The following is a 144,179-nucleotide window of genomic DNA, read 5'->3' as shown; positions in this document are numbered from 1 at the left end:
GTGATTTTCCACCATGGACCATATGTACGCTAACAAAACATTTACAATAGCAAATAATTATAGATGCACCAGTTAACCAAGGAATTAAATGCCATAATATAATACAACAATATAAATACAACAGTAGCTACAGCAGTGGATAAGTGGCCTAATGAGGAACCACCTGTAAATATATAGAAATGGCTGTTTTTTCTTCTGTCCATCAGTTGGGAAAAGCAGATTTTGTTTTGCACTTCCCACTCTGATTGGTATAAAACCGGTTTATTGGTGTCAACATTTTGCACTTTCAACATAACCTGCTACCACAGTTCTTCACGCCAATCAAATATTGGTTAACTGTAATCACAGTAAATTAGAGGGATACAGAAACAAAACTGGTTATACAGTGCACCAACCAGATCCCTTTACTTTGCTGACCCAATATGTGGAGTATCATTTACAATGTATCACTGGCAGGCATAGGAAGTTGGACGTACTTTAAGTGCTGAAGTAACTGCACTTTCGTTATGGTAATGTAGTTGTTCCCATTACAAGGTGTGTGTGTGTGTGTGTGTGTGTGTGTGTGTGTGTGTGTGTGTGTGTGTGTGTGTGTGTGTGTGTGTGTGTGTGTGTGTGTGTGTGTGTGTGTGTGTGTGTGTGTGCAGAGGAGGTATGACACACTGACGTGAGCCCATAGGATTTGTACACAGCAATTAAAAATCAACTTTAGGAGGGTTTCATTGAAAATTAGGTGGCTTTTCTAATCTGTAATGTAATGGCATGGGGAACCCCACTGAACCCTAGTGGTTTGATATTGATATACAGGGTGATTGAAGATGTCGTCACATGACGAAAAGCTTACTGCATGAAATGGAGGGCAAACACCAACAATGGAAGAGAATAGTACTGGAAATTGTACTCAAAGTCTCCATAATTAAATCCAATAATTTAGGCGTAAAGTAAGATTAAGCATCAGCTTAGAAGTCAAAACATGCAATTAACATGAATTCTTTTTGATAGTGCTTAACGTATGTCATACCTCCTCTGGTGTGTGTGTGCGTGTGTGTGTCTATGACTAGTCTAATATAATAAAGTTATACACACCAACCTTGATTTAGTAATTTGAGCCAAAACTCAGTGCTTTTACAAAACAAAGTACAGTGACTGATTGTAAATGGTAGTATTAACATCAAAGTCCAAACTGATATTGTAATCACCATGCAGGCAAGACTCACGTTTTCTCTGGACTCCAAGGTTTAAGAAAACCACATGTACTATCAGGTTTACCAATAGTTGATAGTACTGGGAGGACTCTAGGTTGATGGCAAGATTGATGGACCAGAAGCCCTTGGTTGTACAGAGTTACTCATGGGACTACTTAGTTCCATCATAAGCAGGTTTGCATACCTGTAAAATACACAATGAGCCAGGGTGATGTGGCTGTTTTCCTCACAAGCGAAATATTTGGTTGAATCACCCTCCTCTATAGTAGTCTTGCTTAGCCAGATCATACATTCTTTGGCATGGACTTATTGCTTTTGTGATCAGTATGTTATGCACCTATCTCCAGATTTCAGTCTGAGAAGGAGTTGTTCTGGCATGCCAAAATTAATAGCTAATTAAGTAAACATGGAAGCAAAACAATTTGCCAAATTACTTTTTTTCATCAGGCCAAACATCCACCAAAGTTTCCCTAAAGGTAGGGTTGGCAATGGAAAAATCAACCTCTATAGTTTCTCCTCCAACTCTGGGTGATCAATTCTACCCAAGTCTACATCAAAACCATAGGGTAATAATACGGTGATTTCCCTTGCTGTTTCTGTAGCGCGCATTTTAATTTTTCATGATTTTTCAGGTTTTTAGATACAAATGGGCAGCAGCATCAATAACGTTGTTTAGAGTACTTCATTGTTTCCATGAATAGTGCATTACATGGTGGTCACTATACTATCGAAAACGGAAGCGTATTCTTGGTGAAACAGATGCTGCGAGTTTCTAAGTCATAGCATGAGCGAGGACATCAGTTTGCGTTGGCACTTAAACACTGTAAATCTCCACTTAATAAGGTCCAAAAAGGTGCCTGGCCATGGGAGTTAGTAAACCAACCTTGGACTTCGTTAAGTGAGTTTCAGTTGGCTGATTTTTCATTGCAGACCCGTCAAGCGCCGTTTTATTGAAAATTGAATTACAGTGAATCACCTTTTTAGCAAGTGTATTTTGTAAAGCACTTCACCCAATAACCCAAAAAAGCAATGGACAACATTCTAGATGTTCCTACCCATTTTTTATGAAAATGAGCCGAAATCCCTCAAAAATTTGACACTGCTACATCCCAAACAGAAGGTATTTGGTCACTACTGAACCCACCATGTATAACTAGACCATTGGTAGGCTCCATCCCCTGAGTTACAAGTTAATCTAAAGAAGGTCGATTTTTTCATTGCCAACCCTACTAAAGGACTGTAGGTATTATGATCAGCAACCAAGATTAATCATCAGTCAAGGTCAACTTTGAGGTGACTATTTCGACCAGATCTGCTTGAAAATGTTGAATCATTGTCTGCATTATCCTTTTACTGCAGTGTTGTGGTCATGCATGGTATATTATGCAGGGACAAAGTGAATGACAACATACAATGCAGATTCTTACCAATACGAACGCTTCAGTGAAGTCTCCATAACGTCCGGAAAGTGATGGATTTCCAGCAAGATTACTGGCAGTGTATGAGCTGCTCCCACTTCTTCCGTATTCCGACGAATAGTTAACAACGTTCTGTGCGTACTGCTTAATTATACCACCTGACATCTCTTGACACGAGATAGATTGACAGGGCGAAGTAGCAGTAGATATATGTGGTCGGATGCGAGGACGGCCGGGCTCGAGAGGTCAAGAAGAGTCCGAGTTCCAAGCGCCACTAAATATATTTACAAAATATATTTGATGCGCATGTACACACAGGATGGTTGAACCCCAAGATGAGCCTCAAGCTGTGCGAAGACAGACTCAGTTGAAATCACCATCATTGGAATACTTCAAAAGTGAATCAGGAAGTAAGAATTTATAACGAGGTTTAGAGTCAAGGGATATGTGTGGGTGGTAACCAAATACTGATTTTCAGCCCTGTGAGCAAAAAGACATGCCTGGGTGCCGGACAGGAAACAATTTATTTGGAGTATCCTTATCATTGGGTGCTTCCAAGAAGATATGGCATTTTGACTGATTACACATGGCAGTATCCATGGTTACGAAGCTTTGGAGGGGCAAACCACCTTCCAATATTACAAAACCTCTGAAGGTTTCAAAGCTTTGTTCCAGCCCTAGTGTGTATATAGCCAAACATTGCAGAAGTACCTTTTGGTGGTTTGAAAACCAAAGGAGTAACAGATACAGAGTTATAAAATGGTGGGGTTGAGTTACTATATAGAACCAAGAGTACATAATATTTATTATGTACTCTTGATAGAACGATCACCACAGGATAAAAAGTGTGCAAAGTATGGTACCAGGGTTTTAACCAGGTAGCCACTGTTCCACTATCATAGCTATTTATTTTCTACTTTGTAAATGATGCATGCATTGTATGCACTGTACTGCGACCATTGTATGCACTGTACTGCGACATGCCAAATGGTATCTGTCAGGCTGAAGTGATGTTAAAATCAAGCCCATAGCCCAGTGGCTATCATCAAATTATCTTGTTTGAAAGCATTAGTAAGTCAGTTAGTTAGTCAGGCAGGCAGTAGAAAGAAAAATTCTCTATAAATTTCTATTAGAAGCATTTGGGTCATACTGAAGGCATTTTTGGGCTTGGTTATACCTAACCAATACTGTCAAGGCACCATGAAGGCTGGTTTCTGGCCAATATTTTTTGTGAGAAATTCCATGATCCCAATATACAGTTACTACCATGTTGTATTATATATACCTCATTGTAGGTCATCAAATGGTACGGTAGTACCGTTTAAGTAGGGATTGCAGTGAAACTTTCACGTGCCACTCAAAATTCCACCTTTAACAGTCACCCTAGAGACATTTTACGTTACCAAAATTACCTTCGTGGAATAGTACTAGTCCATATAATACATAAAACAACATCAAATGCAACAAAACACGTACAGGTGGCCGGATATAAATTTTTTTAAATCGCCAAAACTCGAATTTTAGCCTCACTGCTTCACTGACTGACCACAGTCGCAAGGCTACAGGCCAAATGAAGCAGCACACGGCCACCATTTACGCCACAATAACAAACTCATCAATGGGATGTGCCTTTTGGGGGTTCCGTAGGTCCTCTGTGCCTTGTCTTTTCTTTCATCTTCAATTAGGCTGCTTGTCTTCTTCATACAACGAAACCATATCGAGGCGTTAATTTTCCATATCAACACTTCTTTAAGCAGCGTAATAGACGCCACAAGATTATTTAAGGTTACGGTATAGTCACGGGCAATCGTTCAAAATTTTGAATGCCTATCGATTCTTTTTGAGAAGACCATAAAACCAGTCTAGCAGCATGAAAAGTTTCAAATGAAGGTGAAGCCCTTCATATTTAATGCTTTTATGTAGCTACAGTTTAGTTTGAGGCAGGTGGAACACTACAATTGTTGTAGTAACACAAGTAAGCCAGTTCCATCGCTCAGTTCCAGCTGTCACTACCATGTTTTTCCGCCGCCAAATACAGCAAAAGCTGTAGGCTGTATTGGCATTTCTAGGGCATAGTGATACTGTACATTAAATTTATTAGGTCCTGTGGAAGCGTTTTTGGCGTGTTTCTTCCCAGTGACTCAGATACAAGCCTTCAAAGAGCTTGTTTCACTCGAAAAACTACTAAAACTTCAATAAAACATCTATACAACCAGTAACTTAAAAAAATCGCTTCCACAGGACCTAGATATTTTAGTTGTTTAATCACTTGTGGTGAAATTATAAGAATTCAGTAATCTGTTAGTCTGGTTTTTGGCGGCGCGTTTTTATAAAACATCGCTCTGCTGTGGACCACACACCCAAGAACCGTCGTTGTTCTGTAGTAAAAACAAACAAGCACAATTAGTTGTATTGCTAACACAACACAGTTTTTGAAATTATTTATCCCTGCTTGGGTTAAAGCAGGTTTTGTAATTTGTTCCGCCCACGCATTTTAAAACTATTCCGCAACCTTAAGGCGCTTAGACTATGCTAACATATGGAGGAACTGTTACTAGATAGCTACCTGTATCTTCACAATAGGTCGCAAGATCAAATAATAATAATCACACCCATTCTTTATTCTACGCATTATCAATATATCAATTGAAACCATGATGACACACTCCTTTTACGCTAGGTGACGGAATAGCTAGTCAGTGACCACACACCTTCAAGTTGGAAGGCTAACTTTAATAATCGATTGAAATCATGATAACCACACCCTGTTTGAGCAAGCTCACATCTTTGCAGACTGACTCGAGATGCTCTAATACAGCAGTCACCCTAATGGAACAGTCACATACATGTTTATAGCTAGCTATATGCTTCAACAAAAATTAAACAAATTAGTATATTAAAAATTATAAATTTAAAAATGAAGTAGGGATCCAAACGGTAAAAAGTAGTGAAACAAGAGATGAACGATAGTAGCTATTATAGCATAGCTTGGTGGGAAATCCCTACTTTGGCATTGGACACAAAATAATTGTTATACTATGCCAAAGTAGGGATTTTCTACTGAAATATGCTGTAATAGTTACTATCGTTCATCTCTTGTTTCACTACTTTTTACCGCTTGGATCCCTACTTCATTTTTAAATTTATAATTTTTAATATACTACACTGTTTATGGCTTTGTAACAAGGACAGAAGCAATGTAAAGACGTAAACATCCATTGCACAAGAATTATTTTAGAAGCACATGGTATATGTTAAAAGTGGGATAGTTTGATGAGAAATGCATGTAAAATCACCAATTTTTGAAGCTAATGTTGTAGGGTAAAGTGATTTAGTTTCATAAAATAGTTATGAGAATTGCAACCAAAATTTATATCCCTGGCCACCACTGTCATTCCAATTTTGGGTGTAGGTATATATCAACCTTACATAAATATTGTACATGGCTGATTTTGTATATATAAGTTCGTTAAATTTCGATCTTTGTATATTTGGCTTCTCTGGGAGATTTTAGTCCCCTGCATCTAAGAACCAATAGCTACAACTAGAAACCCACTTAGTCCTATAAAAGATTGACATTACCCATAAAATATATGTGCACTGTATGTATGTATTAGATAACATGTCATGTATAAAGGAAGATGATATATTGAGTATTCACATAGGAAAGGAAAGACCAAAGCTCAAGGACGTTTACCACTTGGTGTCAAGAACTTGGGCTCCAAGATGGAGAGAATTGGGTATAGAACTTGGCCTTGATCATCACATGATTGAGATTATTGAGTGTAATCATCGTAATGATTGTGAAACGTGTTGTAATAAACTGTTCATCAAATGGCTTGACACTAACTGTGGTGCTACATGGGAAATGTTGATCAATGCAATGGATGGGCTGTCAGATGGTAAGTGTTGTTTGTCTCCTACATGTGTGTGTTGTGTGTGTATGTGTGTTAGTGTTTATGTGTTATAGATAGCAACACATTTAGCTTTGTGTGCACACCTAAGGTTACTATGTATGTAAGGTCCAAGTTTCTTCTGAATTTGTGATTTGAGACTTGACTTAATGTGACAAAATTTCCTGCTAAATGGTTGAAATAGTTTATTTCGAAATGATCAAACAATACTTTTAACATAATGTTTTTGTCATATATTTGTCATAGTACCCAAGAAGTAAAACTGCTTGTACCTTGCTGACTTGCATTCGCAGACATTTCTGCTGGAGGCTAATTTCTGGTTTTCACAAGTACATAAAAGTTCTATAACACAGTGTATGGCTATGTTTCTTTTTTAGATTTAGTACAGGATTTATAGGGTGTCCATGTGCTATTTATGGTTGCACAAAAAAGAAATCTGATTATTAGTGTTGTGAACCGGTATGGAAAAACCAGTATGGAAAAACCAGTATGGAAAAACCGGTTATTAACCGGTATTGTCTAGGTCAAGCCAATTATTGGCTAAGAAGCCTTTTAACCCGTTTTGCCCACCCACTTGGTAAACCATAAATTACCCCTGCTGACAAGTGCTAACATCACAACATAACCTCAAAGCATGTGTAAATACGTGCTTGTAATAGCTGTTATTGTAAGGCAGGATGTTGATGGTCGGGTAGTTGGAAAAGGCGGATACGGTCGGACGTGGACACGGACGCGGACACGGACACAGACATTTTCAAAAAGGACTTTTACATTTATATAACAGTTATTTTTCATACCTAACGCTGTTTTTACAGTAGTCTTCGCCTCCAGACCCAGGCGTCGATCTTTTCATAGCGCTTATCCATTTATAAGCGCACGTGCGAAGGATAGACTAGCACTCTAAAGACCATTATAGTGTTGTATACGTGCTCTAAAAATCTAATTCAGAGTCACAGAGATCAATCTAGCATGTCCCAACTTAATCTCGTTGGCCAGGTCCTTGAAATCCTCAACACTTGGTATAAGCGCCTGCACCTTATACTAAAAGGCGTAAGATTGTGGATTTGGCCTGCTAAGCTAAGTTGCATGGGGCATGCAAGCTAATCTCTACAACTGTATAACTCTGTATTAGACTTTAGAACATGTGTACAACACCATTATGGTCTTTGGCATGCTGTGGAGTGCTGGTCTAGTCCTTCGCACGTGCGCTTATAAATGGATAAGCGCTATGAAAAGATCGACGCCTGGGTCTGGAGGCGAAGACTACTGCGTTAGGTATGAAAAATAACTGTTATATAAATGTAAAAGTCCTTTTTGAAAATGTCTGTGTCCGTGTCCGCGTCCGTGTCCGCGTCCGACCGTATCCGCCTTTTCCAACTACCCTTGATGGTCACTTTGGTACCACCCTAAGGCTTCCAAAAGGCATGTTTAGTGCCATAATGTCTGCTAATTTACAATCAGACAATAACCGGTCAATATCCAATTATTCACCTTCCAATAACTGGTTTTAGTAAACTCTGCAGGTTCACAGCACTACTGATTATCAAAATCAATTTGAATTTCTTATGACAACAAATGTTATTGTAGTAGTACCAACATGAATTCACTCTTGTGTAACATTTTTGAGTTGGTACTGTATCTAGGCTAAACATGTGCTTGAGGAGTATATATAGTGATTTTTAGTAGCCGACCCAGACCTTAGCATTTAGGGCTGCAACAATTATTCGATTCGTTTGGATATTTGTTTGTTAAGACTTTATCTGGATACTACAGGGTGAATGCATGTATATTTACCATTCGGATATTCATTTACTAGTACATTAAAAGTGTGTACAGTGGAAATGGCTTTAGTTACCAGCTATATTTCTATAAGATAGCCTGTTCTGCTATGTAAAACTGATTATAAAGACAACTGCTATTAATTTTGCATATATTTCAGGAACAGATTTGTAATTACAACTGTATGTGGCAAAATGTTGCTGAATTCTAATATTTTTGCACTAATCTAAATGTTATCAAATTCGTTTGTTAAGACATCCAAATATCCAGATACTAAGTTTGACATCCGTTGCAACCCTAGTAGCATTAGCCAACTAAGACAGCCTATTTTTTGCCAATGAGCATGCACTCATCTTGCTGTTGTTTTTTTTACAAAGCCATAGGGGATTTGTTTGACTCCTTTGAACCACCCTGGTTATGGACCTGACCAGGCCCTGGAGTGCCTTCTTTTATCTGCAGTTCCTGTATGTAGCTCTGTACAAAGACACTTTGCTCATTATTGTCAATGATTTTTGTGCTTGTAAGCATAAACTTATGCTGAGTATAATTGGCAAACTAAGTGTAAAGAGTTGGATATTATCATATATACAGTATGATGGTACTGTTGTATAGTAGGGACCACAAAGGAGTAAAACATCCTCTGACGACGATGAGGCAGTATTGGTTAGGTAAAACTAAGCCAAATAAGCTTTCAGATAGACCCAAAACACTTTTAACAAGATCTACGGAATTTTAAAAACAATTTATTTGAAGGAATTTTCTACTGGCTGACTGAGAGTATCTGATTGACTGATGCCTTCAGACAAGCGTAACTTGATAACAGCTAAGGCTACGGACTTGATTTTTTCACTGTTCGGCGTCGCTTTGGCCCGACAGGTGCCTTTTGGCATACCGCAGTACATACAATGCATTCTTCATGGACTTACCAGTGTCCTTCTTTGTCTCCCATTCATCTTTGCTGACAGCGAAGTGTCGATTCGGTGATAGCATGTGATGGTTTCCATTCGTAATGGAAATCGTCCATATTTTTCACAGTGGCTATTTTGATAGCAGAGGTGCTTTTCAAACAGTTCTTGATTCGTACTGCTGTGTAACGGGTTGAACATTGCCGTCAATGAAGCGTAATGGATATTTCACTTTTCAGACGATAATTGATATAACTGGGGCACGCTAACTGGGGCACGCAGCACCATTTCTTTCAGTATGCGTGGATCTCAGAGGTGCTTTTCGAACAGCTCTTGATTCGAAATGCTACGTAACAGGTTGAACGTAGTTGACAACGAAGCATAATGGATACTTTTCAGATGGTAATTGGGGCATACGGCACCATTTCAGATGCAGTATGCTTGGGTTCACCAGTCATAATTGTAGGGTATCAGCGGGGTTCGTAGGGTCTGCGACGTCAGAGCAATGGACTAATAACTCGCCTCGTGGCACCACATGCTCGCCATATTGGATTATTACATCAACCTACACGCATGCGCATGACAAAAATTAAATACACACAAAGTAGCCTAAATAATATCCTAAATACAATTATGCTGTAGTGTCTAGTTCTCGACATCCTCCGGGGGGTGCCTTAATCTAGCTGTCCATTCCAACAGACGGGTTCTTGCCTTCTTTGCTGCTGCTCGCTGTGGACGATTTCTTGCCATATCTTCAATATTTCGGGTTATTGGTTCTGTTGGACTGCTGTGTTCTGACTGATCATCAGGTGGGAGTGAGACCTCCAGAGGATACAGTCTGCTGATTGGTCTGGATGTTACATGGTTGCTAGTCCGTACATTCACTGCTCTAACCAAACCATCATTTCCTTGTATCAGGCTGTCTATAACACCAAGTCTCCAGTTTAGTCTAGGCCCATCGTCATGAATCAAAACTACATCTCCAACCTTCACATTCTGTATGTTCAGGCCCGATGTCTTGTGGAACTCTCTCAAACTAGTAAGGTATTCCTTCTTCCACCTTGTCTGGAAATGTTGTAGCAATCTAGCATGGTTGGTAAGTCGTTTCCTTATTCGTGACTCTGATACAACATAGTCTGGGTCCTCTGGATCATCATCATAGGAGTGGGGCAAAGACACCGTACGTTTGCCATACAACAAACTTGCTGGGGTTAGAGGCTCAACATCGGCAACATCAGACGTTACATAGGTTAAGGGACGATTATTAAGGGTGGCCTTAACTTCCACAACAATGGTCTCAAAAATCTGCAAGGTGACAAAACTTCTGCCTAAGGTATTCTTAAGTGCCTGTTTAGTTAACCCAACTAATCGTTCCCAAAATCCACCGTGCCAGGGTGCTCTTTTAGGAATAAACTGCCATGTAACACCGTGGTCTTCTAGAGCTTGCTTGAGAGAGGTGGAAGTGAGAAGGTGTTGCAATTCGTCAGCTGCTACTAAGTATGTTGAGGCATTGTCAGACATCATTGTTCTAGGTAACGACCTTCTACCCACAAACTTTCGAAAGGCCAGCATGAAACTCTCCACTGTCATATCCAGCACCACTTCAAGATGTACCGCTCTTGTGGTAGCACAAGTAAAGAGGCAAATATACACTTTCCTCTCACCCTCTCCTTCACGAACGTACATGGCTCCAGTGAAGTCTACACCACAAACAGAGAACGGGGTTGAGTCTTCAGTTCGAGTCTTCGGAAGTGGTGGTGGATCAGGCAGCCTGTAGGGTTTCCCTGTCAATCTTACACATGTCACGCATCTCCTCAATAGTTTCCTCACATATACTCTAATGGCTGGAATCCAGTACAATTGACGGATTGCCGTTACTGTACTGCTAACTCCTGAATGATGAATTCTCTCATGAGTGGCATACACAATAAGTCTAGTGATGTGGTGCTTGGGTGACAGCAGATAGGGGAACTTTGCCAGCTCGCTAATGGGCGCATTATGAATCCTCCCCCCACAGCGTAGAAATCCTCTGCTATCCAGGAACAGTCTGAGCTGACGTACGAGAAGAGTACGCTTGGGTGACTTTGATGTTAGGTTTGTGATCTCTTCAAAGTATTCCAGTTGTTGGGAGGCTTTAATCCAGAGCATTGTGGCGTCTGACAGTTCCTTAGCAGTGATCGGACCAATTACCTTATCATTGGGGTGCTTCAAGTTGTAGCCAAAACGATGTACATAAACAGTAATTTAGTGAGTCTGCTGTAACGGGAGACATCGATGACAGCATGGATACCACAGGTCTCAGCAGGGTTGGTAGGAGGTCTGTTGTTGGTTTCTTGAGCATCTTCTATAGCAATGTTCTGTAAGTGAACTACATCAGCTGGTGACCATGTGGGCCACTGTTCTATATAAGTTAACCAGGAAGGACCATGAAGCCAGAGTTGGGAGGACTTCAATTGCTTTGCAGAAATTCCCCTTGTCAATAGATCAGCTGGGTTTTCATCAGTTGGCACATAGGTCCAAGCAGAAGCAGGGAGTGACTGTGTGATTTCTGCTACTCGGTTAGCAATGAATGGCTTTGTTGTGGTTGTCTGTTTGATGTCATAAATCCAGTGAAGCGCGATCTGGCTATCACTCCACATGTGTACAGTGGTATCATCAGATGTCAGGTGTAGAGATTGGATGACAAACTTGGCTAATCGAGTGGCAATGACTGTTGCCATTAGTTCCAATTTAGGAAGTGTAATAGACCTTACTGGTTGCAACCCTGGATCTTGACATCACCAATGTAGCTTGATCATTCTGCTTGAGGTATGCTACTGCACCATATGCACTTAGACTAGCATCTGCAAAAACGTGAACTTGTTTGGTGGCGGTGAGGTGGAACTGTTGTGTGAAGTAACGTCTTGGATAAACATAAGTTGTCACTTCTTGGATGTCAGAGGCAATCAGCTGCCAGTGGTCACGAGTCTCTTGATCAACTGGTTCATCCCAGTCCACCTTCTTTCTTCACAGAGCTTGTAGCAACAACTTAGCTTTGATAGTAATTGGAGTTAACAGACCTAATGGATCATATATCTGTGCTGACTCACGTAGTATCTCTCTTTTGGTTGTCAATGGTGAGGATGTAAGTGAAGGGAACAGTTAGGTATAAATCCTAGTGTATCATCTAGCATGTTCCAACGTAAACCCAGTAGGCTGACACATGTACTGGAGTCATTTGTTTGGTCACTTTCAGTTTTGGCTCGAAGCTTGAGGCTGTTCAATGACCATGAGCGCAAGTTGAAATTTGCTTGCTTCATTATAGATCTGGATTGAATGTAGTAGTCCATGAGTTGCTGTTCCGAGTCACAACCTGAAATAAGATAGTCAACGTAAAGGTTGGACTTCATATCCTTGGCCACTGATGAGGGGAATTTCTTGAGGTGCAAGTCAAGTGTCGCATTCAACATAAATGGTGAGCTGGACGTTCCAAAGGGTACCACCTTGAAGCGATAAGTTGTAAGAGTTCCAAATGGATTATTGATGTCCGAAACCCACAAGAATCGAGTTGAATCTCTGTCTGATTCATGGAGCTTGACATGCAAGAATGCCTTCTCGATATCAGTGGTAAAGGCAAAGGTGTGTTTACGAAATCGTAGTAAGATTGAACACAAATCATTCAGGAATGGTGGACCTACTAGTAAGCAGTCATTCAGACTGGCATGTTCCTTACTCTGACGAGAGCTACAGTCGTATACTATTCTTATTGGTCTAGTTGCTGACTCCTTTTTAACAGGGTGATGTGGTAGATAGTGAACCTTAGCTGGGTGGTCAGTAGGATTAACCTTCTCTATGAAGCCACGTGCTTCCTGGTCGGTAATGGTAGTATGATACATATGTAAAAGAGATGGTGAATCTGTCAGACAAGATATTAACTGCCTTGTTCGTTTCTCACAGGTTGTGAAATTTGGTGGAAGTGGAGGGTGGACTGGTTTCCATGGAAACTGAGCTGTGTAAGTGCCCTTGGTGGATTGGCTGATACAGTTGGTCTGATATTAATCAATAAACTTATCTGTCTGTACGGGTTTCATTGGAGAAGTGCCGGCTTCTTCTATTGACCAGAACCTTTCAAGGTTGGGTGCTTCATTGGTGGCTGTGGTCATGGTGGCAACATTCAACTGCAACATTGGAGAAGACATGGGTCCAGACAGGAGGAATCCCAGTTTGGATTGCTGAGCAGTTGGCCCTTCACCCCAAACAATCTTGTCTTCCACAAAGGTCCAGTAGTAGTCAGCTCCGATCAAAATGGATATCTGAAAATTGTGCTCGCTGGTAATAGGGTGTGCCAGCTTCAATCCATGCAAGTGAGGAAAGCTCTCGATGGAGGCTCGTACTGAATTCTTCAGTGGTGCAGCAATACGTAAATGGTACCATAAGTACAGATATAGGTACTCTGTCCCCAGTTGTAGTTTCTACCTTGACTTGTCCCACTGATGTCGGTTGGGGAGATGAGTACTCAGCTCCAAAGGGTGCTATGGCAATGTTCTCGGTGTTGACTGGTGTCAACTTCAGTTTGGCTGCTGTCTCCTCAGTAATGAATGACCGTTGCGAGCCTTCGTCAAAAAGGATATTCCCTTGTATTCGTACTCCTTCGCCAACAACAGGGGCGATAGCTGTCTTCAGTAAGGTAACAGTCAGCAGAATCTCCTTGTTACTGTGTACACCATGTAGAGCTGGAGCTGTGTGGGCACCTACTTGCCGTGTAGCTTCTTGTGTCAATTGTTGTACTTGTGTATCAGTCCCTTGTGTACTAGATTTGGGTGTGTCACTATCATTGGGCTTACACAGACTGGTATGGTGCTTGTGTCTGCAGTGTTTGCACCGAAACTTCAAGTTGCACTGTGCGACTTTGTGATTCCCCAGACAGTTAAAACATAGATTGGCCTTACGGACTATCTCTAGTCGTTTCTGGTGGTCGGTGACTTCTGAACAAGTAATGGGGGAGTGTTCACTCTTACAATAAATACACTGTGGTTTCTTCTTAACAGCAGTTGTGTGACGTCCACCTTTGATGGCAACATGAAAGGATGCGGTGGCATGTGATCTAGCTGTCGGTAAGCTAGATGTGGAGTCATTGGTATATAACCCACTCTCTAATACCCTTATTTCTTTTGCCACAGCAGCTTGTAAATCATCTAGTGTCCAGTTCAATCGGTCGTGATCTCTGGCTAAATTTCTGCGTACAGGCACAGGGAGCTTTCCAAGAATTATTGGTACAAGGATTGTGCTGTATGATTCCTTGGATACTCCAAGTGATGCAAGGCCTCTAATATGATTTTCTGTAATGTCATGAAACAGCTGTAAACTAGATAAATCATTTGTTGGTCCTGGGAGTTCAATGAGGGCATGGGTATGAGCGTTGATAAGTTTCTCTGGCTGGCCAAAGCGTTGTTTCAAAAGAGTAATTGACTGTGTGTAATTCACCTCTGTTAATGGAAGGCCGGCTATAGTTCGTGCAGCGTCCCCTTGTAGCTGAGCTTTGAGATAATTGAATTTATGGATTGGGCTCAGGGTGGGGTTGGTGTTAACTGCAGCGTCAAAGGAGTCCCAGAATGATTGCCAACTAAGAGGGTCTCCTGAAAATGTTGGCAGCTCTAGTTTGGGCAGACGACTTGTGTTGTACAGTTGGGAACTCGCTATCGGTGTGGTAGTATGAGTAGTGACCGTTGTAGATTCTGTTACACTGGAAATAGTTGTAGTGGCATGTGGTAGAGGTTCAACAGCAGTTGAGGATTCACTACTAATTGATGTAGGAGGTTGTGGGTCAACTGGTGGGGATGAGGAGACTACTCCACTAGATTGAATTGATGAAGGGGGTTGTGGGACAACTGGTGGTACAGATGAAGAAGCTGTTAATGAGCTTTGGGGGTGAGGTGTCGAGTGCATTTTTATAAATGTGTCTATAAGGTTCACCTTCTCTAGGATCCTGTCCTGTGTGTACTCAATATCCAGAATTGCTTCCTCAAGGGTATCAGCATCTTGTATCAATTCAATTATCTGAGTGTCAAGTTGGTGGATGGTTTCTTTCTTCTTCATAAGTAGTTCTTGGGAGGTTTTCAATGATGAGAGTACTAGTGCGTCGATTGTCTCACTAGCCATTAGTTCTTCCACTTTCTTGAACTGGTGTGTTACATGGCTCTTGTAGGCCTTTCTAGACAGTTGTAGACGAGTTGTCTGTTCCTTCTGGGTGTGGTCGAAGGTAGCTCTCAATAAACGCGCACTGTGTGAGAAGGAGAGAAACAACAACAGTTCTATGCGATAGAAGTCCTTGCCTTATCGGGTACCGTTTCAAAAATTATTCGAATGCCACGGTACCACGACGTTTGCGTTTCGAAGAGATGATCTCGAATCGGTAGACAGGTCGCGTGCGGAGAGCACCAAATTCAGCGTTGTCGCGGCGTAGCCCTGGTCACATCACCATAAAATGTAGGGTATCAGCGGGGTTCGTAGGGTCTGCGACGTCAGAGCAATGGACTAATAACTCGCCTCGTGGCACCACATGCTCGCCATATTGGATTATTACATCAACCTACACGCATGCGCATGACAAAAACTAAATACACACAAAATAGCCTAAATAATATCCTAAATACAATTATGTTGTAGTGTCTAGTTCTCGACAATAATAATTATTTACAAAAAAGTTAACAAACAAGTACACAGAAAAATTTGGAATTTTCAACTAGAGTAGGGACCATAACACATCGATAAAAAGTACTGAAACAAGCTGAATTAGTGCATGATATCAAGAGTATATAATATAAACCAAGAGTATCGAACAGGTGTATTACCCCGTGATTAATGATTGCGTAAAGTAACATGGATATTTCAGTAATTGTTCATTTTCAATATCATTAAGAGTTGCTATATTTAGCCCAATTCGGTCACTAAACCAAGCGAAAACATGATAGCTTTAAAAGGAATTGGGTAATGTTAAAGTTCTGGCACTGCCAAGCGGAGCCCTGAGGGCATAGCCACATGCTTGTTTGTGCAACCGTTGTTTTAGCAAGCTGGAGTTATCTCAGGTCTTTACTACACTTTCTTTGTACAATAACTGTTGAACACTTGGTTGAATAACATGGAAAACTGGTGAACAAAGACCCCTTGCCATGTACGCATTTCAAATTACCATTTCGTGTAAACAAACAATTACTGAAATATCCGTGCTACTTTACGCAATCATTAATCATGGGGCTAATACACTGTTTGACACTCTTGGTTTCTATTATATACTCTCGACGATATTAAATTACAGTAAAACAATAAGAAGTTTTATATTCCTACTGTGCTCAAGATACCATAATGGAAATGCAGTGTAGGGATATAACACTTCTTATTGTTATACTGTGGTTTAATATCGTGCACTAATCCAGCTTGTTTCAGCACTTTTTATCAATGTGTTATGGTCCCTACTCTAGTTGAAAATCCAAATTTTTCTGTGTACTTGTATAGAATGCGTATACTGCGATGTAATTTGTTGTCACATGAACTATAAAATGTTGTTATGTCACGCATCATGTTCATTGCATACAAAAGTTTGAAAATATACCATATAGAGGGAAACTTTGGCAGGAGAAAACTTTGGCGGATTTGGCAATTTGCTACAAATTCGCTATAGTTTAAACCACCAATTACTCATCACACCTGGGATTAGCATCTTTAATTATAGCTAAAAATTGAGCATGAATTTGCCAAAGTTTAACTCCGCCAATATTTCCCTCTATACGGCATCTGTATTTTTAACCTCTTTCACTGGATAGCACTATTTAATTAAACAATGTGTTAAAAGTTTCTAACTAATGTAACTGTTATAAAAGTGCTTGCTACTACACTGTTACTACATTTGCAGTCTGTGTTAGCTATGTATGTAAATGCCATTATTGTACAAGTACACAAAAAAAATTGGAATTTTCAACTAGAGTAGGGACCATAGCACATCGATAGAAAGTACTGAAACAAGTTGGAGTGGTGCATGATATTAAATAACAGTAAAACAATAAAAAGTGTTATATCCCTACTGTGCTCAAGATACCATAACGGAAATTCACAGTAGGGATATAACACTTCTTATTGTTTAACTGTGATTTTAATATCATGCATTACTCCAGCTTGTTTCAGTACATTTTATCGATGTGCTATGGTCCCTACTCTAGTTGAAAATTTCAAATTTTTTTGTGTACTTGTTTGTTAACTTTTTTGTGACTGGCCACTATGAAAAATATAGAGAATTTCCATTTCGAAGGGAAGCCATCATGTGCTACCACCAAATCGACACTTTTCGCTGTCAGCAAAGATGATTGGGACACAAAGGAGGACACTGGTAAGTGCATTGTACATACTGCGGTATGCCAAAAGGCACCTCTCAAACCGAAGCGATGTTGAACAGTGAAAAAATCAAGCCCATAGCCTTAGCTGTTATCGAGTTATGTTTGTCTGAAGGCATCAGACAGTTACTTAATCAGTCAGTCAGTAGAAAATTCCATTAAATTTTTTTTTTTAATAAATTCTGTATAAACTTGTTGAAAGCGTTTCAGGTCGATCTGAAAGCTTGTTTGGGCTTAGTTTTACCTAAACAGTACTGCCTCATCGTTGTCTGGAAAAATTGTGGCTGGTTTTTGGGTGATGTTATTTCGTTGGACACACTTACTCCTTTGTGGTTCCTACTATACAGTACAATTGTACTGTATGATACACAATCCTGCAATAAGTAATGCAATATACTGTTAGGAACTAGTTATAAAAATGCTTGCTACTACACTGTTACTACATTTGCAGTCTGTGTTAGCTACATATGTACATGCCATTATTGTATACACAACCTGCAATAAGTAATGCAATATACCATTAGTATTCATGTATATGTATTTCCTGTTTACAGTTAATGAAGATGTGTTGATGGCCTACGAGCTTTTGTGTCAGCGTTACACACAGAGCAGGTACATTCCATGTGAAGATGACTGGCCACCCTACCACCCAAAGCACTATACACCATTAACCATCATCCACCATGAAGGAAGACGGACTGAAACTGAAGTTACTGCTGTAGCAAATGAATTTAGTACAAAAGGTAGTGTTGTACACAACCAGCCGTATGGCTACTGTAATGTTAGCATTCATGATGGTGCTGTAAAGAGTATCACCGAACTCTTTGCCATGTTTGAAGACCAAGCACTTCACCCTTTTATGATTCTCATTGAAGGTGCTCCTGGAATAGGAAAAACTATTTTATCTAAAGAAATTGCATCACAGTGGGCTAGTAAGGCTGTGCTGAAAAACCAAAAATTATTGTTTCTCTTGTTTATGCATGATCCTCAGTTAAAGGGTATAACGAGTATCCAGTTGCTTGTTAGGTACTTTTGTCAAGATGACGTACTGGCTAGTAAAATTACTACTTGGCTTGTTAAAACTAATGGCAAGTACATTACTATTGTGCTTGATGGATACGATGAGGTTTCTGAACAGAACAAAAGTCACTTTATAAATAACGATATTATTGGTCGTAAGGTAATACCAAAGTGTAGTCTGGTGATCACGTCTCGTCCAGTAGCTTCAACACATCTTCATAGCAGAGTAGATTACAGGGTAGAAGTGTTAGGTTTTACTGAAGTGGATAGACATGACTTCATTAGAAATGCTATGCATGATCAAAATGACAAAATAAAAGCGCTAGAAGCATTTTTGCAGTCTAACCCAGTCATTAATGCATTGTGCTATATTCCACTAAACATGAGCATATTGCTTTGTCTTTCTGAGGAAGGAATAGAATGCCTGCCAAAGACGCAAACAAATTTATTTCGCAGTTTCATTATTATGGCAGTTACTCATTTTCTTAAGCGAGAAAATGTGGCTGTTCCCACAACTGTAACTGATTTGGGTGACCTGCCTCATCCATATCATGAACTGATCAAGGAGTTGTCGCAATTTGCCTTCCTTGCTTTACAAAAGGATCAGCTTGTTTTTACTCTGGCAGAAGTTAAAACAGTTTGTTCCAGTATGGTTCCCTCTGACTGGTATAGATTTGGCTTGTTAAAACCAGTAAAGTATTTTAAGCCACAAGAGGGCTGTGATCATGAATCTTTTCATTTCCTTCACTTATCTGTTCAAGAGTACATGGCAGCCTATCACATTGCATCAATTCCAGACAAGGCACTGACAAAGCTTCTCAATTCCACGTTTTGGGTAGTACGTTACTTAAATGCTTGGAAAATGTTTGTTGGTATCACTGGTGGAGATCGTTTTGCATTCAAGCACTTTCTGAGCAGCAATAGGTCACGGATAGCCAGTCATGTATTTGGTACGTCTAATATATCACCAAAAATATTATCAGATAAAATCAAATGTCTTCACTTACTACAGTGTTTATCAGAAGCAGATAATGAGGAGCTTCAATGTCTTCAAGACATGTTTCAGAATAGCAATATTATAGATCTCAGTAATCAATCACTGTCATACAGTGATGTCCACACACTGGCAGTGTTGCTGTTGCAATCACCAAAGAAACAATGGGAAAAGCTGGACATCTCAGGATGCGGTATTGATGATAGAAGTTGTAGTGCTTTATGTGAAGCATTTTCTCACCATAGTGTTGCAATGCAAGTGGACATTGTAAATGTTTCGGGTAATATTTTCCATTGGGAGTCTCTCAGTAAACTTTGCAGTGTGCTTAAAAAGTGGCAAACTAAAGATTTGATTGTTTCAGTGGACATGCTGTATGATAGCAACACTGCAAATCTGATTAGAGCTACTACTGATAAAATAAACAGCAGTGTTCCAAAATATCCTAATACAAGTGTATTTCCTAAGATAGCCTTGTACACTTACTCAGCAGAGCAAAGTCTCATGGTGGCCGTGTATTCATCAGCATCTACTCTTGTAAGTCGTTGTTTTCCTGACTACCAATTGAGCAATCAAATTACAGAGGATTTGATAGCTTTTGTACAATTTGCTGGGAAAGGAGCTCATGTAAAATTCAATCACAGTATTCCTACAAAATGTGCTAGCTGGTTAGCAAATTCTGCTGTTGAAAGCATAACATTTAGTGGTTATAACATGTTTTCAAAGGGTATTTGTAATGTGGTCGATGAACTAAACAGATGTTCAATCCTTGTATCGCTTGATTACCATTGCTATACATCATGGAATCAGTTAGCAGCTGATTATTTAGCAGGTGTTGTATGTCATGTTCCATCAAACAGATCATATCTAAACATGTTATCACCACCTAATGCCATTGATTTAGGGAACAAATTGTCACGTCTGGACGCCCTTCATGTTTTCAAAATTGATATTTTTGATGTGTCAAACAACATGATAAGTAGTGAAAAGGCTAATGACTTAGCATTCCTGCTGAGGAATTCTGAACCTGAACAATTGCTTCTAAATGGTAATCTGCTACAAGCATCTGGTATTGTTACAATAGTAAATGCCTTTAGAAGTGTGTCAAATTTAACTAAATTTTGCATTGGAAACAATGACATCAATAATGAAGCAATATATGAACTATGGTTTGTTTTAGCACACAGTCATAAACTAAAACATCTTGATATAAGTGGAAACAAATTTGATGCATCTGGAATGGCTAAATTAGTAGAAGCTTTGCGTAAAACTTCAAGCCTGATCACACTGGATGTTTCTAATAATGGTATCGGTAGCCAAGTAGCAGATGACATTGCTGTTGTTTTGTTTGGTAACGCAAATTTGCAATCACTGAACATTAATAATAACAGCTTACAAACCAATGGTGCCTTAATTATAACACAAAGTTTACAAGGTATTTCAAGTTTAACATCACTGAATATTTCTAACAATGATATTGGCTCAGAAGCAGCTGATAGCATTGCGGCTGTTTTACATCATAATGCTAGACTCCAACATCTAAATATAAGCAATAATAATTTGCAAACAGCAGGTGCCATTAAAATTTCCCAAGGTTTGCAGGGTACATCAACTCTGTTATCGGTTGACATTTCTTCTAACAATATTGGCAGTGAGGCAGCAGCTGATATTGCCGCTGTTCTATCTCGTAACACTAATTTGCTTAAAGTAATGGTAGGTGGCAACCACTTGCAATCACTAGGTATCATTAAAATTTTAATATCTTTACAGAATAATTCAACTCTGACAGTGCTTGATGCTTCTGATAATAATATCTCCACAGAAGCAGCCAATTATTTTGCAAACGGTTTATCTCATAACACTGCTCTACAGCTTCTTAATGTAGGTCAGAATAGTCTGCAAGCAGTAGGTATCATTAAGATTGCGAAGGCATTACTGAATACTTCAACTTTGAAAATATTTAATATTTGTGCAAACGACATCAGCGATGAGGCAGCAGATGATATTGCAAGCGTTCTGTATCACAATTCTAACTTACAGTGTTTGGATATACATAGTAATAGCTTACAGAGTTCTGGTACCATCAAGATTTTGCAAAGTTTGCACAATACATCAACTCTGACAATGCTTAATATTTGCAACAGTAACATTGGTGCTGATGCAGCTGATGACATTGCAACTGTTATATTTCATAATCCTGCACTGAAGCATCTGAATTTGTGCAAAAATAACTTACAGACAGATGGCATCATTAAGGTTGCAAAGGCATTGCAAGGCACTTCAGTGTTGAAAGAATTTATTATTTCTCAAAATAAAATTGGTAGTGAAGCTGCAAATTACATTGCAGCTGCTTTACTATGCAACACTAAACTAAAACTTTTAGACATTGGTATTAATGATTTACAAACAGCTGGTGTTGTCAAGATTGCAAAAGCTTTACTGAATACTACCACATTGGTGCAGTTCAACTTTGACAATAATGGTGTTAGCGTTGAAGCAGCTGATGAAATAGCACATGTTTTGTCCAATAACATTGAGTTGAAGCATTTAGATTTTGGTAACAACAACCTACAAACTGTTGGTGCCATCAAGATTGCAAAAGCATTGCATAAATCTTTAAATCTAGAAGTGCTCTGTTTTCCTGCAAACAACATTGGTGGAGGAGCAACAGATAGTATTGTAGCTGTGTTATCCCGCAGTATTGCATTAAAACATTTAGATATTAGTTGTAATAATTTACAACCACCAGATGTCTCCAAAATTTTGCGGAGTTTAAAGAATTCTGCAACTCTCAAAACATTAAGTGTGTGTAATAGCAACACTGACTTTGAAGTAGCAGACGACATTGCAGCTATATTGGTTAACAACGTTGCTCTGCAGAATCTTTATTTGAGTAAAAACAATTTGCAGGTGAAAAATGTTGTCAAAATTATAAAATCATTGCAGAATACTTTTACTTTGGAGATACTTGATATTGCTGAAAACACCATCAGTAATGAAGCAGCCAATGGGATAGCAGTTGTTCTGTCATGTAATACTAAATTAAAATATTTAGACGTGCATAATTGTGATTTACGGAGAGTAGATATCATTAAAATTGCAAGGGCATTACAGAGTGTCAGAACTTTAGAAACGCTTGATATCTCTGGAAATGATATTGGTAGTGAAGCAGCAGATGATATTACAACTGTGCTGAATCAGAGTACTAGGTTGACAAGTTTAAATATGCAAAGCAATAACTTACAGACAGAGGGTGTCATTAAGATTGCTAAAGCATTACAAAATACATCAAGATTAGATAAATTGATACTTTCTATAAACAATGTTGGCGTTGAAGCTGCAGATTACCTTGCAAATGTTTTGTCGCAAAACACTAAGCTGACTCATTTAGATTTGAGTATGAATAACTTACAGACAACAGGTATTATCAAGATTGCAAAAGCTTTGCAGAACAATTCTAGTCTTAAAGCATTTAATTTTACTAAAAACAACTTTAGCAATGAAGCAGCTAGTGCCATTGCAGCAGTTATATCTCACAATACTACACTACAACAGGTATGTTTGGGTGAAAACAACCTAGAAACTGCTGGTACCATAAAAATTGCAAGAGCATTGTGTAATATTTCCACTTTGACATTTTTTGCTATTTCCAACAGCAATGTTGGTTGCACTGCTGTGGATGATATAGCTGCTGTGCTGCTGCATAACACTAGATTACAGCATATAGATTTGAGCAGAAATGATTTACAAACAGCTGGTACAATGAAGATTGCAAAAGCACTACAAAATATTACAACTCTAGAAACATTTATATTTGAAAACAATAATGCAGGTAGTGAAGCAGCAGGTGACATTGCATCTGTGTTGTCACATAATCTGAATTTACACATTTTAGTTTTAAATGGCAATGGCTTGCATACAGCAGGTACTATCAAGATAGCAAAAAGTTTACAGCAAATTACAACCCTGACATGGTTTGGTATTAGAGACAATGGTGTAGGTAATGAAGCAGCAGACGATATTGCAGCTGTTTTATCTCACAATAAGGGACTGCGAAATCTGGACTTGGGTATGAATAGTTTACAAACTATCGGCATCATCAAGATTTCAAAAGCATTACAAAACAATTCAGCTTTGGAATCATTAGTTGTTGCAAAGAACAATATTGGTAGTGAAGCAGCTAGTGACATTGCAACTGTTTTATCTTGTAATAGAAAACTAAAACATGTAGATTTAAGCAATAATAATTTGCAGACAAAGGGGATCATCAAAGTTGCGAAGAGTTTACACAAACATTCTATGTTGATAACATTTGCAGTTTCTAACAACAATGGTAGTTATGATACGGCTGATAGTATTGCTGCTGTACTTTCCCACAATGTACAACTACAATCTGTAAGCCTGTGTCTAAACAATTTACAAACGACAGGTGTTAGTAAAGTTTTAAGGGCATTGCACAATATTCAGACATTGTTGTTTTTAGATATTTCCAGTAGCAATATTAGCTATAAAGCAGCAGATGACATTGCAGCTATTTTGTCATATAGCAAAGAGATGAGAAAACTTTATCTTGGTAACAATAACCTACAATCATCAGGTGCTATTAAGATTGTAAAAGCACTAATCAACACTCCCATGTTGTCAGTTCTTGACCTTTCCAGAAATGGTATCAATGTTGAGGCCGCAGATGAGATTGCAAATGTATTAAGCAACAGTAGTAAACTCCAAGTATTATATTTAAATGACAATATGCAAAAGAAAGCTGTAGGAACAACCTTTACCTCTATTAAAAACATTGTTATTGCTGATAGACTTGCCATCCCTCCAAGTAACAACCTACACTGCTTTAATCTCAGTGGAAACCTGTTACAAGCAGCTGGTGTCATTAGAATTCTACATGCTGTACGCAATAATTCTACATTGAGGGTGTTAGATATATCTACCAATGGAATTAGTAGTGATGGAGCAAGTAAAATTGCTACTGCTTTATCTCAAAAAAATGCGTTGGAAGAACTAGATCTAAGTTGTAACAGTTTTCAAACAGAGGGAATCATTGCTATCTGCAAAAGTATGCAGAGCATCTCAAATCTATCTAAGTTTAGTATTCATGGTAACAATTGTGGTGAAAAGGCAGCAAATGACCTCGAAGCTCTTTTATTTCATAATACCAAGTTGCAGTATTTATACCTAGGTGCTAATGATATACAAACATCTGGTATTGTAAAGGTTGCAAGAGGTTTAAAGAGTACTTCAACATTGGTTATGCTCCAGATTGCAGGAAACAATATTGGATGTGAAGCAGCAAGTTGCATTGCAGCTGTTTTGTCTCACAACACTAAACTGCAACAGCTAGCCCTAGGTGGAAATAATCTACAAATGATTGGTATTCGTAAGATTGCAAGAGCACTTCATAAGAATTCATGCTTGATAGCATTTAGTATTTCTAATAATAGTGCTGGAGTGGCATCAGCAAATGACATTGCTATTGCTGTGTCTTGTATTAGTCTACAGTCTCTTTATTTGGATGGAAATAATTTACAAGATGAAGGCATTATCAAGATAGTACAAGGTTTGCAAACTACATGTTTGACAGTTTTTGATATTTCTAATAACAATGTGAGTAGTGAAGCAGCAGATGATATTGCAGCTGTTTTGTCTAACAACATACAACTACTATGGTTGGCTTTAGCCATGAATAAGTTGCAAGCTAAAGGAGCTATCAAGATTGCAAGAAGCTTACAGCAGATATCAACCCTGACGAAGTTGAATATGTCTTATAACAACATTAATAGTGAGGCTGTGGATGACATCGTAGCAGTATTATCTCATAATACCAAATTGCAGGAGTTACATTTAGGTGGAAATAATTTTGGAACAGCAGGAATTACAAAAATTAAAAGTGTTATAAAAGAAATTCCAACCCTAAGGATTTTTCACATTAGTAGTGAAGCTGGATATGAAATCATCACAAATACTGCAGTACCATGGCCAGTTGTGACTGGAGATTCCAATGTTCAAAGAATCAACTTCAATTTAAACATAACGCTGACACCACCGACTAAAATATAATGTCTATGTAGCTATATATATATACTATGTGTTTGTTTTGGGTAGATTTCTTAATTATTGTACCTTTCTGTACAAATGTACCTAATTTACACTGTGTTAAAAAAATTATTTTCAGAAATCAACAAAGGCTGAACACAACTGAATTAAGGTGACTGAAATACCTACATTCCACAAAATTATTTGAACAAGTAATTCAAACAATCACTTATATAATTATTTTTGTCACAAAAATTAAATATTCTAAAAATATACTTGCATGGGTGACACAACTCAAAAGTTTATATTGACCATAGGAAAATTAATATACCAACTTGCATAAGTTAATTATAAATTTGTCCCTTTTGTTAATTTGGTTTAAAATAGAACCTTATAATACTATCTGCAAGTACAGTAGGCAAACTGCAAGCAGCTGCCACTGTAGACTGCATGGACTAGTATCTGTCTATCCGACCTGGAGGATATATAGGTGTAGGACAGATTAACTGGCCTGTCCACCTGTATATGTGACTGGACCTGCAAAATAGGGCATGTGGGCACAAAATTTGCCTACTTCTTCAAACTTTCATGGCTCATAACGTTTCATGGCAACATGCGCAGTTTTCAGCTCATTAAATCTATATATATGATACAAGTTACAGAATACAAATACTGCATTTCAATACTGAGATATGACTGATAGTGTGGTGGGGTGTAGTTTGTGCCCACATACCCTATTTCTCAGGCCCGGTCACATATACAACATATAGGAAATGTACATGGTATTTTCTACAGGTGTGATAATGTGGTAATTAATGTCACCTATCACACAGCAAGGACCATTATACAAACTGTGCACCCAGTGTGTGAAATAACTTTTCAGATATATATGTACTGACATGTTGTCAGGGTTGAGTGGGCATCAAGCGATTTGACTGGACTTTTCAACTTTTGTTGTTTTCTTTTCCTGTGTTTCTACCAAGTTAGATGTTTGCTTCTGCCAAACATTGGGGCCACCTATGTACTGTTCAGCTGATTTCTACTCAAGTACTCACTTACACTACAGGTAGTTACTGGTCACATAAAGAGCTTCAATGGAATCAATTCTGTTACAAGGGATTGTGTAGGAAAGGAGTCATAAGGCCTAATACTTGCTTTTATATTAAACTTTGCTTATGCTGCTGTGGCTTTAAATAGCTATATAGTGGCTATATCACTAATACAGAACATAAGAGAGATGCACTGATATCTTGTTCATTATAGCCTGGTTGTACAGGTGATCATGAATACCACAAGTAAAAGTACTAATGGAAAGCAGGCTATAAATACATTTTACTACTGCGGTACAGGTGACTGAGACAAGTATAGGTTGGCACTCAAGGTTAGTCTGAAATCTCCATGCATAAGTGCCTCTTAAATAATTGTATATAGTCCAATTGTATTGTTTTTGTATTGAATCTGGTATGTAGCTACTATCGATTCAAGTTTTACTGACTTGCAGTTCCATGCCTTGCACAGATAATGGCTCAGATAAGTATGCAGTTACAATTCTGGAGATGCATTGCTCTACAGCAAACTCGACAACAGCCACGTTGTTGGATCAACAGAAAATCTGGGTTAGCCTTTAAAAAGTCATGTCATGTCCAGACTGCATGTTGCTATATAGGGATCAAGTCACCACTGGGTCTGGGCTGCATTCTTCATGTTTTAGTTATGTTTCTGACTCCCTGTATTCATAGGCTTTTAAGTCTACTCACAGGTTCTGCATGGTGTCTTCAGATTTATTGTACCATCCTAACAAGTTGCCACCAGATGTAATTAGTGATGGAGAAGGGAGACAGACTTTTGTGTCTATCGAAGAAGCCACCCTGTAACAGTAAAACAAATTAGTGAAGGTCACTACTAATCTCACTATCTCCATGAGTTCACTCTTGTGTAACATTTGAGTTGGTACTGTATTTATTCTAATTATATGCTTCAACTAAGACGGATGTTTGGTGCCATATATATAGCCCCTCCCTTCTGCCAATGAGCATGCCCTTTTTTTTTTTAAATTGGAAATTGCAGAGGAGTTTGTTTGAGCTCCTTGAACCCCCCTGGGGATATGGACCTGACCAGGCCCTGAATGAATGCCTTCTTGAGGTTTTCTGCAGTTACTGTATGTAGCTGTTTACAAGAGACACATCATTTCTTGCATATAATGTTTTGCTTGGTCTTTGTGCTTGTAAGCATAAACTTATACGCTAAGTAATTGGCCAAATAAGTGTAAAGAGTTGGATCTTATATAGAACATGTATACTGCAAGTAATTTGTTGTCACATGAACTACAACCTCTTTCACTCTTTAACCTCCTGCATTGGTTGGCGACTGCCCAGTGACCAGCACTATTTAATTGAACAATGTGTTTTAACATTTTCTAAATAATGTAATTGATTTTAAAATGCTCGGTATTTGCAGTATGTGCTAGCTATGTATATTCCATTATTGTTTACACAATCCTGCAATAAGTAATGCAATATACCATTAGTATTCATGCATATGTATTTCCTTATGTTTACAGCTAATGAAGATGCACCGATGGCCTATGAGCTTTTGTGTCAGCGTTACACACAGAGCAGATATATGCCATGTCAAGATGACTGGCCACCCTATTACCCAAAGCACTATACACCATTAACTATCATCCACCATGAAGGAAGACGGACTGAAACTGAAGTTACTGCTGTAGTAAATGAATTTGGTACAAGAAGGTAGTATTGTACACAACCAGCCGTATGGCTACTGTAGCACTAGCATTTATGGCAGTGCCGTAAAGGGTATCACCAAACTCTTTGCCATGTTTGAAGACCAAGCACCTTATCCTTTCATGATTCTTGTTGAAAGTGCACCTGGAATAAGGAAAACTATTTTATCTAAAGAAATTGCATCACAGTGGGCTAGCAAGGCTGTGCTGAAAAACCAAAAATTACTGTTTCTTTTCATAATCCTCAGTTAAAGGGTGTAACAAGTATCCAGATGCTTGTTAGGTACTTTTGTCAAGATAACGTACTGGCTAGTAAAATTATTACTTGGCTTGTTACAACTAATGGCAAGTATGTTACTATTGTGCCTAATGGATATGATGAGGTTTCTGAACAGAACAAAAGCCACTTTATAATAATGATATTATTGGTCGTAAGGCAATACTAATGTGTAGTCTGGTGATCACATCTCGTCCAGCAGCTTCAACTCATCTTCACAGCAATGTAGATTACAGGGTAGAAGTGTTAGGTTTTACTGAAGTGGACAGACATGACTTCATTAGAAATGCTATGCACGATCAGAATGGCAAAATAGAAGCGATGGAAGCATTTTTGCAGTCTAATCCAGTCATTAATGCATTGTGCTATATTCCACTAAACATGCATGAGCATATTGCTTCGTCTTGCTGAGGAAGGAATAGAGAGCCTGTCAAAGACACAAACAAAGTTATTTTACAGTTTTATTATTATGACAGTTATTCATTTTCTTAAGCGAGACAATGTGGCTGTTCCCACAACTATAACTGATTTGGGTGACTTGCCTCATCCATATGACCACCTGATCAAGGAGTTGTCACAACTTTCCTTCCTTGCTTTACAAAAGGATCAGCTTGTATTCTCTCAGGCCGAATTAAAAGCAACGTGTCCCAGTATGGTTCCCACTGACTGGTATAGATTTGGCTTGCTAAAACCAGTGAAGTATTTTAAGCCACAAGAGGGCTGTGATCATGAATCTTTTCATTTCCTTCACTTATCTATTAAAGAGTACATGGCTGCTTATCACATTGCATCACTGCAAAACAAGGTACTTCTCAATAACATATTTTGGAAAGTACGTTACTTCAATGTTTGGAGAATGTTCGTAGGTATCACTGGTGGAGATCATTTTGTATTCAAGCACTTTCTTGGCCAAAATAGGTCACGATTAGCTAATTATGTGTTTAGTTCATCAGAGATATCTAATAAAATATTAAAAGATAAAATTAAATGCTTCCACTTACTTCAGTGTTTGTCAGAAACAGATAACAAAATGCTTCCATATATCGAAAACTTGTTTCAGAATAAGATAGATCTCAGTTGTCAACCTCTATCGTACAATGATGTCCACACATTGGCAGTGTTGTTGTTGTAGTCACCAAAGAAACGATGGGAGTTGCTAGATATTTCAGGATGCAGAATTGATGATAGAAGTTGTAGCATGCTGTGCAAAATGTTTTCACACCAAACTGTTGCAATGCATGTGGACGTTGTTAATGTTTCAGGTAATAATTTCCATTGGGAGTCTCTCAGTAAACTTTGCAGTGTGCTCAAAGGGTGGCAAGCTAAAGAATTGATTGTTTCAGTGGACATGCTGTATGATAATAACACTGCAAATCTGATTAATGCTACTGCTGATAAAGTGTAGAAATGTATTCCAACATATTCAAACACAAGTGTTTTTTCTGAGGAAATCTTGTGTACTTATGATTGCTGTGTATTCATCTGCATTTCGTCTTGTAAGTCACAGTTTTCATAAGTGCCAACTGAATAATCTTTCTGAAAAGGTGATAGATTTTAAGCAAGGTGCTTGGAGAGTGGCTCATGTAAAATTTAGTTACAGCATTCCAAAGGTATGTGCAAGTACATTAGTATCTGCCAATTTTGAAAGCATAACGTTTCATAGATATACATGTTTTCAAAAGATATTTGTGATGTAGTTGATGAGTTAAACAAATCATCAGTTCTTGTATCACTTGATTACCATTGCTATACATCATGGAACCAGTTAGCAGCAGACTATTTAGCAGGTGTTATATGCCACGTTCCATCTAACAAGTCTTGCTTAAAAATGTTATCAGCTCCCAACGCTATTGATTTAGAAAACAAGCTGTCGCGTTTGAATTCTCTTCATGTTTTAAAAACTTCAACTTTTGATGTATCCAGCAATAATATCGGTAGTGAAATGGCAGATAACTTGGCAGTGTTATTTAAACACACTGAACTAGAAGAATTGATTCTAACTGATAATATTTTACAAGCAACTGGTTTTAATAAAGTAGCAAAAGCATTGAAAACAACATCTGATTTAACTGCATTTAGTATTGGAAACAACAGCATTGGTGATGAAGCAGCAAATGTTCTAGCCAATATTTTATCACACAGTTATATACTGAAGCTGAAGTTTCTTGATTTAAGTGAAAATAGGTTACAATCAAATGGAGTGTTGAAGATTGTAAGAACATTGCAAAACACTTGCAGTTTAAAACATTTAAACATCTCTAACAACAATGTTGGTACTGGAGCAGTGAGTGAAATTGAAAGGGTCAGTGGCAAAAGGGGACAAGTGCCATTTGAAAATTTAGGCGACCACGTAGTGGGCATTAAACAGAATTTAGGGACATATTTGAATTATTGTGGTATTTGCTAAAAATTACTTGAGACTGCCATGAACTTTTAAATTCAGTTGTTTACTTAGTGACAAGGTCATTAACATTAGGCCTGAGCCTATTATGCTTTTATTATGCTTTTTTCCCCTATTATGCTCAAATTTAGGGACCCACCGATTATGCGGGCATAATTTTGAGCATAATAGGTACCTAAAAGCATTGAGCATAATGCCAGCATAATAGTAGGCATTCCAGACCGATTTTTAAATTTTGGAAAAATGGGCTTTTTATATGCTCAATAGATAGAGTATTGATTGTCGATCTCAGAAATATATAGTTTGTTGGGTTGGAATTAGCTACTTTGGCATGCACAATGCTTGAAAAAAGGTACATTTTTTCTCCATGGCTCCCCATACATTTTACAAGGAAAAATGGCACAATTGAATCAGGAAGCCATCTAGCAATTTTGACTATCTTGAAACTGCAGTTGCTCCTAGCTGCAAATTTGTACATGTAATGAGAGTAACTTCAGGTCTTATTGGATCTCAGCGATCTTTGTATGCTTTGTGGTGAGCAAATATGTTTCACCTACTGCACACTTCTCAATACAGTGGTATATACCCATAGGCAAGTGGCTATCTCAAGTTGGTAAAGACATCAAGTTAGCAACTTATAAAGTAAACAACTAAAGTGGAGGTGCCACAATGATGCAACAATACCTAAGGTGGAGTTGTGGTTTCAATTATGGCATTGTTAGCTATGCCGACTCTGAAGTGGTTTATACTTTTGAGCTGATGACACAGCCATCAGAAAATTGCTCTGGAGCTGAAAATCGCTAACCCGAGTGAAGTAACTACGCACTTTAAAGTAAGCACCAGTGACTACCTTCCACCCGACAGTACGTTTTTTTAAGTTTTAAAGTATTCTACATACATTACAAGGTTTGAAAAGATTACAAAACAACACAGAACTTACTTATATGTAACGCGCACGATAAAACTAAGATTTTCATGATGATCAGCGTGTGGACAAACCCCACAGCGATTTTCATCCTCATTGGAGCTCGGACGACGGAACAGTACCAAGTTAAACACGACTGAGTTGTCATTTTGTGCCAGGGTTCTATTGGGGAATATACGGAGAATTTTTTTATTAAAAAATCTCGGATACTGGAATGCCTAATAATAGGTTAAATATTTGTACGATAGTGTAAACTCTTGCTGGAAAAATGACAATTGCAAAATAAGATCGATATACTCTAATAGAGCAGTCAGTAACTCTAATAGAACAATCATCAAACTGACTGTTCTATTAGAGTATATCGATCTTGTCTCTTACATGCAGACATGCAGCAAGAATTTATTATTTGTGTTCCAGCCACTCATTTTTTTCTTTCTATATAGTGTTAAACTAGTAGCAAAGCATATGAACTAAGGCATGAACATTGAGCATAATCGAGCATAATAGGTAAATATTGAGCATTAATTTAAGCATAATATGTGAATTTTTGAGCAGTGCAGCATAGCATAATAGGTAAAATTATGAGCATAATCGGCGGGTCCCTACTCAAATTATGCCCAGTTGTGTACCATTATGCTCCAAATATGGTCATATAAAATTGTGTCTTGACTGCTCTATTAGAGTACCTAATGCATCTGTGAACGTTCTATTAGGATATTTCATTATGCGGTGACTGTTCTATTAGAGTATATCGATCTTCAACTAATCTTTTCTTCACAACATTGCTGTAAATCTGATTTTTACCATGTTTGCACACTATCCTATTCTGCATCATGCAAAATAGGCAGAATTTCAGCTTCTCACATAACCAATGCACAAAAATTTTGCCTAATATGCTGGCATTATGCTGATGCTTTTGGCTTCCTATATTATGCCCCAAATTATGCTGGCATATATAATCGGCGCAGGCCTAATTAACATGGCTATAACAGACAATTCTAATTTTTAGAAAATGGAAAATTTAAAATGGCACATGTCCCCTTTTTCCACTGACCCCTTCAATTGCTACCGTGTTGTCTCAAAATAATAAATTGCAATCGCTATATATGAATAATAACAATTTACAACCATAGGATTTTGTTATTATAGCACAAAGCTTGCTGAACACTTCTACTTTGACTTTATTTACTGTTGCTGGCAATGCTATGGGTGATAAAGCAGCTGATGACATTGCAGCTGTCTTATCTCATAATACTGACCTTCAGTATTTAATTTTAACTGGGAACAGTATAACAATATTAGGTGCCATCAAGATTGCCAGAGCCTTGCAGAGTACTTTGACTTTGTTAACTCTTGATATTTCTAACAACAATACTAGTAGCGAAGCAGCCGATGATATTGCAGTAGTTTTATCTCATAATACTATGCTGCAAAATCTCCAGAAACAAGTTTGAAACAATTGGTATCACTAAGATTGCTAGAAGTCTACAAGCTACTTCAACTTTAGAAAGGATTGCTTTTTCTTTTAATCAAATTAATCATGAGGCAGCAGATGATATTACAAATATTTTGTTTCACAATCCTAATATAAAATTTCTAGATATTGGTTGTAATGTCTTACAGACAGCAGGTATCAAAAAGATAGCACAAGGTATGAAGAGCACTTCAAAGTTGACATTTTTAACATTTACAATAACTTCATCAAAATTGAAGCAGCAGATGACATTGCAGCTGTTTTATCTCATAACTCTGAACTGCATTATTTGAATTTGAGCAGAAATGAGTTGCAGACTGTTGGTATTGTCAAGATTGTGCGGGCATTAGAGAATGCTTCATCTTTGAGTGCATTTGTTGTCTCAGAGAACAAAATTAATTGTGATGCAGCAGATGATATTGCAACTCTGCTGTCTCACAATGTTGAACTGAAGTTTGTACTCCTTGGTAATAACAACTTACAAGCAACAGGGATAATTAAAATTGCAAGAGCTCTACAGGACATGCATTCATTAACTGCATTTGATATTTCCAGTAATGGCGTTAGTGTTGAAGCAGCAGATGACATTGCAGCTCTTTTGTCCTATAATAATAAGTTGCAATATCTTCGCTTAGGTGGAAATGATTTGCAATCAGCAGGTGCTATTACAATTTTCAAAGCAGTAACTCATACTCCACTGCTATCAGTTTTAGATATTTCAAATAACAATATCAGCAGTGAAGCAGCCTGTGATATTGCCAGTGTTTTACACCATAGTGTTAAACTACAGGAACTGTATTTGGAAGACAATGTACCTGTACCTATGAAAATAATTAAAGCTCTAACACCAATTTTTCATACCACTAACAGAATGATGGGTGTCGATACCACAACACTAGCTTTGTCTAATAATAACTTACGTTATGTATCATTGAGTGGTAACAATTTACAGGCAGCAGGTGTCATTAAAGTTGTTGGTGTATTGTGCAAAACTACAACACTGAAAACGTTAAAGTTATCTAACAACTTAATTAGTGAGGCATTAGATGACATTGCTGCTGTACTGTCTTGCAATACTGAGCTACAAGAACTAGACCTTAGTGGAAACAATTTGCAATTGACAGGCATTAGGATACTTAGAAGAAGTTTACACAATATTTCAACTTTGACAAAATTCAACATTAGTAGCAACAGGTTTGGTCAAGAAGCAGCAGAAGAAATTGCAGCTATTTTATCCCATAATACTAAATTACAGGACTTGTCGCTTGGCTGGAATAACATAGAAACAACAGGTATGATAAGTATTGCAAGTGTCCTGAAGAACACTTCGACTCTAAAATTGCTTGGTCTTTCACACATGCAAGCAATGCTAAACACAGTCAGGGTTACATTGTGTAACAAAGCTCTTGTGATCTTACTAATGCCGAGTGCGTGTAGTTCAATATTTCCATCCAATTTTAGGTGGTACAAGTTAGTGTTATGACACAAAACAGTTGAAATGCAGTCTCCTACTTCACTGTGAATACCAGCACCAATGCTGGTGTAGAAGCAGCAGATGATATTGCTTCAGCTTTGTCTCAGTATGTGAATTTACAATCCCTCAATTTAAGTACAAATAATTTACAATCTGAAGGTATCATTAAGATTAGCTTTGCGCACCATGAACCTGACTTTGTTTGATATTTCTAAAAACAATATCAGTGATGCAGGTGTAAATGACATAGCAGCTATTCTATCTCGTAACATGAATTTGCAATGGTTGTATCTATATGGAAACAATTTTGAATCAGCTGGAGTCAAGAAGATTGAAAATTCTGTACAGAATATTATGACTCTCAGAGAGATTCACATGAGTGATGATAACTGCTATGAAATAACACAGCGTGTGCCATGTTTAAGTGACGATGGACAAACATTCATTTGGAAGCAAACTCTTGCTATCACAGTAGATAAATGACATATTTGTAAGGTGTGCACATTATAATAAGCTAGCTGTTTGTATCTTCATTATAGTGTGAATAGGTATTACATACAATAACCGGTTTAATGGAATCCATTACATTGTTAGTAGATAACACAAGTTTAAATTAAGTCAGTATCCATAATAGTCTACAAGGGTTGTTATAATTGTTGGAATCATCCTCCTTGCCTGTTGTGCGTAGCTCAAACAGGGAAGGCTCCAAGTGAGGGTTTCAGTGGGTGAAGTGTCCTCCAGTAAGTAGGCAGATCAAGTTCCTGATCTGAATGCAGCTTTTTCAGCCACTGTGAAGATTTGATGCTTTAATTCGATGGGGATTTCATGCATGGTTCTGGAGGTTCCATGGTTCTAGTTTTGTGGTTCCAGAGGTTATGAAGGTTCTGTGGTTTTAAATGTTCCGTGGTTTTGTGGGTGCACTATACTATATACTTTGGGCTAGCACTAGGCAACTTTAGTTAGCAGCCTTCCAAAAGGCTAAGGGTGAACACATAGCTTTTTGCAATTGTGCCTTTAAATTTGTGTGAATTAAATATCTTCCTGAAGTACATGCAGCGTCTCCCTGAATTGAATCATTTTTGATTTGTGATCTGGTAAAGGAATGCAATAATGTTTGGTATACACTATAAAATAATCTCAACTTATTCACACAATTAATATTTATATTAGTTCTCCGTATGTCACATTGAAAGCAAACGAGGTCCCATCCAGATCTAGATATGCTTTTATTAACTTAATTGGCATTTGGCCTATATATATATATTTTTTTTTTTGCTTAGCTGTGTCTGAGACTAAAAATGTATGCACCACTTTGGGCCATTAATATAATACATGGCTCTTAGTTTTACTAATTAATCAAAGCATATTGTGTTATACTCATAAGCCATATGAAGTTTACAATTATGTACAATAAAAAAAATAAGCCAATGGTTATGCAGGAGAGCTACTCCATTTTAATAAAATCCAGCAACACATACACAACCCATAATAGCTGAAGGGGTCATCGGTCCATGAGCCAGATACTATACTAATCACTGAAATTTTACCAAAAGCTCACTGTAATACATTAACCTCTGCACGTATGTCCCTCAATGGCTATTCTCCTATTTTTCCAGATGTTGCTATCTCATCTTCTGTTTGTGGTGTGGGTATCTATGTTTCTGAGAAGTTATCCTTCAGTAAAGTCCTTTTTGATAGTTTCAATTTTGTCGAGCATATCTGGATTCAAGTAACTCTTAGAGGTCACGACTCACTGCTGGTGGGCTGCATTTATCATGTTCTCATTTGTGGTGATTTCAATTACCCCAATATCAACTGGTCATCATTGTCATGTAGTACATCATACTCACAAATGTTTCTAGATGCAATTCACGATTCTTACTTATCTCAACATGTAACAGAACCAACTCATTATAGACCAAACACTACTGCTAATGTTTTAGACTTAGTTTTTACTAATGAGGAAGCTATGATAAATACCATAAATTACCTCCCTGGTATTGGTTCTAGTGACCATGTGTGTCTTCAGTTCAATTTATTATGTTACTCTACTTGTACCAAATCAACTTTACCTAGATATAATTTACGCCAAGCTAATTTTGATAAGATGAGAAATTTGATTGAAGAAGTCAACTGGGATGAAATTTTGTCACCCCTGAACATTCACTCTGCTTGGCAATTATTTGCAAAAACATTCACAGATATTCTTGATGACTGCGTTCCTCAGGATGTACCTAGAAAGAAATAGTGTATTTTTATGAACCAAAGAGCCCTCAATTTAAGAAACAGAAAACGCAAACTGTCGAATAAGTACATCCATAGTAATTCTTGGGATGATTACCTATGTTACTGTCAAGTAATTAAGAAATGAACTACGAAACTTGACGAGACGTTTACGCTCTAACTATGAAAACAAGTTAGTCTCTCAAGCCAAAGAAAATCCTAGGCAGCTTTGGAAATATACTCAATTAAAAGTACACCCATTAACTAACTCTCTTCATGGTCCTCACAATGCAGTTTTATATTCTGATAAATAGTGAGAAGTGCATGTTGTTAAATAATTATTTTGCTAGTGTATTTACTATAGAAGATCTATCCTCCATGCCTTCATTTTATATGCCCCATGTTGTGGATCCACTCAGTGACATAGAATTTACACCACAAGAAGTATATGCTAAATTGTCTATGCTCAATCCAGCCAAAGCATCGGGACCAGATGGTTGGCCAATATTATCACTGAAGGAATGTGGACAACAGCTCAGTGTACCGCTATCAATTTTGTTTAATAAATCTTTTAACTCTTCTACTTTGCCTGACGCTTGGAAAGAGGCTTTAGTCACTCCTATTTTCAAGAAAGGTGACCACACTATTACTAGTAATTATAGACTCACCTCTCCTATTGTTAAAATGATGGAAAGTGTTATCAAGGACAAAATAATGGAACACATGGTCAAATATAATTTATTCACTCCTCACCAACATGGTTTCATTGCTGGAAGATCTTATGTTACCCAACTGCTCACTGCCTTAAACTGTTGGACCAAATCTCTTGAACAGGGCCACTCAGTTGACATTATTTATTTCGATTTTGCTAAGGCCTTTGATTCAGTTCCTCACACTCGATTACTCACTAAACTGGAGTCATATGGCTTAACAGGGAACCTCCTAGGCTGGTTAAAAGGCTTTTTAGTGGGCAGAAAGCAAAGAGTGGTTATTAATGGTGAAACTTCATCTTGGTGTAATGTTCTCAGTGGTGTGCCTCAAGGCTCTGTGCTTGGTCCCCTGTTGTTTAATATTTATGTTAACAACATTCCTGTTCAAGTCAGTAGTTCTGTCTTACAATTTGCTGATGATTTAAAAATGTTTCGTGTAATACAGGATGCTCAGGATTTTCAGCAGTTACAAGATAATTTCAACAAGTTGTTAGCTTGGGCCAACAAGTGGCAACTAAGGTTTAACATCTCTAAATGCTTCTTATTGCATCTTGATCCACCACATGAGTATGGCGAGTACAATATTCAGGGTACAATAATATCTTCCAGTGATACAATCAAAGATCTTGGGGTACTCATTGATGATAACCGTAAATTTCGTTCCCATGCCACATCTGTGATCTCCAAAGCTAATCGGACACTGACTATTATTCGGAAGACCTTTCATTTCACAGATAACCACATGTTTGTTACTCTTTACAAGTCTTTGGTAAGACCAGTGATTGAGTATGGTAACATTATCTGGGGGCCACACTACAGTCTTGACCAACAAAACATCGAAAAGATCCAGCGTAGAGCTACTAGAACACTTGGTGGCTTGAAAGACACTCCTTACACAGAACGTTTACGTATACTGGGCTTACCTTCATTGCAATATTGTCGACTAAGAGGTGATATGATATTACTATACCGCCTTGTTAACAATGATATTGGCATTGATTTTTCTGACCTTTTTACCATCTCCTCAGTCACTTCAACTAGAGGCCACATGTACAAGCTATACAAGCCCCATGCTACTGCCAGGGCAAGGTGTCACTTTGTTTCAGTAAGAGCAGTAAATTCTTGGAACAGTTTACCAGATTATGTAGTTACGGCACAGTCTCTAAATGTATTAAAGAACCAGCTTGATGATTTCTTCTCAGATCAAATGACTCAAATGATTTTTAATTATATTGTACTAACTTAGTCTTAAGTTAACCTTTTTTTGTAATGATAAGGTATCACAGGCTTTTGCCTTCTTTCCTTTTTACACATAATAATAATAATAATACAGTGGTGATGAAGCCATCACCACCAGGTAATTTATAGGTGTACTTATGGCTTAATGAGGTGTTTTCAATTCTTCTTGGTTTAAAACAATTCAAAATAAAAGTATCATGTGTGTGTGTGTGTGTGTGTGTGTGTGTGTGTGTGTTATACTGGTAGGAGCCTACCAGTGCCGTCAACTGATAGCTCAGTCGGCATCTCCATCATGGGATGTGACAGTACGAGGGCTCCACCTAGGTGTCTGTCTGTTATTTACAAAATATTGGTCCTTATACTTGACTTCTTACCTGATCCTGATCTGATGTATGGTTCTAAGGGTATATGCATGGTTGATGTTTCGGCGGTATAGCACCCAAGCATCTTTGTGCAGTTGCTCTCATACCATTTGAGCTATCCTGCATAAACAGGTTAACTATCAAGCTTCATGTTGGTATGGTTAATGATCAACAGAAAAGTTGCTTATTAAGTTACTCCCAGGCAGACGGAGCCCTTGTACACATTCCAACCCTAACCACAATCATTTGATAGTGGTGGGAAATCAGGCATTCTGTAGTGCTGAAGAAAGAACACACAACACTGAAAAAGAAGAGTGGATGGTTTGTACATATGTATAAAGGTGAGTGAAGTAAATTAACCATTATAGCTTCCCTCCAGGCCACACACCCAAATTTGAGCCAACCATTCGGCCAAAGTTTCTTGCAAACTTGTTTTCTTAAAAAGCCTTAGATTTTGGGAGACTAGATTCTTCTTTCACACACTTTACAAAATGCTATAAAGGCAAACATGTTACTTGATTGTCTTGACATGTGGTACATGCACACAAACAGTTTATGAATGTGAATTAATGTGTTAAGTTTGAAGCTGATCTATTTAATATTCATATTGTTATCTGCAAAAAAGATCAATTTTCTGCCATGGCTACAGCGTAAGCCGCTTATGAAAAATTGGTGTGTACATTGCAAACCTTTTGTGATAGAAACTGGAGTAACAGCTACAGGGTAACAAGAACAGGTGCAGTTGCAGGGCTGAGTTACTCTAATAGAATAGTCACCAAGAGGTTAAGAAAGTGCATGAAAAATGTCAAACCAAAGCTGTCCAGGGTTCAAACCAGGATCCAGGGACCTACACACCAACACCCAAACCATTAACTACTGAGCCACTGCTATCATAGCTGCTCAGCTCCTATTAATAGTTCTAGCTTAAATTTATGTATTGTAATTATATTGTATTTACTTAATTTGCGCTGCATCCTTAAAATGATAGTACCACAGTGCAGTACTATTCGAAGGGTTTTATCCTTGTTTCTACGATTGTACCTTTGTCCTCCATTTCTTTTCCACTACCGTGTAGGTGTTGATTCATAGTAGCATACACATCATGGTTTCAGTGGACTACAGACTATCATGGGAACCATGCACCTGTAAAATCCGTGGTGGTTGGTTGGATTAATTGCAGGGGCACTTCTTGTACTGTTATTCAGTTGTAACAGTGTACAACAGGTGGGACATAGTTGAAAATGCAGTGGAATGACTACTTGATTCACTTTTCACTAGTTGATAATAAAGACATCATTCAGTCGTAATTTCTGTAGTTTTCAGTGGTACCTCTTATATTGTTCTTCATTAATTTTGTAATGCTGTATAACAGGTGGAACTTGGTAGAAAACAAATAAAATGACAACTTCACTTTTCAGCAATTAATAGTAGGAGTGCATGCATGTTCAGTTGTGTAATAATATAACTGGTGCCATTCTTTCCTTTGATACTGTAGGTGCTAGTTCATCATACTGTAATACCAAAAGTAAACAAACAAATGTACGGAAAAATTAGAAATTTTACATATAATAAGTCATGAAACAAGGGACACCTGTAGCTATGGTGGACATTTAATCCTACTTAAGTCATGGCTGCTATACGTACATACGTACCATTGCCAGGCTGTATATATGACTGAAGTAGGAATTAAATGTCCAATACTATTACTGTGCAGCTGTGGATGACATCCCTTGTTTCATGGCTTTTCAAATGTAAATTTTCATTACAATTTTTGTTAAACAGCTAACATACATGCTGATAGAATTTGGAGTCACTCAATTTGATCCAGCTATATCAAACTGTTCTGACTGTGGACAAAAACTAGCAATAACCTCCACCACACTGCCAGTGATAAACCTACAGTATGAATTCATAAAATATACATATGTACACACACTTTTACTCTCAAGTCTGACCCTCCAACAGTGAGAAAAATCGTTTTCAGTTTTGGCCATTTCATAAATATTTTCAACTGGATTTTCAATGCCATTAATATTTCCTGTAAGCTGACCACTAAACGTGGATAATAACAGTACAAACACTATTAATTTTGCTATATATGTGTGTTACTAAAGTCCATAAAGATGGACTCTTGGTATTACAGTATGTCCTCAATAATGATGTGAAAAATAATAATCTTTCAGGTGTTGCAACTACTGTAAATCTGTAATTATTAGGTTTTGATAAGCAGTACTGGTAATGTTCCCGAGTCAAACTTAATAGAGGCACAAGCGAGGACATCCACCAAAATATCTACATGAATATGGCGTGAACCACATGTCCATTGCAAAACCCTTCCTGACTGTATTGTAATGATTAAAGCAAGTATGGTATAGATACATTGCACATACTACTATCCAATATCCAATTCTTGAAGGTTGGGACAGTTCTCAGCCAACACTGTCATAGTATAGTTAGTGACTTCCCTCCATCTCCACAAGTCAAGGGATACAAGATTTCTAAAACACACATGCAAAAAAAAATTAGATGTGCTACTTCTAAAACCAGCTAGCTAGGTGTTGATGTAGCTAATAATACTATCAACTTAGGCAATTAATCAACATGTATATGTATATGGGATCATTAATTTAGCTAGATAATTAGACTTTGGTTTGTATTTAGTGTATTTCATAATTCATAAATTATTTTGTAATTTGTTTATTACATTGCTATGCACTACTAAGGAAGTGTAACTTGAAAAACCATACAGAAGTACAGTTAGTATCTTCTAAACTGTTTTAGTAGCATTTATCATGTTTTCTCATGCAAATTCTTTAGACAAACCTTGAGGATGCCCTTCACTTTTGTTCATGTAAGAAAGGGCACCCTTTCACCTTGCAGGAATTTGTTATTCCTGGTAGCCTATGAGGCTATAGATATACGATTTTCAGTTGTTTTGCATCCATATAGTGCATTGCAATAGGAATTCATAATGTCTTCGGAAACTCACTTCATGCACCCATATAAGGCTGGCACAGAATTTAATAAACCGCCTCAAAGGAAAGTTAACCTACCTGGCATGTACATATGCCTCAAATTTTGTTTCTAACTTTAATTTGTGAGTTTCCTCTACTTTTAAAGCTTTTCCTTAGTGGTGTCAACCAGAACTTTACTGCTCTACACCCTTGTGGGTGGACCCATGCCACACTGCTACACTCCTGAACTTCTTTGTACAACAGAGGAAAATTGTTATGAAACAAAGGATGTAAAAATTAATGCATTTAAAAAATCATACCTGTACCTAAATCCAGTCATATTTGCTTTAATATGACAGAGGTAGGATTTTACAAAGGGGAGGCAGCATATTCAAGGTGTATAGTAGGTGGGCTACAAGTGGTTACACTTTTTTTGTCCTGCTGGCAACACCTTATTACAGTTATTTGCTAAACATATTCTAGAAATACTTTTAGGAATGATTTTCAATAATTAAGAGATTTAATGGATAGGTACATCGAATGTCATAGAATTTCAACCTTGGTATGGCAATATAAATAATATCCGCACAAAAACAGCCAAGCTGTGAATAAAGGTGCAGCCTTAAAAGCCTGGGTGAAAAAAGTTGTGAAATCAAAGGTGGCGGCCAACAAATGGCTGCAATTAATGGCCATTAACAACATTAAGTTTTAACAACATTAAGTTTTAACAACGTAAGGCCATTATTAAATTTTATTAGCATTAACATCATTGCAGCCATTTGTTGGCCGCCACCTTTGATTTTACAACTTTTTTCACCCAGGCCTTTTTTCACAGCTTGGCTGTTTTACTTTGAGGGGAAAATTTTTGCTGATTTCACGGTTTTACCAGGGTGTTAACAGCGAAAATTTTACCCTTGAAATATTTAGACATCCATATAGTTTAATACATTTTGGGGAGTGTTTGCAAATCCGCTAAAATTTTATTTTTAGCAACATTGCTCAACCTCGAAAAATTTTCCCCTTGAAATATTTAGGCCATATGGTAGTTAAGGCTTGATATTACAAATATAAATGCCAAGTTGAGGTAACTATTCATGAAGATTTAAAGGCTTGTGTTTGGGCAATTTCTATTGTCCCTGGACCCGGTGACAAAAACACCTGGTTCACTTTAATCACGCCATGTCATGTTGCAGGCAGTAAGTAGCAAATTCCTTTCTCTGTTAATGGCAGTAAGCCACTATGACCTGTGATGATGGAAGTCAACCAGGTGTTTCATTATCCCTGAAAACAACTTTGATATTCACACTATACCGTAGAATATGACAACCAGCATGATTGAAGATAAAGGGAAAGGCAAAGTGTAAAGGATGGACAGGAAATTTTTCAAAACTTACCTTTCTAAGATTGAATTTTGTTACTTTCTTAACTACTTTTATTGCAAATGCATCTAAATGCTTCATTTGAGTACAGGACTGCTTTACAGGAGTATCTGACTGCTCTATTAGAGTATATCGATCTTTAATTTGAAGTGGAGGGGCCAAGCCCTGTAGCTTGTTGCTATGCCTATGCTAGTGGGGATTTACTACCATAATTATAAAGTCCTTAAAGAAGATCACCAACTTAATTGCCAAATTTAACCTCTACTTCAGTTACCAGTCACCTTATAGAAAGCTCAACTACATTAAAAGTCACCCTGTAGAGAGTTCAGCTACACAAAGCCTAAAATGAGTTCAGCTATGTTACAAATAATGGGAGAGTTTAGCTGCATAGCAAGTAAACCTGTAAAGAGTTCAGCTACAAAGATGTCACTATGTAGAGAGTTTTGCTGAAAGACTTTTCTCTTCTACCTGTAGTAAAAAAGCAAGGCAAATAAAAAGAAAACACATGAAAACATGAAGAATGCAGAAAAAATTCAGTAGTGACTTGATCCCCAGCAACACACAATCTAGGCATGTGCCAAAGGAGTCACAACAGCTGGAATCTGAGATCAACTCTGCATGCAACCTGCATAATTATACTTAAATGTCAACTTCTCGCCAGCAAATGGTTTGAATACTATCAATGCAAATTACTAGGTGAGAAATTTTTAAAATCGCTTCTATAAAACTACCACAAAAATGTACAAAATATTGTCACTAAAACACTACCAAATTGTGGGAATCATGTCCGGCTACTATTATCTGTCCATTACTCATCATCAGTACTCCAACAGGTTTAGAAAATATTTCCTTTCCTTGAATAGTGCCATCAATGGCAGATACAAAAGAGCCATCTTCTTTAAATATCAGCACGCAGTTGGTTCTACCAGAACTGACCAAAAGATGATCATCAGGTGTGTAGAATACACCATAAGGGTTTTGTAATGTATATGAAGTGGAAGAAAAGTCACCAAACACCCTAATGAATTGGCCTGCAGGGTAGAAAACTTGGACCCGGTGATTCTTAAGCTCAGTGATGAATAGAAGATCTTCTGCATTGTTCATTGACAATGCAACTGGGCAATCAAATTTACCTGGGTCTTTTCCATGTCGACCGAATGAGTAGGAGTATTTATCATTTTGTAGCACCTGAATTCTGTCATTACCACTATCACAGACGAACAGCTGGTCAGACTGGGAGGATAACAAGCCACGAGGATTTTGAAACTGGCCATTACCTGCACCAAGAGAGCCAAATTTTAACAATAATTCTCCCCCTGACAGTTTAAACTTTTTAATGCAGCCGTGGATAAATTCTGCAATGTACAAATAACCCAACTTGCTCACGGCTAATCCAGTGGGACACTTGTAGGATCCTACTCCAATATCACAGAAATACTGTAACCGATCATCTAATACCAGCATGCGTTTACAATCGGTAGAATAGTCACGAGTAATAAGCCTATTATTTGGCGCTATAGCCAAAAGGTAAGGCCACCATAATTTCTTTTGCTTAGCACTATATTTGTCGATGACTTGTACTGGCTGCTGGATGGATGCATAATCTCGGATAGTCGATGAAGCCTTAACATTTGCCAGATTATCACTGCTAACTGCACCGTCCTTGGGGACCTGTATTAAACGAGTGCTAAGAGACTTAAGTTTATTAACGCTGGTATCACAATTAACACTGGACAACATCAACTGGTTTGCTTCACAAACTGGATCAAGCTTAGCTTGCTGTACCTTACTTGTTAATTCATCTACTCTACTAGTAATATACCTGCTGTATGTCAGCAGCTGTGGAGACTTTTGTGCCATGGAAACATCAGAAACAAAATCATCGCAGCTGACCAGCAACTGTTCTAAAAATTTTAACTCCTCTTTCTGGCAATTAAGAGAATCACATAAGCTATTCCTTGTGGCATCTGCTTCTTGTAGGTCATTGCACTCTTGTTGCTCAAGATACTGGTGCAGCTGGTGGTAGACTTGTTTTATTTGCTGTGCAACTTCCTCCTCATATTTCTTTTCAATTTCATGACCAGAAGCCTCCACTTTCTTAATGGCAGCTCTTACTTGTTTCAGTGTCACCTTCAGTGAAGCAGCTAACAATTTGACCTTCTCACGTTCCATATCAGCTAGTTTATCGACAAAGTTGTACTGGTGGTCTTTGTGATCAACATAGGTGCAGTCTCGACAGATCAAAGTGTTACAAGTTGTACAAAAGAGATCCAATAGTTGGGCACTATGATTACTGCAATACTGCAGTTTAGAATGAGTGCTTAGCATTTCCTTGGGTGTTCGCATAAAATCGTCGACTGTCACAGTTTTGTGTGACTTGAAGAATTTCATTGTGCCATGAGGTTTATAGCAATCTTCACACAACAAACATTCACAATCTGCACACCACATAATGGCGAGATTATTTTCTTCGCATCCACCGCATTTCATTTCGTTTCCGGCTTTCTGTTTCATTGATGATTGCCGCTTCTTGAATATTTCGATCAATCGTTTGGTGGAAAAGTTTGTCGGCACCGCTTTCAGGTCTTCTGGTAGCCCTGCTCGACACACTGGACAACAAACATCCCTTCCCATCTGTTTCCCTACCTCTATGGCGGACTTGATGCAGTTCTCACAGAACGTGTGCAGACACGGAATTGTCTTTGGTTCGGTAAACACTTCATCACATATTGAACAAGTAATCTCCTCTTCTATTTCTTCCCATTCATCTTTCTTGCTTAACGTAGATTCTTCGCTTTGGTATGCCATTTGGAAACGACTCTGGAAATGAAAAGGACTTGTAAAAGGACAAATTTGACTCGCTATAATAAGCTCCAGGTGCGCGGTCTAATAACCGGTCGTGCGTGAAATGGATCGTGAAGAGGACGGGTTGTTTCAAGCTTATTCTATTTTATGTCTCCCAGTTAATGCAAGTAATTCAGATGTAAAACAAAAGTATAAAGAATTGGCTCTAAAGGTTAGTCTGAAATTTCCATGCATAAGCGCTTCTTAAATAATTGTAGTCCTTTTGTAATGGATGAATTTCATAATAACTAAAGTTGCCCCTAGCAACCTAAATTCAATATTTGTAGGGATAAATGTCTATAGTAACATCTCCAAATTTTAAAAAGATGGCATAAAAAGGTCATGAGATATACATGTAACATTTTAAAGTTTGTCATTTTTCCATACATTGTCTATGAGAGGGGGCAACAGTTGCCCCTTCTGGGCGATCACATAAATAATGTGTGGGAAAACAACAAATTCAATTAATGTCATTTCTCAATTTAACATTATTTGTAGGTGTGAATCTCACATTTAACCTCTCCAAATTTTTATAAGGACAGAGTATATAGATCATGAGATATCACATTCTGAAATTTGTGGTTTTCCCATACATTATCCATGTGATTTCCCAGAAGGGGCAACTGTTACCCCCTCCCATAGATAATGTATGGGAAAACTGCAAACTTTAGAATGTCATATCTCATGACCTATATATGTTATCTTTTTAAAAATTGGAGATGTTACTTTTGACATTCACACCTACAAAATAATGCAAAATTCAGGTTGCTAGGGGCAACGGTTTAAAATTTCTTATGAAATTTATCTATTATGATTATGATTAAATACGGGTAAAGGCAAAGCCTGTATACCCGATCAATGCATTAACATTATGCAAAAGTAAATCTAAAATGTAAATAATTATCTAACTGCGATTTAAAGGGTGTTAATTGAAGTATTTTCTAAAACAGAACAACTTTCCCCTAGTTAGCTGGCCTCCCTGGTTTGACCACACCGAGTGTGGCGCTTGGCCGGTATCCGGGTGGCCTGCAGATCAAAGGCAGGCTAGGGATGGATTTTTTCCGTTTCACTTTAGTCAACGATTTTAGCTAAGGTTCCTTGGCTGGTGGTAAACACCTCGTACAGGCTTTGCCTCCAGTGTTCGCCCTCCAGTGCCTAACTGGTAAAGCAGATAAAAACAAAAATTAAAAACAAAACAGAGGTAGGTAAACTGTAATCACTCTGTTCATAAAGTAATTAGATCTGCATAATAATCTTGAATGTGTTGCCTAAACAACTGTTCCCTGGTAACAGTAGTAGTGGAGTAGGTGTATAGATTAGTAAAGTTAGAGCTGAAGTAGTCGTTAAGAATTAGAAAAATTAGACCACCCCTCTGGCGTCTATACAACAGTGATGGTAAGGATAGTAGTGACAGCCTCTCAGTGTAGGAGGAGATGGGTAGTTCTACGTTGTACCTTTTCAACCTTTCTCTGATCAAGGGTAAATAGTGGTTCCCAAATGGCATTGCTGTATTCCAAGATGGGTCGAACTATAGTATGTTCATGTTGAGCTGAACCCTCAAAAACATTTAATAACTCATGGATGCAATTACACATGATCTTGAAATTTGGCTCATTTGTAGTACTGCTTGACCCGCTAAAAATATTTCAAAATCTTGTTGTTCAAATGTTAGATATAGTATTTACGGTCAATCAAAATTTTCACAATACATTTCCTATGGGGAAGCCATATAAATACAGTGTCCAATACAGCCCTTTCCCGAACTTGTAATGGAGCCAAACCGTACGTTGACACCTTTGCTGTTACCAATAATCATCTGGTTGACTGAAATGTTGACTCTGTTGAGAAAAATCCACTTTTAATTTTTAGCCGTTTTTCAGGATTCGGTTCAACGTGAATATACTATAGTGTGGTAAACAACTTAGATAACATATCTGAGTCAAAGGGATTTCATGATCATACCAAGTATTCGATTAGCTTTGGTTGTGTGTGACTTTAGTGGTATGATCATGGAACTTAAGCTTGTCATCAAAGATAATTCTGAGGTCGTTGTGGGATGTAACTGTGTCAATTGGAATTCCATTAAGATAATAGAAGCCATGATGGTGAGCTGGGCCATAATGGAGATGCTTACATTTGGAGATGTTAAATTTCAATTGCCAGACTTGTGACCATCTGTAAAGGTGATTTAAGTCATTCTGTAATGTAATGTAGTCTTCATCGTTTCCTATTGCACGTAAAATCTTTGTATCATCTGCAAACATGAACACAGGGCTAGACACAATTGATGGAATGCCATTGACAAACATAGTGAAAAGTAAAGGGCCTAACAGATCCTTGAGGGACACCGCTGGAGACTGGAGAGGAACGAGACTTATATAACTTGTTGTTTTCTGTTAGATAAGAAGTTTTTAATCCATTCTAAGAGATTGTAATTAATTATTTGTAATGTACAGAACTCAGCAAGCCAGTGTAACACGAGTGTAAAGCGAATGTTAACGTACATAAAAGGTGTGGTGTGTGTGTAAATATTATTAACTGTTAATTAGATCTTTAAAGTTGTACAATTAATTATAGTATCTGGTAATTTGTTCCACAATTTAATTGCATCAGGATAAATGAATATTTAACTCTGGTAAATGGTTGCTTGAATCTATTTGAATGCCCTCAGGTGGGTAAATTATTCCTGATAAGTGAATTCCCTGTTTCAATTTCAACAAGATTGTTAACAATTGTATAGATCATTATCAGTCTCAGGTTTTCCCTTCTAACTTGAAGTGTTGTCCATTTAACATGTTAGTGACACTAGAGTAGATTGAAAAATCATTACATACAAATCTTGCTGTTTTCCTTTCTTTTGTACTTTTCTAGTTTATCAGAGTATAGGGTGAACAAACTACACAAGCGTACTCTAATGTGGCATCTTTCCCTTGCACTTGTTGGAGATTGTCTTAAATTACACTGCAAAAATGCTCGGACATTATTTACTTTGTTGCATCTATACAAAATTAACGTGGAAGTTCCCCAAGAAAGTGTTTCATCAATATGAACTCCTAAGTGCTTGGCTTATGGAACTTGCTGAATCTTAGTATTGTTTATAAAATATTGTGTAGTAAAAAGGTGCAGTAATGGCTACTATGGATACAAATTTTAATGACTTGCAGTTCCATGCGTTGCACAGATAATGGCTCAGATAGGTATGCAGTTACAGTTCTGGAGATGCATTACTCGACAACAGCAAATCTGGGTTAACCTTTAAAATTTCCCCCTATATTTCGAGGGGGGACTTTTTTGCTGATTTCACGGTTTTGGACATTATCAGCGAAAATTTTACCCTTGAAATATTTAGACATCCATGTAGTCTAATACATTTTGGGGAGTGTTTGCAAATCCGCGAAAATTTTGTTTTTAGCAACATTGCTCAACCTCGAAAAATTTGCCCCTTGAAATATTTAGGCTATGCGGTAGTTAAGGCTATACGATATTACAAATATAAATGCCAAGTTGGTAGAGGTCCATAGGCCAACTATTCATGAAGATTTAAAAGCTTGTGTTTGAGCGATCCTCCGGTATCTTTAATCACAGATTTATCTTTATTGTGTAGTACCATCCTGACAAGTTGCCACCAGATGTTAGTGATGAGGAACGGAAACAGGCTTTGAGCACTTTTGTGTCTATTGAAGAAGCCTATCATTTGTTGAGTGATCCTGCTGCACGTGATCAGTATAATACTGTCAACAAAGGTGAGGGTAAATACATATATACACCTTGTGAAAATGTTATTTTCTGCCAAAAGCAATACAATTTTATCCAACTGTTTAAGATTTATTACCTGTGGTTTTATTTGCAATCATCAACATTGCAGACCTTGAAAAATATTCTGTTTAGACAATTTAGGCTGTACTACTTTTGAACAATGTTCATTTAATCTTAGATGCTCTGGATCGTCATTTTGCTAACTCAACAATAAATGTAAATCATGTGATCTCTGGAAAAAGGTGCTTAAAATGGCTGTAGATCTTGTGCAAGCAGTAATAGATTTTATGGATAGGAAAGGGTAAGGAAATGGAATTCCCTTGCTTTATTTCATAGGGACTTCAGCACTTGTGAAGATTAAGATACTCTAATAGAGCAGTCGTATATGCTCTAATGAGACAGATGAAATGATTTACATTGTTTTTCGACCTGTTGGGTCACTTCTACCTAGAGGGCAAACATTCCACAAAACATTATGAATGGTCTAAATCATCCGGTTGTCTGAAATGCTGAGAAAACATCCACTTTACATTTTTTGCTGTTTTCTCAGGGCTCAGCTCAATATGAAACGGGGTATAAGTCACTATGAAGCAACTCCAAATGCTAATTTTGGGATGATCATGTTTTTGGTATTCGAGTACTCTCTAGAGTTAACAATTGAGTACTCACGAACACTAGCTACTTGTAGTCATACCCATTTGACATGTTTTATACTGACTTTAAGCAGTTTACAGCTTTTCCAGTAACAACAATGATCCACACACTTTATTGAAGTACTGACGTTAGTGTTCCTGACAAGAAATAACGCCAATCAAACCCTACATGGCCTTCATTGTGTCACTACCTGATTGCAAATGCATCATGTGAGCTGGGTCATGTAGTCATAACGAGTACTCAAGTACCAATTTTACTATCCGAGTACTGAAATCCTTCAGTCCTAGCTAATTGTGCATTTTTTCATGGGGTCGTGTCATAGGGCATTTTAATAGTAGACATGTGTAATGGCAAGTGTTCATAACTACATGAGATGTGGTTACTGCTAGCAACCACTATACGTAGTTACTTATGACATCTAGCAACCACACAGTATGAAAGATGATTTGTAATTTGCACATACAGTGTATCCTCAGTTATCTGAACACCTCAAGTGTCTGTTCAATTTGAGTGTGTCATCACTAGTGTGTGTTCTATTCTAGAAGTGTATGTTTTGTTAGAGTAACTGAACGGAGCTCTGTATATAAACCAATGGACTTCAAATTATCTGAAGACTTTCTAGGAACAAATGTGTTCAGATACAGAAAATCGATATAATAGTTGTCACAACGTAGAAGTTCATGAGGTCCCATAGGTAAAACACATAAGCAGCCTTAGCAGGTACTCTTATGCAATAATGAAGGTTTAAGAGTGATTGCTATTGTTATTGAAATTTCTTTAGTAGAATTGGTAAAGTGGGTGGTAGTTTTGTTTGTGTTTCATCCACTAAGCATGTAAATTGGCACATTGTTGAAGTTAGTGAACCTCAACTCCCAATACAACATGATTATGTGTGTTCAGTTATGAGTTTGGTCTGCACTTCTTCAGGAATTGATTTATAGACTATCTCCAACACGTCCAGTGACTATAAATTTTGGTGTCACTTTCAGAATGCAAATAGTATGGTGCAAATCAGTCTACAGAACAATAAATAATAATACAAAATAATGTGTTTAGAGACCCCTCCAAAATCTGTCCTATAGAATGACCAAGGATGAATGTACTGTGAGATACACAGTACAACAAATATGATCTGAAAGTGTGAAGGAAAGAAAGGTAAACAATAAACAAAAAAATTTTAGTAGCCAGATATCAACTACAGTCAACAGTGATCTTTTATTGTCTACTGTAGCAAGGTGATTACTAAGGATACATAAGGTCTCAATGTAACGTGCAAGTCCCACCTCACTTTAGTATTGTTACCTAAACATTATCAATTACGGAATGTGTGTGTATATCTTGGCATCTATTTATTTACATGGGCATATTGCCTTACTGTAGCCAAACTATTAACACAAGATTATCCTATCAGTGAGGAGATTGATCTTTCTGACATGTTGTATGATGAAAGTAAGTACTTTGTACAGTGAGTGGAACCTCAGAATTATATTTGTAGCAAGAGTTCATAATACTGTATGGTAATTGCTCTATTAGAGTAATTAATTGTTCTCATAAATGATCTGGTTGTGCTTTTCTGTGTCACTTAATACCACAGTTACAAAGGTTTTAAAGTACAGAGTTGTAAATTTGATGACTAAAATGTAATATACAAGAAAAAGGGACGTATAAGTTAGTGTTTGAAAATGAAAGGTCCACTGTGCCCCTGTTTTTATGAAGTTATGATATCAAGGCTGCTGCATTAAGGCTCCAGTATAGTCGTTTAAGTCAGTAATTCTCTATTTGGTTTGTACCAGATGTTACTCTTTATACAGTAGTAAAGCTTCGTGAATCTGTTAAAATGGCAATGATACAAGTATTTTAAATTGTTAATTTAAAAATGAAGTAGGGATCCACGCAATAAAAAGTAGTGAAACAAGAGATGATTGATGGTAGGAGTCCCTACTTTGGCATTGAACAAAATAATTGTTATATCTAATTGCCAAAGTTCTCACAGAGCTATGCTGTAATACCATCATTCATCTGTTGTTTCACTACTTTTTATTGCAAAGATCCCTACTTCATTTTTTAAATTAACAATTCTAGTTTGTTTAGTGTTTTGTTGTAACACAGCTAGCTACAGTGTCACTTGTTCTATTAGAATATCACATATGACTGTTGTATTAGAGTATTTTGAGTCCAACGGCTAGCTAGACCAATAAGGGGTGAGGCCATCTTGTTTACTGTTAAGTAAATAGCTAGATTGTTAAGAAGTGTGGTCTCTGTACTCTATCACTATTAGATCTTTATTTGATGGGTGTGGTCACAAACCTATCGTGAATGGGATCCTAATCACGAAGTTGCAGATATCTAGCTATGTAGCATACCTCTTATGGTAGCACCGAGACTGAAGCGCTTCTGAAATCCAGCTTTGAAATAATTCTGTGGTGCTGCTGAAAGAAAGTGTTGATACGAAAATTAATGCCTTGATATGGTTTCGTTGGATGAAGAAGGCAAGCAACCTGATTGAAGATGAAAGAAAAGGCAAGGCACAGAAGGCCTACACTCACCGGAACCCCAAAGGCACATCCCACTGGTGAGTTTGTTATTGTAGCATAAAATGGTGGCTGTGCGCTGCTTCATTTGGCTTGCGACTGTGGTTAATGAGGCAGTGGGACTAAAATTTGAGTTTTGATAAATTCTAGATCCGGCCACCTGTTAGTATAGCGGCACAACCATAAAATCGTTCACTTTTTCATAAAGCCATGAAACTTTCCACATAAATAGTAGTCCTTAATACATGTAATTTTAGATATAGTGCCATCGCTGATTTGACCTTTGGTGACCTTTACAGCCATTTTTGTACAGAAAATTGATCATTTTTGTCTTTAACTCCCTGAGGCAGTAATTAACTTGTTAGAATACGGTACCAAACAAAAGATCTTGTTGATAGAAACAACTTGGTTTTTATTTGAAGTCAATAGGTGACTTCATTACAAAGTTATGATCATATTTATTAGCTGCAAAATTTGATAAATTTACACATAATTATCTGCCCACAGGTAATTCACACCTCGAAGGCAGGTAAATTTATCAAATTTTGCAGCTAATAAAAATGATCATAACTTTGCAATGAAATCACCTATTGACTTCAAATAAAAACCAAGCTGTTACTATCAGCAAGATCTTTTGTTTGGTACCATGTTTTAACAAGGTAATTACTGCCTCAGGGAATTAAAGACAAAAATGATCAATTTTCTGTACAAAAATGGTTGTAAAGGTCACCAAAGGTCAAATCAGCGATGGCACTATATCTAAAATTACATGTATTGAGGACTACTATTTATGTGGAAAGTTTCATGGCTTTATGAAAAAGTGCACAATATTGCCAATTTTGGGAGCTACAGCACTATACTATGTGTTTTGTTATATATTATATGAACTAGTATTATTCTGTAAAGTGATTTTTGTTACATAAGGTGTCTCTAGGATGATTTTCAAAGGTAGAATTTTGGGCGGCGTGTGAAATTTTTGGGGCAATCCCTACCTAAACAGTACTACTGTATTGTTTGATCAGTAATGTTTGAGATTACAGGTAGGTTTTAAAATGCAATCAATTTTATATTAATGGAATAAACACTTTCGTGAAAAATATCCCATGGAATATTGAGCATGAAATTATTTTAGTACGGCACAACTGGGAAACACTCTAATAGAGCGTTCCCTAAGCATCGTAGCCCCAGCCTGTATACCTAATTCATCTATTGATTGCAAATTTCACAGGTGAAGGAGTGTACACAACTACCTGCCGATGTGGTGGTCAGTATACAATCACTGAGGATGATTTAACGAGTGGAATAGACCTAACATGTTGTGATGTGTGTTCCTTGACTATTAGAGTGTTGTATCAACATAACCAGTATTCTGATAATGGTGTGACATAGATGTACATGTACAACCACCATAAATATGTTAACACAGTCTGTACATTTGTTACTGATCTCTACTTGGATGTAAAATGAACTTTTTCATGTGACTGGATTTGTTTTACTGCATGTAAGGTTCTGTAAAGCATTACATCATTACATGGTTTTACATTGTATGTTCATAATTAATGCTTATACATGATTAGTGTATCACAGGAGTCCATGAGTGCATTAATGGCCTCCTGTGGTATCATAATCTACAAAGTTTTTAATCCCTCTGTCTTGAAGCAGACTGGGTCATCGGGTACTTCTCCATAGTCCGTGTACTTTACAATACATCTCCTCAGTTACCCGAACTTGGAAATCATTATTCTACTAGAGTATTTTGAGTACAGGTGCATGTTCTATTAGAGTATTTAAACACTATATAAATATATTGGCTTCAATTTTCCAAACTATTCACTTATCCGAACGCTTTTACTATTGCCTGAGACACATTGGGATAACCGAGGGTCTACTGTACTGTCTCCTCTAAAATATAAACACACAAGACACAGAGGTAAAGAATCACTAAACTACCAAAAGAAACAGGGACATATATTGCAAATACTCAAGACGCTAGCATTCGGATAATAAATTTGGTACTTGAGTACTCGTTAAGATCATAATCCATTACTTATTAATTTACATGATGTATTAGTCATCAAGAAGTGAATGACTTTATAAAGGCTGTGGAGTTTGATTTATGGAATTTAGTACATTCTGCTTGCTGGGAACAGTTGCAAAAACACTTTTGTGTGTACTTGAAATGTTACTACTGCATGCATGGTGATCCGGTATACAACATGCCACAAAGGTAGGGCTACAAGTAGCAATAAAACAGAGTTTACAATCATTTCAGCCCAAATAGCAATAACAGATGTAATATGACTTCATATGTAAATATATTGCAGTATTACAATAAATGCAGTTTTCATATCGTACAATATAGATAAATATGCATGTAGAGAATTAACACAATATAATGGGGAACATTTAAAAATTAGGATGAATCTGTTGTCTCTGCAATACTACTTTTACTGTTCATCATTGGACTTTGTGAAAAATTTATGTAATAGACAGCTTTGTTGCTATCATTTACCATAAACTGAGTCTTGAGTAGAGAAGATTGTGTTTCTTGTGCTGCAATAGACTTTGAAATTTGTGATATGTCAACAATTTTTGCTCGGTGGATGAGCTTTTTACGGATGTATAGAGCTAAAAGTGGTCCAAGCATTATCAGTACAACTGCCGTACCAGTAACAGAGGCCACTATAATAATAATTAGCTCGCCAGAATCTGAACCCGAAGAATCTGAACCTGCATGTATTGATTTATTGATGCAAACCATTGTTTAGTGGGTAGCTATATGTTACCTGGATCATTAACTGTTGGAGTTTCTGTTGGTGGTATTGCTGCATAATGTATATAGTACTAACAGATATATATTTGTTGATACTTACCAATCACAGTTTCACAATATGTACCAGTGAAAGATGAACTACAGTTACATCTAAAAGTTTCCATATTTTGGTTATTTTCTACAGTACAACTGCCACCATTGATACAGGGAGATGGAAGACAAGGCTCTGCATGTGTTACACTAGAATACTATACCATATACAGTTGTTACCAATACCTTTTGGTTTTGCATGTATGAATCTGCTCTGGCCATACAGATTAATGACAGCAATGAACACTAGAGCATCACTGTAATACGGCAGTGTTGCAGTGTGTTGATTTCCTGCAATGTGCTCAAAATACTTCCCACTAGCATTAATCCTCTGCACCACATATTGGTTGATTGCTCCATTGGGAATAGCTGGAGGTGACCAGGTTACATTAACTTCTCCATTAACTAGTGTAACCAAAGCTTCTTGAACTACTGAAGGGGCTAAAGAATACAATACAGCATATAAAACTAAATGTATAAATACAGGATACATATATAATCTACTGCACCTTGAAATGGTAAGTCTGTAGTTAGATTAAGTTCCATACCAGCTGGCAATGCATACGTGTCTGTCCCATTGAATCCATACAAAATAGCTCCAAATTTAATATTGTTTCCAGAGAAGGTTAGAGTATGCCTACCAGCATTGAGTGTTAAAGTAGCATAAGAAAACGTATCTCCATCCAGTTCAATTTGTTCCCAGTTTACTTCAACAAGAGAATCGTCTAACAATAAAGGAGCAACGGTAGAATTTTCTGTTTTAACAGTTAGTACTGCAATACTTATAAAATTTTCATAAGCATTGAAGACATAATAATCCGTATACTGAATCTCAGCTGGTACAACTGTTGAGAAAGTGTCCAACAAATTGCTGCGCTGAAATTGAAGTACTAAAATACTTTCATCAGAACTAACCACACAGTATTTATGGACAGTGGTTGAAACGGAGTGTTGTCGAAAGCCAAGAGTAAAATTATTGTAGTCATAAACAATTCCATCATCAGTACAAATAAACAACACATTTGCACCAGTATCAGGTGCTGTTATCTTAAATTTGTCACCAATCAACCCATCTCTACTACTAATATTTGTGTATAAAATAAAACTGTTTCCCCATGAATTATATGGCGGAATTTGTTGAATTTGTACTGAACAGTTACTGAATTGACCTGTTTTGCAAGTTTGTCCAGAATAAAGTGATGCTGTCTTGCTAGTAGTCACTCTAGAACCAGTTAGGTCTTCACTGCTAGTTACTGCCACTGTTTCTCCTATGTTTAACACTGATATATGTTCCTCACCATAAAGAACCATCCTTCCATTAATGCTAACATCTCTACTAGGGGCAATTCTAACTTCGGTGTTATCTGTTAATGCCATAAGGTATAGGATATTATTGCTATTGGATTCTACTTGAATATCCATGAAGTCAACAGATGCTGTGTAATACACAAAAGAGTGTTGTACATGTGGATCTAACATCAACAACAGAGTGTAGCCAGATGATTGTGCTTCTGTGTTCATGAACATTGCTGTAGCTGTCAGCATGTCATATTTCACTGAGAATATTATGTTGTCTTCAACCAATACTGTTGTGTTGTTCTCTACTTCCAAAGGACCAGTACAAGCCATACAGCCGAATAGATGACAAATAGGAACCATGACATTTTGAAGTGAGTTGATATACAGTTGTATACTAGTGTCAGTTAAAAATGTTGTAATGCCAAATGCTACAACATTCTTCTCAGTTGCTATAACAGATGCGCAGTTGAATAGTTAATGTACTAATAAGTTGATCACTTACAGATTATCAAAGCTCCAAGATCATCATAGGCAACAACAGCTGGATGCAAGAAAAAGGTATAAAGTTATAAATCATTGTATAATGAGATCATTCACATATACGTACCAGTCTGTGATGTTGAAGACAGGTTTGATAAATCATCATACATCTGAGATTGTGGTATCACTTCATCTGTTGGAGGACAAAATACCACCCAATTTGCATGAGTTATTAGAGCATGATTGTCTCTACAAGCATATGCTTCACCTGTATAATATGATACTGTGCAACATGGCATGTAATAAAACCCTTACCCTGTAGGTACAAAACATATTGGTGAGTGTTATTAATTATGAGTGTAGCTTGTGAAAGACACAGTAGTACTGCTGGCTTTGTGACATATGTGCCACAACTGTAGGATGAAGATCGTACACCATCAACACAAATAGAGTCACTGCCATAACTTTCTATTTCTTCTGCAGGCTATATACATGTACGTTGCTTGTGTAAATGTGCAATGTTTATATGGCATTACCATCGCATCCAGTTCAGTTCGACAGTAATCTGTGAAACCATCAGCTAGTGCTACAGGACAGCCATCAAATCCACTGTATCCACTAGAGCAGTATCCCTATTGAATATTGGTTATTAGAATTAAGCTTCACCATAGTATCATATGTCCTTAGACTCCCTATGTATGTACCTTTGATAGATGATCATAAGTGCAGATGTCATAATTTTTATCTTCATCACACAAGTATGGGAATACATCAGTGCTATGGCATCGCTCATTTATAAATGAACAGCCTTGATCTGCAATACAATGGAAATGCGTTGACTGAACTTGCATGGAGAACTACTATGAGTACCTTTCCCCCATTGCAAGCTATTTTGGTTCAGGTCAGACAGTGCTGTGTAGTTAGCCTTGTACCAACCAGTGTCTTCAAAGAAAGCTATTGATAGCTCACTGAGAATTTCATAGTCACTAGTACCATGTAACAGTTGCACACAGCATACATTACACTTTTAAACATACACAGAAGTGAATCCATTCATAATTTCATGATGGAGGGTTCGCTTTTCCCAGTGAGAACTGAAATATGGCCATGTTGAATCACATAGTATATTAACTAACTATTATACCTTGCTGTGCCGGAACCTCCTTCATTCTCAAGCAACAAACCTTGGAGGCTTTCACAGGAATAATATGACCTTGCAAGCTCTACTGTCTATATTGGAATATTTTCATGGTAGTTATATTTTATTGACTTGTGACTAACCTTTGGACCTGTAAAAATAGTTGCTCGACCATATGGATTGGACATGATCCTACTAGGAGAATAATTATCGCCATTCTCATCCACAAACCTTAGTGGTCGAATAATTTTCATTCATTTGTGTATAGTGAACTTACCAGTCAAATAAACTGCTGGAGAACCCAAGCGCATGCATTATCTCATGTAGAATAAGATTGAAGGCAAGAGTTGGTTGATCACGAAAATCTTCAAGAGACTGCAAACATAATCACGTCAATTTCACACCCTGCACAGTATAAGGTTTTAATAAGGATTGCATATATAAGTGGCAGTTCAAACAATCTATCCTTTGCATTGAATATAGTACTATCACAAATGTATGATAACTGCATGAGTTAATATTGTACATTAGCTGCTCATAGAGAAGAAGAACAGACAATGCACACCTGTGAAGACCACATGGTGTTCAGATTCAGCTGCACAGCTTTCATCAAACACTATTTGAACATCTGATGTGTGTGTGAGGTTCAGTGTAAGTATAGCTATGCAGATCAAAATTTTAAATGAGTATGGCACTAATTCACAATTGCAAATGTTGTGTGCAGTGGTCAGGCCACTTACCAAAGGGCAAATGTTGATGTACCCAGCCACTGGTCTGTAATTATCACTGCTATCCAACATACATGTCGAAGCATATGCCAATGTCCCACCACTGCAATCATCTATACAAAAATAGAAGGCGTAAAATAAAGTTTCCAGAAGTGATCATTATAATTTTCCTTACTTGTTGAAGATGCTGATACAAATAGTAAAAAGTCACTATCAGGGATCCCAGTACCATCCAGTCCCTCCAAAGCACATAGCCCATTTGCAGAATAACACACTTCTATAGTGCCAACGTAATCAGAAGGAACAACTGCCAATTCTCCACAGTTATAGTTGCTCTGAATAGGACCTGCACACTTATCAAGGTTATCCCCAGATGTATAGTAGCTCTCACACAATGGTGGTACAGTAAGATTTCCTTGTACTGGATGAACCATTAGAATTCTCTCCAATGTCTCAATGCTACTGAATACTGAACTATCCGGTGACTGCACAAGTGACATTACTGAAGGATCAACGTCTGTGAAATGGGCATGAATTCTGATGTAGGAGTATTCTACAGTAGCTTGTCTTTTATCCAATGTTCCTCCATCACCACCAATGTTAACAATATGAGGGTGTCTTTCAGCTATCTAAAATCAGAGAAAAGTCTGCTTTAATATTTGCAGAATCCCACACATAATTATAGACAAGTCAGCCCATAAACATGTAGTATTGTATCTACAAGGGTTGGGATTTATGATTTAAACTCTAGACAGTTGGCAATAACTGTTCTTTCCTGCCAGAGGCATAATACAAACATGTGCAAATTTGCAATATGCAAAACTATAAACACCACTACAAGAAGGAAACTGAAAACAAACAATAAGTTACCTAAGCACCAGGGGCGTCAGAGTAAAAGTGAAAGTGGTAAGGCTCAGTCTGGGGCATGATGCCCCCAGGAAATTTTTACAATTGTACATTTAGAGATGCCATTTGGAGACACTCTGGTTGTAGTATTGTGTACAAGTGTTCAATGGAGACTGACCAATAAGCACCTCCATAATACTGTTTAACTCCTAACCTTATCATTTGGGTCTATTAATAAATAGTATAAAGTCTTTCCAAAGCAGCTAAAGCTAGTATAACGCTAATTATTTTTAGAGGCGCTTAATACAGACAAAGTCAACATGAGTGAAAGACAGGTTAGATTAGTGTTGTTTTAACTATTTTTAGTTTGGCTTCATCAAGTTTAATTTCACTGAGCCAAAAAGTGGTGAGGCTCTGGCCTCACTGGTCGCACCTACTCTGACGCCCTTGGTAAGCACACACATACACATACACACAATAGAGAACAACATCTCTACAATTAATCAAAAATATGTTTTAATATAAGAGATAAAATCACTGTATGATGCTTCCCTTGTTCCCAAAGACACAGGGTTCCACCGCTGAATGGAAAATATCATTGAGAAAATGAAAGGTGACAAAGTGGAACATTGGCAAAACTGTCGGACTGCAGTTGTACATTCAATAACAGCATATTGGAGGTGTGACAGCACCAAGCATTTTCATAACAACAGCATTAATAGAGATGGTATGCCATTTTTTTACACCTGTGATACATGGGTGCATAGATTTATAAACCCCAGGTACCCAAGGTTTATAAATCTATGATGGGTGCATGCCTGGCTTCTTCTCTTTTACAATAATAGTTAGTGTCAGACCACCTTTTTTCATTCTTTACAAAACCGGTCTGCCACGTGAGACTGGGCTCGAGACTAGGGGTTTATAATTCAGGTCAGCCACACCCATATTAAACATACACGGCACTAAATAGTGCATCCATACAGCTATTATTCATTCATACCATGTCGTGAATGCACGCGTGTTGTATCCCATAACTTAACGTTACACCAAAGAAGACAAGAAACGTTCTCAAGTAGACGGTCATGCTTATTACTGTATATACTTTTAGCGCAAGCGGCTTAAATTACGACACAATGAAATTTAGTTTTACGAGCATGTGCTGATTATCATATCATAACGTACAGTTTCTGGCAGGTCTCTAGTGACGATCGAAGTCGACGATATAATTGTAAGGGATCGGAGAGTAGAAAGGTGTACAAAAAAACGAGAGAAAAAAGATGTGGAAAGATAACCGTTTTAGTTATCACGTGAGTTCTAGTATACTACAAAGGTACGTCTTCATGATAGATACTGTACAGAGATCCTATTACAGTCAAAATGTGAATTTTACTCTTATATGTACAATAGGAATGCAGTCTGTTGTCCTCCCAATTTTTTAGTCTCGCGTGACCAGACCGCTTTTTTCCGTGTATTGGGTGGGGGGGGGGGGGAGGGTCTGGTGCAACTCCAATAGCTGTTTACTTCTGAGCTTTCCCCAGACACTGGGGTCGCTAATTGAATAACATTGGCTGCAAAGGAGGCACCAATGACGTCCGTAAGTAAATTCGAAATGGCTTCAATCTGTTTATCCTAATAAATGAATCTTAAGCTGCTCTGATGTCTCTTTTATAGCGTCTTGAAAGTTCATCCTCATTGTGTAACAAGACTCACAGGGGTGTATGAATATTTCATTGTTTTACTGACGTCACTGCCATTTTTTGGGCAGTGATTACAGAAACAAAGTTTTCTTTGAAGTAGCAGTAGTTCAATTACAGATTTGAGGTTTGAATACCAGCCTACTTGTACTTGCTGGTTATGAAAGTGCATTTGAAGTTGAAGTTTGAATATCAACCTACTTGCTACTCCAGGTCTGGCAGAGGTGGGGATTGGTGGGGATTTACAAATGTTAGATGACAAATTCCCCACCCCTGGGGACAACTTCCAAGTTACAAATCCCCTACTAATTCGTATTATTTATCTCGGGAATCACTAACAATATGGACAAGTATGGCTATTTGTGTTGCAAATGCCCCTACCCTGGGGACGAGTTTGGATGACGAATCCCTACAAATCCCCACCTGCTGCCTGACCTGGAATGCTGAGCAATACACTATGTGGCACCAGCTATGATTGACTTATTTATAAGTATCGTGAACTATTCAGTATTGTCAATAGTGGCTTTAGTATCGATCGTGGTACTAAAATGGCAGTATCGCTCAGCCCTATAGTATGTTCACGTTGAGCTGAATCCTCAAAAACATTTAATAACTCATGGATGCAATTACACACGATCTTGAAATTTGGCTCAATTGTAGTACTGCTTGATCCGCTAAAAATATTTCAAAATCATTTTGTTCAAATGTTTGACATAATATTTACAGCCAATCAAAATTTTCACAATACATTTCCTATTGGGAAGCCATATAAGTACAGCGTCCATTACAGCCCTTTCCCGAACTTGTAATGGAGCCAAACTGTACATGTCTGTTGTTGACTCCTTTGCTGTTACCAATAATCATCTGGTTGGCTGAAATGTTAACTCTATTGAGAAAAAATCCACTTTTAATTTTTAGCTGTTTTTCAGGATTCAGCTCAACGTGAACATACTATAGTAGATAGGTCAAATTGATTGCGGGTGTAGTAAAACATTATGTATCTATACTAGTAGATAGATTGATTGATTTAGTGACTGACTGACTGATGCCTTCTGACAAGTGTAACTTGATAATGGCTAAGGCTACGGGCTTGATTTTTTCACTGTTTGACGTCACTTCGGCCTGAGAGGTGCTTTTTGGCATACCAGCCAACAACGAAACGTAATGGATACTTCACTTTTCAGAGAATAATTGTTATAACTGGGGTGCGCGACACCATTTCTTTCTTTTGGGTTTGCAGAGGTGCTTTTCGAACAGTTTTTGATTCAAAATGTTGTGTAACAAGTTGAACATAGCTGAGAACGAAGCATAATGAATACTTCACTTCTCAGACAATAATTGATATAGCTGGGACGTGCAGCGCCATCTCAGATGCGGTATGCGTGGGTTCACCAGTCACTATAATATTATTATTTACAAAAAAAGTCAGTAAACAAGTACACAAAAAATTTCGAATTTGCAACTAGAGTAGGGACCATAGCACATCTTTAAAAGGTACTGAAACAAGTTGGAGTAGTCCATGATATTAAGTCACAGTAAAACAATAGGAAGTGTTATATCCCTACTGTGCATTTCCATTATGGTATCTTGAGCACAGTAGGGATATAGCACTTCTAATTGTTTTACTGTGATTTAACACCATGGACTACTTCAGTACTTTTTATTGATGTGCTATGGTCCCTACTCTAGTTGAAAATTCCAATTTTTTGTGTTACTTGTACCATTTTAGCATGGGAGTTCAAAGGCGCCGCTCAGAGTTTAACTGGCATATTTCCCGGGCAATATCATGGGAACGCAGTTTGCTCATGTCTTTGATGCCCAACCAGTTCAAAGATACAATATTCTTTGACTCGTTATATTGAGTGACACAGAACTTTTAATTATGGGTTTGTGTTTACAAGTTAGGGTAGTAGTTGCTAAATTTAGATTATTTGACAGTAGCTAAACTATATTCTAAGATGAATGATCTGTAAAACGAGCGCTTGAGCGATGCGTGGATGTGTATTTCTACCCACTGCACAAGGGGCATGTCAGCCATTGAGCAACCACAAAACAAGAAGAATATAACAACTAGGTGAATAGCTTATAGTCCTAAGTACTTAACTTAATGTATTAACGTACTTACTGCCACAATAGTGAAGGTTTAATGTAGTATTAAAAACTTTACACCCCAAAAATCAATCCCACAATTGAAAGTTCCTGGCATGTGTTGAAACATAGCAGCATAGGAATAACGTTCTGAAAACTATTTGCCCACGCAATTAAAACCACATTCGATCATCAGATGATAGTGTATGAAACAAATGGGGTGAGTGCTCTGTAGTTCCTTCATCTATCAGGTGAGTGTGCTCTGAGTGATATATATCACTTGTATCATGGATTTTGCTAATATATACACCCACAGCCCTCGGACCGCATTGGGTGTATATATCAGCAAAATCCCTCACAGCCGTGGTATAACTACTAAATAACTAATAATATTTTAATCCAACACAACAATAACAAGAATTCCACTATCTTTTTTTGTAACATTAGGAAAATTATTGCACTGGCAATGAATTTATAACAATGCACTTTTGCAACAGATTACCAGATCATAAATAAAGATCATATCGGATACTTAAACGCAAGTTAAGTCTTGTACACAAAAGCTGTAACAGTCCTTAGCAGTTTGTTCAAAACAGTTAAACACTTTCCAATCATGAATAATTTATTTAAATATTGATTTCACCTTCAAAATGTATCTACAGTAATAGTAGGTTACAACAGATTGCACCATACATGCTTTGATTTGTTGGGCACAATACACTGGATCATTTTTCTCAGCAATTAGACCACCTGCCTAGCAAATGTTCCAAACCCTACTTGTCTTCACTAGATCCTTGTGCTATACATTTCTGCACAACACAATACTTCAAATCTCAAAGTACATACATGGACACACAGCTCTCACACAGTACATGTGAGACACACACACATGTATTTGGTAGTTATCTCATATCCAGTTTTCCACTGTATTCCAATTCAGGACAAAACAGCTTCTCTTGTCATTAAAATCAATGTAAAATATTTAAAATACCTCCTACGTATATAAATGGTAACTAAATTGCCAATTTTACAAGTGCAAGAAAAAATTAGGAATTTTCCATATGAGTAGGGACTGCAGCAATAAAAAACACTGAAACAAGCCGCTGAGACAAAACACAACTGAATGATTGCATTTTAATCCCTACTTTAACCATACATCAGCAGGCTAAAGTAGGGATTAAAATGTAATCGTTTAGTTGTGTTTTGTCTCAGCGGCTTGTTTCAGTGCTTTTTATTGCTGCAGTCCCTACTTATATGGAAAATTCCTAATTTTTTCTTGCACTTGTTTGTGTACTTTTTTTTTGTAAATTTTTATTGAATAACCGTATTTAATAATCCCCCCCCCCCCCTCTGCAATTCTTGAAATACACAGCTAAATGTTCCTAAGGATGCGGAATTTTAACAAACCGCTTTAAACAACACATTACCAACAAAAGTATCTTTTCAACTGTTTTATAGTGTGTCTACAGTATTATTTTCCACTAATTCTCTCTACAGAGCCTCAGGGCTGCTCTTACTTTTAGTTCGCGTAAGTACGGGTCATGCCCACTTTCTAGATGATGAGATACGCGAGCCTATGCGGCCTACTACGGTGTTTTTCAGTTGTAGTACGCCTGAAAAGTGCTCTGGGAAAGCTACCCATAGAGTCTGTAGAGAGGCGCCATATACAATCGGTTTTTAAACTCGGAGAAGAAACCACCATTGAGCCAAAACAAACACTCTAATCCTTACGCGTGTAGTGGCGATGTTGAACAGGCAGCAGCATATCCCGAGGTGTATCCCAACATTAAAATCACGTGCTTGCTACAATTATGCTACATGTTTATTCCAATATGTTGGGGCGCTGTGGTGTGCGTGCTTTGATGGAAGCCGTACCCATGAGAGATGGCCACGATAAAGAAAGATCAAAGATAAAACAGCAAGACAGTAGCACACACATCGTAGGTATTTAATATTGTGAAAGGTTTTTTCTCCACAAAATTCGAAGCGTTTCCGCCAAAGAAGCAAGGCTGTAGCTGTAGCCAGTTTTCTGCTACGCTTGACTGAACGCATCAGTGAGGCAGGCAGTAGAAAATTCGCTAAAATAATATATTTTTAAAAATTTCGTAGCACCTTGTCAGAGGTCGTTCTGAAGACACATTTGGGCTTGTTTATACCTGACCAATACTGTGAAATGGCCGTGAAGGATTTCTGGAGATGATTTTGGGTAGATTTTTCTTCGTGGACCATGCCCACACCTTCATCGTCCCTACTATACAGTACTATTGTACTGTATGATAGAATCTTACACTTAGCACAGACAAAGTTTAATAGAAAAGGATGTCATTCTTACTTATAAGCATGCACATCTCACTCATTTTAGCCCCATAGTCGGATATCACTTTATATGCTAAGGTCTCTGAAAGTGTATATGTACCTCAGCTTAGCCATGCAGAGCAGAATTTAATGAGGAAAATTACTATTAACACTGATGCTACTTATGAGAGATTTCATTTTACAAACTAATTCTTGCATGCATGCCATGGTTATATACATAAAACAATATCAGTAATAAATAACAATAGTGCACAACAATAACTTGTGGGTTGACTTATCGTTAACAATTTAATAACTATAACTAATTTAATTTTTGGAACCCTGCGGTGGCTTTGGGGGGCATCTCCAAACTGATTTTGGTACGTTTAACGCCATAATGACGCTAGCTTCAGACCCCCTCCCCCCTTAACATCACACTATGAAAACAATGCATTGGCAATAGAAGCACAAAATGTTATCAAGACTCACGGTAGTAAGATTTTACAACCAATACCTGATCTTAAGTAACATTAAGTTACACTCGTGCATAAAAGTACAACTTATAAAGCAATTGCTGTGAGCTTGTGTACTTACCTTAAGTCAAAACTGCTAATCAGACAACTGGCCAATTATCACTAGGGCTGGATTTGTGGTCACCACAAAACACAACTTGCTTGGTAATCTGACAACACAAGAGACCAATCGTATGAAATTCACAATACTAATAAAGGTCCTACCTGGTCCAAACTTAAGTATCACAACCACATCCACTGTTAGTGTGTGAATCACTAGACTAGATTGCCTGTAAAAATAGATAGGTGAGCATTAAATGCAATACACTTAAATTTATCCTTTTTATACAAAATAAACATTTGGGGATTTTATTCATTTAAACAGTTGACATTGTTACTCAGAGACCTGAATAGACAGGCATATCAAGAAGTTTGCAGACATTTGCTATACTTTTGAAAAATGCCAGCTGGAATAGCATGTCCAATACATTTCAATTGAAAAATCATTAAAAATTAACATGTACTGCCTACCTTGAGTCTGTTTAGTAACTTTCTGAATTTGATACATGTAGAGCAACTCTTTGCGAGTACAATGATGCCAAAAGAAGTCCAATTCACGGAAATTTTGGCTTGTCAAAGTGGCCTAAACTGACTGGGTGTAGCAAATTCCCCCATATATTTTGTATTGAGTGTTTTGGGGTCATGCAATAAAAGGCGTAATAATCCACGACACGTGATAGATACCTCAGATTCTGAACCAGATTTGGAAATAGCAGTGAATAGTGATTAAGATGAGCTATAGTAGAAGGAAATCAGAGGAAATTTAAGCTCGTCATTTTAAGGTTGAAAATTACTTACTTTTTCTATGGCAAATTGAATGCCGGATATTTGGAAAGGAACGCTCTGATCTAGTTTGATGTCTTGACAGCCATTATTAACCTTCACTACGTTAGTGTTACAATTGAACAAAAGCACTGTGAATTGTGACTGGATTTGCGAAAGGGGTCTTCCACACACATCCAATTTACCAACTTTGACAATTCATAACTTCAGTTTGGGACTAGTTATTACCTTGACATATGGTCAGTAGTGTGCACCAACATAGGTTAATGGATGGTGAAACTTTTAGGCTTGTACCTTTCTTGAACACAAAGTTATGGTCTTCCAAGTTCATAGAATTGGATGTGTATGGAAGACGACCCCTTTTCGCAAATCCAGTCACAATCAGTGATCAATTTTGATGTCTTGACAGCCATTATTAACCTTCATCACGTTAATGTTACAATTGAACAAAGGCACTGTGAAGTAGTTCTGCAGGTTAGTTTGTGAAAATTACAGTGTTCTGTGATCAAGCAAAATAATGTCCGTGCCATGTAGCAAACTTCTGTTTCACTGTATGGTAATTTAGACCAGAACATGTGAATGGGTATACTTTTTCATACAAACATCTATATCTGACACAGATTCACTTACTGACTTTTCACTTGCAGCCACAAGTTCCAAGACTTCTGATGATGATGTAAGTGGCAAATGATAAGATAGCCATGGTTTTTTTAGTAATTGGTCCGTACACCTTGTAAACAATCTCGCCATGAAATAATACGAGCTAGTGGAGCTACTAGGAGTTTTCGCCTGGTGGGACTCTAAAATACTGCAAATGCAGTTAATCGGTGTGTGTCGATGTTGATCTAATTCTCGATCTAATCAGTTTCGTTAACCTCCACTCCAGACTCTTATTCTTTCATACTTTAGCAATGGTGTACGGCCTCTGCATTAAATTACATCTCACCATGAAATGAAATCCAGTTACAATAAGACTTAATGTTATCTCTTTACTTCTCTCTCACTCTCCTTCTTGGACTGCCATTTTAAACAACTTTTAATTAAAACCGTGTATCACGTGTGTCCGCTTTGGGGTGTTACAGGGACATTCCAAGGGACTTCCCCTAAATAGATCACGTAATAATTGTCAGTCTTGTGTGGTACTTGTCGTTAGTCATGGCTCAGCAATGTGGTACGTGTGTACTATAGCCTAGCTATAGGATTTTTTGTGTGATGATGCATATGGTCGCATAGAACGCATGATGGTAGGGAAAATTCCCGCCCCTAGCTCTGTTATGTTGCTGATATATCAGGGGCACCAGAGTAAGGTGAAAGTGGTAGCTAAGGCTAAGTCAACTGGTCTATATAGCCTGGGCCTCTGGGGCATACTCCCTCAGAAAATTTTAGCTAAGTATACTGCAACTTTTAGCTAGTTCTTCAGTGACCAAATTCGCTTCATCAAGTTTGAAAGTTTGTTTAATTCCAGTCAAAAAGGTTCGGATCTCAATGCACTGGTTGTGTCTACAGTACTGGCTCTGATGCCCTATATACATTGTTCAAAGATTATTAGAGTCCCATATTAAAATGAACTCTTGTTATATGCTTGCATGGACTCTTGATAATAATGACTATATGTATTTAGCTTTCAGGTTGCATATACAAGGTATTTTTTCATCTGCTGGTATAAATTACTATTCCATGCACTATGTGGCTTGGGAAATGTAAGGCTCTAGCTCCACACTAATTATATAATGTTCAACGCAATGATAAGATAATTGTCAGAGCAGAGTCATGGTTATTGTATCAGTAAAGAGTTTTGAATATTAATTGAGATGTTTTATTTAAGTGCATTTTGACTGTTCCTCCTATAATTATTGTTCAACTATCTGATATCTTGTTGGTTTCCCTCCATCCTCTTTACTGATCCCTCTTTATTGATTTTATATGACTAGAAAATCTGTACACCTTGTCAATCCAGTTACAACAGTTGATCTAAATATGATGATGATGATGTAGTTATTGAGACGAGGAGATGCATAGTGTTTCCCTACAGTGCCACAACATACAAACACTTGAAATGTTATCTAAAACTTACATGTATATGGCTGCAGTGAACCAAGTAAGATCACTATAGCTGCTGGTAAGCATTGCATCATATTTCCATCAATCAATGCTTGTGCAATAAATTGTCTGTATTATGAATTCAGTCAAAATTATGCATAGCTAGCTGTGTAGTAATTAATTACGCACCCAGTTAACACTTAAGTTTGAGCATAAGATGCCTGAAGTATTTACCACAGATATGTTTTGTAGATAATATTATACAAAAGATAAATATACTCTAATAGAACAGTCAATAGCCAGCTGTGTAGTAATTGTGAACTAATTAGGCACTAGCTAATTATGAGCATAATCTAAAGCATTTACCACAGATATGAGATGTTGTAAATAGTATAAATGAATGCCATAGTAAACATAAATCTATAGAACAGTCTTTCTATTCTACACTGTAAATTCGTACTTCCAAATTTACAGTGTGAACAGTCTGTAATGTGCATGCCTTTGTCAAACAAGATGACAGGTGCACATGTTTGACTCTCCAAGATAATAATATTATTGCTAATTTCCAAATATCAGTCATCTAAATGTTACCATTAAATTTTTAACAATTTTGTTGTTCCCTTAGTGAGACTATCACTATAACAAAAATGAGTGATATCCACCCCAAAAACACCTTCGCTGTAAAAAAAGGCGCGTCCAAGAAACTACAAGTACCTGTAATCCAATGTAATTAAAAACAGCTCAGTTGTAGGGAAAGACTTCATAAAAGTAAAAATAACTGGTAACTTAAAGAGCTGATATCTGAAGCGGCCAAGAATGAATGCTGATATACAACTAATTGGAATTAACAATAAGTTTAACGTCGAATCTTTATCTTTCAGCTGTGTTCTACATTCACTCTTGCTGCATCATAAATTGATTTCTTTTAACTCTAATTGGCTGGTAATTTGGCCGCCTTTTTTTTGCTCTATACACTGAATATTAAAAAAGGCAGCCAAATTACCAGCCAATTAGAGTTAAAAGAAATCAATTTATGATGCAGCAAGAGTGAATGTAGAACACAGCTGAAAGATAAAGATTCGATGTTAAACCTATTGTTAATTCCAATTAGTTGTATATCAGCATTCATTTTTGGCCGCTTCGGATATCAGCTCTTTAAGTTACCAGTTATTTTTACTTTTATGAAGTCTTTCCCTACAACTGAGCTGTTTTAATTACATTGGATTACAGGTACTTGTAGTTTCTTGGACGCGCCTTTTTTTACAGCGAAAGGGTTTTTGGGGTGGGTATTCTTTACCTGAAAACATAGTTTACAAACAGCATAGCTGCTTAATCACATCACTTTCTCTGTGTAATTATTTGTTGTTTCAAGACTCCCATGGTCTACTAAAGTAGTACAGGAGTCTCTCCAAAAAAATCTATTGTATTAGAGTATCTCGATCTGATCATCAGTGTTGCATCACTTATTATATAGATGTGATTGTAGAAACTGATTGTGGGTTTGAGTATTTTTGTAGAAAGTAGGGAATTTTATTACAGTAACTGTGTAGCTGCACTTCATATTACACTGTTACATTCATAGACGGATCTGAGGGGAGGCCAACGGGGGCTTTGCCCTCCTTGACCCCTTTCTTGCCTCCCTTGATCTACAGGACTCTATTGGCATCAGAAACAGGAATATGCATTCACACTGTATTCAGAAGTACAGAAAGCCAACAGGCAAATAGAATACAACAGTTATTAATGCACTTTACAACTATAAACTGTACACTGTGAAGAAAATGTGGCATGAATTTGAATTTCTGTGCTAAAGATCGAGATACTCTAATAGAGCAGTCACTACTCTAATAGAACAGTCATAATTCTAATGTTATAAACTGACAATTTTTGTAAATTATTACAATGCTACCTTATGTTTAATACACTTTATATTACCATCAAACAGACTTATCTAACCAAATGCTTTGCAAAGCATACATTTTGTTAGCTAAATAGCTATGAAAATGCTCTCAAACCTAGGAGACCTAATTTTAAAATTTTCTCAGAATATATCCAACTAGAGTCTTAGAAGCCCTTCATTCATCCAGCTATACCAGACAAAGTTATGTAAATGAATATAACTTGTGTACTAGAGTTCCATTCTTCTCCTATTAGTGGATTTTATCCTATAGCTTCTCCCCCCCCCCCCCCCCCCCCCCCCCCCCTCAACCCCCATAGCAGTGTCTCCTAGATCTGTCTATGGTTACATTCATAGACTTCTATTGTGATTCATTTATTGTTTTCTTGCTCTAATAAGTCAGGATCTTGTTGTGAATGCAGTGCTATATAGGATATTTTAAAACGTATCATACACTACGATAGTAGTGTATAGTAGGGACCACAAAGGAGTAGGCGTGGCCCACGAAATAACGTCACCCAAAACAGCATCAATTTTCCCAGATGACGATGAGGCAGTATTGGTTAGGTAAAACTAAGCCCAAAAAAGCTTTCAGGTCAACCCGAAACGCTTTCAACAAGTTGCTATGGAATTTTAGAAATTATTTATTTAATGGAACTTTCTATTGACTGACTGACTGACTGACTGACTGACTGCCTGATGCCTTCAGACAAGCATAACTCGATAACGGCTAAGACTACGGGCTTGATTTTTTTGCTGTTTGACGTTGCTTCCGCCTGACAGGTGCCTTTTGGCGTACCACAGTACGTATAATGCATTCTTTATAGTCTTACCAGTGTCCTCTTTTGTGTCCCATTCGTCTTTGCTGACAGAGAATAGTGTCGATTTGGCGATAGCATGTGATTGCTTCCCTTCATAATGGAAATCGTCTGTATTTTTAATAGTGGCTGTTTTGATAGCAGGGGTGCTTCTTGATTCGTACTGCTGTGTAATGGGTTGTACATAGCTGACAACGAAGCGTAGTGGATGTTTCACTTTTCAGATGATCACTGATATAACTGGGGTGCGCGGCACCATTTCTTTCTTTTGGTATGCGTGGATTGTAGAGGTGCTTTTCAAACAGTTCTTGATTCGAAATGCTGTGTAATGGGTTGAACATAGCTGACAATGAAGCATAGTGGATACTTCACTTTTCAGTCAATAATTGATATAGCTGGTGCGCACGGCACAATTTCAGATGCGGTATGCGTGGGTTCACCAATCATAATAATATTAGTTAACAAACAAATACACAGAAAAAATTAGAATATTCAACTAGAGTAGGGACCATAGCACATCGATAAAAAGTACTGAAACAAGCTGGAGTAGTGCACGATATTAAATCACAGTAAAACAGTAAGAAGTGTTATATCCCTACTGTGCTCAAGATACCATAATGGAAATGTACCGTAGGAATATAACACTTCTTATTATTTTACTGTGATTTAATATCGTGCACTACTCCAGCTTGTTTCAGTACTTTTTATCGATGTGCTATGGTCCTTACTCTAGTTGAAAATTCCAAATTTTTCTGTGTACTTGTAGGAATGGAAATTAATGATAAATATTGCTTAGCACACAAATATAATAATTATGGCACAATACAGCAATTACAGCAACTGGTAAAGGCTTCAACTGCATTTCTAATGGCCTAAATGTTGATGATTTTACAGTAAAACATCGCTGGAGAGTCCACCATTATGAGAAGAACCCTCGCTTTTATAAGTCTGGATCCCGAGGTGGATCTGCCCTCAAGAACATTATTAGCTAGCTACCTCATAAAAAAAGTTAAACTGGTAATTAAGACTACGTATATATAAAACGACTACCCAACATTAATAAGTGATAGAGACAACTCCTTGGGTACTACACCCATTCACCCTCATCTTACACACACGTATTCAACTTCATTAAAATCATATGTTTGGGTTGTGGCACGTGCCGCAATTATTAAGTGCTGCAACAATTAATTATCCTTCGAGAAGAACAAAGAAGCGAATGAATGACGAAAGCAAACAACATGGTGCAGTGGACAGAACGTAATCAGAACAACAGATTCGTGAATCTGCCGTCATTACCTTGGCTGTCTGAAATTTCTGGAGCCGTACACCTAGCGCTACTGCGTGTTACAGCAGGCAGGCAGGCAGGCAGGCAGGCAGGCAGGCAGGCAGGTAGGCAGGCAGGCAGGCAGGCAGGCAGGCAGGCAGGCAGGCAGGCAGGCAGGCAGGCAGGCAGGCAGGCAGACGAAATCCAGGTGGATTTCAAAATTTTTCAAACTCACTGTACATCGAAACATTCGATTTTTGTTTCGTTTAACCAAGGTACAGCATCATAATAACAGTGCTAATGTATTCCAGGTGGTTTTTTTCAGGTAAAACTTATTGCAAGGCCGTTTTTTAAGGTGTGAAAATCCACGAATCTATATGATTTCTTACCAATCCCTACTATACAGTATACTATCATACTGTATGATATAAACTTTATCATAGCAAAATTCCACCTCTCCCAATATCTCTCTGTACAAAGTCCCCACACTAGCTATCACTACCTTTTTACATTGTGAGATGTGGATAAGGTCCAGTATATCCATGCATGACATAATTTTTACAGGTCATCTATTTGCAAGGATTTATCTTCTAGGGAGTTTTTTTAGCACCCGAAGGAAGCTGTTTATTTCTACTTAGGGTTGAGACGAAGTATTCGAATAATCCGAAGCTTCGAAGCTGACAGAGACTTCGGATCTGCCAATGCCCATTCGAATATTTGCACACTTATATATACGCATGCGCACTGCACACAATGCATCCCTTTGTTTAGGAAAAAAATGGCGTCAGACAATAAGGACGGTGCAGTTGGAAATAAAATAGTCTCGGATGTGTGGTAGTTTTACACGAAACTTCACGACCGTAGGAAAGCCGTATGCACTATTTGTAAGAAAGAATTCGCCTATTTAGGCGGTACAACAAACCTCCGGAATCACCTCGCATCGAAGCACTCGACACTTTACTGTCCAGACAATGAGATGACCACGACAGAGAACAGGAAGATGTCTACCCTTGATGGATTTGTAAGACCTGCAAAATGCAGTGAAGCACGTGCAAAGAATATAAGCGACCGAGTGACTAATATGATTGTTCAAGACCTACGCCCCATTCGAACTGTTGAATGTGATGGTTTTCGTAACTTGATGAAGTACTTGGAGCCGGGGTATGTCTTACCAAGCAGAAAACAATTTACCGCTGATATCAACCTTAAACACGCAACTTACAAAAACCATCTGAAAGGAAAGCTACGTGAGGAAGCAGTGTTTATATCGTTAACTACAGATTTATGGACAAGCATCGCTACAGAAAGTTACATCACCGTAACAGCACATTACATTGATAACAACTGGGTGCTACAAGCTTTTGTATTGGAAACCTTACCTTTCCCAGAGCGGCACACAGGGATAAACATCGCACAAAAGTTGAAAGAAATGGTGGGAGAATGGGAGATTTTGGATACTGTCAGGATGGTTAGTCATGACCAGGGTTCCAACATGAAGGCTGCCATGGAAATTTTGCATAATGAACTAAACTGGCAAAACTTACATTGTACTGCTCACTGCCTTCAACTCTGTATTCTAGCTGGGTTTAAAATTAACTCCATTGACAGGCTACTTGCTGCTGCGAAAAAGATAGTTACACACTTTCACCACAGTGTGGTAGCTTCTGAAGCTCTTAAACAGAAACAAATTGAAATGAACATGCCTGGTAAAAAGTTAATCAACAGTTGTGTCACTCGATGGAACTCAACATATGAGATGTTAGATCGCCTGTTGAAACTCCGGTGGCCTGTAACTGCTGTTCTTTCGGATAGTAAGGTAACAAAACCCAGTAACAGGTACTTGGATTTAAAATCTGAGCAATGGAAACTAGTCGAAGAATTAGTAGAGGTTTTAGAAAACTTTAGTACAGCAACAACTTTTTTGAGTTATGAGGAGAATGTGTCAATGTCAGCTGCGTTTCCAATATTACATGGTATCATTGACCAGCTAGTGCCAGACGTATCAGATTCTGGTGTAATCAAGCAATTCAAAGAAATTGTATCATCAGAGATCTCTGAGAGGTTTGAACTTAATTCTCTTCATGCTGCACACCCAATGTTATTGACAGCTATCATTGACCCTAGATTTAAAAATCTCACCTTGGGTAGATACACAGAAAGTGAACAAGACTCCCTTAAGAAAGGAATCGTAGAGCTGATGGAGATGTATAAAGTATATGAAGAGCATGAGCATGGTTCACAAACTTCACATGAGCCTTCTCCATCTGATGTAAAGCGACCAAAGAGATTGACTGCTTTAGACAAACTCCTTGGTGAGGAAGCAGCAGTGGCAGAACCCTCCCTCAGCTCAGAGTTAGAAAAGTATTTGACTGAACCTCCTCCACCTAGACGAGACAATCCACTCGTATGGTGGCAATTGAATGCTGGTCGCTTTAAAGTTGTGTCATATGTGGCTAGACGACTACTGTGCATACCAGCTACTACCACCTCTTCAGAAAGAGTATTCTCTACAGGTTTGACAGTCACAAAGTTAAGAAGTAATTTAAAACCAAAAAATGTTTATGCATTAATTTTTTTGAACCAAAACTTATCCAAGTTATCAATACATTAACTATTCAACTTATATAATTTACTGTTTTGTATGAACTATTCAAACTGTTCTTTCGTCAAGTGTTTTTGTATAAACTATTCAACTGTTTTTTTTATATTAACTTTTTTGTATTAACTACAGTATTCCTATTAAACTATTAAGTGTATTCATATTATACTTATATGACTATACTGATGCAGTTGTCATATAAACTTCTGTTTGTAGCTATGACATACAGTACTAGTAATATTCTTAAATAAACTTGCATCCTGCAGATTCCAGAAGTCCTGTAATTGAATATATGCATACATTGTTACAATATAACAGTATACTCAATTGCAAGAAGCTTCGAAGCTTCGGTAGTTGTCTTCCAAGAAGCTTCGAAGTGCCACTTGAGATATTCGTTTCAACCCTACTACGGATACATAATTTATTATTTCACCCCACCAAAATTTCTTTTATGAAATTAGAATTTTCCTCTTAGAGAAATAATTATTGCTTAAAAGAATTATGTGATGATATAAAACAATTAAAGCTATTAAATAGCTACAGGATATACAGTATTATTAATTGTCATGTTTGTCCAAGTACTGCTTTAGGTTGTCAGGGTAGTCACTTGCAGTTGCCCATGTCTTACTGTTGTTACGAACTATTTCTAGTATGGAAGTGTTGGCAGCATCATCAAAAAGTGTGTAGTAGATCATCCTGTATTCGTCATGGCCAAACTTGATGCATTGCTCATTGTATACAGTTTCCTAGATTTATGACAAGACATGTTATTAAGTTTGGTTAATGTATTTTCCCTATCTACCTTGACTTCTTGAATAATATCTGCTAAGGTTTGAAGATAACTCAAAGTAACTGCAAGGCCTGAAATCACGCTGTCAATACTGCATATTCCACTGAATATGGAATGTTGTAGTTGATGTTTAATGGCCATAATAGTGGTAAAAGTTTTACAGGCAAAGTCAAATTGATGCAGTGTTGAATTAATGTAATTCTTATTGAATGTATCATACATCTCTACACCATCAACTCTGCAACCCTGAAACAAGAAAATGCCATGATGATAGGTACAACTGTGTATTTAAAATGACCACTTACATTCTCAATGCTTCCTAGATGGTTAAATAGAGCAAATGATTTACAGTAAAATGTATTACTTTGTTCATTGGTATCCCGTCTTGCTGGAACTGGTACACTATGTGCACAAAGTATCATCATTGAGAATAGCACACTGTATACTGCAAATTGAGACATTGTTGTTTGCTAAAGCTTTTTTGGTCTGTTACTTTCTTCTGTGATACTGTTCTGATGTGGTGAAGCTTGTTTTATATACAGCATAACATTACATTCCAAGCTGCTGTGTTTCATTAATCCTGGAGACATGTAAGTAGCATTGTAGTTTCATTCAGTTCTGAGTATTGGTAATATAGTTTACAGGATGTTGTTGCCAGATATTTCTAAACACTCCTACAGAGCAGACCCCTATAGGAAGATGGTATAGCAGTTAATGATGCTTGTAAAGAGGAATGCTTGTTAATAACATGTGATTAATAGCCAGTGATGTGAACTTGTAGTAAGAAATAAGTAGTATGTGTAACTTAGTGTATAGTGCATTCAGTATATGCACACACATCTCTTCTTGGTCAAACTGCTATAAAATGCAATATATGGCTTGTGATGGTTCTTGTTAATTCCTGTGGTGATATCTTTGTTTTTATTGTAATAGTCAGAGTCTTTAGATACTCCAGTTTTCCCTGTGTAAAATTGTCTAAGGGACCACATTGCAGAGCATGTTTACTGGCTTTTGCGTTGATATTATGACATAATGTGGTATTGTAGTCATGTAGCCATTTAGTTTCTAGGTAGAAGCTTTTACAACTCCATTCCATATACAGCAAGTGTGTTTATGAACCAGCAAATGGAAGTCTCAGGACTCAGACCACTCAATCGTCTGATTGTAGTGCATGTGGGTTTGGTAGGTGCACAGAGTGACATCACCATGGGTTGCTGTACATGCACACACAAGCCACTCTACAAGTTTATAAATTCTTGACTTGGGTGAAAATGAGGCTAGGAATGGTTCAAGAAAACCTTCCATCCAAGAAAAGAAAAGATGTCACATGATTAGCGCACAAATTATTATCTTATATCACCTATTAGCTTAGTTTGCCATGTGTAGATGAACAAATTTTACAGTTTTGTTCATGTACACTCATAAAAGCACGTTTGCCTATTATACATTTTGCTCACAAATCTCAGAAGTACATGTGTATGTACGTACATATACAGGTGTAGTATGTGAAGACTCATATTTCTATATAACAAAATATCCAAATCATAAATTGTTATACAAGAAAAGAATATGTAATTATATATTACTGAGGGCCAGCTGCTAGCACTTTGGACATGTTGGTAAGATCTGTGCAGGCATCACGTATACTTGCAAAGCATTTGACAATGATACTAGCAACTCTAGGTAAAGATGCAGTGCCAATCTGAAAACTATGAGCATTAAACTGCTGCTTCATGAATCAACTTTCATGCTAGGAGTGTTACCTTGGAAAAGAGCAGGCAACGCAAAAAGGCATTAACTGAGCAAACTGAAGTGTTAAGATCCTGGCAGAAATGGTCTTTGTTCAATTGTAACTTGAACTATGGTCAGTGAAGACCTTTTGTCTACTGCCACATCATGGAACAGCTGCAGTGAAGTTCAAAAATATATGCAAAATGTTTCCCAGACCATATAATTCTGTCATGATTCGTACCGGTACATTTGCAGTGTTATATATGCAGACAGTGTAATTAGTAATCCGATAGTGGCAATCCAGAGGTAGCCTGTATCTTATGAATTTATACATATCAGTATCTGTGTCACTCATTTTGTTTATTACCTGAAACTTAGACTAGGACAAGTTTGATACTTGGCTGAAAATGTGGTCTGTAAATCCTGTAGTGCCATGCTCATGTCCACGCTTGATATGAAATACAGCAATTATATGTGCCTGTAACATTGGCAATGCATGGATAGTAGTGAGCCATAATGGGCTTGTTTGTACTAATCAACACTACATTTCTTGTTTACATGCAACTGTCAACTCAAGGTACAATAACAAGTTGTATAGTCTAAATAAATTAGACATCAAGAATGGGTGATGATGGGATTTAGAAAACCCTCAGGCCCTTAGAAGTGCCTGAGCACAATGAGAGTGTTACAACCCAAGGCTTTAATGTTTTCTAAAACCTGGTTCTCGACATCTAACTATTATACATATAAAGTTCCAACATGCCTTCACAGCCATCTGCGATTACTCTCCACAAATAAAGCCATAAAAATCACTGTAATTATAATTATCATCATACAAAATAATTTAAGAAGTCAAGGATACATGCATGTGCAGTTACACTACAGAAAGCAGTCATACGGTACTGTAAATATTGATGCATACTTTGTACGATGCATGATTTTGTATTTAAAGACACACACCCATAGCCAGCATATCCATGTATATACTTCCAATGATATGTGGAAGTGCATGGGTTTATTTACTATAATATACATAGACTATGATGTAATGAAGACTGAGTCAGTCACATAACTATTCCAGCTTCACACATTCCCCAACCATTAAAATGAAATGCAATAGAGTATGTATACTGTATGCAAATTAACTATTTAACAACTACGTACCACATATAATAACAGATTACATAGTACTGACAGTCATGAAGCCATTGAACTTGTCTAAAGCATGATTCTGCAAAACAGAAGCAAGTTCTCGACCGGGAAGCATTAATTATTAAAGGAAGTATATAATTGTCTGCATCGTTTGATGGTAGATGTTATGATTACACACAGGGAGTTATAGAGTGCATGTTTGTGTACAGTGTAGTCACATAATTTGAACCTCTGGACTTGGGATTATTTCTTATGTCACTGTATTACACTGGGAACTAAGAACGTTCAACACTGATTATACTACCAAGATTACTTCGTTGGTTACAGGTCACCTCTTGTTACGTGCAGGTCCATTTTCCTTGCTTGTTGGCCATTAATTACACTTCTTTCTTTACCCTAACCAAAGACATACCGACCAGAGGACATAACTTTATAAACTATTTAATCTTTCTCAAATTTACAAATAAGACAGAAATATTTTCTAACCGTGAGATTAACCCTTGGAACAACCTCCCAAATTGTGTAGTGATAACCAACAATCTTAATGATTTTAAGAATAGACTTGATAATTATTGGACTACAACAGGATACGGACAAACTCAAAGGTCTTGAGCCTATAATTGTATATTGTAATGTCCATTAATAATACTAATACTACTGCACGTGACTTAGACCATACTAAGATGCAAGCAAATGTTTAAATTAAGCTTTATTTCTAAATGCATGTACACTTGTGTTAATCATGTCAATGATGACTTCTGGTCAACCACTGTTGTGTCCATGGCCAGACATAACTATAGTGGGTGTACTGCACCCACTATAGTTATATGTCTGGCCATGGGCACTACTTTGAATTCACACCATCAAAATTATGATGGGAACATTGACATTGATCAGCTACTTCCTAAATGTTGTAATGAATGATTATGTAATTGTTTATTGTAATCTGAGTTATTATGCAAGTTCTGAAGCATTACAATATAGATTTGCCAGCTTGTGTGCTGCTCAGTGAATTTTGTACTCAATAATAAGTCGTGTTGTTCCTCGAAGTTATTGGTCGTGTTGCTCTAGTGGGTTAAGCACTGACAGGTTGTGGTAAGCTAGGGTTATGGGCCCAGTCACCACGTGAATCAACCCAGTCATTGTGATGTGAGAACCTTTGTATTGCTTGGACTGTGCACTGTGTTTATTTTAAAAAGTGTAGAAATCGTTTCACTAAATCCCACTGAAATTTTACAATAGCACATTACTTAGAATAAACTTAATTTCAGGTACCTGTGTTATTATTCGCTGTATTCTTACTTGTTAGTAGTAAATACAATCGACTTTGGCATTTATAATGATACAAGTAGCTGGTACGTTAGTTTCTCATCACATAAGTATCATTGGAATTCAATAAAACTGTATGCATTGCGACATTATGTCCTCGGTTCACTAGTCAGATTACAATTCCACATACTCATGCAGTATCTATTAAAATCAATGCCATCATACAAATACTTCAAATCATAAAGACCCAGCAAGACAATTAACTTTTACTTTATAATTATTTCAAGACTCCTATCTACTAAAGCAGTATAGAAGTCTCTCCGAAAAATTTCTATTAGAGTATCTCAATCTGCTGAACAAATGTTGCATCACTTGTTATAGATGTGGTTGTAGGAACTGATTGTGGGGTAGGGCTGAAATGGATAGCAATTTTACTTTCCGAATATCCTGAACAAAATATTTCCAGATATCGTACAGATAGTGACATCATTAATTGCTATAAAAACTTTGTATATTTTATAGTGAACATGCTTATTTTACTAGTATTTTAGAATAGAAGCAAACATCACATTCATATATAGCATGTATGAAAATTTTAAGTATGGTAATGATAAAATTTGAAGCTATGTACATATCAAGGAAGATTTAACATAAAAATGCTTTAAATTATTAGAAGCTATTCTGATGGCTTTGAATCTCTATCTGGATAGTATGGATATATCTGTTTCAGCCCTATTGTGGGGTTGACTATACAAAGTATACTTTAATATATTAACAGTTTAGCTGCATTAGGATGTATCTGATAGTAAACACTGTTACATTCACAGATTTACATAATGCCAATATGTCAGTGCCACAACGTATTATACAGTATTTTAGCCACACGAGAAAAGTTCTGTTTAGTTCTAAGAGAATCTGTTTTTGAATAATCACCATTTTTCATGCTTCTTTTATGACTATAAATTTTGAATGTTTTTCTTAACAACAAACCACTGCCAGAAGTTTTCCATTAGAAGAGAACAGGTAGGGCAAAAGGGCATTAACTGAGTTGGTAGAACGGGTCTTTGAGCAATTTATGATGGAGCAACTGCAGTATAAGGTCACTGAAGGCTACACAATATGTTACCCAGATCATAATAGACACACCTATCAGCAGTACCTTTCCATTATAATGTATGTGCAGACATAATCTTTAGTGTAATTGGCAGTCCAATACACGGTAACCTATACATGGTAACCTAGTGGTAACCTATGTCTTATGAATTTACATATACCGTTAATTGTAACTCTCAATCACTCAATCATTTTTTCATTAACATAAAGTTCCAACATGCTATCATAACCATTAATTTACTAATAATTGCCACAATTTCAATGTGTAATTGTAATTATATATCATCATGATTAAAAATTTTATGATATTGTGTACACCACAGAAAGCTATAGTCATATATGGTACTCTATAGATGCTGATAAATGTACAGTGATATAGTCTATATTCAACTTAAATGTGACAATATATCCTCAGGGTAGTCTCGTGTTTTGATCCATTTTAAACTGTACTGATGAGCTACCTCTAACACAGATTTGTTCATGTCATCATCCAACAGTGTGTAGATCTTCCTGTACTCATCATGACTGAATTCAATACATCGTTCATTGGATATGTTTTTCTGGAAAGTAGCCAAATAAAGTATTAACACAGCTACACATGTACATTGCTATACAAATACCTTCACATTTTGAAGAATACTTGTTGCAGTTTGAAGATAGATCAATGCCTTTGTAACGCTTTTGACAGCTTCTGTATTCAGTCCCTCTTCACCATCAGTGGCATAATTTTCAGAGAATAGAGAATGCTGCAATTCAGTTTTAATAGCCATTGCATCTGTATAAAATCTGCAAATAAAGTCAAGTTGCTGGAGCACCAAACTGATCTTATCTCTATTGAATGTACTATCAATTTCCGTTTGTACAGCCAATTCCTAAACATAGAATACATTTTGACATACATGTTACAGAGTTCGTAATGACTATACCTTCAAGTATTCAAGATGGTTGGATAACCTCAGTGATACACAATAGAATGTTGTTTCATTACCACTGCTTGGACAGATGCTTCGTTTTACTGGTGCGCCATGTACACAGTAAATTGTCATAAAGAGAAGTATGCCGGACACGAATTGTAGAGACATTGTTCTTTGCTAATATTTGTACTGTTCAAATCAAGATTTGACTATTCATTGCACCATTCTCAAATGGAGTTTCTTTTATATACAGTATCATGTCACATTCCAAACTACAGTGTCTCAAAGAGCCTGGTTACATCCTAGCAACATGGTAGTCAGTTCTGAAAATTAGAATAGTTCTGCACTTTCCAGGATGCTATTACTTCTGCATTCTATAGTATACAGACAGTTAATGAAGTGTTTAAATTAAAATGATAACAAATTGACATCTTTGTGAACAATGTTTATAATGATTCATTTTCTAACCTCATTCACATTTTTATGGCTGCAATACTTCCATTGCATGTGTATTCAGTTTGGTTTCTACTGATTGTGCATATAGTTACAACCAAAACCCACCTATTGGTCCACTTGTTAGTTCCCATATAGTCTGTCTTCCATCATTTAATATTGTGTTTATAATTAGGCTCATTACTGTAGAACTGCATGTTCTGAGCATGTGGTATACATATAGGGGGTTAGTGTACAGTTCTTTTGCTACTTTAGAAATAGTTTGCTTGTGTGTGACTGACTAACTGCATAAGAAGTTTGCATAGATTTCTTTTCATACTCTGGTGTTCTCAGAAGTTTACACTATAGTAGGTTTGATTTTGTATTAGCTTTAAAGATGCATATACCCATAGCCGGTGTATCTGTATATTTCCAGTGATATACTTTTTGTTTTACTATTATGATTTACAGTGTGTGTGTGTTTAATGTTAATAAGACTGTGTAGTATAGTTATTCAGGCTTCAGGCTATGGGGATGGGTGGTAATGCATTTTTGAAGGACAGTTTACAGTATTAGGAAAAATACCTTGATATTTTTATAGTTTACTTAAAAGCATAGGTTAGCTATATGATTCACACTTATACTGACATTGTATTAGTAGTAAAAGTTATCTGTTAATGGAACAAATGAAATGAAGAATGTACAACAAAGTAAGGGTTGAAGTCCAAAAGTTAAAACCATTGTGAATACTTCATGATCAACACAAATAGGCAAATAAGTCTGCTCTTGTCTGCAGCGTAAACATGGTTGTAATGTTGTATGGGGCTTAACTTCATGTATGGCCATGTCCCACTAAACCACCAAAAATTTAATTATTACATTAAATTTGGTATTCAGTATTAAAAAGCCACATTGGTACCTGAAAAATACCTATATTAACTAATAACTATTTACTAATACCTAAATACCTTCCTACTTCAGACAGTTTCATCAACCATTCAAATGAAATTCAATCACCACTGTATGCGATCAATTTAACAGCTACATACCACATATAATAACAGATTATATAGTACCGGTAGTCATGAAGCATTGTTTGATGGTATATAGATGATATTATGATTATACACAGAAAGTGATGTATGAAATAAGAACAGCTATTACAGTGATATTATACTGCTTGCCTGAATAATAGTAATAATATCTGTACACATTAAACTACATTATAATTGTATAGAAAAGAGAATGAGGGCTGAATGCATGACATCAAATCTTCAGCATGGACTGTATGTGGAGCACATGAGTTTGGTAATGGAAGTTCAAAAGTTACCACACATAATTTCTCTTAAGTTCTGTTTCCATAGCTACAAGACAATGTTGGTGGTTGCACTGTGTGCCAGACCAGCACATGCAAGATCACTCATTGATATTTTCTTCACACGTGCAGTCTATATACATATGCAGTAAATATAATGTAGCTATATATGCATGCAGTGATGTGTGCATGCATATACAGTATAGCAAAAAGCTTCACTTTTGAAGTGTGCATACAAGGTAATTAATTCAGCAGTACTTATACTTGGCTATACATACATGCAAGTCACCTCATATTTCCATTTCCTTACCAGCATATATTTCTATACCATACCAGCTATATAGTACCAAGAATGTGTTGCTTTATGTAATTGTAAATGATGTCTTGCATTGTTGACTTCTATAGTCAAGTACTGCATGCATCTCTGTAGTCAAACACTGCATGCATCCACCCTTGGCATCCACTATATAATACAAAGTTAAGTCTGGCCACCATGCATGAATACTTTGTATCAAATGATTGAGACATATATATGCATGATATCGATACTCAGTCCTAAATGAATGCACTATTCACTGGCAGGTTACGGAGGACGGCATGCATTCAATGTATCACCTCTTCTGACCAGTCTCATCTTGGAGACATTTATCACCCTGATTTCCCATTGGGTCATCCGCGTACTTGTACCTCTTTGTCAGGTGCACAACTCAGCCTGCTTTTATATCCTCTGCTGCTGAGGTGGCTGCTGCTGCCTTGTCAGGGTGTATGCACAGAAGCTGTGTTCATTATGACCAAACTCAATGTACTGCTCATCATCTAGAATGATGACAAGACATGTTGCTAAGTGTGATCAATATGTAACTATTTGCCGACATTGCCGTGTCTATACTTTGACTTCTTGAAGAATAGCTAACTTGGATATGATTTCAAACTGCTGAAATCACTTCTGCTTCACTATCAATAATTATGTATGTATTTTTCCCAGGATTTATTCCTTCTCCTTTGAGGAATATGGGTGCAAGCTGTAGTTGGGTGCATAGCAGGTGGTATAGCTAGTTGGTAACTAGAACTTCATACATGAGTTGCAATGATGAAGGTAGTTTTAAAATCCAGAACGGAATCAATCGGGTGCACGCCAAGCAGAAAATTTCTTTTATAGCAGATTGTTCACCGTTTTCAACTGTCACACAGTAACTATTTAATTGTGCTAGACTTAGTTTTCTTCTATTTATAGGCATGCTAGAAATTGCTGAAAATTTCTATTTAGTGCTCACTACAAGAATGCGTTTTACAATCACCTACACTGAAAACGATAATTTAATCTGCTAAACTATTTTTGTAAACATGCAATTCACAGCCACTAACATACACTGTAGTTAACTCTTGTAAATTTTTATAATAGATACTATTTTCCCTGATTAAATATCATTAAAAATATATATATATATATATATATAAAACAATTAGCTAAGCAGGAGAAAAGAGGACCAGCGTTGAAACCGGGTCGGGTCATCCGGGTCACATTTTCTCCCGGTCATCAGGGTCTGACCCGGTTTACAATTTATCCGGGTCTGACCCGGTTTACAATTTATCCGGGTCTGACCCGGATTGGATCACGTGAGAAACGAAATTGTTCGTTTGACGACGTGGAACTTATAAACGCTATCGCGTAGCTCTTTCGTGAGCCACGCCCACTTATCGCATTACCAACATATGCTCAGCAACGCCTATTTGTTAGTAAGTGCAGTATGTAGCACGAAACTGAGGGTATCTATGATGAGGGGTAGCTATTGTCAGTAGGTGAAGACTTTTTTTTTTTTTTTTTTTTTTTGGTCTTCAACCTACAGCTAGGTTGAAGTTGCAATATTTACTCAACACGAATCAAACGCTCAAAATGTAGACTCGTTCGCTCGCCCGAGACTAGCTGAAACACGTCTCGGCTTTAATTAATCCGGGTCAGTGGGTCATCCGGGTCAGCAGTAGTGACCCGGTTTCAACGTTGAAGAGGACATCTAGTAGTCCTTGTAAATCATTGCATGATTTCTAGCTGCATGCCTAAATAGAAGCAAACTAACTCTAGCACAATTATACTGTGTGGCAATTGGAAACGGTGCACAATCTGCTAAAAAACGATTTCTACTTGGTGTGACGTGCCCCGATTGGTTTCGTTCCATTCTGGCTTTTATAACTCTCCATGCATCCATGTATTGTAGCTATGTGTTGCAGCCATATTCTCCTATTCTACAGCTATGATATAATACTATCATGTTATGTTATCTTGATAGTAATCAGTGTAAGCTGTTCTTATTCAGTCACAGTAAGCGCACATTGCCACACAACATAATTATATAGGAACCCCCAGAGATTGTGTTTGTACTTCCCAATGGTGTGATTTTACAGAAAAACAAAACCGTTACGAAGAATCAGCATTCAGAAACTACAACATGTGGCAGTCACCACTTCGCCACTAGCGGTCCTCACATTTACGTATCAAACAACTACAAACAATTGTCCATGGTGGATATGTCCCTATAGAGAGATAGAAGAATCCGTTTTTTTAGAATATATCCTATCTAAAGTAATAGTAGGTTGCAAGAGATTGCACCATACATGCTTTAGTGTGTCGGGCACAATACACTGGATCATTTTTCTCAACAATTAAGACACCTGCCTAGCAAATGTTCTTGCCTTCACTAGATCCTTGTGCTACATTCTACACAACATAATACTTTAAATCTCGAAAGTATATACATGGAGACACAGCTCTCACACATTATGTTTGACACACACACATGCATTTGGTAGTTATCTCATATCAAGTTTTCCACTGTGTATTCACTTCATGACAAAAACAATTTCTCTCATCATTAAAATCAATGTAAAACATTTAAAATAGCCATGCACCTCCTATATAAATGGTAACCACATTGCCAATTTTATAGAATGTTGCACTTAGAGGTTTCATTTTACAAACTAATTCTTGCATGCATGCCATGGCTATATACAAAAACAATAACAGTAACAAATAACAATAGTGCACAACAATAACGATAACTTTATGGGTTGACTTATTGTTAACAATTAATAACTATAACTAATTTAATTTTTGGAACCCTACAATAACAATGACTCTTAACTAAAATTTATAGAACTTTGCGTGGGCAAGATCAAAGAGAAAGTGTACTTTAAATTTCATAAAGTACACTTTACGCCAGTGAACAGTGCTTTATTGCCCATAAAGAGTGCTTTAATCATACAATAAAGCACACTTTGCAGTGAAATAAAGCACTCTTTACAATGCAATAAAGCACAGTTGCCCACGTGCTCTAGTGCAGGCTAATAGCTCGTGGCACTTATGCCAATCACCCAAGCTGGTGAAGGCTGATAGCTTACTGTGCTGAGCAGTCAATCACCCCAGTAAATACGAGTTCTACCACTGGATTGCATGCTTTTATAGACATACCTAAATGCTTCAATGATGGATGGGAGAAGGTAATGTTGCTGTTATGTTTGTTAATGTAAACGGACAAGTCTTGGAGATATCACGGAAATACTTCACCATGTGTCACAATAGAATCGATTGTGGGATGTGAGGAAAACCTGCCAAAATACATGATGAATGTCTACCATGCCAAACTATGGTGAACTACGTACGCATGAGTTACTTTGTTAAACTCTGCTAATAATTTGTGCAGCAAGTGTTAATTGCAAGTCCTAGTGTATGGTGAAAGCTACATGACTAGGAAGTTCCATAAATCATTTAAAGCATTGCCTTGCTCGTGCTATATGAAAAATAAAGCATTCAGCGCTTGGCCTCGATGCTAATAAAGCACTTGGCTTTGCCTCATGCTTTATTAGCATCTTGGTCACATGCTCCCTCAACTGGAGATAGGAGGTACAGTATAATTATTTGTTGTTTCAAGACTCCCATGGTCTATTAAAGTAGTACAGGAGCCTCTCTAAAAAATTCTATTGTATTAGAGTATCTCGATCTGATCATAAATGTTGCATTATTTATTATATAGATGTGTTTGTAGAAACCGATTGTGGGTTTGAGTATTTTTGTAGAAGGTAGGGCATTTTAATACAGTAACTGTGTAGCTGCACCTCATATTAAACACTGTTACATTCATAGGCGGATCTGAGGGGAGGCCAACAGGGGCTTTGCCTTTGCCCCCATTGGCCTCTTTCTTTCCCCCTTTGACAGGACTATATTGGCATCAGAAACAGGAATCATGCTTTCACACTGTATTCAGAAGTACAGAAATCAACAGGCAAAAAAAAAGACATCAGTTATAAATGCACTTTACAACTATAAACTGTAGACTGTGAAGAAAATGAGATATAAGCTTGGATTTCAGTGCTAAAGATCAAGATATTCTAATAGAGCAGTCACTACTCTAATAGAACAGTCATGGTTCTGATGTTATTAACTGACAATCTTTGTAAATTATTGCAATGCTACCTTATGTTCAGTACACTTTATATTACCATCAAATAGGCTTATCTAACCAAATCTTTGCAAAGCATACATTTGTTAGCTAAAATAGCTATGAAAATGCTCCCAGATTCAAACCTAGGAGACCTAATTTTAAAATTTTCTCAGTAGATATCCAATTATAGCCTCTTAGAAAATGTATTCCCTCATTCATCCAGCTATACCAGACAAAGTTATGTAAATGAATATAACTTGTGTACTATAGAGTTCCATTTTTCTCCTATTTGGGAGATGATCGAAAGTGAGATTTGCAATGCCTGAGGTCTTTCTGCTAGCAGGATTTTAACCATTTTAAAGAACATGCTAGTAAGCCTTTAGTGGATTTTAAAGACTACCATTATCTCCCAAAGATTAAAACATTTTATGCGTGCCATTTTCTTATGCTAATTGGAAAGGCTATATAAGACTGCTTCAGGTCACAATTATTTACCACTATAAGTCCAACAAATCCTTGGCTAGATTTTTCAGTGACTCAACATCGATGCTTTCAATCACGAATATTTGACAAAACCTCAGGCTATACTTGTGAATAACAATTAGATACATAGCTATGCAAATCAGCTATCTATTGCTCAAATAGCTAATTGTTCTCCTTTTCCAGCAAATTCTGGGCCACAAATTGTGTGATAACTGTCACTACAAATTAACTTTCTATAATTCATAACATACTCTACAGGTCATGAAAACTGTATTGTTTGCTAACTTTCTTCTTGGATTCATATAGTGCACTGAAGCATGTACTTTGTAAAATGTGTTCTTTTTTTACATTTTACACCATAACTACAAAGCATGTCACTCTGGAATTTCACCATCAATGTACTACAGCTAACTCCACTATCTGACATGTTGGTTACTTAGGATACTACTGTAATTGCTTTTTCTTGCATTTCAATTTCTTCGTACGTGTCTGGTCTTTGTCTCTTAATATTATATCAAATCTTTTAAAATTTGTTATATACCCTGGGCATCTTGTAAAAACTCAAGACATCCATTAGAACAAATTGCAGAATTTGTTGATTTTTAGTAGAAAATGTCTTTTTCGATAATTTCACAAAAACGCAACTCCTCTCACAAAACTCCGTTAGTACTAATGTATACACAATGAGTGAGACAAAGCCTACAAACAGACTTTGTTTATGAAAGCAAGCAGAAGAGAAAATGTGAAATATAGAGTGAAATGTCCTATAAATTGTAAGTAATGTACTTCAGCAACCAGAAAGAATTTCAGTTAGCACTTCCCCATTTCAACCAGGGTGGCAAAAGTACATAACTGGGGACACATTAAAAATGACAATTTGTGATTTATGCATTGATGAACTATATAGGGAAATCCATGCTTATTGCCTATTTTAAAGTATCGAGAAATGCCAGTTTAAAGTGTTTAGTGTGTTGTAGCTGTTGAATCTATGTGTACCAAATTTTCACATGTTTTACACCAATTCCTTACCTTCCAGAGCATCCAGTGTACAAGTAGCCAGCTTCTAAGTTTCCAGCCACTTTAGATAGTTTTTAAACTGTATCAGGCAAGCTCCAAATGAGGCGGGGAGGCGGGGGCCAGAAGGAAGGCAAGAGGCTGTTCAAAAAATTGAAGAGGAATACGTAGGGATGAACTAGGCCAAATTATGGGCCATTCAAGCCTCAAAAATACGTTAAATAAAAGGAAATTCACGACACAGCTCTTTAGTCAACACAATGGAGCTGTTTTGCCACATACAGTCATCCCCAGACTTACCATAGTTCCATTAAGGCCCCACGCCACACGTACAGATTGCCACTGGGCTTGGGAAAAGCAGCCAGTAAAAGAAGACCGCTCAAGTCTAGCTGATTCTGATTGTGAAATTTGATAGTTTATTAGTGTAGCTTTGTGTTCTTGGTGAAAAACTGAATCTGCTGACATGGGCGATAAGACTGGTTTTCCCAGATCCAGTCACAAATAGTGATGTGTGATACATATCAATATAATTATCGGAATATTGCTGGCTGTATCACGATACTGATATTATGCTGATATTTTGGTTGTTCAGTTACAAAAATATGAAGATCTTGGTTTTGTGCAATTTAAACAGTGTAGCTTGGTTGTCTACCAGTTCCCTAGATTCTGTAAGCTTGTTATATAACAGTGCAGTGGAGTAATAGCTGGTTAAAAATTTAGTGATGTGCGATACACCTGAAGGAGTGTATCTGTACCAAACAGCTGCATGTGCAGTCACCGATATGATATGATACATGATTTCAAACATGCTTTATGTGACAACTCTAAACAGGCTATAGGACCAGGTGTCCTTCAGACCTTCAGCACTTGTGCTGTAAAGCCTTATTAAATAAATAATAAATAAAATGATATGTTACTTTTTTTCTAAAAGTGCAATTATATGTATAGGTTGCTAATAAATTTTCAAAGCTAAAAAATCTCATTGCACTGTTGTATAACAAGCTTTAAAAGAGTTCAGGAAAGTGGTAAGCAACCTAGCTACACTGTAAAAATACAGAACTTCTTATTAAATTTAATTAATGCATGAGCAGCCGATAAATGTAAAGCTTGTTATATATAACAGTAAATGAGAATGATATGTAGCTGGGACTTAGCTATGAAAATTTATTAGCAGCCCATGCATTTAATTGCACTTTTAGAAAAAAATAATGTATCGTATCAGTGACTACCATTCTTCTAGCACTGAAGAATACCTTTATAGTATATAGCACTAATGTTGAAGTTTTAATTGTGTCATACTTTTAATGTGTGCAGGTTCACCAGTCATAATAATGTTACAAAACAGTAAACAAACAAGTACAAGGAAACTTAGAAAATTAAAGTTAGATTACAGAAATAAAAAGTAGTGAAACATGGGACACCTGAAGATGTACTAGTGGACATTTAATCCCTATGGATATAGACTGAAGTAGGGATTAAAAGTCTTAAGACTTTATAGCACATTTGCCAAGTGCTGAAGGTCTGTAGGACACCTGGTCCTACAGCCTACTCTTCATTAACAAATAAACTAACAAACACATTAACTTCATTAAGTAGTTGGAGAAAGAAGAAAAAATCCATGGGCAGGCTTGAAGTCCGCTTGTATATCTTCAGGTATAGGTGACCTTTATTTCTTTGATCCGTAATCAAACATAAATACTTCTAATTTTTCCTTGTACTTGATATCAGGCAAAACCCGTATGGCAATGGTATAGCTATTGCATGTAGATCACAATTGTGTGGAACCACCTATACTAGTTGATTAGCATTTACATTAATTCAAGACTCCCATCTACTAAAGCAGTATAGAGGTCTCTCCAAAAAATCTATTAGAGTATCTCAATCAGCTGGACATATGTTGCATCATGTACTATATATGTGGTTGTAGAAACTGATTGTGGGTTTGAGTAGTTTATACAAAGTATAGTATTTTAATACATTAACTGTGTAGCTACATTACGATGTACCTGATAGTTAATGCTGTTACATTCGCAGACTTATATCATGTTGTTTTCTTGCATTAATAAGTTAGAGTCCTGTGATTGTAATATACCACAATGGATATAAAATGTTATCATTATTGCTGAAGTAGATTTAAATATTTTATTTGTATACAAGGAGTTTCTATAGATTTAAAAAATCTACTGTATAATTTACCTCTATACAGGACAGTTTCTATTATCCTCGATGTGCCACCTGACAGTAAAAGTACATATCACATGTAGACAGAAAGTGTGTCATAAAATCTTTTTAATATAGTGGATTTTATCCACAACGCAAGATGGCCATGTTATTTGAGGGAGTAATATACAGCTGCCTGTGGAGAAGTTGTTTTGGTTGATGATATTTCACTCATGAAGAAGATATCGACCAGTATCCAACAGGTATGGGTATGAAGTGCAAATGAGTGTCATATCAAAAAATTGTTCAGCATGCAATGTAAATTGTTTATTGTATTGTCTTGTAACTGTACTAACTGCTTAACGCTCAATATCTCCTTCCCTGGCTGAAATATGATTGGTCAAAACAATTTCTCCATAGGCCCCTTGTACATTAGTCCCCCAAATAGTGTAGCCACATTGTGCTCATGACATCATTGTGGATAAAGTCCATAGAAGTTCATTTTTGTTACTATGTGATGAAGTCCCCATGCTATCATGGCTGTTGTGTCAAAATGACATCACATGTTGTAAATGTTTCATATTAGTGCTTATGTTTGCAGTTTTCGCAACATGGAACGAATGGATAATGAAGGTAAGAGCTAATACTAGTAAACATGTTGTGGCAATGTGAAATATAACTTCTGATATGGATACTTAATAGTGTGCTTAAGTAGTAAGTATGTATTCACCCTTGCTGTGATAAACTTTATCATAGCAAAATTCCACCTCTCCCAATATCTCTCTTTACAAAGTCCCCACACTAGCTATCGCTACCATTTTATATTGTGACGTAAATGCGGATAAGGTCCAGTCTATCAAGCATAATTATAATTTTTACATTGTCGCCTATTTGCGAGGATTTTTATCTTCTATGGGGTTTTTTAGCACCTGAAGGAAGCTGTTTATTTCTAATAATACGTAATTACTATTTCACCCCACTAGTGTTTCTTTTATGAAATTATAATTTTCTTCTTAGTGAAATGATTATTGCTTAAAAGAACTATATGTGATGATATAAAACAATTAAAGCTATTTATTAGCTACAGGATATACAGTATTGGGTCTTTAGCACTTGCGCCCATGCCATACTGCTGTTATGAGCTATTTCTAGTATGGAAGTGTTGGCAGCATCATCAAAAAGTGTGTAGTAGATCATCCTGTATTCATCATGGCCAAACTTGATGCATTGCTCATTGCATTCAGTTTTCTAGAATGATGACAAGACATGTTGCTAAGTTTGGTTAATGTATTTTCCCTATCTACCTTGACTTCTTGAATAATATCTGCTAAGGTTTGAAGATAACTCAAAGTAACTGCAAGGTCTGAAATCACGCTGTCAATACTGCATACTCCATTGAATATGGAATGTTGTAGTTGATGTTTAATGGCCATAATAGTGGTAAAAGTTTCACAGGCAAAGTCAAATTGATGCAGTGTTGAATTAATGTAATTCTTATTGAATGTATCACTCATCTCTACACTGTAAACTCTGGTACCCTGAAAGAAGAAAATGCCATGATGATAGGCACAACTGTGTATTTAAAATGACCACTTACATTCTCAATGCTTCCTAGATGGTTAAATAGATCACTTGATTTAGAGTAAAATCTATCACATTGTTCATTGGTATCTCGTCTTGATGGAACTGGTACACCATGTGCACAAAGTATCATCATTGAGAATAGCACACTGTACACTGCCAATTGAGACATTGTTGTTTGTTAAAGCTTTTCTGGTCAAATTAAACTGTTACTTTCTTCTGTGATACTGTTCTCATGTGGTGGAGCTTTATTTTATATGCAGCATAACATTACATTCCAAGCTGCTGTGTTTCATTAATCCTGGAGACATATAAGTAGCATTGTAGTTTCATTCAGTTCTGAGTATTGGTAGTATAGTTTACAGGATGTTGTTGCCAGATGTTTCTAAACACTCCTACAGAGTAGACCCCTATAGGAAGATGATATAGCAGTGTGCGAAATAACGTCCGGACACCGGACAATTTCCGGTCAATTACACTAGGTGTCAGGTCATCATTGAATTTGTACGGAAATAATGTCCTTTCAAAGTTTATAGTGTTGCATTGGGCTAGGAGGGAGGCCAGACATGATGGTATTGACATGTAATTAAGTTATTTGCTTTTGGTTTGTACTGACCACAAGGGTATGCCCAAGATGTACTCTGAGGTTAACAGTTTACTATGTTGTGCCAGCCTACTTGTCTCAGTCACCTGTACTGCAGTAGTAAAATGTATTTATAACCTGATTACAGTTAGTAGCTTTTACTTGTGGTATCCATGATCACCTGTACAACCAGTTTTTAAGCTAGAATGAACAAGACATCAGTGCATCTATTTATATTAGGGATAGAGCCATTATAATATTCTAAGCCATGGCAGCTGCCAGCATAAGCAAAGTTTGACCACATAGCTTTATCATTCCAAGGCAAGCCCTGACTGAAGTCCTTATGGTTCCTTTCCTACAAAGGCCCAATTTATTGCATAGAAGCCCTTTCATGTGGCCAGTAGCTACCTTTAAAATGCTATACTATCAGTATCAGTGAGTCGTTGACAAGTAATCAGCTGTACAGTACATTGGTGGCCCCAGTGTTTGATACAAACATACAAGTGGTAGAAACATAGGAAAGGAGAAACAATAGAAGTTAAAATGTCCAGTCAAATTGCTTAATGTCCACTCAAGTTTTGCAATGCCCTGACAGTACGACAGGACATGTCTGAAAAGTTATTTCGCACACTGTATAGTAGTTAATAGAGCATGTTTACTGGCTTTTGCATTTATATTATGACATAATGTGGTATTGTAATCATTGAGCCATTTAGTTTCTAGGTAGAAGCTTTTACAACTCCATTCCATATACAGCAAGTGTGTTTATGAACCAGCAAATGGGTAATTAGGAAGTCTCAGGACTCAGACCACTCAATCATCCGATTGTAGTGCATGTGGGTTTGGTAGATGCACAGAGTGACATCACCATTGGTTGCTGTACATGCACGCACAAGCCACTCTACAAGTTTATAAGTTCTTGACTTGGGTGAAAGTGAGGCTAGGAATGGTTCAAGGAAACCTTCCATCCAAGAAAAGAAAAGATGTCACATGATTAGCGCACAAATTATTATCTTATATCACCTGTTAGCTTAGTTTGCCATGTGTAGATGAACAAATTTTACAGTTTTGTTCATGTACACTCATAAAAGCACGTTTGCCTATTATACATTTTGCTCACAAATCTCAGAAGTACATGTGTATGTACGTACATATACAGGTGTAGTATGTGAAGACTCATATTTCTATATAACAAAAGATCCAAATTGTAAATTGCTATACAAGTAAATAATATGTAATTATTACTGAGGGCCAGCTGCTAGCACTTTGGACATGTTGGTAAGATCTGTGCAGGCATCACGTATACTTGCAAAGCATTTGATATTGATACTAGCAACTCTAGGTAAAGATGCAGTGCCAATCTGAAAACTATGAGCATTAAACTGCTGCTTCATGAATCAACTTTCATGCTAGGAGTGTTCCCTTGGAAAAGAGAACAGGCAACGCAAAAGGGCATTAACTGAACAAACTGAAGTGTTAAGATCCTGGCAGAAATGGTCTTTGTTCAATTGTAATTTGAACTATGGTCAGTGAATTAAGACCTTTTGTCTACTGCCACATCATGGAACAGCTGCAGTGAAGTTCAAAAATGTATGCAGAATGTTTCCCAGACTATATAATTCTGTCATGACTCGTACTGGTACATTTGCAGTGTTATATATGCAGACAGTGTAATTATTAGCAATCCAATAAGTAGCAATCCAGAGGTAGCCTGCATCTTATGAATTTATACATACCAGTATCTGTGACTCACTTTGTTTATTACCTGAAACTTAGACTAACACAAGTTTGATACTTGGCTGAAACGTGGTTTGTAAATCCTGTAGTGCCATACTCATGTTCACGCTTGATATGAAATACAGCAATTATACGTGCCTGTAATATTGGCAATGCGCGGATAGTAGTGAGCCATAGTGGGTTTGTTTGTGCTAATCAATACTATATTTCTTGTTTACATGCAGCTGTCGACTCAAGGTACAATAACGGGTTGCATAGTCTAAATAAGTTAAACGTCAAGAATCAATGGGTCATGATGGGATTTAGAAAACCCTCGGGCCCTTAGAAGTGCCTGAGCACAATAAGAGTGCTACAACCCAAGGCTTTAATGTTTTCTAAATCCTGGTTCTTGACATCTAACTATTATACATATAAAGCTCCAACATGCTTTCACAGCCATCTGCTATTACTCTCCACAAATAAAGCCATAAAAATTACTGTGATTATAATTATCATCATACAAATTAATTTAAGAAGTCAAGGATACATGCATGTGCAGTTACACTACAGAAAGCAGTCATGCGGTACTGTAAATATTGATGCATACTTTGTACGATGCATGATTTTGTATTTAAAGACACACACCCATAGCCAGCATATCCATGTATATACTTCCAATGATATGTGGAAGTGCATGGGTTTATTTTACTATAATATACATAGACTATGATGTAATGAAGACTGAGTCAGTCACGTTGTCTGTTAACTATTCCAGCTTCACACATTCCCCAACCATTAAAATGAAATGCAATTGAGTATGTATACTGTATGCAAATTAACTACTTAACAGCTACATACCACATATAATAACAGATTACATAGTACTGACAGTCATGAAGCCATTGAACTTGTCTAAAGCATGATTCTGCAAAACAGAAGCAAGTTCTTGACAGGGAAGCATTATTTATTAAAGGAAGTATATAACCGTCCGCATTGTTTGGTGGTAGATGTTATGCTTACACACAGGGAGTTATAGAGTGCATGTTTGTGAACGGTATAGTCACATAATTTGAACCTCTGGACCTGGGATTATTTCTTATGTCACTGTATTACACTGGGAACTAAGAACGTTCAACACTGATTATACTACCAAGATTACTTCGTTGGTTACAGGTCACCTCTTGTTACATCCAGGTCTATTTTCCTTGCTTGTTGGCCATTAATTACACTTCCTTCTTTACTCTAACCAAAGACATACCGACCAGAGCCGTAGGGTCCGCAATCCGAAAAATCAACTTTCACAAATCAATCCCCTTACCATTGTGGGATGTTCATTGTAGTATCCCATTGTTTGATTCACCATGAAACCGGAGGCACGATTGTTGTCTTCACAGAACTATCGATTTTAGTATTTCGTGAGATGCAAAAATTATTTTTAAAATTTCGTGCTCCACACAAAGAACAGGATAGAACTTGCTGCTTAGCTAGATATTATCTATAGAGTTAATGTAGTTAAAAAGTACGCACAGTAATAAGCAAATGATTCACTGGGTTACCGGCACAGGGTTGCTTTCTCTCAAGAAGCAGAAAACAAAACACAAATTTTCAAATTCAAACTGCCCTACCAGCCAAGATAAGAAAAGCCAACTCTTCCTCATAGTGATGTGATAAGGTTGGATGCATAGTCTGTCTATGCTGTTAGTCTGGAAAGGATCTGAGACTTCTCACCATCTGGGTGAAGAACGTCAAAATTTTCGTGCGTCATTTCAAGGGATTCTCTCAATGGTACCAAAGTGCTTTCCAGTACCACACTGGTCACTTAGTTTTGTTTAAAATGATGATAAAAGATGGTTCAAAACGTTTGGTAGTAGTAGTAGCTGGTGTTTCTGTGATTTCATATGATGCAGTATACCAGCAGCTCACCAGGACAGGCCCGTAGCCAGGAATTTTGAAAGGGGGGTTCTTTTTGACCAAAAGTGGACCTTTACTTGCATGATGATTAATAAAGGTACTGAGACTGGGTGTGCGAAGCACACCCAATCTAGGGGGGTCTGGGGGCATGCCCCCCAGAAAATTTTTTGAAAACAGATACTAAAAGGTTGAATTTAGTGGCATTTCAGTCAATAAAAATAACAATTTTTTTTAGGTAAGCTGAAGACCAGCTGTATGAATGATATCTGGAAAAATATCTCTACTGCTACTGTAATTATACCATCTGCACATGCATGTGTCTAAATATAATATATTGGAATGTCACAATGAATAAGAATGGGAAAGATTGAGCACTCTGCCATGATCAACAGGGGCAGTGTAGCAGAACAAAGGGTGTCTTAAAGGTGGGGTCTATTCTACGGAACGGAACGGAATGGAACGGAATGATGGACTAAACTGCGGAACGGAATGCTTTCTCAGATTGAAACTTGCAGCTTACCATTGCTGTACAAGTTATCAGTGGCACTTCCAGCAGGTAATCAAACGTACCCCAAGAAAGATAAAACGAATTTAAGGATCGATTGTGGGTTCTTGTTGGTTGTCATTAGTAACGAAGTACTAATTGTGGGAATAGCTGACTCAGTGTGTTCATCTTCGGATATATATAGCTAGTAGGGAACTTAATGCATGACTTGTTTTTACTAGTATGTGAGTTATTTTTACTTACTTGACTTTCGAATGTACAGTCTGAGGCCCAGCCTTTCTAATCGGCATAAATCAGTAGGTGTATAGCTACACTACAAAGGAAACAAGTATGGTGACAAGCTGAATCAACTCAGTCTAAGTAGAATCTAAAGGAATTTTGTGCAGTGTGTGAGGAGCAAACATTCAGATACCTCAAGGAGGCTATATTGTGTGAACATCAATGATTCATTAACAGAGTAGTGGACTATTGTCAGATATCTCAGCCTGAGTACTGAGTTGAATTCTGGATGGGGTCTATTTTACAGAATGGAATGCTTTCTGAATCAACTTGCAGCTTGGCTAGCTGCTATCATTGCTGAAATTGTATTTTATCAGTGGAACCTCCAGGAAAATGGAATAGGATAATTATAAAACATTAATTAAGTGATTGTTTAGGTAATCATGACTTTATTCAGTCTAATAAACAGAATATGTGGTTGATTGAGTGAGGTATCACTTTCAGAATGCCAGACGACCAGTGATGAGATGCATGGATTCATCGAATTTTTGTTGTGGTTGGAGACATTAAATATCCAAAAGCAAACTGACTGTATAATATTAATTCACTTTCTTTATATTTTCTCAATTTTGAGCCTGTATACAAATAATTGAATTTTCCTTGTCTATAGAAATCCTAGAATAAGATGGGAGAGAAACTTATCTTTGTTTACCTATACTGTACAACCAAGAGTTCGTAATACTGATTTGTATGGGGGAGAGTGTCTAACTCTCAGTATGGCCGTACAAACACCCTGCGTAAAGTTCACCTTTCATCAAATCAACACCTTTACTGGGGGATAGAAAACTGTTGATTAGTGTTGCTGAAGAAGGTAAAGCCTTTGTTCTGAAATAAGGCCGAGGTGTTACTTTAAGCAGGGTGTTTGGTGAATGCATTCAAGTTAGACACTCTCCACCTTATTATGAATTCTTGGTACAACTTCAAAGGAAAATGAAGAAAACATACAGATGAATCAATAAAATCACTACAGTAAGGTGAATTACAGACTAGTGAGATCTTGGTTAATTAATGACAGTGGTTGGAGATTAAGTGTGGTAGCTTCTTGTTCTTGAATATGTTGCAAAGTGGAAGTACAAATCAAAATGGGATATCAATTTCATTATGAAAAATTTGTATACATAAATAATCTAGCATTACTATTTCATTTGTCCTCCACTTAAACGTGCTACAACAGTACTAGTGTCAGTACATTGGCAGTGAGTCTACCTTGAAATTTCAACTCTAGAGTAGATCCAACACAGGACAGCCCGCACTTACAAATACATGTGATCCCATTGTAATTTCATGGACCAGCTGGACTGGGAATCACTTGAAAATAAACGAACAAATTTAACCTGTTTTGTTTGAAGTGAAGCAAGTGAAATGTTACACTTAAGAAATCCTAGGATTCTTAGGTGGTATGTAATTAATGTGAGTGTTCCATTTCAGGTCTGACTAGATACATTGAAATTACACACACATCCTGGTCCAAATCACATTTGCCTAGTGGCTACGGGAATGGTTTCACATGCAGCTTATAATAGAGATTTGGCTGATCTTGGAGTTTTGGCATTTAGCCTGATTCAAGGCAGACATATCCTTGAATTGTGCAACAGATAAAATCAGCTCACTATTGAATACGGCATTAGTCCACTGCACCAGCTGTTAATATATAAATAACTCCATGCACACTTCTGTGATGTTTGCAGAATATACCCTCCTTGTGGTCTGCCAAAATATTTGCTCCTCACACACTGCACAAAATTCTTCAAGTTTTAATTCAGCTGGCTTTTTCCTGTTACCAGTATCTTCCTGCTTGCTTTATTTATACACTGACTTATGACTTGAAAGACCGGCCCAGACTGTTTTCTAAAGTCTAAATAAGAAAAACAGCTCACATAAAGTTCCCTTCCGTATGGATGAACATCACTGATACAGCTCATCCCACAATAATACTTCGTTACTAATGACAACCAACAAAAACCCACAATCGATCCGTTAATTCTTTTTATCTTATGTTTAATCACCCACTGGAGATGCCACTGCTAACTTATAAGGGAAATTTCAGCAATGGTAAGTTGCAAGCTTCAATTTGAGAAAGCGTTCCGTTCCGTGGTTTAGTCCATCATTCCGTTCCGTTCCGTTCCGTTCCGTTCCGTTCCGTTCCGTAGAATAGTCCCCACCTGTCTTAAACAATGAAATTTACACATTGCATGGAGTTGAAGCATGGATGCTATTCGTGGGCTCTGCATGGAGGGGCTTGTCCACCAAAATCTTATATTTTAATGAAAGCTCGGCTTAGACAATCTACATGTAAATTAAGTAGCTTTTAAAAGAAAATGTAATTGTGACTGTTCTATTAGAGTGGTTGTTCTATTAGAGTGGTTGTTCTATTAGAGTGGTTGTTCTATTAGAGTGTTTGACTGCTCTATTAGAGTATCTCGATCTTGCATTGCATTTAATGCAAGCACTGAATGAGTTACTCGGAGCACTTATTTTAGCCTCTTATTATAGTGGTATCTAGTAAACTGTAGCTAATGGACTTTTGCTCCTGAAAATTTGGACTTGTATACTAAAATTGTGGACCTTTTTGCTAAAATTGTGGACCTTTTACTGAAATTGTGGACCTTTTTTCCAAGAGGGCGGTTCTTCAGAACCCCCCCTGGTTACGGGCCTGCAGGAGTCCTGTCACGCTGCAGGTGGTCCCCCGCCGCAAGTGGTCCGGCCGGACCAACTACCGCCTCTCAAGTAGTCCGGCCGGACCATGTAAAGTTGCTGCAGATGGTCCGCCCTGCTGCAGCTGGTCCCCCCAATGAAATCTTCAGTATCAGCTTCCCAGTCAGTACTAGCTCAACGTCTTGATCAAAACGCACTGCTCTCCACGAAATACGAGTCCTGAATCATTGTAACGCGTTGTGGGCACCGGTGTCCCTTTCAATCCCCCTTTCAAAAATACTAACAAAACATACTAATAGAGCAGTCAGTCAAATCCTTAAATAGAACTGCAGTCACATGGCTTAGTGTCATGCAGTAGTCAGGCATCCACATACAGTTGCCAGCAGTATGTGACAGTAAGATAAGAGGCTACAAATATTAAAACCTTCTGGGAACCTCTATCACTTTGGTGTAACTTGTAATGCTCAACTTACCATCTCCACTTAGCTACCAGAGGTCATGACACACCAACTGAACAGTTGGCTATAGTTTTCTCAGTTCTATAATAAAACATGATTTAATCTCTATACTCTGATTTAGGCTGGAGTATAGCTATGGGTTAGACAGCTGTTCCGCTACCATTAGTGAAAATCATTAATTCACTTGGATATGGGCTTGGTCAGTGATCAGAAACTACTATAGCTGCATGTTTCACGCCTCATACACAGCTTCAATAGCTATAGACAATAATTTTTTTGAAAAAGCCAGCATGCACTAAAATGTCAGTTTCATTGAAAATGGTATATACAGGCAAGCTATATAGTTGAAGGGTTCTATTCTAGTCTTAGTGTGTAAACTTTAAACTCTCCATTAATGATACTAGAACTAATGCAGTATGATGACATTAAGTGGTTCTTACAAGCCAATAAGTTAGTAAACTTAAAGTGTAACAAATAATAGTTTAATTGAATCACCACACACAATAGTTTTATTGTTCTATACTAGGCTAAGCCATATCTTATACCTTATTTACTTGGTTAAACACTGCAGCATTTATTATATAGCTACCTCAGTTTCAAAAATCGATGTGGTAGCTATTCAAACTTGACCACCTCTCGATGTTCAAAAAAAAATGTTTAAATTTTGAGTATAACAGGCTGGATTTTGAGCACTGCTCAAATGCATAATATAGGCTATTTTCAAAGCATAATTAGCTCAATCCTAGCAGAGAATAACGAAAACTAATGCAAATAAAAGGCTGTCTTTCTGGCAATGAGCGTAAGCAGTAAACACAACTTGGCTAGTTGAGAATAAGAAATCATCTGTTCAGTTATGTATTTAGATTCTCCGTTTTAAAACCTGTTAATCACTTTGATGTGCTTTTCAGTCACTTGGAGCAACTGATTTATAGACAACCAGCAAGCTAGGATTAACATTTTAGGACTTATACTTATGTATGAAATCAGGTACATTTACAGCAGATACTGTATACTCATGCAGTAATGTTACTTAGCAGTTGTCAACAGACTTGTGTGTGTGTGGAGTCAGTAGAGGTCACTGATACAGACAAGCTGATTCAAAGTTGCATGACTCTAAAAGAGTATACATGCAATATAAGATAATATTATTGATTAAGTGTGAGTAAGTTAGTTATTGATCACATGATCATTGCAAACAATTATCCTTGAAAATGATATCTGCATGGTATCTTTGTTGCTTGATATTATGATATTCCCTTCTTGTGCATTATACTCCTTGACTGTACAGGATATGGTCAATAGCTGTAAAGAGCTCAACTCAAGTACTTTAACTAAAGATAGTGAAATTGCAGTTCCAGTTTACAACTGCATGCTATAACTATTGATTCAGATGGCACTGACCTTCCTGTTGACTTAATGACTACAATATCAGCTCATTGTGGACTGCATTATAGTGTTGTGCATGAGATCATGCAGTAATTGTGATACTGTACTTGTATGAAAATCTGGCTCCTAATTTAGTCATGCTTCATGTCAATGACATAAGACTACCTTTCCAAGAACCTCTTATCATTGCGTTTATGTGATGTGTATTAAACCATTATACTTTCATCATCATTTAGATAGCACTGTAGCTGTAATGTGTGGATGTGGGTACATTATATGCTCAGGCATCACAACTGATAAACCTCCAGTAGCCTCTTGTTCTGCCAGTGAATTGTGCCAGTCAACTTCAATACTGTGAACACTAATAGTTAGCTGCTAATAATAGTATCAGCTAAAGTTTTGTTATTATGTCATTTATATGTAATTTATCTTGTCACAATTAAGCTGCAAGTTTATATGTATATAGCTAGCTATAGTGTTTTTACCCTAATGTTTACAGCAGCTGATCCAGGGTTTATCAAAGGGGGTGCACCAGTATATGGAGTAGGGATCTGTGCCCCCCAGAAACTAAAGCTTTTTGCAGGACAAAATATTTTGAATGGTTTAGATCATACTGCTTTTTATGTGGACTACATTGATCAAGAGTTGTATAGAGTGACAATCATGCCAGCAGATTATTATTATTATTATATAGACATAAAGAATGACATATGGAAGATCGCATGCATTTCATTTGCAAGATATCCTTAGCAGTGCCAATACAACTGTAGATGTTAGGTGACTGTTCTATTAGAGTATTTACTGACTGCTCTATTAGAGTATCTCGTACGCATACTCAGTGCAATTATAGGGCCACCCGCTCGAAGGCCACAGTGGAACGGGAAGCTAAGTCGGCACAGTGGGGCACTTTGTGCCTAGCCCCACCCCTTCTCAAAGATCTATGATCGAGTCTATGATAAAGCCAGTGGGGGACCACTTATGGCAGAGGGGGACCAACTGTGGCGGCGTAAGTTGTCCGGGGGGGACAAGTTGCAGTGCTGCAAGTAGTCCGGGGGGACCAAGTATGGTTGCTGCAACTGGTCCGGGGGGACCGATTTTGGGGGGACCGGTTGTAGCATGACAGTCCACCCAGCTCGAATCAAAAATGAAAGATTTTGTACATTTTTCGGTTTGTTTTGGGGTGTTTTGAAGCATAATGGTGATGTAGGGTGATCTAGTGAAAACTTGAAGCTGTTGTGGAGCGTGAGAGGTGAAGTCAAATTTGGACGATTTTGCTGCCTCCCTTGATGCATAGCTTAGAGCGAGGCGTGGAAGCTGCGGATGAAACAATAATTGACAACCGCTATTACCAATCGTTCAGGGACATCTTTTTCCATAGTTTTAGTCTATAATTGATGATTGTTGTGGCTGCAGAAGCGCTGGAAATGGCTAGAAAGAGTGACACAATTCTTTGATGCTGCAGAAAATTTTGACGCTCGTCACCCAGATGGTGAGAAGTCTCAGATCTTTTCCAAACTAACAGCATAAACAGACTATGCACCCAACCGTATCGAAACACTATGAGGAATAGTTGGCTTCTCTTGCCCTGGGTGGTAGGACAGTTTGAATTCGAAACTTCGTATTTCTTTGTCTGTTTTTTTCAAAGAAAGCAACCCTGTGCCGGGCACCCAGCAAATCATTAACTTATTTCTGTGCGTAGTTTTCAACTACAACAACTCTGGATACGATTTGGCTAAGTAGCAAGTTTCATCCGGTCCTTTGTGTGGAGCACGAAATTTAAAAAATAAACCTTGCATCTTGTGAGATACTGAAAATGATATTTCTGTGAAGACAACAATCGTGCCTCCGGTTTCACGGTGGATCAAGCAATGGGATACTACAATGAACATCCCACAATGGTAGAGGGATTGATTTGTAGAAGTTGATTTTTCGGATTGCGGGCAGAGGACATAACTTTATAAACTGTTTAAATCTTTCTCAAATTTACAAATAAGACAGAAGTATTTTTCTAACCGTGAGATTAACCCTTGGAACAACCTCCCAAATTGTGTAGTGATAACCAACAATCTTAATGATTTTAAGAATAGACTCGATAATTATTGGACTATAACAGGATATGGACAAACTCAAAGGCCTTGAGCCTATAATTGTATATTGTAATGTCCATTAATAATACTAATACTACTGCATGTGACTTAGACCACACTAAAATGCAAGTAAATGTTTAAATTAAGCTTTATTTCTGTACACTTGTATTAATCATGTCGTTGACTTCTGGTCAATCACTGCTGTGTCCATGGCCAGACATAACTATAGTGGGTGTACTGCACCCACTATAGTTATGTCTGGCCATGGGCACTACTTTGAATCCACACCATCAAAATTATGATGGGAACATTGACATTGATCAGCTACTTCCTAAATGTTGTAATGAATGATTATGTAATTGTTTATTGTAATCTGGGTTATTAACTTATCATGCAAGTTCTGGAACATTACAATATAGATTTGCCAGCTCGTGTGCTGCTCAGTGAATTTTGTACTCAATCAATAATAAGTCATGTTGTTCCTCGAAGTTATTGGTCGTGTTGCTCTAGTGGGTTAAGCACTGACAGGTTGTGGTAAGCTAGGATTATGGGCCCAGTCACCACGTGAATCAACCCATCCAGTCATTGTGATGTGAGAACCTTTGTATTGCTTGGACTGTGCACTGTGTTTATTTTCAGAAAAGTGTAGAAATCGTTTCACTAAGTCCCACTGATATTATGGTGAATTTTACAATAGCACATTACTTACAATAAACTTAATTTCAGGTACCTGTGTTATTATTCGCTGTATTCTTACTTGTTAGTAGTAAATACAATCGACTTTGGCATTTACAATGATGCAAGTAGCTGGCACGTTAGTTTCTCATCACGTAAGTATCATTGGAATTCAATAAAACTGTATGCATTGTGACATTATGTCCTCAGTTCACTAGTCAGTTTACAATTCCACATACTCATGCAGTATCTATTAAAATCAATACCATCATACAAATACTTCAAATCATAAAGACCCAGCAAGACAATTAACTTTTACTTTATAATTATTTCAAGACTCCTATCTACTAAAGCAGTATAGAAGTCTCTCCGAAAAATTCTATCAGAGTACCTCAATCTGCTGAACAAATGTTGCATCACTTGTTGTAGATGTGGTTGTAGGAACTGATTGTGGGGTAGGGCTGAAATGGATAGCAATTTTACTTTCCGAATATCCTGAACAAAATATTTCCGGATATTGTACAAATAGTGACATCATTAATTGCTATAAAAACTTTGTATATTTTATAGTGAACATGCTTATTTTACTAGTACTTTAGAATAGAAGTAAACATCACATTCATATATAGCCTGTATGAAAATTTTAAGTATGGTAATGATAAAATTTGAAGCTATGTACATATCAAGGAAGATTTAACATAAAAATGCTTTAAATTATTAGAAGCTATTCTGATGGCTTTGAATCACTATCTGGATAGTATGGATATATCTGTTTCAACCCTATTGTGGGGTTGACTATAACACAACGTATTATACAGTATTTTAGCCACACGAGAAAAGTTCTGTTTAGTTCTAAGAGAATCTGTTTTTGAATAATCACCATTTTTCATGCTTCTTTTATGACTATAAATTTTGAATGTTTTTCTTAACAGCAAACCACTGCCAGAAGTTTTCCATTAGAAGAGAACAGGTAGGGCAAAAGGGAATTAACTGAGTTGGTAGAACGGGTCTTTGAGCAATTTATGATGGTGCAACTGCAGTATAAGATCACTGAAGGCTACACAATATGTTACCCAGATCATAATAGACACACCTGTCAGTGCCTTTGCATTATAATGTATGTGCAGACATAATATTTAGTGTAAATGGCAGTCCAATACATGGTAACATATACATAGTAACCTAGTGTTAGCCTATGTCTTATGAATTTACATATACCATTAATTGTAACTCTCAATCACTCAATCATTTTTTCATTAACATAAAGCTCAAACATGCTATCATAACCATTAATTTACTAATAATTGCCACAATTTCAATGTGTAACTGTAATTATATATCATCATGATTAAAAATTTTATGATATTGTGTACACCACAGAAAGCTATAGTCATATATGGTACTCTATAGATACTGATAAATGTACAGTGATATAGTCTATATTCAACTTAAATGTGACAGTATATCCTCAGGGTAATCTCGTGTTTTGATCCATTTTAAACTGTACTGATGAGCTACCTCTAACACAGATTTGTTCATGTCATCATCCAACAGTGTGTAGATCTTCCTGTACTCATCATGACTGAATTCAATACATCGTTCATTGGATATGTTTTTCTGGAAAGTAGCCAAGTAAAGTATTAACACAGCTACACATGTACATTGCTATACAAATACCTTCACATCTTGAAGAATACTTGTTGCAGTTTGAAGATAGATCAATGCCTTTGTAACGTTTTTGACAGCTTCTGTATTCAGTCCCTCTTCGCCATCAGAGGCATAATTTTCAGTGAATAGAGAATGCTGTAATTCAGTTTTAATAGCCATTGCATCTGTATAAAATCTGCAAATAAAATCAAGTTGCTGGAGCACCAAACTGATCTTATCTCTATTGAATGTACTATCAATTTCCGTTTGTACAGCCAATTCCTAAACATAGAATACATTTTGACACACATGTTACAGAGTTCGTAATGACTATACCTTCAAGTATTCAAGATGGTTGGATAACCTCAGTGATACACAATAGAATGTTGTTTCATTACCACTGCTTGGACAGATGCTTCGTTTTACTGGTGTGCCATGTACACAGCAAATTGTCATAAAGAGAAGTATACTGGACACGAATTGTAGAGACATTGTTCTTTACTAATATTTGTACTGTTCAAATCAAGATTTGACTATTCATTGCACCATTCTCAAATGGAGTTTCTTTTATATACAGTATCATGTCACATTCTAAACTACAGTGCCTCAAAGAACCTGGTTACATCCTAGCAACATGGTAGCCAGTTCTGAAAATTAGAATAGTTCTGCACTTTCCAGGATGTTATTACTTCTACATTCTATAGTATACAGACAGTTAATGAAGTGTTTAAATTAAAATGATAACAAATTGACATCTTTGTGAACAATGTTTATAATCATGCATTTTCTAACCTCATTCACATTTTTATAGCTGCCATTGCATGTGTATTCAGTTTGGTTTCTACTGATTGTGCATATAGTTACAACCAAAACCCACCTATTGGTCCACTTGTTAGTTCCCATATAGTCTGTCTTCCATCATTTAATATTGTGTTTATAATTAGGCTCATTACTGTAGAACTGCATGTTCTGAGCATGTGGTATACATATAGGGGGTTAGTGTACAGTTAGTTTGCTTGTGTGTGACTGACTAACTGCATAAGAAGTTTGCATAGATTTCTTTTCATACTCTGGTGTTCTCAGAAGTTTGTAGAAACTGCTACACTATAGTAGGTTTGATTTTGTATTAGCTTTAAAGATGCATATACCCATAGCCGGTGTATCTGTATATTTCCAGTGATATATTATTTTTGTTTCACTATTATGATTTACAGTGTGTGTGTTTAATGTTAATAAGACTGTTTAGTATAGTTATTCAGGCTTCAGACTATAGGGATGGGTGGTAATGTATTTTTGAAGGACAGTTTACAGTATTAGGAAAAATACCTTGATATTTTTATAGTTTACTTAAAAGCATGGGTTAGCTATAATTATTCACACTTATACTGACATTGTACTAGTAGTAAAAGTTATCTGTTAATGGAACAAATGAAATGACGAATGTACAACAAAGTAAGGTTTGAAGTTAGAAGTATCCCCAAAAGTTAAAAACTATTGTGAATACTTCATGACCAACACAAATAGGCAAATAAGTCTGCTCTTGTCTGCAGCATAAAAATGGTTGTAATGTTGTATGGGGCTTAACTTCATGTATGGCCATGTACCACTAAACCACCAAAAATTTAATTACTACATTAAATTCGGTATTCAGTATTAAAAAGACACATTGGTACCTGAAAAATACGTATATTAACTAATAACTATTTACTAATACCTAAATACCTCCCGACACTACTTCAGACAGTTTCATCAACCATTCAAATGAAATTCAATCACTACTGTATGTGATCAATTTAACAGCTACATACCACATATAATAACAGATTGTACTGGTAGACTTGAAGCCTTTGAACTTGATTCTGCAAAACACCAGCAAGTTTGTGAGCTTGCAGGAACTGGGTATAACAGTAATTTTTAACTATAACTTGTAACTGCCCCATTGTTTGATCATATATAGATGACATTATGATTATACACAGGAAGTGATGTATGAAATAAGAACAGCCATTACAGTGATATTATACTGCCTGCCTGAATAATAGTAATAATATCTGTACACATTAAACTACATTATAATTGTATAGAAAAGGAGAATGAGGGCTGAATGCATGACATCAAATCTTCAGCATGGACTGTATGTGGAGCACATGAGTTTGGTAATGGAAGTTCAAAAGTTACCATACATAATTTCTCTTAAGTTCTGTTTCCATAGCTACAAGACAATGTTGGTGGTTGCACTGTGTGCCAGACCAGCACATGCAAGATCACTCATTGATATTTTCTTCACACATACAGTCTATATACATATGCAGTAAATACAATGTAGCTATACATGCATGCAGTCATGCAGTGATGTGTGCATGCATATTCAGTATAGCAAAAAACTTCACTTTTGAAGTGTGCATACAAGGTAATTAATTCAGCAGTACTATACTTGGCTATACATACATGCAAGTCACCTCATATTGCCATTTTCTTACCAGCATATATTGCTATACCATACCAGCTATATAGTGCCAAGAATGTGTTACTTTATATACTTGTAATTGTAAATGATGTCTTGCATTGTTGACTTCTATAGTCAAGCACTACATGCATCTCTAGCTCTATAGTCAAGCACTGCATGCATCCACCCTTGGCATCCACTATATAAGTATATGTAGTAGTTGTAACATGGGCACGAGTGATTTGCCTGAAATATACACACGAGTGCGAGTGTGTATATTTCAGGCAAATCACAAGTGCCCATGTTACAACTAATATATTCCACTTGGGTTAATCACCTGCAAGTGTACATGGAAACTGCAGGAATGCTTTGCGAGTGTATTTATATGGGACCACGTGACTTTTGACAAAGTTGAGTCTGGCCACCATGCATGAATACTTTGTACCATATCAAATGATTGAGACATATATATGCATGATATCGATACTCAGTCCTAAATGAATGCACTATTCACTGGCAGGTTACGGAGGACGGCATGCAGTCATTGTATCACCTCTTCTGACCAGTCTCATCTTGGGGACATTTATCACCCTGATTTCCCATTGGGTCATCCGCGTACTTGGACCTCTTTGTCAGGTGCACAACTCAGCCTGCTTTTATATCCTCTGCTGCTGAGGTGGCTGCTGCTGCCTTGTCAGGGTGTATGCACAGAAGCTGTGTTCATTATGACCAAACTCAATGTACTGCTCATCATCTAGAATAATGACAAGACATGTTGCTAAGTGTGATCAATATGTAACTATTTGCCAACATTGCCATGTCTATACTTTGATTTCTTGAAGAATAGCTAACTTGGATATGATTTCAAACTGCTGAAATCACTTCTGCTTCACTATCAATAATTATTAATATGTATGTATTTTTCCCAGGATTTATTCCTTCTCCTTTGAGGAATTTGGGTGCAAGCTGTAGTTGGGTGCATAGCAGATGGTATAGCTAGTTGGTAACTAGAACTTCATACATGAGTTGCAATGATGAATGTAGTTTTACAATCCAGAACGGAACCAATCGGGTGCACGCCAAGCAGAAAATTTCTTTTATAGTAGATTGTTCACCGTTTTCAACTGTCACACAGTAACTATTTAATTGTGCTAGACTTAGTTTTCTTCTACTTATAGGCATACTAGAAATTGCTAAAATTTCTATTTAGTGCTCACTACAAGAATGTGTTTTACAATCACCTATACTGAAAACGATAATTTAATCTGCTAAATTATTTTGTAAACATGCAATTCACAGCCCACTAACATACCCTGTAGTTAACTCTTGTAAATTTTTTATAATAGATAAATATAATAAAACAATTAACTAAGCAGGAGAAAAGAGGACATCTAGCAGTCCTTGTAAATCATTGCATGATTTCTAGCTGCATGCCTAAATAGAAGCAAACTAACTCTAGCACAATTCAGGGGCAGATCTAGGATTTATAAAAGGGGGGGGGCTAACTCAAGGTACTAATCTGTTGGGTAGAGGTGTGCAAAGTACACTTCCCAGCATGCGAAGCATGCTGGAACTAGGGGGGTCTGGGGGCATGCCCCCCAGGAAATTTTTGAAAAATAGATGCTAAAATACTGCAATTTGGAAACATTTCCACATAAAATTCATAATATTTTCTGCCTGTAGATATTTCATATACTGCCTTTAGATTATAGGTATGGCTTTCTAAAGCATTTTGCTAATCAAAATGTTTGGGTAGGTACAGACAACCAAGTACATGATGCACCCCTCTCACAATTGCATAACACCAAATAGGTGCATGTTAGAATAATATAATGTTGAACGTGGAAAATTTTGAAATTTGAACAATACAAGATTGAATCTGAGCATTTTCAATGAAAATTGTGTACCTGAATTAAGTATTGCCATATATATTAACTACACAAGTGGATGAATGAAGCCCTTTAAACAAACCAATGCACTTCATTGCATATATGTATAGGTGCAGGCAGATTTGGAAAAATTCCTTAACAGAACCAACTACATGTTTCCAGTGAATGTTCTATTAGAGTAGTTAGCTGACTGCTTTATTAGAGTATCTCGATCTTGTACACCTCCAATGCTGATCCGGGTCCTTGTTGCATAAACTTTAGCATAAATCCACTGACAATACCTTGGAAAGATGTTTATAAGGTGGTTTATGAGTATTTGTATTATTAGTGATCATACAATTATGCTAAGACAAAATTTTATTATAATACTCAGCATATTGATCACCTAAAGCCTAAATATGAAGGGGGGGGGGGGGGGGCTTCAGCCCCCAAAGCCCCCCACCCTGGATCCGCCCCTGCAATTATACTGTGTGACAATTGGAAACGGTGCACAATCTGCTAAAAAACGATTTCTACTTGGTGTGATGTGCCCTGATTGGTTTCGTTCCATTCTGGCTTTTATAACTCTCCATGCATCCATGTATTGTAGCTATGTGTTGCAGTCATATTCTCCTATTCTACAGCTATGATATAATGCTATCATGTTATGTTATCTTGATAGTAATCAGTGTAAGCTGTTCTTATTCAGTCACAGTAAGCGCACATTGCCACACAACATAATTATATGGGAACCCCCAGAGGTTGTGTTTGTACTTCCCAATGGTATGATTTTAAAGGAAAACAAAACGTTATGAAGAATCAGCGTTCAGAAACGACAACATGTGGCAGTCACCAATTCGCCACTAGCAGTCCTCGCATTTACGTATCAAACAGCTACAAACAATTGTCCATGGTGGATATGTCCCTATAGAGAGATAGAAGAACCTGTTTCTTTAGAATATATCCTATCTAAAGTAATAGTAGGTTGCAAGAGATTGCACCATACATGCTTTGATTTGTCAGGCACAATACACTGGATCATTTTTCTCAACAATTAGACACCTGCCTAGCATAATGTTCTTGCCTTCAATAGATCCTTGTGCTACATTTCTACACAACATAATACTTTAAATCTCAAAAGTATATACACGGACATACAGCTCTCACACATTACGTTTGAGACACACACATTACGTGTGAGACACACACATTACGTGTGAGACACACACATGCATTTGGTAGTTGTCTCATATCCAGTTTTCCACTGTGTATTCCACTTCATGACAAAAACAGCTTCTCTCGTCATTAAAATCAATATAAAACATTTAAAATAGCTACCTCCTATATAAATGGTAACCAAATTGCCAATTTTGTAGAATCTTGCACTTAGCACAGAAAAAATCTAATAGAAAAGGATGTCATTCTTACATATAAGCATGCACATCTCCCTCATTTTAACCTCCACACTGATGCTAGATTTCATTTTACAAACTAATTCTTGCATGCATGCCATGGCTATATACAAAAACAATAACAGTAACAAATAACAATAGTGCACAACAATAACTTTATGGGTTGATTTATTGTTAACAATTAATAACTATAACTAATTTAATTTTTGAAAATCTATACAATAACAATGACTCTTAAGTAAAATTTATAGAACTTTGCGTGGGCAAGATCATAGGGAAAGTGTACTTTAAATTTCATAAAGTACACTTTACGCTGGTGAACAATGCTTTATTGTCCACAAAGAGTGCTTTAATCGTACAATAAAGCACACTTTGCAGTGCAATAAAGCACTCTTTGTGGGAAATAAAGCACAGTTGCCCACATGCTCTAGTGCAGGCTAATAGCCGTGGCACTTATACCAATCACCCAAGCTGGTGGAGGCTGATAGCTCACCGCGCTGAGCGGTCAATCACCCCAGCCAATACGAGTTCTACCACTGGATTGCTTTTATAGACAAACCTAAATGCTTCAATGATGGGTGGGAGAAGGTAATGTTGCTGTTATGTTTGTTAATGTAAAAGGACAAGTCCTGGAGATATCACAGAAATACTTCACCATGTGTCACAATAGAATCGATTGTGCGATGTGAACAAAACCTGCCAAAATACATGATGAACGTCTACCATGCCAAACTATGGTGAACTACGCATGAGTTACTTTGTTAAACTCTGCTAATAATTTGTACAGCAAGTGTTAATTGCAAGTCCTAGTGTATGGTGAAAGCTACATGACTAGGAAGTTCCATAAATCATTTAAAGCATTGCCTTGCTCATGCTATATGAAAAATAAAGCATTCAGCGCTTGGCCTCGATGCTAATAAAGCACTTGGCTTCGCCTCATGCTTTATTAGCATCTTGGTCACATGCTCCCTCAACTGGAGATAGGAGGTACAGTATAATTATTTGTTGTTTCAAGACTCCCATGGTCTACTAAAGTAGTACAGGAGCCTCTCCAAAAAAATCCTATTGTATCAGAGTATCTCGATCTGATCATCAATGTTGCATCACTTATTACCAGGGTTTTTAAGTCCGTTGTCCTATTATAATTGTGCATGCGCTAAAAACCTACTAACCGAAGGGCCATTCACTGGTGATAAAGGAGTCACAACAACACAGTGAGTAATGGTTTTACCACATTTACAATCATCCATCATAATAGGGCACACACAGTTACCTGATCTCACTTGAATCTGCCATTTCTTTCGCACTGCTAAGCACATGCGCCAAAATACATAGGACAACGGACTTGAAAACCCCGGTATATAGATGTGGTTGTAGAAACTGATTGTGGGTTTGAGTATTTTTGTAGAAAGTAGGGCATTTTAATACAGTAACTGTGTAGCTGCACCTCATATTAAACACTGTTACATTCATAGGCGGATCTGAGGGGAGGCCAACAAGGGCTTTGCCCTCATTGGCCTCTTTCTTGCCCCCTTTGACAGGACTATATATGTGACCGGATTTTGGAAAATCACCCATGTGGGTGCATTTGACACCTAAAATATTAAATGATCAAATCACAAACTATATAGTACAAATCTACTTGTTGATGGTTTTAAGCAATTCTCAATACCTTAAAATACTAGAAAATTCTTGAAATATTTTCAAAATTGTGCCCTGCTCTTATTAGCAACCCACTAAACTTGAAAATTCTAATTATTTCATGCGCACCCATATGAGTGATTTTTCAAAATTCAGTCACATATATTGGCAACAAAAACAGGAATCATGCATTCACACTGTATTCAGAAGTACAGAAGCCAACAGGCAAAAAGAAAATAACAGTTATAAATGTACTTTACAACTATAAACTGTACACTGTGAAGAAAATGAGATATAAGTTTGGATTTCAGTGCTGAAGATCAAGATATTCTAATAGAGCAGTCACTACACAGTCACAGTTCTAATGTTATTAACTGACAATTTTTGTAAATTATTGCAATGCTACCTTATGTTCAGTACACTTTATATTACCATCAAATAGGCTTATCTAACCAAATGCTTTGCAAAGCATACATTTGTTAGCTAAAATAGCTATGAAAATGCTCCCAAATTCAAACCTAATTTTAAAATTTTCTCAGTAGATATCCAATTATAGTCTCTTAGAAAATGTATGCCCTTCATTCATCCAGCTATACCAGACAAAGTTATGCAAATGAATATAACTTGTGTACTATATACTCCTATTTGGGAGATGATCGAAAATGAGATTTGCAATGCCTGAGGTCTTTCTGCTAGCAGGATTTTAACTATTTAAAGAACTCGCTAGCAAGTCTTTAGTGGATTTAAAGACTGCCATTATCTCCCAAAGACTAAAGCATTTTATGTGTGCCATTTTTTAATGTTAATTGGAAAGGCTATATAAGACTGATTTGTCAGACCAGGTCACAATTATTTACCACTGTAAGTCCAAAAAATCCTTGGCTCGATTTTTCAGTGGCTCAACATCGATGCTTTCAATCACGAATTTTTGACAAAGCCTCAAGCTATGCTTGTAAATAAAAATTAGATACATAGCTATGCAAATCAGCTATTTATTGCTCAAATAGCTAATTGTTCTCCTTTCCAGCAAATTCTGGGTCACAAATTGTGTGATGACTGTCACTACAAATTAACTTTCTATAATTCACAACATACTCTACAGGTCATGAAAATTGTATTGTTTGCTTACTTTCTTCTTGATTGCTACTCTGGATTCATATAGTGCACTGAAGCATGTACTTTGTAAAATGTGATTTTTACATTTTGCACCATAACTACAAAGCATGTCACTCTGGAATTTCACCATCAATATACTACAGCTAACTCCACTTTCTGACATGTTGGTTACTAAGGAAACTTAGATACTACTGTAATTGCTTTTCTTGCATTTCAATTTCTTCGTATGTGTCTGGTCTTTGTCTCTTAATATTATATCAAATCTTTTAAAATTTGTTATATACCCTGGGCATCTTGTAAAACCTCAAGACATCCATTAGAACAAAATGCAGAATTTGTTGATTTTTAGTAAAAAATGTCTCTTTTTTGATAATTTCACAAAAATGCAACTCCTCTCACAAAACTCTGTTAGTATTAATGTGTATACAATGAGTGAGACAAAGCCTACAAGGCAGACTTTGTTTATGAAAGCAAGCAGAAGTGAAAGTGTGAAATATAGAGTGAAATGTCGTATAAATTGTAAGCAATGCACTTCAGCAACCAGAAAGAATTTCAATTTGTGCTTCCCCATTTCAATCAGGGTGGCAAGAGTACATAACTGGGGACACATTAAAGATGACAGTTTGTGATTTATGCGTTGATGAACTATATAGGGAAAACCAGGCTTATCAAGTATTGAGAAATGCCAGTTTAAAGTGTTTAGTGTGTTGTAGCTGTTGAAGCTATGTGTACCAAATTTTTCACATGTTTTACACCAGTTCCTTACCTTCCAGAGCATCCAGTGTACAAGTAGCCAGCTGCTAAGTTTCCTGCCATTTTAGATAGTCTTTAAACTGAGGTTGACTGTATCAGGCGAGCTCCAAATGGGGTGGGAGGAGGGGGCCAGAAGGAGGGAAAGAGGCTGTTCAAAAACTTGAAGAGGAACACGTAGGGATGAATTAGGCCAAGTTATGGGCCATTCAGGTATCAAAACTGGCTTAAATAGAAGGAAATTCACAACACAGCTCTTTAGTCAACACCACAGAGCTGTATAGCCACATACAGCCATCCCCAGACTTACCATAGTTCCATTAAGACCCCACACCACATGTACAGATTGCCACTGGGCTTGGGAAAAGCAGCCAGTAAAAGAAGACCACTCAAGTCTAGCTGATTCTGATTGTGAAATTTGATAGTTTATTCATGTAGCTTTGTGTTCTTGGTGAAAAGTTGAATCTGCTTACATGGGTGATAAGACTGGTTTTCCCAGATCCAGTCACAAATAGTGATGTTTGGTACACATCAATATATTGGAATATCGCAATACTCTGGCTGTATCATGATACTGATATTATCGATGCTGATATTTTGGTTGCTCAATCACAAAAATATGAAGGTCTGGTTTTGTGCAATTTAAACAGTGTAGTTTGGTTGTCTACCAGTTCCCTAGATTCTGTAAGCTTGTTATATAGCTAACAGTGCAGTGAAGTAATAGCTGGTACTAAACCATTAAAAATTTAGTGATGTGCAATACGTCTGAAGGAGTGTATCATGCTGTACCGAACAGCTGCATGTGCAGTCACCGATATGATACGATACATGATTTCAAACACACTTTATGTAACAACTCTAAACAGGCTGTGGGTACTGATGAAAGCCGGAATGGAACGGAATGGGATCAATCGGGGCGCGCGCCAATATCAAAATTGTTTAAAACAGATTGTGCACTGTTTCCAACTGTCACACAATAACTAGAATTATGCTAGAATTGGTTTGTTTCTGTTTATAGGCATGCTAGTAATCATTCGCTAGAAAGTTCTATTAAATGCCCATCACGTGGCAAAGTGTGTGTAAATAAAATCCATCCAGTTTAGTTTAATCCTGATGTAGAAGTACTTCCTTACCATTCCAAAAAGTAAACTACTGTAGTATTTTCATGTTGTAGCGGTATTTAAGCCTTTTTGTACAAGTGTCGCTGGTTTTCTGAAGCGACTATTATTGGCAGCGATTTACGAGAGTTAGCAAACTGCAGTATGTTATATTAACAGTGCTTACAAAAAATAGGTTAACAGCTTAGCTAAACGATCGTCGTTCAGCTTAGACAATTGTACAACGCATTCTTACAGTGGGCACTAAATAGAGCCGTCGAGCAAATGTTTTCTAGCATGTCTATAGCAGAAGCGAACTAATTCTAGCACAATTCTAGTTATTGTGGAAACAGTACACAATCTGTTTAAAACAGATTCCTTTTAAAACTTGGCGCACGCCCCCTATTGGTTCCGTTCCATTCCGGCTTTCATCAGTACCCAAGTACCTACAGGGTGTAGGACCAGGTGTCCTTCAGACCTTCAGCACTTGTGCTGTAAAGCCTTAATAAATAAAAATAAATAAAATGATATGTTACTTTTTTCTAAAAGTGCAATTATATGTATAGGCTGCTACTCTGGCTCAAGACCACACCTGAGTGCTGTAGTGCACTAGCGCATGCAGTGTTTTTACTGGTTCAATGTTAGTGATGCATGATATGCCTGAAAGACTGTTCCTGCATGTATCTAACAGCTGTCCATGCAGTCACCGATACGATACGATACGATACATCATGCATTATTTTTTCTAAAAGTGCAATTAAATGCATGGACTGCTAATAAATTTTCATAGCTAAGTCCCAGCTACATATCATTCTCATTTACTGTTATATATAACAAGCTTTACATTTATCGGCTGCTCACGCATTAATTAAATTTAATAAGAAGTTCTGTATTTTTACAGTATAGCTAGGTTGCTTACCACTTTCCTGAACTCTTTTAAAGCTTGTTATACATCAGTGCAATGAGATTTTTTAGCTTATATTTTCTTAACCACGTCCTCATGTTATATTATCCATTCTGTGCTAGTATGTAATTTATCTCTTTATAAGGACACATTCTGCCACCTGGCAACAAAAACACTTATAGTATTCAATCAATCAATCAATCAATCAATCAATCAATTGAGTCATGCCAAACCTGGCCCAGCACACTACAACAAAATGGCATGGGTTGGGATACAATGTGAACATATTCCAGGCTGGTCAGCAACAATAAATTTCTGCTACATGACGGGTATTTTCTACACTCTACAACATAGCTACAACATATTATAAGACATACCATTCTTCTAGCACTGAAGAATACCTTTATAGTATATAGCACTAATATTGAAGTTTTAATTGTGTCTTTTCTTTTAATGTGTGCAGGTTCACCAGTCATTATAATGTTACAAAACAGTAAACAAACAAGTACAAGGAAACTTTGGAATTTAAAGTTTGATTACAGAAATAAAAAATGGTGAAACATGTGAAGTCGCCTACACCTGAAGATGTACTAGTGGACATTTAATCTCTAATTCAGTTATGGATATAGACTGAAGTAGGGATATAAAGTCTTAAGGCTTTATAGCACATTTGCCAAGTGCTGAAGGTCTGTAGGACACCTGGTCCTACAGCCTACTCTTCGTTAACAAATAAACAAACACATTAACTTCATTAAGTATGTTTTGAGTTGGAGAAAGAAGAAAAAATCCGTGAGTGGACCTGGGCAGGCTTGAAGTCCACTGGTATATCTTCAGGTATAGGTGACCTTTATTTCTTTGATCCGTAATCGAACATAAATACTTCTAATTTTTCCTTGTACTTGATATCAGGCAAATCCCTTATGGCAATGGTATAACTATTACATGTATGTAGATCACAATTGTGTGGAACCACCTATACTAGTTGATTAGCATTTACATTAATTCAAGACTCCCATCTACTAAAGCAGTATAGAGGTCTCTCCAAAAAATCTATTAGAGTATCTCAATCAGCTGGACAAATGTTGCATCATGTACTATATATGTGGTTGTAGAAACTGATTGTGGGTTTGAGTAGTTTATACAAAGTATAGTATTTTAATACATTAACTGTGTAGCTACATTAAGATGTACCTGATAGTAAATGCTGTTACACTCGCAGACTTATATCATGTTGTTTCTTGCATTAATAAGTTAGAGTCCTGTGATTGTAATATATCACAATGGATATAAAATGTTATCATTATTGCTGAAGTAGATTTTATTTGTATACAAGGAGCTTCTAGATTTAAAAATTCTACTGTATAATTTACCTCTATACAGGACACAGTTTCTATTATCCTTGAGGTACCACCTGACAGTAAAAGTACATATCACATGCAGACAGAAAGTATATCATAAAATCTTTTTAATTTAGTGAATTTTATCCACAACACAAGACTGCCATGTTCTTTGAGGTAGTAATATACAGCTACCTGTGGAGAAATTGTTTTGATTGATGATATTTCACTCATGAAGAAGATATCGACCAGTATCCAACAGGTATGGGTATGAAGTGCAAATGAGTATCATTTCGAACATTATCCAGTATGTGATGTAAACTGTTTATTGTATAGTCTTGTAACTGTACTTGTTGCTTAATGCTCAATATCTCCTTCCCTGGCTGAAATATGATTGGTCAAAACAATTTCTCCATAGGCCTCTTGCACATTAGTCCCCAAATAGTGTGGCCATATTGTGCTCATGACATCATTGTGGATAAAGTCCATAGAAGTTCATTTTTGTTACTACATGATGAAGTCCCCATGCTATCATGGCTGTTATGTCAAAATGACATCACATGTCGTAGATGTTTCATATTAGTGCTTATGTTTGCAGTTTTCGCAACATGGAACAAATGGATAATGAATGTAAGAGCTAATACTAGTAAATATGTTGTGGCAATGTGAAATAGGCTCATATGGTGAAACCAGACCTAACTTCTGATATGGATACTTAATAGTGTGCTTATAAGTAGTAAGTATGTATTCATCCTTGCTGTGATAAACTTTATCATAGCAAAATTAAACCTCTCCCAATATCTCTCTGTACAAAGCCCCACACTAGCTATCGCTAACACTTTTATATTGTGATGTAAACGGGGATAAGGTCCAGTCTATCAAGCATAATTATAATTTTACATGCATAGTCACCTATTTGCGAGGATTTTTATCTTCTATGGAGTTTTTTAGCACCTAAAGGAAGCTGTTTATTTCTAAGGATACGTAATTACTATTTCACCCCACTAGTGTTTCTTTTTTTTTATGAAGTTATAATTTTCTTCTTAGTGAAATGATTATTGCTTAAAAGAACTATGTGATGACATAAAACAATTAAAGCTATTAAATAGCTACAGGATATACAGTATTGTTATCATGTTACTCCAAGTATTGCCTTAGGTTAATGGGGTCCTTAGCACTTGCGCCCATGCCTTACTGCTGTTACGAGCTATTTCTAGTATGGAAGTGTTGGCAGCATCATCAAAAAGTGTGTAATAGATCATCCTGTATTCATCATGGCCAAACTTGATGCATTGTTCATTGTATACAGTTTTCTAGAATGATGACAAGACATGTTGCTAAGTTTAGTTAATGTAATTTCCCTATCTACCTTGACTTCTTGAATAATATCTGCTAAGGTTTGAAGATAACTCAAAGTAACTACAAGGCCTGAAAGCACGCTGTCAATACTGCATATTCCATTGAATATGGAATGTTGTAGTTGATGTTTAATGGCCATAATAGTGGTAAAATTTTTACAGGCAATGTCAACTTGATGCAGTGTTGAATTAATGTAATTCTTATTGAATGTATCATTCATCTCTACACTGTAAACTCCAGTACCCTGAAAGAAGAAAATGCCATGATGATAGGTACAACTGTGTATTTAAAATGACCACTTACATTCTCAATGCTTCCTAGATGGTTAAATAGAGCATGTGATATAGAGTAAAATCTATCCCATCGTTCATTGGTATTTTGTCTTGCTGGAACTGGTACACTATGTGTACAAAGTATCATCATTGAGAATAGCACACTGTATACTGCCAATTGAGACATTGTTGTTTGTCTGGTCAAATTAAACTGTTACTTTCTTCTGTGATACTGTTCTCATGCAGTAGAGCTTTATTTTGTATGCAGCATAACATCACATTCCAAGCTGCTATGTTTCATTAATCCTGGAGACATATAAGTTGCATTGTAGTTTCATTCAGTTCTGAGTATTGGTAGTATAGTTTACAGGATATTGTTGCCAGATGTTTCTAAACACTCCTACAGAGCAGACCCCTATAGGAAGATGGTATAGCAGTTAATGATGCTTGTAAAGAGGAATGCTTGTCAATAACATGTGATTAATAGCCAGTGATGTGAACTTGTAGTAAGAAATAAGTAGTATGTGTAACTTAGTGTATAGTGCATTCAGTATATGCACACACATCTCTTCTTGGTCAAACTGCTATAAAATGCAATATGTGGCTTGTGATGGTTCTTGTTAACCCATGTGGTGATATCTTTGTTTTTATTGTAATAGTCAGAGTCTTTAGATACTCCAGTTTTCCCTGTGTTGAATTGTCTAAGGGACCACATTGCAGAGCATGTTTACTGGCTTTTGTGTTTATATTATGACATAATGTGGTATTGTAGTCATGTAGCCATTTAGTTTCTAGGTAGAAGCTTTTACAATATACAGCAAGTGTGTTTATGAACCAGCAAATGGGTAATTAGGAAGTCTCAGGACTCAGACCACTCAATCGTCTGATTGTAGTGCATGTGGGTTTGGTAGGTGCACAGAGTGACATCACCATGAGTTGCTGTACATGCACACGGAAGCCACTCTACAAGTTTATAAGTTTTTGACTTGGGTGAAAATGAGGCTAGGAATGGTTCAAGGAAACCTTCCATCCAAGAAAAGAAAAGATGTCCCATGATTAGCGCATAAATTATTATCTTATATCACCTGTTAGCTTAGTTTGCCATTTGTAGATGAACAAATTTTACAGTTTTGTTCATGTACACTCATAAAAGCACGTTTGCGTACTATACATTTTGCTCACAAATCTCAGAAGTACAAGTGTAGTATGTGAAGACTCATATTCTATATAACAAAAGATCCAAATTGTAAATTGCTATACAAAAAAATAATATGTAATTATTACTGAGGGCCAGCTGCTAGCACTTTGGACATGTTGGTAAGATCTGTGCAGGCATCACGTATACTTGCACAGCATTTGATATTGATACTAGCAATTCTAAGTAAAGATGCAGTGCCAATCTGAAAACTATGAGCATTAAACTGCTTCTTCATGAATCAACTTTCATGCTAGGAGTGTTCCCTTGGAAAAGAACAGGCAAGGCAAAAGGGCATTAACTGAGCAAACTGAAGTGTTTAGATCCTGGCAAAAATGGTCTTTGTTCAATTGTAACTTGAACTATGGTCAGTGAAGACCTTTTTTCTACTGCCACATCATGGAACAGCTGCAGTGAAGTTCAAGAATATATGCAAAATGTTTCCCAGACCATATAATTCTGTCATGACTTGTACTGGTACATTCAGGTTGCAATGCCTCTCTGAAAATAGCACGCGCCCCAAATTTATTAACGACTCGTCATGTGGGTGATAAAATCACCACGAGTTATACGTAGTGTGTTATAGTAGGACTTTCTACTGGTGAAACTTTGACTTTTTACTTTGAAATGGTGTTGAAGAGCAGGTTGTGACCTTTTTTTTTTTTTGGTCTTCGACTTACAGCTAGGCTGAAGTTGAGTGAAATCTGAAACCCCCTCTGAAAATGTCTAGATCCGCCACTGACATTTGCAATGTTATATATGCAGACAATGTAATTAGTAATCCAAATAGTGGCAATCCAGAGCTAGCCTGCATCTTATGAATTTATACATACCAGTATCTGTGACTCACTTTGTTTATTACCTGAAACTTAGACTAGGACAAGTTTGATACTTGGCTGAAAGGGTGGTCTGTAAATCCTGTAGTGCCATGTTCATGTCCACACTTGATATGAAATACAGTAATTATACGTGCCTGTAATATTGGCAATGCGTGGATAGTAGTGAGCCATAATGGGCTTGTTTGTACTAATCAACACTACATTTCTTGTTTACATGTAGCAATCAACTCAAGGTACAATAACGAGTTGTATAGTCTAAATAAGTTAGACGTCAAGAATCAATGGGTCATGATAGGATTTAGAAAACCCTCAGGCCCTTAGTAGTGCCTGAGCACAATGAGAGTGCTACAACCAAAGGCTTTAATGTTTTCTAAAACCTGGTTCTTGACATCTAACTATTATACGTATAAGCTCCAACATGCTTTCACAGCCATCTGCGATTACTCTCCACAAATAAAGCCATAAAAATTACTGTAATTACAATTATCATCATACAAATAAATTTAAGAAGTCAAGGATACATGCATATGCAGTTACACTACAGAAAGCAGTAATATGGCACTTTAAATATTGATGCATACTTTGTACGGTGCATGATTTTGTATTTAAAGACACATACCCATAGCCAGCATATCCATGTATATACTTCCAATGATATGTGGAAGCGCATGGGTTTATTTTACTATAATATACATAGACTATGATGTAATGAAGACTGAGTCAGTCATGTTGTCTGTTAACTATTCCATTCCCCAATCATTAAAATGAAATGCAATTGAGTATGTACTGTATGCAAATTAACTATTTAACAGCTACATACCACATATAATAACAGATTACATAGTACCAAGAATCCATAATATTATTATGGACTCTTGATAGTACTGACAGTCATGAAGCCATTGAACTTGTCTAAAGCATGATTCTGCAAAACAGAAGCAAGTTCTCGACCGGGAAGCATTATTTATTAAAGGAAGTATATAACTGTCCGCATTGTTTGATGGTAGATGCTATGCTTACACACAGGGAGTTATAGAGTGCATGTTTGTGTACAGTATAGTCACATAATTTGAACCTCTGGACCTGAGATTGTTTCTTATGTCACTGTATTACACTGGGAACTAAGAACGTTCAACACTGATTATACTACCAAGATTACTTCGTTGGTTACAGGTCACCTCTTGTTACATCCAGGTCTATTTTCCTTGCTTGTTGGCCACTAATTACACTTCCTTCTTCACCCTAAGCAAAGACATACCGATCAGAGGACATAACTTTATAAACTGTTTAAATCTTTCTCAAATTTGCAAATAAGACAAAAGTATTTTTCTTACCGTGTGATTAGCCCTTGGAACAACCTCCCAAATTATGTAGTGATAACCAACAATCTTAATAATTTTAAGAATAGACTTGATAATTATTGGACTATAACAGGATATGGACAAACTCAAAGGCCTTGAGCCTATAACTTTATATTGTAATGTCTATTAATAATACTAATACTACTGCATGTGACTTAATTAGACCACACTAAAATGCAAGTAAATGTTTAAATTAAGCTTTTTTTTTCTAAACATTTGTACAATTGTATTAATCATGTCAATGTTGACTTCTGGTCAATCACTGCTGTGCGTGTCCATGGCCAGACATAACTATATAGTGGGTGCAGTACTGCACCCACTATAGTTATGTCTGGCCATGGGCACTATTTTGAATTCACACCATCAAAATTAATAATGGGAACATTGACATTGATCAGCTACTTCCTAAATGTTGTAATGAATGATTATGTAATTGTTTATTGTAATCTGGGTTATTAACTTATCATGCAAGTTCCGGAGCATTACAATATAGATTTGCCAGCTCGTGTGCTGCTCAGTGAATTTTGTACTCAATCAATAATAAGTCGTGTTGTTCCTCGAAGTTATTGGTCGTGTTGCTCTAGTGGGTTAAGCACTGACAGGTTGTGGTAAGCTAGGATTATGGGCCCAGTCACCACGTGAATCAACCCAGTCATTGTGATGTGAGAACCTTTGTATTGCTTGGACTGTGTACATGTATCAGCCCTAAAATAAGGGTCCCACGCAGTAACAGTGTGCAAAGGCTTGGCCGGAGAAAGATTCCTTCCCTTGGCAAAGCAAAGGGAAGGAATCTGTTTTCCGGCCAAGCCTTCTCCAGGATTTGACACAAACTCACAAACTTCACCTGAATTGTCATTATAATTTTTTTTAACCATTAACTACCATCACATGTACATGCAGCCATTTTCTTGGCCACCACTTTTGATTTCACAACCTTTTTCACCCTGGCCTTTTTTGGGGCTGCACCCTTTTTTACAGCTTGGCTGTTTTGGTTTTTGGTTTAGATATATATCACTTCTTTTTGTAATTGCAATCCACATATTGGCACATGAGCTGGCCATAAGCTGGCTTCCTTTTAACTCATTTTTTCTTTACTACTGCAAGAATTGTAAGAATTATTTGTGTGTATATAACTTTGTGTCTGATTAATATTTGTACTAAATAAAATGATTATCATGAGGTAGTAAGGTGAAGAATTGGTGCATTTTCAGGAGTAGCTTTGTGCATTTGTATTTTTATGCAACCATCATTTTGATTTTGATTATGTATAGGTTGTGAATGTGAAATATGCAGGTTTCTTACAGTCTGGAAAAACAAACACTGATATTCCATGCCACTGATGGCGTTTAACTCTACTGCTATTGCCATCAGTAACCAAAAACAGTGACGGTAAGAAGCCAATGGATTCAAAAACTTTAGAATCCTCCCAAACCAAATCACAAATGTATGTGCAAGTATCTAACTCAGTCAGAAGGTATGTTTAAGGCAGACAAGTACAATACTATAATATTGAGTGACTTGTTACATAACTGAACCGTAGCTATACAGGATGACTTGTTTCTAGCTGAATTCACTATAGGGTGAGTTGAAATGTAGGCGAACTCCCTACAGAGTGACTTGTTTCTAGCTAGCTGATCTCTCTACAGGTTGTTAGTATAGCTGAACTCTCTCTAGGGTAAATTGTTTGTCACTAAATTCCCTACATGGTGACTTGTAAAGTTGAAATCTCTACAGAATGATTGTTTGTAGTTGAACTCTCTACATGATTGTAGTTGAACTCTCTACAAGGTGACTTGCTTACTTACTGAATGTTCTAATAGTGACTCAGTCAGTGCACTATTAGAGTGTCTTGATCAAGCATTTGTTACATGTAGTTGGTCACTACTTTTTATTGTGAATTCTTCTAAACCATTGAAAGGTTATTCTACAATGAGCTTATTCTTATAAGCAGTTGCCTATTAGGTGTAGTAACTAAATGTTTTTATAACACTGTTGATATTTGGCTGAACATAGCAATTTAAAATAAACTTAGAAAAGGTAAACAAAAGGTAAACAAAAGGTAAACAAAATGGTGGTGGAAATGGGGCTGAACCACCAATGCCTAGGTTTGGAGTATCATGCATTACTACCACTGTAGCTACCACTGCTGCTTTGACTGCTGCTGGTCATGTGTATTTTAGAGGTATGCCTTTAGGTCTAAAGGGAAGATTTTATTCAGTCTAAAGGGAAGATATTATGCAATTCATGCTTTTATGTACTTATAATGGGAGCATTTTACACAATGCACCTTGAGTAAAATACAACTCATATTATAATATTCTGCTTATAATGCTTGGGAAGATTTTTACAATATTTTGATATTTCATAGCATAAAATTTCTAGGTTAGTGCAGCAACACACAAAAAAAGATTTATTTAAATTATGGTTATGTAACCATGGAAACAATGTTCTAAATTTGATTGTTACTAGCTATATTAGGCCAAGTCAACTGAGTTGGCCTTATATAGTTGATTATAGTTGTTTTGCAGGTTCACCCGACCCACTTTTTAAGTGAAATGGGACAAATAAAAGCATATAGAGTATTGATGACTACAAAACATGCCAAGGTCAAAGTGTATGTCTATTTGTGTTTAACCTGCATGCAACATTAAGGAAGATATTGATGCTAGTGTTGTATAAAAGTCATTTGCAAGTGAATATGAATCTGACTCCCTGTATTCACATGCTATAGCATTCTCACAGGCCCATAGTGGGATAGCATTTACAGATACAGATGAACCTCAAATGTAATAGTTTAACAGATAAAATCTACAAGTGTTTGTTTAGTGGTAGCATACTATTCTCATAAGGAGAGATAATTTGTGGCGTTAGGACAATATAAATGGCTAGCATAGGACATTATTGCAGCTGAGGCACAAGACTACATATAGACAGGTGCTTTAGTGCTACTGATGTTTGCAATAGGTTCATTACATTTGTCCACTACATCAAATTTTATGCCGAATGGCTACACTGGCTCAAGTCAGAACAAAGATATTTGAAGACGGCAAATCACCATTTTAGAAAAAGGACTATGCAAAGGCGGTCAAGAAAAGAATGCAAACCATATCAGCATATAGAAAGTTTTCAAAAAATAGTGTTTGGATATACATAGTTAATTATCAATACGCATAATTTTAGGGGAATTGTTTATGCATGCAGGTTTGTCAGATTCAGTTCCATACATAAACTGTAGTTTCACATCACATTCTGAGCCAATTTGCTTCATAGTCGCCTAGGCAACCTATAATCTGGTTTTCTCCAGTTCTGAACTTCATGTAATACAATAAACACATACTGGGTAATAGGAACCTCCAGAGGTTAATTACTCAATACAACTTCGAATTCCCACATAGTTAGTTATGCGTGTAATTGTAACTTTTACCATCAAGCAATGGGATAGTTAAAAATATTATTATTACTTTAATAATGTTTACCCATTCACTGGTGCAGGAACTTTGCAGAATTATGTAAACTAAAAGAAACACATATGGCTTCATGACTATCAGTGCTATGTAAACTGTTATGAGATGTGTTAGCTACTAAATTGATTACTTTATTTACACTCAGTACTACATGTATGGGAATATACTAATGGAAAATGTGCAATGCCAACATGTTCTTCATTACATCATAGACTATACATGCACACGTCTTCCTCTTCCCTCCTATATCCTAAATAATGTCATTTGTATATAGTAAACTGAACTATATGGAACCCAATCTGTATTGTGTATATGATCATTCATTCAATATGACTTTAAGATGGCAGTTATCTAGTATGAATACAAAATCAAGTGTGCTAAACTTCCATGCAGCTAGAGAATGAAGAGGACAAAAATGAAGCTCCCTCATGCATGCAGTTGCACAGAAATTTAAAATTTCCCAAGTAGTGTAGTGAAGAAAAGAAGAAACATACGCTTCAGTGCCATTTACACTTCAGTGCCATTGAAATCTTGAATCTTTCTGTATGGCGCCACTTGCCCCTGTTTATAAAGTGAAGAGATGGGCACACAAGGCTAAATATATAACAAAAAATATGTTGTGCTCTAAACAAGTAATTTTACAATTACCCTATTAGCCTATATATAGCCTTACTAAAAAAACATACTACAAGGCTAATTTTCACCGTGTTACTAGGATGTAACCAGGTTGTTTGAGACACTGTAGTTTGGAATGTGACATGATACTGTATATAAAAGAAACTCCATTTGAGGATGGTGCAATGTAAAGTGAAATCTCGATCTGAACACTACAATTTTATAGCAGCAATGTCTCTCTGTGTGGTCGTGCTTGCTGTTGTTTATTTACCTACATACATTATTGTGTCTATACAGTCTGCAATGCTACCGCACAATGGAATTGTACTTTTTCTTGTTGGCATATCCTTTATTTTCTGGTATTGGATTATTATCCTATTGAAGGTACTGCCATCTTTCACAGTGATCAGCTTCACACAGCCATTTGTTCTCCAAAATTCAATTTCATCTTGTATATCATGTTATCATTTTAGGACATATGGCCCAGCTCATATTAAAAATATAAAAAAAAGAACTCAGATAACAGTTTCTAGTGAAATGCCCTGCTTCTTTTATCATTGAGGTCTGCTCTTGGAAACTTCAGCAGCCATGCATGTCTTAATCCAGTACCCTGATTCATCCTCATTAAACATTATAATTTAGGACTGTTTAATGGATGTATAAGCTTCATTGCTTGCAGGCATGAGATTCAATACCATAGATATGAGAGCATGCACTTGCACCTCAACTTGTGGGAATCATGGAGGAGGGGCGGTGACAATGCATTATGTGGTCTTCCATGGTCGGGTATTCAATAAAACATAATAGTAGTAGACCCTCACAATTGTAATTGCATGTGTCACTTAAGTTTATTGTATATGCATCTTTTCCATCTACACATTCTGTGCTGGTCGTGCACTGTTGTACTTGCCCCATTTGTAGATTGCCCCATTGGTGGTTGTATGTGCCCCAGGCCTAGTTATACAACCAAGTAGTAAGAATAATTAATATAATAATAATAATAAGTTCTATATACTGTATAAGAATACGTAAGTACAGAGGAGGAAATGCAACAGGAAGGTTCTCTGCTTTAAAGATCTCTAATAGAGCAGCCAGCTACCCTAATACAGCATTCATGTACTTAAATAAAGCATTCACATACATTTCCAATAATATTTAGTCAAAATTGTCATGCACCAAACTCAACACAGAAGGACAATTTCCTGTGAGGGCATACCCCCATACCCTCTACCCCTTAAAAGACACACTGCACAGATGTGGCTGAAGCAATAAGTCTATAATAATAGTCTTGTGCCTCAGTTGCAATCATGTCCTACTGGTTTGTCATGATGGTAACTTTATATATATATATATAGCTATGGTACTGAGTAGCCCATGTGTCCTTCATGCATATAGGTGTAGTAACAGGAGGGCTCTACGTTTAAAGACCTCTCTAATACTGCTCTACCCTAATACAGCATTCATGTACTCAAATAAGTATTTTCAATCAAAAATTATCATGCACCAAATTTAATTTCATGCAGAAAAGCATAATTCTTCAAAATTTCCTGTGAGAACATGCCCCTGAACCCCCCTACCCTCCCTAAAGAGACACACTGTACAAATATGGCTGAAAAAATACAACAATTTCTTGTGCCTCAGTTGCAATCTTGTCCTGCTGTTTTGTTATGATAGTAATTTATATATATTTTTTTGTTAAGGCTTTACAGCACAAGTGCTGAAGGTCTGTAGGACACCTGGTCCTACAACCTATTTAAAGTTGTTACATAAGTAGTATAGTGGCATAGCCCCAATATTGTGCACAATTTCATAAAAAAATGAAACTTTCCACATAAATAGTACTCCTCAATACATGTATTTTTAGATATTGTGCCATCGCTGAGTTGACCTCTGATGACCTTTACGGCCATTTTTGTACAGAAAATTGATCATTATTGTCTTTATCTCCTGAGGCAGTAATTAACTTGTTGAAACATGGTACCAAACAAAAGATCTTGCTGATAGAAACAACTTGGTTTTTATTTGAAGTCAATAGGTGATTTCATTACAAAGTTATGATCATTTTTATTACCTGCAAAAATTGATATATTTACCTGCCATTGAGGTGTGAATTACCTGTGGGCAGATAATTATGCATAAAATTATCAAATTTTGCAGCTAATAAAATGATCATAACTTTGTAATGAAAAATTAACACACATCAGGATGTTGTTGTTTCTTAACAGGTAAGCATTATAGTGTATGCAATGACACAGGTAAAAGTCCATCAAGGAATAATTGAAGTACTTCTTACACAACACTGTTTGAAAAAAAATTTTTTTTAATTACCCAGCTGATGTAATGTTAAATACTGAATAGTGAGTTTATAAAATTCCTACTTTTGCCTCTTTGTGCACATGAATGTTGCTATGGTGCATGGTCCTGTATAAAAATAAACTTGTTCTACTGCAAGGTGTACATTTATGTCACCAATGTGATCATATATACATGATATATACCTCGATCAGATGTAATATAATAGTATATACAATTATTGTATATAAAGCAATTATGTCTCCACCTTTCAAGCACACTTTCTGTAACAACTTTAAACAGACTGTAGGACCAAGTGTCCTACAGACCTTCAGCACTTGAGCTGTAAAAACCATAATAAATTTAAAAAACAAAAATATGTGCATGTATGTACAGATAGATATGCACATATAATTATATGGCAATAATATATTGAGTATAGTTACTGCTAAATTTTTTGCCTTGATTATATCAGAGTACACACACTGTGAAGAAGTGGCATTAAATCAGTATTTGTATGCTGGTACTGCACACAGTGATCAATACCAAAATTAGTCTTAACTACAGTCCACACCGTATGTGTACACCACCCACTCTCTGCAGCTAAATTCTCATGCATCCATGTGCTGTGGCTATGTGTTGCAGTCTTACTTATTCTTCTATTCTAAGTATAGCTATGATGTAATACTATCATGTTATGTTATCTTGATAGTGGTCAGGGTAAAATGTTCTTATTTCACAGTAAGCACACATTTCCACACAACATAATTATATAGGAACCCCCAGAGGTTCAAACCATGTAGTTATACTTCAGATAAACACTATAATTATGACTTCCCACATGGTTAATGTATCATTTACCATCAGACAATGGGACAGTTACAAGTTACGTAGTTATTATACTTCCTCTGTTTACTCATTCACTGTTTGCTTATAACAGTCATGTAAGTTAAAAGAAATGCATGCATGGCTTCCTAACTATCAGTGCTATTATGAAATGTGGCAGCTGTTGCATACAGTATACCAGAATATACTAGCTAATGGAAATTGTGCAATGCTTACAATAATACATGATGTAGCCTGCATTACATCATAGACCATGCATCTTCCTCAGACTACAATATGATTACACACACACACACACACACACACACACACACACACATATATATATATCCTATATTGTAATTTGTAGTAAGACTGTATAGAATACACTTGTATCAGGGATGATCAGACTTTAAGATTCATTTAGATTTATAAAGTGCAACATACTAGATAGATTTGGGCATATGCTACAAAATCAAATCTAACCAGCTTCCATAAACTTCCAGACTTAAAAATCATTTTTAAAAAGAATAATTGTACTAGGGTATGAAGAGAACAAAAATAAGCAGGCTTACTTGTACAGTCAGTTGCACAGAAATTTAAAGTAATGCTGTAAAGAAGCATGCACACTGAAATCTTGAATCCTTCATGGTGTTAGTTTTGCTAGCTACTCGGTTGCCCCTATTTTTAAAGCAAAGGGATGGGAACACAACTTGAAGACTGTACTCTAAGTATGTTATTTTTACAGTTACCTATCAGTGTAAAAACCTATACCAAGGGCAGTTTTAGAAGAATAGCTGACTGGTTCCAACTTTAGACACTAAGGGGCGGGGTCCATACAGTGGTAATGGAATTAGAACCTACTACATATACAGTTTTAGTTAATTAAGAGTGAAAACGTAGAATCTGCCTATTATAAGCTTACACAAAGAGATTAATACCTTTTATCGAGCATGCAGCTACAGAAGTTCTGGAATCAAGAACGATCTATATTTTAGAGGCACTTCATGCACTTGAAGTTGCAGAAGAAGCAATTAAATTCTTTTGTGGTGTAGAAAGTAGTTTGATTACTAATAAACTATTGAAGTAGTAAAAAGTTCATTGAGCACTTTAATTATTTTTTCGATCTCAAAAAGCTGACTGGTTCCCGGAAACCGGTGAAACCCCCTTAGAGCCACTAACTATTAAAGACAAATTACAAGGGAACTAACAAATGGACCAAAAAATGGGTCTTGATTGCTTACAATTAACTGTCACCTTAATTTGGCTATTGCAGAATCATGCAACATGGCTTCATGACTATACGCAGTGCTATGTAAACTATTATGAGATGTGCCGGTTAGCTACAATATTGATTACTTTATTAACACTCAGTACTGCATGTATGGGAATATACTAATGGAAAATGTGCAATGCCAACATGTTCTTCATTACATCATAGAATATATATGCACCTTCCTGTCTTTCCAATGTTATTTGTAACTATCACAATTTGTATATTTTGTGTGATCATTCAACAGTTACTGACTTTAAGGTTCTTTTTGACAATTTTATATGCATAACCATAGACTATGTAGGGAATATATAATCTATGGTATAACATACTAGGAATTACAAAATCAAAAAAGTTTCCATGAGCTTCCATGCAGCTAGAGAATACCAGGATAGCTATGAAGAGGACAAAAATAAGGCTCCCTCATGCAATTACACAGAAATTTAACATTTCCAGAGTAGTGTAGCAAGAGAAGTATATACACTTCAGTGCCACTGAAATCTTGTTATAGATAGGCACACAAGGCTATAATTTAACAACATATACTAAAATATATGTTGTGCTCTAAGCATGTAATTTTATAATTACCAATTAGCCTATAGTCTTACTAAAGACATGCTACAAGGGAACTAACAGATGGACCAATAAGTGGGTATATAACTGCCAACAGTTGGAGGGAAACATGCCTCATTAACTGTCATACATGTTAATGACTATTCTAATTTTTGCTGTGTTGCTAGGATGTAACCAGGCTCTTTGAGACACTGTAGTTTGGAATGTGAAATGATACTGTATATGAAAGAAACTTCATTTGAGAATGGTGCAACAAAAAGTGAAATCTCAATCTGAACAGTACAATTTTATACTAGCAAAGAGCAGCAATGCCTCTACAATTCGTGTTCAGCATATACTTCTCTCTATGTTGATTTGCTGTGAGCACGGTGCACCAGCTTCAATAAAATGAAACGTCTGTGAAAATAGTGGTGGTGGCATCTGTTCAAGTATTGGTGGTGAAACAACATTCTATTGTGCATCACTGAGGCTCTTCAATCATCTTGTATGCTTGAAGGTAGTCATTATGAACTATGTAACACGTCTGTCATAATTGTATGTTTAGGAAAAGGGATTGGTTGTACAAACTGAAATTGATAGTACAATAGAGATAACATCAGTTCAGTGCTCCAACAGCTTGACACTATAGCTAATTGCACAAATTACATTCATGCAATGGCTATTAAAACTGAATTGCAGCATACTTTATTCCATGGAAATTCTACAGAAATGCTACGTTCAGGAATTATTCAAGATGTTACAAAGGCATTGATGTATCTTCAAACTATTACAAGCATTCTGAAGGTATTTGTATAATAATGTACATGAATATTGTACTTGGTTGTTTTCAGAAAAACATATCCAACAAACAATGTATTGAATTCAGTCATGATGAGTTCAGGAAGATCTACACACTGTTGGATAATGCCACGAACATATCTGTGTCAGATGTAGCTCATCAGGACAGTAAAAAATGGTTCATGACCCTTAATAATTAAATATCACATTCAAATTAAATGGACTAACTATACGTATACTGTACACCAATGTTCACAGCACCATATGGCTAGCACAATTTGAATATGTATGTATGTATCCTTAATTAACTTATTACAGTATAATCTTTTCTATGATGAATTATTGTTAAAAAAAACTTTATGCACTGCAATTAATAGTGTTAATGGAAATTGTTTGTGGAAAGTAATTATGGTTGCAAAAGCGCATTGGGACTTTAAGCTAAAATGAGTGTTACAATTACTGGTATGCAAATTTACAAAGACTCAGGGTATTTCTAGATTATAATTACCACAAATTATTATGCACATCTGCCATATTCAGCATAATTATATTACAGTGTAAACTTGTGTCTTTATGCAGTAGTACATAAATTTACTGTTCTATCACAAGTTGCAAATGATCTTCCATTTTGCACAAGATGTTTACGACCCTAACATTCTCCAACCACAGGTCTTCACTAACCATTATATAGTTCAACAGGCAATTGAATTAAGACCCTTTCTGCCATCCAGGGTCTTGGGTAAGACCAACAGCTCAGCCATTACCCTTTCACCCTACCTGCTCTTGCAAAGTAGCTGCTGGCACTTGTTTGTATGGGCTCAATCAAATTTTGGTAGTTTTTTAGACAGTGCATTGAATAAACCTGTAACGGAGACCACGCGTAAGATAACACTCAAGCTTTAAGGAATACTAATGACTTGAAAATCACAAAAAACAACACCACCAAAATGATAACAGCAGCAGCTATTTATAAGATTACAGTTGCTAATTAAATTACAATATGTTCTAGAAGCTTCTGGAAATTGCCAGATCAATTACAGCTAACACCTATAATTAAAACATTCAACAAAAACCATAAACCTAAAACTGTGACAACTAATTATATTCATAATCATACTAATCAGTCTGAGTCCTTCACAAAACCACATGTAGAAGCCATAGGTTTTAGATTGGTTCTTCAGCTAGCTAAAATTGCCAGTGTCTCTAATCTCTAATTTCAACTGATTTGCAAGCAGTGATGCCTAAAGATATCATGTACCAACCTGTACAAAGTGCGAGCAGCTGACCCTCAACAATAATTTTATTGTATAACTGCATGCTGTCATGATCAGGACTCTCATGCACATAATTCTATGAAAACTGTTGATCCAGCAACACACACCAAATTAAGCTAACATTTTGTGTCATATAAACCCCATATAAGCTATTTTTAAGAGTTTGGGTGAAAATGTTCTCTCAACCATAAAGAAATTACCATAAGAGCCATCAAAACCTAAATCTTGAATTTAATATCGCATCAAGTATGAAGAGATGTATGTGCACATTCACAATACACAACACCGCTACATACCACTTACTATATATGGTCATTACTGGCTATTAATCACATGATAATAGCAAGCATTCATTTTTTACAAGCATCATTAACTGCTGTTTTGTCTTCTGTAGGAGTGCATAGCAATAAATTCCTGTAAACTACCAATACTCAGGATTGAATGAAACTACAATGCTACTTAGATGTCTCCAGGATTAATGAAGCACAGTAGTTTAGAATGTGACATGCTAATTTCAAATATTTTGAAATAACTTCTCATACCGATGAAAAGTACCCTTACAATCAATATCATGGAGATTCCCTAATTTTTAGGAGAAGTCCATCCAGATCTATTGGCTTATAGTGTCATATACAACTGCCAATACAATGTTTCACACAAATTGAATATTAGACAAATACAACAGACACAGTGCACTGCTAATAATTGTGTACAGGTTGTCCCAGCTATCATATCATGTATATGAGGGTTTAACTACATGCGCAAGCTTACCATATGGCCAATGTTTGGTGTAGCTATATAGTGCGGACTGCAGTTAAGATTTGGTATTAATGACTGTGTGCATGCAGGAACAGCAGACAACGACTGATTTAATGCCACTTCTTCACACATTGGCGTAGTAATAATTTATACTGTCATCAATGATGTGTGTGTACTCTCACTATCCTGATAGCATAATCAAGGCAATTAATTTAGCAATAACTCTACTCACTATTGCTGCCATATATGTATACATGTGCATATTTGTACATACATGCATGCGTACACATTTTTATTTTACATATAATTTTGTATACATATTGTGACATCCGATCAAGGTACCGGTATATCATGTACATATGATCACATTAGTGACATAAATGCACACTTTGCAATGGAACAAGTTTATTTTAGACAGGGTCAAGCACCATAGCAACAACCATAAAGAGGCAAAAGTATAATAAAATCAGTGACACTGTGAATCATCAAAGAAATTGTACTGTTACGCTCTTTATTCAGTATTCAACATTACATCAGCTGGGTTCTTCAAAAATTTATTTTGAGATTAGTGTTGTGTAGGAAGCACCTCATAATCATTCCTTGATGGACTGCATCATAACGTATACCATATAACGTATATGAACATCCTGAAATGTGCTAATTATTATTGCTCTTTTAGTTCAGAATTGAGAAAACCAGATTATAGGTTACTTAGACAACACTAGGTTCTATGAAGTAAATGGCTCAGAAAGTGATGTAATACTGCAGTCTATGTATGGAACTGAATCAGACAAGCCTGCATGTACAAAAATCCCTTGAGACTATGATGCATGGTAATTGGTAGTCAAACGCTATTTGTTTTAGAAACTTTCTATACGCTGGTATGGTTTGCCTACCTTTCTGGACTGCCAAGACTGTCCCTTTTCTAAAATGGTGAATTAGAAACCGCAACCTCATGGTACCTCAACTTCATTTTAAAACCACAACCTCATGGTAGTGGTTTCTGTCCCTTAAACACTGATGTGATTTGCAAACTTCAAATACCTTTGCTCTGACCTGAGCCAGTGTAGCTGATTGACACAAATTTTGATGTATTGGACATTGCAATCGAAACAGCATAAGGATCACTAATGTGGCAGTAGGACAATATATATAAATGTAACACTTTCACACCTCAGATCAAAGGAGCCGCCCGGGCTACATTTTGTATGTAGCCCAGCTAGCCAGGCTACATACGAAATGTAGACTGGGCTACAACCTGGCAGTGATTGTATAGACGTCAACGGTGAAATCGATTGTGGGGATGTTACGACAGAGAACATTGGGCCAACTGATTTTGAGTTGCTTGAGGAGACCATTGCTGCTGTTGCAGAGTAGAAGATTTCACATTTGGTAAATTCGGTGCCCCCAGATACTGTGAACTCTCCCTTAGTTGTTGCTGATGGGATTGCTTCTGAAACTCTGTGTGATGGACAACTACATGATTTGAGGCACTCTAGTTATCGAGCTCACTACCCGTTAGAATTGCCCCTTTATCATCTGCCTACAGTTAATAGTAGTAGACCTTTAGCACTTTCCAGACCAGATCTATCTGTTTACGTACTGACTTCTGACTTTAATGCTACACACTATTCCAATGATTACCATCCATTCATCTCTTCATTCAATCCACTAGTACCTACCAGTTCCCTCTTTTCTCCATTTACCCTGTATTCATCCTTCCCCACTATGCCCACGTCTCCCTTCCAACTTGACTGTATATTTAGTACTAGATGAATAAAAAATTGGAAATTTTAAAATAGGAATAGGGATTGCTGAAAAAGCCACTAAACAAGAAGGAGTCGCTGGGGTGGTAATGTAAACCACAAATCCCTATTTTGACTCTCTGTCACAAATCTTTACTTACATGCTCTGTCATTTTGAAGTGAGTCAAAATAGGGATTTGTGGTTTACATTACCACCGACAGAGAGTCAAAATAGGGATTTGTGGTTTACATTACCACCCCAACGATCCCTTCTTGTTTTGTGGCTTTTTTCAGCGATCCCTATTCCTATTTTAAAATTTCCAATTTTTATTCATCTAGTTTGTGTACTTTTTAATGGATTATGAAGAAGACTGTTGTGAATAGTGTAATTTTGCATTCTGCATAGTAACACCGTCAACATTTCACTACACACATGAAGCCGATCAAATTGCAATGTGCATGCAGACTGAGAGTCTCCTAATATGAGCTAGAATTTACATTACTGGTGCCTTTAATAGCTGTCAAATTCAGTGCAAAGATTGTTGTTATACTTGACTGCATTATACATCAGGGTGAACTCCCTTCAGGCTGGAAGAGGGCATACAGTATGCAAGAAAGGCCCGTGTACTGATCCATCGAACTATAGACCTATATCATTGATTAATAATTGCTGCAAGTTGTTGGAACACATCATCTCCTCAGCAATACCTTCTCACTCTATTGACTACAATATCATGTGTACAAATTAACATGGATTTCTTGATTGATAATGAAAACTATGGTATTTTGTATTCTGCATAGTAACGCCATCAACGTCTCAGTACAAACATGAAACTGATCAAATTGCAAAGTGCATACAGACTGAGAGTCTCCTAATATGAGCTACAATTTACATTACTGCTGCCTTTAATAGCTGTCAAATTCAGTGCAAGGATTGTAGTTATACACTTGACTGCATTAGTAGAGTATTTACATGACCGCTCTATTACAGTATTTAATCTGGATAACCCGCCCACGTACAATAATCTCGGAGCGAAAAAACTACCTTGCAACAAAGTCATCAGCCCAGATTAAGCTTCCTGGCCTATACTGAGTTTAATAAAGACAGATTCTATTAGCCACAAGCAGCGCACACCAAAAAACCTAACTTTGAGCGGCGTGATTTTATATGGCTTTTCGAGCGTAATGGCGTTTTGGCAAGAAGAAACGGCCCGGTTTGGGCTGTTTCCATCCAAAAACGAAATCAAAAATAGGTCATGATCATGATTTAGAAACTGTTGATCTTAGAAACTTTTGGCCTGAAAGGATTTAGTTGATCATTATAATAGAGATTTCCAACTAAATTAAATAATTAACATTCCATACATTCATTGGTATGACAAATATTGTGCATTTTGTCAGGGTCATTTTAGTACAAACCCCACCTCAATCAGTGGTTCCTATCAAAAGATATAAGGAAAAGAAGTTGAAAGTGTGATGATTTTTGTGTACAGCATTTCAATGCTTTTTATGTATATTGCATGGCACCAAACACAATATACACAGTGTCATAAATCTAGATAGGAAACTAATAACGACATGAAATTTTCACCACATAACTATTTTATGAAGAACAGCATATGAACTAAGTAAAATCTCTCTAAAGTGACCACTTCTTTGTAGACTGACCACTCAGAATATTACAAGTGATTCACAAATAAAATTGTGTGTATTGTGTAATACTAAGTATACACAGGTACTTAATGCAATTTCAAGGATAACTAACTAGACAAATCAGTAATATTTTATAAACGGCAAGTACTGGCATCACAAGTCACAATTAACACGTACTTCGGAAACATGACAATCAGATAACACACTGTAAGAGCAACATTATTTTTAAAATAGATTTGTTTGGACACTGCTCAGCTTTATTTGTCACATTGTAAGCACTAAGGATGATAATTATTATATAACACAATGACATCACTATACTACAAAGAGAAATTATAAATAGTTTCTGATCAAAATTACAATCACTGAAGCTGCTATAAAATGGATCAAAACAGCAGTAAATACACCAGAATATAACAACAGGTACGTGTGAAGCCATGTAAGGTTGGTATCACATGCCAGTCTCCACTTTTGAAAAGATTATTATTATTTATTATTTACCTATACTGTACAACTTCAGAAATGAAGAAAAATGTACAGACAAATCACAAAAAAATAATAATAATAATAATTCAATACAATAAGTAAATTATAATTTAATTATAGATTTAAATACTTCAAGTGAATTAGAGTCTTTAGCTAGGTTAGGTAAATCATTCCAAAGTGAAATTGCATATACACAGTGAAATTCCAAAGTGAAATTATGCTCAACCTTGAACCTTATTTTGCAATTCCGCGCAAGACAACAAACTGCTCACCTTCAAACTATACTTGCATCGATGCAGGGGGATGCCTTGAAGCCCAGGGTGATTGTAATACTGAATTCTGAGCAGTGTTAGATGGCGATTTACCCGTTTAAAAGGACCATATTTCCATCGTAATCCAACATCAATCGTCCTCCAATCAAAAAACACATGGCAAAATCGAAATCAGCATATACGGTTTGCCCAGATTCACTTTCTTCGTCCTCATCAGCAGCAGATTCACGCGGAAACACTCAGAAACTTCGGCTATCACAGGTGCCACATTCTTCCAATTAGAATTACGTACGCAATTATTTGTATGGGCTCCCTATGGGGATTTTTATTTCTCAAACTTTGATTTGCTGTATTTCAATAAATACCGCATAGATTTTAATCCAGTAAAGTGCAATACAAAGTACGAAGCATTGGCTACTATTTACTGGAACGGCAGCTTGTGAAACGTTTATTGAAGGTGTATAATTTAAGTAGCAAAAATATGTGTGAAAAATTGGTAGGTTGGAAATCGCTAATTATAAGAAGCAGGCAGCTATAGCAGCTATGAAGAAAGATTATGTCCTGAACAGAAAGTCAACAACAACGAAGTACACTCACTAAGCAAGTGGATGGATACATTGAAACTGACACAGTAACAATGGCCCAAAATCCAGCAAATAAGACAACCAAAAGAAATATCCTTTCAAGGTTGGCAAAAACAAACATTCTAGGAGCACTGTCCTCCTCTGTGCCTGTTGAGAGACTCTTTAGCATTGCAAGGAAGGTATTTACTCCTGAAAGATTTTGCCTTACTGATGGAAGATTTTCACAACCAAAACTACATAAATGTAATCATGAACACAGAACACTGTAAGCAAAATCCGTACTTGTACTTTAATATTTTCAAAAGTATACTTGTACTTTATTTAAGTACTTCTCTTAAAACAATGTCATGTACTTGTACTTGTACTTCAACAAATGTCAGAGTACTTGTACTTTACTTTACTACTTTCAGATGTACTTCGCCCCATGCCTGTTGAGTGCACTTGACAAAGATTGAGCTGTGAGCTTTGATCACACTCCATTCTCTGTAGCTGAAGTTAAAGAACTATTGGAGCCAATTCAGGAAAAAGTACTACAAGCAGTATAACAGAGACCGCAGAAGTAAAGCATATGTTAAGAGACAAAATACCGTAGTTGAGGCAAAAACCGCAACCTCATGGTAGAGCTTTCTGTCCCTTAAACACTAACGTATACACAACCATAGTTATATAGCAAAGAAAGCAATGGACTTGCTCAAATTTGACCAAAATCTT

The 144,179-nt window shown here is 36.8% G+C and overlaps 6 protein-coding genes and 2 long non-coding RNA genes across 9 annotated transcripts in view; 3 read left to right on the top strand and 5 right to left on the bottom strand.

Annotated features, from left to right (window-relative positions):
* Nucleotides 1-2,883, bottom strand: part of LOC136249474 (F-box/LRR-repeat protein 4-like) — a 20,023-nt gene extending 17,140 nt beyond the window's left edge. Inside the window, exons 1-2 of the mRNA XM_066041485.1 lie at nt 2,630-2,883; nt 1-29 (exon numbers count right to left, since the gene is read on the bottom strand). The exon at nt 1-29 is cut by the window's left edge and continues 62 nt beyond it. Of these exons, the coding sequence (XP_065897557.1) occupies nt 1-29; nt 2,630-2,785 (185 nt within the window). The 5' untranslated portion in view covers nt 2,786-2,883. The remainder of the gene's footprint in view (nt 30-2,629) is intronic.
* Nucleotides 2,884-44,477: 41,594 nt separating this feature from the next.
* LOC136249472 (E3 ubiquitin-protein ligase TRIM71-like) lies at nt 44,478-46,669 on the bottom strand. Its single transcript, XM_066041483.1, has one exon. The coding sequence runs from the start codon at nt 46,604-46,606 to the stop codon at nt 44,555-44,557; it is 2,052 nt and encodes a 683-aa protein (XP_065897555.1). The 5' UTR covers nt 46,607-46,669; the 3' UTR covers nt 44,478-44,554.
* LOC136249473 (DPH4 homolog) lies at nt 46,648-55,069 on the top strand. Its single transcript, XM_066041484.1, has 4 exons — nt 46,648-46,814; nt 50,247-50,385; nt 52,433-52,501; nt 54,812-55,069. Exons 1-4 carry the CDS (start codon nt 46,707-46,709, stop codon nt 54,970-54,972), a joined length of 477 nt encoding a protein of 158 aa, XP_065897556.1. The 5' UTR covers nt 46,648-46,706; the 3' UTR covers nt 54,973-55,069.
* Nucleotides 55,070-55,869: 800 nt separating this feature from the next.
* On the bottom strand, nt 55,870-62,059 carry LOC136249466 (uncharacterized). Its single transcript, XM_066041479.1, has 18 exons — nt 61,938-62,059; nt 60,267-60,720; nt 60,104-60,204; nt 59,641-59,738; nt 59,507-59,594; nt 59,370-59,455; nt 59,263-59,319; nt 59,096-59,211; nt 58,930-59,039; nt 58,762-58,857; nt 58,541-58,709; nt 58,353-58,493; nt 58,248-58,286; nt 56,956-58,194; nt 56,633-56,887; nt 56,457-56,582; nt 56,370-56,408; nt 55,870-56,313 (listed from the first exon to the last, which is right to left on the bottom strand). Exons 1-18 carry the CDS (start codon nt 62,019-62,021, stop codon nt 55,997-55,999), a joined length of 3,615 nt encoding a protein of 1,204 aa, XP_065897551.1. The 5' UTR covers nt 62,022-62,059; the 3' UTR covers nt 55,870-55,996.
* An 11-nt stretch (nt 62,060-62,070) lies between these two features.
* On the top strand, nt 62,071-84,443 carry LOC136249467 (E3 SUMO-protein ligase ZBED1-like). 2 transcript variants are annotated; one of them, XM_066041481.1, is made up of 4 exons: nt 62,071-62,267; nt 74,956-78,370; nt 78,418-78,560; nt 83,461-84,443. In XM_066041481.1, the coding sequence occupies exon 2, from the start codon at nt 75,368-75,370 to the stop codon at nt 77,000-77,002; it is 1,635 nt and encodes a 544-aa protein (XP_065897553.1). In that variant the 5' UTR covers nt 62,071-62,267; nt 74,956-75,367; the 3' UTR covers nt 77,003-78,370; nt 78,418-78,560; nt 83,461-84,443. The 2 variants fall into 2 exon arrangements, with proteins under 2 accessions (XP_065897553.1, XP_065897552.1); XM_066041480.1 differs by lacking the exon at nt 83,461-84,443 and having other exon boundaries at nt 78,418-79,252.
* Nucleotides 67,589-69,424, bottom strand: LOC136249469 (uncharacterized). Its single transcript, XR_010698230.1, has 3 exons — nt 69,000-69,424; nt 67,752-67,816; nt 67,589-67,696 (listed from the first exon to the last, which is right to left on the bottom strand). It is a non-coding gene; the product is annotated as an uncharacterized lncRNA (long non-coding RNA).
* Nucleotides 84,444-93,929: 9,486 nt separating the features above from the next.
* LOC136249471 (uncharacterized) lies at nt 93,930-110,139 on the top strand. The gene is made up of 3 exons (XR_010698231.1): nt 93,930-94,059; nt 94,398-94,429; nt 109,105-110,139. It is a non-coding gene; the product is annotated as an uncharacterized lncRNA (long non-coding RNA).
* LOC136249468 (uncharacterized) lies at nt 108,973-110,140 on the bottom strand. The gene is made up of 3 exons (XM_066041482.1): nt 109,616-110,140; nt 109,310-109,561; nt 108,973-109,249 (listed from the first exon to the last, which is right to left on the bottom strand). The coding sequence occupies exons 1-3, from the start codon at nt 109,769-109,771 to the stop codon at nt 109,076-109,078; spliced, it is 582 nt and encodes a 193-aa protein (XP_065897554.1). The 5' UTR covers nt 109,772-110,140; the 3' UTR covers nt 108,973-109,075.
* Nucleotides 110,141-144,179: the final 34,039 nt, after the last annotated feature.

Source organism: Dysidea avara, chromosome 3, assembly GCF_963678975.1.
Source record: "Dysidea avara chromosome 3, odDysAvar1.4, whole genome shotgun sequence".
NCBI lineage: Eukaryota > Metazoa > Porifera > Demospongiae > Dictyoceratida > Dysideidae > Dysidea > Dysidea avara.
The sequence above is the reverse complement of the archived record's forward strand: the minus strand, read 5'-3'. Positions and strand labels throughout refer to the sequence as shown.

Bases quoted from the DNA above. Each gene is read 5' to 3' on its own strand.
- LOC136249472 (XM_066041483.1), bottom strand. From the start codon at position 46,606: ATGGCATACCAAAGCGAAGAATCTACGTTAAGCAAGAAAGATGAATGG.
- LOC136249473 (XM_066041484.1), top strand. From the start codon at position 46,707: ATGGATCGTGAAGAGGACGGGTTGTTTCAAGCTTATTCTATTTTATGT. The intron at 46,815-50,246 runs GTTAGTCTGAAA...TTTATTGTGTAG, and splicing joins ATAAAGAATTGGCTCTAAAG to TACCATCCTGACAAGTTGCC. The intron at 52,502-54,811 runs GTAAGTACTTTG...CAAATTTCACAG, and splicing joins TGACATGTTGTATGATGAAA to GTGAAGGAGTGTACACAACT.
- LOC136249466 (XM_066041479.1), bottom strand. From the start codon at position 62,021: ATGACCGTCTACTTGAGAACGTTTCTTGTCTTCTTTGGTGTAACGTTA. The intron at 58,858-58,929 runs GTACATACATAG...AATATTCAATAG, and splicing joins CTTATGATCATCTATCAAAG to GGATACTGCTCTAGTGGATA. The intron at 58,195-58,247 runs GTAAGTGATCAA...CATCTGTTATAG, and splicing joins TCTTGGAGCTTTGATAATCT to CAACTGAGAAGAATGTTGTA.
- LOC136249467 (XM_066041481.1), top strand. From the start codon at position 75,368: ATGACCACGACAGAGAACAGGAAGATGTCTACCCTTGATGGATTTGTA.
- LOC136249468 (XM_066041482.1), bottom strand. From the start codon at position 109,771: ATGTCTCTACAATTCGTGTCCAGTATACTTCTCTTTATGACAATTTGC. The intron at 109,562-109,615 runs GTATAGTCATTA...TTCTATGTTTAG, and splicing joins ACCATCTTGAATACTTGAAG to GAATTGGCTGTACAAACGGA. The intron at 109,250-109,309 runs GTATTTGTATAG...GCTACTTTCCAG, and splicing joins GTATTCTTCAAGATGTGAAG to AAAAACATATCCAATGAACG.